This window comes from Haemaphysalis longicornis, unplaced genomic scaffold (genome assembly GCF_048455015.1).
Source record: "Haemaphysalis longicornis isolate Haplotype H1 unplaced genomic scaffold, Haemaphysalis longicornis Haplotype H1 scaffold_13, whole genome shotgun sequence".
NCBI classification, from domain to species: Eukaryota; Metazoa; Arthropoda; class Arachnida; order Ixodida; family Ixodidae; genus Haemaphysalis; species Haemaphysalis longicornis.
In genome coordinates, this window is record NW_027526233.1 from 81,065,771 (window position 1) to 81,209,949 (window position 144,179).

Below are 144,179 nucleotides of genomic sequence, written 5' to 3' on the forward strand. Positions count from 1 at the left end.
GTCTGTAAGCAAACTGCACGTTAGGGCACTTAAAAAAAACAGCTGCGTCTTGGTAGAACGCTCTAACGCCAAGAAGAGCTGCCCGGGGAGGCGGTTCTGCGCGCTTCTTGGCCGCTCTTGCGGGCGTCGGCGACGGCAGCAGCATATCACCGCTGTCACCTTCGAACACGTCAGCACAAGTGAATTCTATTTAATGTCGCCTCGTTTAGACCTGATATTGGCACTGTAAGAGGTTGATTCGTTTTGCAGCGCAGACAACAACTGCGACTTTGCTTCGAATATGTTCGTCGTAGAAAAATATTTTTCGGGGATGTGATAACCCAATAGCTGACAAAAACTTGTGCATTTTATGGCAGTATAAGCCACGCGAAAATGTTAAGTACACTCGAAGGCCGTGCGTTGCCAAATATGTGCCCAATCAAGCTTTATAGCAAGCACCAAGGTATAAGTTAATAAAACCACGGGAAAATGAATGGTCTGCAAGCCAGGAATAAATAGAATAGTCGTACGGGAATGAAAAAAAAAAAAAAACGAGCCTCTGAAATGCTAAAGACGTTTGTTTGAGCAAGGTAGTATTCATCAGACCAACTAGATGCGAAATGCACTATTTCGCTAGACATGGGGGGGGGGGGGGGAGGAGGAGGACGCTCAACTATCGTTGTTTACAAATGCGGAGCGAAATCAACGAATGAACGTTTTAGTAATCACACACACAAGCTGCGTGTTCACTTTTCGTTTGTTTTTCGCCTTCAACGAACGGCTGATCACTCGGCGGACGAATTTTTTGAAGAATACAGGGTAGGCAGTTCACAAGCGATACGAGGTGTCGTTGGAAGACTTGAGTTATTGATTGCAGGGTTTAACGCGCCGACGGAACGGAGGCGATGAGGCACGCCGTAGTGGAGGGCTCCGGATTAATTTTGACCACCTGCAGATACTTAACGTGCGCCGAAATCTCGTACACACGGACTCGTTGGAAGAGTGTCGTATCTGATAAGAGTCTCGGTTTATGCTAGATTCTGCAGTCTCCCTGTGTCATATGACGATGTTTCGAAGAAGAGTTTGGTCACGGACGCGGATTACTCTATAAGCCCATCTTCGCGCTTCTGCGGAGGATAAATGTAACAGATGAATCTTTGCGAGAGCTCACCTCGGGACAAGACGACACAGCATTAAATTTGTCGTCGTGTGCTGACTCAGGAGTGTAATTTTGCATTATCCATTGCACTTCTTTGGTACAATGTTTGTGAAATTTATGCCGCATTGGCTTGTTCATGGTACTTATGAATATCTGATTTGTGATATTGGCAGGCGTAACTTGCTTGCTGTCACGTATGAGTGCTCCGCTGGATTTCCTAAGTGCACAAAGCCGATTTACATCATAGTGTGTATGGCCGCTACATGACCATCGGAGGAAACACTGCTTACGGAGACACTGCCACTAAATTTCAGGGCAGCGGAATTGCAATCAGCTGCATGCAAATGCTGGCTTCGGGACGCCGGCCTGTGACACACGCCCGGCGCTCATATACATCTCACTAAGATCGCGTCATAAACGTTTATACTCCCGTGAACACACCACGCTTGCAAACAGAGTGCCTGCTCCACGTTATTCGGTATTTAGAACGCGGACAAACGGTAAATCGCTGTCTTGAACGAGCCCCAAAAGCAACGGCGACAGGGGGGAGCGGGCCGGGGACTCCCGCGCCTGCTTTCGAAACGGGCCGCTAGGGGGATTTCAGTGGCGCCCCTACAGGCCGCGCTCGAGGCGTATAGACAAGGCAGCATTCTGGAATGCAATGCATGTACGATTATTCAGCAGTAACGTATATAGCGTGGGTTCTGGGAAAGTGGAAAAGCCGGAAGGGCACGGCTCGTGCCTACGAAATATAAGGCGCGCATTCGCGTCTGTCTTAACGCATCGATGCATGCTGTCACAAGCGGCCACCGGACAAAATGTAACTTTTGAAGCCATGAGACCTACTGCGCACGACCGGCGACACAAGGAAGAACTGGCCAATTTTTAAGCAAAAAAATTTTCGCGCCTTCCCGCGAGGGGAACACGAGTAAATGCAGAGCACTGGGGCCTCAGTACTGATTGAAGGGAGTGTTGCTTCCATCGCTTCTTCCGTGATGCTGGAGTAGCAGACACGAGTAAACGTGGGCACGAGCGTCAACCAAGGAAGGAAGGAGCAACGCAGTCACTGAAACACGAGCGACCGCTAGCCGCTATATTTGCAGCGCGCGCAGTAGAGGGAGGGCAGTACGGGGGAAGAGCGCGCATGCGCAAGCAGCGCGCGCCCTTCCACGACCCACCGCGCTGCTATCACGCACCTGTTAGGCCGAGACCGCGACGGAGCGAACGGGCTGACTACGAGGCATGCGCGCGCCAGCTGCTGTTGAGAGAGAGGAGGGAAGGAGAGGCGCACCTGCTGCGGACGCGAAACTGTTGACACCGTCCGACGCAGGAACAGGCGAGGCTAAGAAATGCTCTGCATTTAAAAGTGGAACAATACCTTACGGTGGTGCCGCCGCACAAGCCCTATTCGGATGCTGCTAGAACGGCGGTGCTGCTGACCCTCGCTGGAGAGGAGGCGATCGAAATCAACAACTTCGCATTCCTAGAACGTAAGAACAACCACAACTACGCAACCGTCGTGAAGAAGTTTGACCAAGGCTGGGATGCTTGGAGAAATTAAGTGCACGACAGCTTCATCTTCAGGAAAAGAACACAGTCGGAGGGAAAAAAACATTGGTGCACTTCTTTCGTTACCTGAAGCAGCAAGCGCAGTTCTGCAGCTTTGGGAACTTGATTAATTTTATGAATGTGGGCGTGGGTTCGAATCCCACTTCTGACACCATGTATCGTCTCGCGACGAATGAGTTATAGACAAGGCAGCATTTTGGAATGCAATGCACGCTGGTTTATTCTGCAGTACCTTATATAGCGTGGGCTGGGCGGAAACTGGAAAAGGAGAAAGGGCGCGGCTCGTACCTGGCAAACATAAGGCTCACTTTCGCGTTTATCGTAGTGCACAGAAACATTTAGGACGCCCAACGTGTCCGTTACTTGCATCCAGTTACGTGCTTAGGTACCAGACCCTTACTAACACACGCAACAATTATGCAACACTACTTCACTAGAACAAATCGTTTACCTGAGCAATTCGGAGCTAGGCTGCCTAAGTAGAGTTTATACTTTATTGTTCAACTCACAAAAAGTGGAAGTTTGTGATAAAATGCTCAATATAGACTGTTTCATATTTTTGCAAAATATTACCAACGGTTCACAGCAATACATTAAAGCTTTCTTTGTGCACTTGCCTTTAACTCAAAAGAATACATTATATTTTCTTGAGTTAAAAGAAAACTTTACGCTGCAGCAATATTACACATAAATCAGCGAGGTTTGTATTTGATTGAAGCTGTCAACAACAACAGTTGAGAAAATTTTGTTCAAGGCGAGTGAAACAGAAACTAGCCCGCAACAAATGTCATGGATGGAAAGAAAAAAGTACGCAATGAGGGGGCATATAGTGTTAATATTGTGTTTGTTGAGATAAGTTCCGAGATTATAACGAGGCTGAGGTGCTCTTACAGGGCTAGCCCCGGAACCCTCTCACACGTCAGCTAGACTTTTAAGGCGAATACCTTAATCGCCTAAGTCATCGCGGTCAACATAAGCGTCAACCTGAATAGTACTAAAATCTACCATTCTATCGGAAAAAATAAGTACTACATAAAATACATTTTGGTTCCTCAAAGATATAAATTCAGGACGCCAAAAAATTAAGTACATTAGGAATCGGTGGAACTGCAATATAAGGGGGAGAATGAATTGGCCGCATATCTGCTACTTTCGTCGCAAATAACGACGGAAGACGATGATCGTCTGGCGCCATTGCCAAGCAAAGGCCTCCCAATTCTTCATTGCTCCCCTCTTATGCTGTTAGTCTCCCGTCTCGCTCCTCCCAAAATAAACACGCGTGAGGTTTGCTCAAGTTAATTTAAATTTACGCCATTCCATTGCTCCACCCTGGGTGCCTCAATGCCAGCGCTGCCGCAGGGCGTAGGCGCGCTTCACTTGAGGCAGCCTATTCCCCAACATTTATAGAACACCGTTGCTCTACTCCCCGTGTGTTCCAAGCGGCACCTGGAACATATGTAGTGGAGGCCTTCGTTACAGGTACCGCTTTTTTTTAGGTAAAATGACGGCACGAGCTTTATTTGCGCGGGCAACAGAAGGCGACAGCGGGAATTTTTTTCTGAGGTGGATGTAGTGTTCAATGTTCTATCGCAAAAATCAAGCATCCATGATTTTTTTAAATAAAAGAAAACGGCAAATATCACTTATGTATTGATTTTCTACCCCATATTTGCGTAATATTTTTTTCTGGTTAAACAATCTTTACTAGTACGAACATTGTCATTCCAATTAGACGTCTAAATTTGGCTGTGGGTATATAAGCCTATTGCGCAACTTCTGTTTCAATTTTGCCAGGGGTCAGCCTGGTCTTTCCAAATTAGTAGTTTTTCGAAACACAATTTTTTGTAACAACCTTTTATCAAAATAATTTAAAGCATAGTTTCAAATTCTTCGGTCACCGAAGTAAAATGCACCTTTTTTGTTGCACTCTTAACCTGCGTGCGAGAGAATTCACGCCTGGTTGAAAATAGACATCGTGGATAGACGATGGGGAGGGAATCATTTGCTCACTCGTACATTACAGCAGTGTGCTAATGATAGTACCTTGCAAGTACACGTTGTTAAGACTTAAGAGATCATCATCATCACTGCACTGATGAGATTATCATTATCGGTGCCCGTATAAAGTGGGAGCAGCTCTCGCTCGAGCTGCTTCGTCTTCTTCTCTTTGCCATATTGTAAATAGAACCACCACCGAATCACCCGGGCGTCGCGGCCCTTGGTCTCTCCTCTTATTTCACATTTTGGTGCCGAACCAGGTAAGAAGGCCCTCTAGGATTCCGAGTTATCGGAAATTTTGCCTATTAGAAGGAGGACCCCTCGATGCCAACGACGCACTGTTTGCTGAACCGAACGACAGTGGTGCTACCGAAACCCGACCGAGGTGGCTGGCAGACGAAGCAACGACGAATCCTCACCTCCGACTATTTCCCTCGCTGGGCAGCGATTCCAAAAAAAAAAAAAAAAAACGGTGAGAGGGAGTGCCGCAGCGAATCGCGGAACGAAAGACGTGCTTCTTCTGCAACACGATATGAGTTTCGATATGTCTATGATGCACGTTCAGAAACTGAAGGTAAAAATGGAAACAGAGAGGATATTTGCTCGAGTACTACACAGAGACGCAAAAACAACTTTGGGGTCGACCGTAATGGCAAGGGAGCTATGAGATCTGTTGAAGGAATTTATTCGCCATTTGCGAAGGACAGAATTAATATTCAGATTGATGAATGAAGATATCTAACCGTTTATTGACACAGACTTCTAAATTCGGAATATGCCACCAAAGTAGAATATCAAGTTAAATCACCCATGCTATGATCCGTATCTACTAAGAATTGAAATACAAAAGGTACGACACCACAAAACCGAGCTAGATCGACGAGATAATAAATTCCCCTACAAATTTCAATGAGTTTTATACACTGACAGAAGAATTATATGACCCGCTTCACGTGAAGAATATCCATGAAGCCTCTGCGATAGAAATGTTGCATGCGGCCAAGTTCCTACCGCAAGCAGAGCGTGACAATGCGATAACTTCGGTGGCTGCGCGTGATCTTCAGACAGAAGACGCCTTGATGTTCTGTGCCTTCGAAGAGAGCGCCGACATTACAATGAGCAAGTCAGGCATCTCCTCGACTACCTTGACGTCACCACAAGATGCGGATCGGAAGTGTTCCGAAACTGAGATCACGGATATACCACTTAAAAAGCTCAGAGGGGAAGATGAGGCGCAAGTGTTGTCAACTAAAATACAATCGATAGACGAGGGTGAAGAGCCAAATACTGACCTTTTTGAGACACATCCCAAGAGAATTGACGTCACGCGCATCGTACAACAGCGCCGAAGAGTTTGCGATAAACCCCCTTTTAAGAAACGGAATCAATCTCACAGTGACAGCCCAACTAGGAAAGTGCGAATGTACAGAAAGAAACACGAAGGAGCTAAGAAGCTGTTTTCAGGCCGAGATTTAGATAAAATGGTTGTGTATATATTCGAGTACAGAGGCGTCGAAGACCAACTTCGAATTTTCGCCTGGCTGCGTAGTATGCACCGAAACTATCGGCATGTGGTCAGCAGACGGCCCTTGCTGCAGGTTTCCCTTCGGATTGCCTCAGAGTATCTGACGAGAACTCATTGAAGGCACCTACTGGACGCGGACTGAGCACGGTTTTTTTGTGGGCGAGGATGATGTTAAAACTTTAAAAATCATCATCTTCGCTGCACCGATTAGATAATCATTATCTGTGGCCGTATCATGCGGGAGCAGCTCTCGCTCGAGCTGCTCTGTCTTCCTCTCATCGCCATATTGTAAATAGAACCATCACAAAATCACCCGGACGTCGCGGCCCTTGGTCTCTCCTCTTGTTTTACACACATCATTAGAATAAAAATGAAGACAAATGCACTAATATTATTTATGATTAGCGATGACAGACGAGGTGCGCCTCTCCCCGAATGACTCATTCGACAGGCTTTGAACACCTCCAACCACTTTCTGGTTCTGTGCCATGATTGTGCAATTTTGCCCAAATCAAAGAGCGTCAGAGCCCTTTCTTAGCTTTTACGAAGGGGCTAGAGTTATTGCTGCCCTCCCCCATTGTTCTCCATAAGCCCTGCCTCACTGACATCGGCACCGGAGCTGCACTTATTTTGACACCGAAAACATTACGTTTGTAAATTCATTTTGCTAGTTCTTGTGGTTCTCCTGATAGAACATAAGGCTTTTTCAGACAAAAGGACCAACAAAGTTCGCAACCAACCCTAAAGATTGCTTCTGCCGTGTGTATGGCATGATGAGGTGTATAGTGGCAGTGAAAATCAAATATCTTCAGAAAACAGCGTTTTCGGCTGCAATGGTAGTTATTCATTTCCTTGTTTTTTTTGCTTATTTATTGATTTGTTTATTTATATATTTATATAATATTTTATTTATTTATGTATTTATTTATTTATATATTTATTATTTTTTTATTTATTTATTTATTTATTTATTTATTTATTTATTTATTTATTTATTTATTTATTTATTTATTTATTTATTTACGCAGTTAGCCCAGGGGCCAGCCCAGGGTGGACGTACAACAGAGAACATGGAGGCAGTAACTGCTGCCTCAGAACATGGGAGCAACACAGGATGTGTGCCATACAGTGTGCGGCACAAGTATAGTATACAGCTATATGTGTGCAGGTTCAAAATAGAAAGGTACAAAGTGCAAGTGTACAAAAACAATAAGCAACTCTTGCACAAGCGCAATTCCGCCAAACTGGGTACGACACATAGCTTCCGTATGCGTGCGGACCTCTCTATAGGGCCAAATCATCAAGAAGAGACAGCACTATCGGCTGCTATGAAGTGTAACAAGGATGTTTCATCAAAGTGTGCTAAAGAGTCTGATTTTGGTAATTTCTGCCGGCAAATTGGTCCAGTCCTCAATTGTTTTGGGAAGAAAAGAGTGCTTAAATGTATTTAAACGAGTCATTATAAGCATTAACTGGTTAGGGTGACTACTTCTAACTGTACAAGACCGCCGAGGTTTGAAATATTGTTCTGTGTTAAAGTAGTTACGGTGCATTAGGTAAAGAAACTTTAATCTTGCTACTCGGCACCGCGTTGCACACAGGTGTCATGTTTAGCTTATTTAGCATGACAGTAACCGAATCTGGTGGCCTGTAGTTGGATAGAATAAACCTTTAGCCCCCCACCCCCCCCCCATTGAATTTTTTCAATTTTTTCTCTTTGGTATTTCTTCGAAGGGCCCCACACAATAAAGGGGTATTCTAATACTGGACGGACACTGGTTGTGTAGGCAGTCGATGTGGCTTTTGTAGTATCTAATTTGAGGTTCCTTCTCAGGAACCACAATTTCTGTTCAGCTGCACAATATAATCTATTTCTGTGCGTTTGCATCTTCAGAAATTGTGACCCCCAGGTAGCTGAAGTGTGTTACACGTTTTAAATCCTTTCCAACGAGCTCGTTCCTGAAGGAGAGGATATTTTTAGTTTTGTTTGTTATTCTGGCGAATACTGTTTTGTCATAATTACTTTCATGTCCCATTTCGTGCACCATTCATGGATTGTTTGCAATGGAGAATTCAAAGTTACTTGTTCACTGTGACTGGATATTTTAGAATAAATTAAGCAATCGTCCGCAAACGCCGAACTTTGAGCTTTTTGTCAATACTATATGAGAGATCATTGATATTGCACAAAAATAAAACAGGGCCAAGGACACTCCCCTGTGGTATCCAGGGTTTGACCTCTAAATGTGTTTATTTCACTTCCTTAACCTCGACATATTGCGATGTGTTCGCGAGATATGATTTAATCTAGTTAACGAGTTTCTTATTTACTCCAAAGTGAGTAAGTTGAATTACAAGTTTAGCGGGCGGTACGAGATCAAATGCCTTCGATAAATCCCAACAAACTGTGTCTATTTGACCTGAATCGTTTTATGAGCTAGCGAAGTCATGAATTGTCTGGAATAGCTGCGTTACTGTTGACAGTTTGTGTCTGAAGCCGTGCTGGTTTAGAAAAATTAACTTAGAACTTTCGAGGTAGGTAAAGAGACTTCTGGATAGTATATGTTCTAATATTTTACAACAGGTGCAGGTATTGGAAATAGGTCTGTAGTTTTCAATATCATATTTGCTCCCACTTCTGTATACAAGTGTAAATCTTGCAGTTAGCTAGTCATCATACAGTTGGCTTTGATTTAATTGCGCGCTGAAAATTATCGCTAAGTACTTCGACACCCACTTTGCATACCGCTTCAAAACTTTGTTCGGGATACAGTATAGTCCAGGTGACTTCCTTACATCGACGTCCAATAAAAGCGAAAATATTCCTTGTTCTGATAAGACAATGTTTGGCATGTGAAATAGTTCGTAAGAGCTTGATGTTTGAAAAGCATGTACGGCGGATTTTTCGCCAAGAGTAAACACAGAGTGGAAGTATTCGTTAAATCTGCGAGTTATTTCAGATTCGTCAGTTGTAATATGTCCATCGACTGAAATATATTGCCCTTTACTTTACGACAGAAAAAGGTGACGCCAAAATCACTGTGGGCAGTTATTCATAAACCAAGTCCGAGTCTCGGAGTAATATTTTTCCTTAGCTGCTGACAATGTATGCTTGAGCGTACGCGAAAGATTCCTAAAATCAGATCTATCGCTCGCCTTGTTTTTCCTCTTGCGTTTTATTTTACGTTACATATGAATAATATCTCTATTAACACAGTGATTGTATTTCTTAATCCGTTTTAATAGATCACGAGCAACTGAGGGAATCGACGGTTTAGAACAGTTCAAGTTGGTTCCATAACACATTAACTGCAGACGCTTCTTCAAAGGAGTACAGTAACACATCTAAATAATAAAAAATACTACCATTGTGAGCACTGAAATTTTGTTGCAAGTTATAGTTGGTCTGTTATCAAAATTGGTTAACAAGAAGTTTTTTAGAGAAATCAAAACCACCTTATAAAAAGAAACACTTTCTTCAAATAAGACTTCGTCTTCGGACACCCGACTATCTAAAAATACCCGATCAAGTGTGGATTCTGAAGCAGGCGCTACCATAGTTGAACCTTGAACACACTGCCTAAGGTCATAAATACATGCTATGGCAAACAAAATTTCACTGTTTAAAATGTGCGGAGCTTACTTCAAGTGTATCCATCGTATCCATGGAAGAGTGGAATCAACTACCATAATTAACACAGTTTTATCAGAAGTATTTACGTACAAGAAATCTTAAATAGCTTTTTAAAAGGAAAGAGGAGCCTTCGGAGGACGGTAAACTGCCTGGATAACACAAGACATACCTCTCAGTTCTGTTTTACACCAGGCACTTTCCCATTCAGGACTATTAGGCGTTCGTACAAGCCATAGTTTTTATTTAAAAATGAATGTGATGCCACCGCCCCGTGTATCGCGGTCTTTCTTTATCTTGTTATATGCGGGGGGAACGATTTCGCAGTCTTTAACTTTTACTAGCAACTAGGTTTCCGTTACGATTACTATATCAGGGTTGTATTAAAAAAAAAGGTGCTCTAGATCCACAGTTTTGTTTACTTGGGTGCGCGCAGTGAGGTTCATTAATACCAGGTGCCCTGCTACGTTGTTACATCGTCAATCGGAATCACCTTCTTGCGAACTTTACTTGTCTAACTTTACCCTACAATCCTTTGCGCCATTCCACGCGAATGTTTCTTTTTCATTTGTAATTTTGTCACGCACTAGCTTTACTTTCAGACCCATTGCCCTTTTCTTTTTGCACTTTCCCAAAATTTGCGTTGTTTTTGCAGCGTTGTCTGTGACAGATGGTTCGCGATGGAAATATTACTGCCCTTTAGTACAGTTATTAAAAATCATAACCTTTCCAATATAGGGAAGGAACCTTATAATTATTGATCACGTTTTGCCATTACGTTTTTTCTCTAGCCTGTGTATTCTTTCAATAGTTTCAACTGAGGTACCGAGGTGCTTTTCGAATACACCGGTCAGGACTTTTAAATGCAGAGAATTTGTATAACTGACGATGTCACCCGTGCGCCGGCGTCCGAGGCAGCCAGCCTCCTCCTACACTATAAAAAGAAATAACAGTTACCGGCGCCTGGTTTCGATCCCACGACCCTGCGGGCTGAACGCAAGGTACATGGTGCTCGACCCACTGCGCCACAAAAGCGACACAGAATCAAAGGCTACGAACACGCCTTATATCCTTGACTCATTCAAACTACGTCAAGAAGCTGCTGATACAACGCATTCACTACCTGTGGGCGGAACGCGAGGTACATGGTGCTCTTCCCACTGCGCCACAAAACCGACATAGAATCAAAGGCTACGAACGCGCCTTATATCCTTGACTCATTCAAACTACGTCGTCAGCGGCGTGCGTTGGCGACTCAGCGGCGTGCTAGCGGCGTGATAGCTGCGTGGTGTACACGTGATAGCACCAACCCCCCCCCACACTAAACGTTAACGCAATACACCCACCCCCTATGCGACGCATTTACTCGAGTCCCCCTCGCGGGGAGATGGGCCCGTTGTTTCTTTGAGTTTTCGTTAACTTCGTCCGTGCTCTCCTGAATTCGAAAAAGTAAAAGATTGTTCTGATGGCTCCGGTGTTCAAAATCAACTATCTTGTCCTGCTGACACTCGATAACAGTTCTCATGTTGTCTATGTCTTTTTTGGCTGCCCAATCTTGGCCTCATTTATCTGGACTGTTTTAAGTACAATTTCAATCTCCGAAATTTTGCGGTTACTGGCGCCGAGTTTAGCTGAGAACTCCCCTTGCGTTGTTTTAATTAGTTGTATGTCTCCAGCTATGGTTTTCTGTCCTTTCAAGAGTTCTTCAAGCATCTCATGCACACCATGAGGTCCAGGATTAAGCTCTATATCTTCAGTTAATTGCAACAATATTGAAAGACAATGCGTAGAAATTGCGGCAACCACTTTGGGGCACGGCACAACAATAATAAATCTGTCGTCGCTTCTGTAACATTTCACAAATTTACTGGCCTGGAATAACAGAATAACTGGTTCAGTTGACTTCATCGGGGAAGATTCACCGTGCCCACAGGATTTCTTGCCGATCACTGGTCTGATGTAGTCCAAGCTGCGGGTTGTCCGTGCAGTCAGCGTCCCGTGCGCAAGCGTCAGTCCTTCGTAGGAGGCGGTGTCCCCTGTAGATTCGATCAATGTGGCATCAGGGTAGTATCCGATAACAAGGCCTGTGCTTGAACATTGCACTGCCGTCGGAACAATGCACAGAAAAGCCTGGAAGAACAAAATAACAGGTTCAGATGACTTCATCGGGAAAACGTCGCCGTGCCCACAAGCAACACCAGCAGTGACTGCATAAGTGCATGGCTGTTTCAAAAACGAAGAGAAGCTGGAATGGCCTCCTCGTTCATTTGGGGTTTATTTTAAAGTTGAAAATGCCAGGCAGCAAGTCAACCTTCCAAATTTGGTGCGAGTTGAAATTGCATATTTTTATGTCAAACGAACGTCAGGGCTGGAAGGCTAAGAGCTGTGAAGGTATATATACATATATATATATATATATATATATATATATATATATATATATATATATATATATATATATATATATATATATATGTATATATATATATGTGTGTGTGTGTGTGTGTGTGTGTGTGTGTGTGTGTGTGTGTGTGTGTATACCGTCCCGCAGATGGATGGTACAGGGAAGTTGGCCGGAGGCCGGAATGGGAGATTAGCCACCGAGAGAAGGTGCGGTGCGATAGTGGTGGACGAGGAAGAAGAAGTTGTTAATAAAGGTGTTGCTTCGACGGACGCCATGTCTGCTGCGTTACATATATATATAGAAATACGAGTTGGCTGTCAAGAAAACCTCGGAATGCAAAGGGGAGGATGTGGGATGTGGTAGGTCATTGAAACAGATAAAGAATGAAAAAAAGTAGAGAAAAAATGCCCGCCAGTTGGGATTCGAACCCACGACCTCTAGAATACCGGTCTGCTCTGATACCAGACCGGTATTCTGGAGGTCGTGGGTTCGGATCCCACCTGCGTGGGTTCGGATCCCAGCTGGCGGGCATTTTCTCTCTACTTCCTTTCTTTCTTTCCAAATTCTTTATCCGTTTCAATGACCTACCACATCCTCCCCTTTGCTTTCCGAGGTTTTCTTGACTGCCAACTCTTATTTCTGTGTATTTTCAACGAGCCCCTCATTTCCTAAACTGATTCGCTACATGCATAGTGAGGGCCTCTGTTCTTGTTCTCTTGGTGCCACATGAAGCTTAAGAGGGTTCAACGCTGGTCGACCACTCTCGACATGTCGTAGACGCTCGAGTTATGGCCCGGGGGTTAAAAAGAAGGTCCTCTTCACCCCAAGTAGTCCGAGTGGCGCTGGCTACCACCCTCAAGCAGAGGAAACAAAAATACCTGAACATAAATACCCCAGAAAGTGGAGGGGAAAATCGCCCCGCCGGTAGCGTAGTGGTTATCGGACCAGACTGGTATTCTGGAGGTCGTGGGTTCGGATCCCACCTGACGGAAATTTTTTCTTCCCTTCCTTTCTTTCTTTCTTTCCAAATTCTTTATCTGTTTCAATGACCTACCACATCCTCCCCTTTGCTTTCCGAGGTTTTCTTGACAGCCATATCTTATTTCTGTGTATTTTCAACGAGCCCCTCATTTCCTTATCTAATTCGATATATATATATATATATATATATATATATATATATATATATATATATATATATATATATATATGTATATATATATGTGTAATCAAAAACTTACACAGAGCGCGAAAATATAAGGTTAGTAGAGACAGAGACACACGAGAAGGGCATTAAACATAAAAATAAAAGATTACTGACGTTTCAGGGAGAGGACTCCCTTTCTTCAGATTACAAAGTAAGTTCGTTTCAGAGATATATATACAGAAAATGTAGCAAGGGCGAGGGCAAGGTAAGAGGAGGGAGAGTTTGAACAAATGGATCATGGTTGGTGGGTAGCAAAAGAATGAAGAGAGAGCAGGAAAATAAATTATAAAAAGGATAATAAGAACACACAGTCACGCGGTACGAACATGGGAAAAAAAGAGAGAAGAACCAAATAATTAAAAAATAAAAAATAAATAACGAGGTAATTTTCCTCCCCCGCATATGTAATGCATATTCATTTTACAGCAATCGGAATGGTGGGGTAAACAATTGAAGTCGCGAAAATGCACGTCAACAAAGAAGTACCGATGCACAGTGCTATTGGTACTGGACGGAAAATGCTTCTTTAGCTGCACAGCAGTCTGCCGGTTTGGAGTTGTACACGACACTGGCCGATGGGCGTAAGCGACGTTCTTTTACGTGACCCTGGTTGTCTAGCACTCCTCATGTTTCACGAAACTATTACTTTCTACCGTAAAAACAAGCCCTGTGCAAATACGGTAAAAACGAAGTAACGGCTGACAAGTGTGCGTGACTGACTATGGTAGCGCCATCTGGGAGGACTGATGATAAACAAGGCCTAATGACGTACTAAAAGTTTGCTTGAACACCCGCCCTTTTGACTTCATGGAAGACATCACGAAAACGAAAACTTTGGAAGGAGGATTACAATTTTAATGTAGATTGACTAATTTCTCACTGAATACGCCATCCGTGCAGCCGGACAAGTGCTCGGGGCATTATAAAACACGAAATCTCGGGAATAAAACTTGTATATTTCTGCATGGCCCCTTTTGGTCGACACAGCTAGTTTAAAAACTGAGCCCGTTCATTCACATTCCATTCCGGGCAAAAGCGGCTTAATTTATTCCCATTTCGTTCCTGCAGGCATTGTCGGCCTTCGATTTTATTCCAATCTGGAGTCGCTAAAAATTGTAATTAATCTGAAGTAATTCCAATTCCAGAGCGGTAGCTCCGCAATTGTAATTAATCTGAAGTAATTCCAATTCCAGAGCGGTAGCTCCGCAACACTGACCCACACCACGCACACACAGACACAGACACACACACACACACACACACACACACACACACACACACACACACACACACACACACACACACACACACACACACACACACGCACGCACGCACGCACACACACACACGTACACAAACACACACATACACGCAGAAATACGCACGCACCCACACAGGCATACACACACACAAACACCCACAGAAGCGCACACACATACAAGCATACACACGCACACACACACACATACACACACACGCACGCACACACTAACACACATACACACACACACACGCACGCACACAAACACACACACACATACACGCAGATATACGCACGCACCCACACAGGCATACACACACAAACACCCACAGAAGCGCACACACATACAAGCATACACACGCACGCACACAAACACACACACACACATACACGCAGAAATACGCACGCAACCACACAGGCATACACACACACAAACACCCACAGAAGCGCACACACATACAAGCATACACACGCACACGCGCGCACACACGCGTATTCTTGCTCAACGAGCAAATTTATGTTCTTGCATAGAAAAGAAAATTGCTTGTTCTGGTACTCTGTTCATGTGCTTGTTGCTTTAACGGCGTTTGATCTTTACCCCAGGAAGCAGTGCTAGATGTCAAAAAATTATGATTATGGCATGAACCGTGCCCAAACTGCACAGATTATGAGGCGCGCTGTAGTGGAGGGCCCAAACAAAATTTGGACCGCCTGTTGATCATTAAAGGATTACTTACACGAAATTTTCGTTTTACGCTTTCTCCGCTCATGGTGCTCACGTGCCCACTGATCATAGAATTGCACCTTAGACGGTCGATAGCAGCGTGAATAATCATTTACAGCCTCGTTTATTTGTGTCAGATTCGGTTCGACTAAAGACACAGCGAGGGGCCGCCATGACAGGAGGGCGCTCGTGATGTCACTGTTGTTGCCGCAACACTCCCAGTGTGGACGCGTACAGCCAAACGACGGTGTTCTCCACCACTTCCCCCCGCAGGTAGCAACACGTCAGTCTCAACCGCGAGGTGTAAAAAGAGGGAACAGCGCGCCCCAACCGCAACCACGCCACTGGCCACGTACCAGTAGCCCTCACGTCGGTAGTTTGGGGTCAGGAGCAGTGGATTACATGGCGTCATGGTGATGCCGATGGAGAAACCATATCTGTTCTGAGCTTCTGAGCTTTCTTGTGCGCGATAAGATTGAAATAGATTTAGAATATATTATACTGAATGGTTACTGTTGAAACTTACTGGGAGATGTCTGTATATACAAATGAAGCCTTTTGCATAGATATCCGAGCTTCGAAATTTCCTGTCAGCACTTCGTTAAAGTGTGCCGAAAACTCGAACACACGGACATTGTTTTTTTTTTCGCAAGTCAAAGCTGTCCGCGTCAATGTAAATTTCCACCCGTGACGCGTGGCGAGTGGCGTTTAGAGGTATGTTCTTCTTCTCACTTTGGACGTACTAGCAGGCGGATTAAAAGGAAGCAACGGTTGTAAGGACGCCCTGACCATAGCAAAACACCGCCGCGATAGCAACTCGGTAATGGTTCTTCAGCGAAAGGTGAGAGTGATTGGGTTTAGTAAAGATAGTAGCTTAGTGAGTTCACAAAAGGCCGTAGTGGTCGCCGGTCCTTCAAGGCTGCAAAACGCTAGCACAAATGGGTAGAAGGTATTGAAGAACGCTGCAGGATTTCGTTCGGATGGAAACAGCTGGTCACTGTTCTTTCTTTCCGTTGAGTTGATTTCTTGTCTTGCCTCATATAAATACTGGTTTCGTAACCTTTTCTATGAATAGAAAATGTGCATCAGGCAACTATTTACTAACTTCAGTGCAAGTTGTCAGTGTTCGGCTGGACATATTATTAAAGCGCAATACGTGCATAAAGAAGGACATGTTAGAGCTTTTATGTTCTCATCTGCCGGAACGTTCCGGCTTTTTTCGTGCAATTAAATTTTTTCATTGGCTGAAAAGGAGAGCCCCAAATATTTGCAAATGCCAAGGAATCCCAAACTATCGAGGTTGCTCTGACCGACTCGGTATTTTTCCGTTCGAGTCCCGGAACCTGTTCGGAACGGTTCCGTCGATTTGTTCCGTTCCGGTTCAGTTCCAAAATGGCAGAAAGAAATGGGTTCGGTGCGGTTCTGGTTTCGGACGAAAATTCGGGTTCGGTTGAAGTTTTCCATTCGGTTCCGATTCCGGTTCGACACCCTGCGTCCGTCAGCTCACAAAGTGAATGCAGGTAGTTGTAACACGCGTTTCACTTCTGGCATTCTTGTATGGATTTGTTTATACAGAACCATTTAGGTATAATAAGTGTGATTATGCAGGGTGCGGAACTGGGCAAAAGTTCAGGGTGGTTTGCTAGTGCAATGTTCGGGGTTTCAGTTCTATTACCTGTCGTAGTGACAAAGGGCAGTCTGTGTCTTTTGTATTTTCAGTTTTCCTATTCCTATTCTGACCTCGTGTGTGCCTGTTTACGAGTTTATGGATTAGAAATCACTCCAACACACTTTTATGGCTCACCGCGCATACGATGAACTGTAGCCTTCACCATTCTAAACATTAAGTGAGTATGTGTTGTGGTGTGTATAGGAAAAATACCGCATTCTTTGTTCTGGCCCTTCCGCACCCACCCACAGTCCAAGTTTCACCAAGGCCTTTAGGAGTGCTCGTGGCACCACAGAGTTTGGGGTGAACTTTTCGGTGGTGTCTAAAGTTTGCGTCGTGAGTAGTTGGGCCGCCTACTCGACGTGTAGGTATACCATGGATGCGCAGCCTAGTACATATGTGTTAATGATTGTATTGCCACCCTCCTTAACTTCGTCAAGCATACTGTACCGTGTTATTACATGTTTCTATGAATGTATTCCAGTTTTTCTTAACTGCGTCAAGCTTATGGGAAATTACTTATCTTGCCTTTCATCTATATATGTTAATGTAATCGGGCAGTGTTCAGTAAGATATAGGCTTGTGACCACATCGCAATCTCTAAACGAAAAATTAATTGCACATTAAACGAGTAGCCAAACAAATCTGTGAGTAAGCGTTGTATCCGACATAACGATATGTATGCTGCTTTGGTGGAATAAACGAATAGGCAAATAAACGTGTGAATAGACGTTACATGCTATATAACGGTATGTAAGCTGTTTTTTGTGGAATAACCATGCTTGCGAGCGCGCTAGAAATTTTTATTGAGGCGATCCCGGGAATTCAAAAGGGCAGAGCCCAAGAGTGCAATATATGCGTTAGTGTGGCCTTACAACGTACGGTTCAGGAAGTTGATCAACCAAATACTGAAACTATGATCTTGGGGGTTGGTAATTTAGCGGTACATACAGAGACATTGTTGAAAGCCTATTGAATAATACTGTGCGGATTGCCATAGCTTCGAAAAGGGTATGTATTTACATGCGCTTTCCCTATAGGCTGATGATTTTGGGAAACAATGGCTAAACCCCAGAATGGCTACACAGAAGAAGACGGGTTCATCCACAGCCCTGTTCCTTCTAAGTTTCTTATAAATGTTCAAACAATAGGCATGTTATCTGCTCAAATGTTCCCAGCGGGTGATCCACTCTACCCATGTCCTTACGTGGTTTATTTCGGGTTGCGCTATTCCTTAGTTGTCATAATTTGTTATTGCAGCGTAGAGCTGTACATATCATCAACTCGCTGCTGCTTTCTATACATGGGCTCTAATTGGAAGCATGTATTTAGCTGCGATGAAACGGCCACATGCAACACAATATATGGAATTGCGCAGAAGACCTATTCCTCTGATATTTCTCATTGCAGTTGATGGAGGTGTTGGGCCGCTCACACACCAGTTCCAGTAGAAGATCGTTGCTGGAGCAGCTCAAACAGCCGCGACCCTTTTTGCGGCGCCAATCGCGCCGCATAATTCGTAACACTAAACGTAATTCTTGAAATTTCTATCGATGGGAATTGTGGTCTCAGTAGGTGCATGGAGGAAAGAAAGCTTTTCTGTCCTCCATGCAGTAGGTGTGATCGATAACCAAACTCAAAATTTAAACTAACTACGGGAGGGGCGGTATTTCGGAAAGTGCAAGGAGATGGCACCCGGCTTTCGAGAGCGCGAAAGTTGTGGGGTGCAGGGTCTGGTTTTCGCCACATTTCATGCCCCCGCAAGGAGAATATCAATGTTCTGAGTTTTACAGTGATGCTTAGGAAATGTTCACCATCCCAGGTAGCGCAAATACATTTAAAACGCCGATTTGGGTGACACCTCTATCGAAAGGAAATTTTCACCATGTTAGACGCACTGAAAACGACTGCGGGGCGACTGATTTATATTGTTCTCGCCATTCTTCGTAAAGACGCACTTTTGAATTCCTATTTTATGTGAGCACTAGTATAGTCGTGTTTTAGACGTGTTCTCGACATATGAAACGGTTCAGATTTTTTCTGTCCCCATGATCCGCCGAAAACACCCGTGTCAAGATGGCACGTTATCGCTGCAGAAGGAATCAGGGTCTCGAAGGGCATGTCGTAAGTGAGGGGGTGAGCTACCGCGCATGAGCAGGTCGCTTCGAATGACAAAGGAAAGGCAGTCCAACAACGGACCGCGCATTTGCCCCGAACACTCTGAAAGCGGCTTATCAGGGCGCGGTCCTGTCAAGAGACACCACGCTGGCCTCTACGCTTTTGAAGGTGGCTTAGTGACATTCACTTTGTTCAGGTGGGTACAAAACCACGTGGTGCCTTGTCTTATCGGGTATTAAATAGTTACAGAACTGGTATACAGGGCTGTCGCACCTAAATGAAAGGAACAATTGTGTTTGGTTGAGATATACCGCTGTGCAGCAAGGCAGAGGGCCACGCAGTTTTCGAGAAGGCCGCAAAAATATTCCGTGCTTAAAATTGTTGAGCTTTAAATCGTACTTCCATTCGTGTTTTTGTCTTGGGGATATTTAACACTATAATTTAGTTTTCGTGCAGCAGGTCAGAAATGTAAACGTCACTTCGAACGCAAAAGGGCGGGACAAGTTTAGCCCGTATTCATATCTTCGCAGGAAGCAACATAAAAGCGTTATTTCCTTGCTGTGTGGACGTGCTTGCTTTCTGGCTTTGGGAAGTTAGTTGCGCAACCAATGCTAATCGTGGCACGCAGCGGGGAAGTTCTGTATTGGGACACATTTTTTTTTGTTTTGTGTAGAAGCATCTATCAAGCTCTGTTTTGTGCTACAAAATTTGCTGGCTTTGTGTGGCCCTTCTTGTAAAAACAGTGTCTGGATGACGTCTTGGGTTCAGGCGTTGCGTAAAATTGAATACTACATTTGAAGTCTGTTGGCATTGCCAACCTGGGCATATGTGCGAAGTTGTCGAGACCCGTTTAAATTATGACGGTTAGTTCTTGCGCACCAGTCGCGTCTTAGCATCAATTTTTAGGTGAACGGGCACCTTTTCTGGTAACTTTACTGATCGGAGCCTTGATCAGTCAAAAGTTTTTTGAAGGACTTCACGGTCAGCGTTTCTTCATCAGAACATGTTACAAATACGGCTGCAAAGATGAAGAACGTGCCTGTACGTTTAATAAGGCGCAACGCGTTCCTTTTGTGCGAGCAGCCAAAGCAAGCACTGCACAATTCATGCGCAGCAGGGGCGCATCGCTCATGGATGTCTCGACAAATACCGCCAGGATTGAGCGAGCAGCCGTACATCACAGACGCCGGGGCGCCAGCCATGGAGGAACCCTACGTTAGTACACGGTGACAGTGAATAGGCCTAAATAACCCATAAAAAGTAATATCAAATTGGGCCTAGGCCTCTCAGTGCCACGTGGCGCCGCTGTTTCACAGCACGCTGGCTGTAACCTAACAAATGCCGGCATGAAGCTACAAGAAAAAGACAATATTATGGGTCACGTGCCAGCGTGGAGTCCAGCGGTTCAGGGAAGGGGAACCGCGAGAGAGTGGCGTCAACGGACTTGGGTTTGCGAAGGCTGGCTGAATGACATCATGCGCTCTCCGAACTTCATTTCACCCATGGCAACAAGGAAAACTCATGCATCGCATTCGTGACGGCGGAGCGGGCGGCCCCCGGCGCCGGCTTGTGGAGAATGCTGTGTTCATTAGACTTCGTGGGGCTGTATTGTTCGTTTACACTTAACTGGCATGTCGTAGGCAACGTTTGAAGAATGGATTTGCAGGGATCTTTGTTCTTATGTTGGTTCGATTGCAGTGTGTTTCGGAAGTGATTACAAGTTTCAGTTTTCGTGTACTCGCAACCCAGCGTGCTGATTCTGTATTTTTTACCTTTCCCTTTTCCAAAAGAACGTCCCATGAAATTGTCACCGCTGTCAATCCAGCGACAGACCAATACGAGAAAGGCAGAGAGGGGATTTCCTGAATCAATTTATAATGTCTTCACACTAGTAATTCTTATTCTGAAGCAAACCTTAATCATATGTCCCAGTCCTTGCTAATGTGTTGCACTGAATTCAATATGTCTTTGGAGTGGTTGTATCTCGATTATTCTGAATATTGTTTAACGCACGGATGGAGTGCGATGCGTTGGATTTTGTGGGGCACTAAACTATTTCAGTTAATTTATTCGACAATGGTGTGCAGTGCGAGAACTACAGACACGCGATCGTTGTCTATCAGCCTACCTCTATGCAGCTGTAATTGACCAACAAATAGATATCAGTGGTAGTCCAAAGATCACATATAAGCCGACATTTTGGAGGCGTTTGCAAGAAGTCTTCTAGTCCGACCCAGTAATATACAAAAATCGAATTTTACAGGTCTTTTATAATTCCTATTGTAAGCGAGATTTCTTCGCCGTTTATGAAACCGTTTGTGAAATGGCCGCAGAATATTTGGAAACCTCTGTTCAGGAGGAGACCAGCCGACCTAAGGTCTCAAGTTATACGTCATTCTTTCGGTGAGCTGCGTACAGCCGAACAACGGCACGCGTCCGGGCGCCGAGAGTTCATGCTCAGACGTGTTTGGAGGGAGACCCGCGGGTGTGCGTGGGGTTTTTCCTTTGGTGAGGCAAAATTCGTTATGAACCCGAGCGATGCAGACGCATTTTTCACCTGCTCGGTGTTTATACGCCTTAAATAAATGATCTTCAATTTTCAAACAGTAATGAGTGGTACTAGGTGAACCGGGAAGGTGCAAGTACTCACCGGAAATTACCAGGTAACCTTTTAGGCCATCGGAAGGCCATTTATTGCCACAAGACGACTGTGCCACACCGACGGGTGAGCTAAGCCTCGCCAGTCATAGCAGCTACCAGGCCTCGCCCGCCGTCATCGTCGACTAATCAGCTAGAGGCTAATGGCCCCCTCAAGAAATACAGAGCATTGGGGTCATCGACCCGGCAGAGATGTCAAAATATAACTGGCCTTAAATGGCGTCGAGCCGGCGGCCTCCATGCACGAGCTCAACCAGCGCCATGTCAAGGTCTCCCTACCAAAGAAAGGCAACGGCGCGCAAAAGCGCAACTTTTCGGCTATTCTTCTTACAATTTTACAGCGAAAAACAATGTGGCACTGTTTTGTTGGTGATAAACGTAGAAGACGCTGAGCTCGTGCATTTGTAGGCTCAACTTCGTGCCTTGAACTGTGTTACTTCAACAAATTTTATGTCTGCCTATTTTGAAACAAGGGTTATTTTAAAGTTGCGATAAAAATAGAGCGTTCTAAATTGCGAAAACTGGGTGCTAATTTAGTTGCGGTGTTTGAAGGTGAGCTTAGCTACACTTGAGATATGACTGATATGGTTAAACAGAATCGGCAGCGCCCTAACAAACACGGATTTTGTCAGGGTTTTCTGGCCCACAGCAGCTTGTTGAGGTTATGCACGATTTGGCTTTATAGCAATAGGTAAGCTTAAAGTAGTTGACTGTGTTTTCTTCTACTGCAAAAAAGCATTTCACGGTGTTCCATATCACCTTCTTGTTAGTACCTTGTGGGCTATAAACTGAATGAATTGGTTATTGGATGGATAGCCGAGTATATCTCTCTAAGACAGCAGTCGGTCGCTCTCAATGGTTTCTCGCCCGGATATGTTCTCAGGACATCAGGAATTCCTCAACGCTCAGTAGAGGGCCCTGTTTTGTTTCCTCAAATAAAAATATTGTTACTATTGGCCTCAAATCTTTGTTCAAAATGTTCCCGAATGATTGTGTAGTTTAAACGACTATAGCGAATGAACGTGATTTCGAATACCTGCAGCATGATTCAACTTTTATAACATCCAGGTCAGCTGATTTAGAAAAGTCGTTGAACGTTACAAAGTGTGGTACCGTCCCCTTCACAAGAAAACCCTAATTCCAATTAAATACGTATACCGTAAATTACGCTGCTTTATGAACGCCCGGGGACTATATATAGCATGGAGTCTATTTAACCAGTGGTTAGAGGTTAAATCGGCACGTTCACAACATAAAAGTTGCGGCTGCACGTGTTTTTGGATATCTGAGACAAAAATTTAGCGAACTTCCATGTACCTTAAAAGAACACCCGTATTTCACTCGTGTGCGCTCAACCTTGGGCTACGCATGTGTTTGCTAGGATTCCTACACAAAAGCGCTGGTTGATACGCTCGAAAACATACAGAATAGGGCAGTGCAATTCGCATTAAGTAATTGGCACTCTCAACTTAGCACGAGGGAAAGTAAAAGTAAACTGAAATGGTAAAACTTTCGAGATCACAAACGAAAATTCCGATTGAAATTTTTTCACAATATCTATCATTCGAAAACTGGAATCGATGGGGAAAGTATATCCAAGCGCCATTCTACATATGCCAAAGTGGGACCCCAATCTTAAAGCAAACTATTAACTTTTCTTTAAACGTCACGCCTTGCGCGATTCCTTTTGTCTTTTAGATCAATACAAGGGTGTAATTATCTTTCATGCATGATTGTACCGCTATTTATAATGTCAATTTTCACCGCGCTTTATAGTATTATTTTGTTATTGGGTCTCAAATTTGATGCTTAGTGTTATGCATCTCCGTGCTGTAATGCATGCAAAGTCGAAGCAGGTATCGAATAAATAAATAAATAAATAAATAAATAAATAAATAAATAAATAAATAAATAAATAAGAAATAACCTTTCGCAGCCGCTAGTTCGCCGCCGATGGGTTGAGAGCCTTACGCATTCAAACTCGACCAATGAAATATTTATTGTTTTATTCCTTGCAGTATGGAAGGTTTACTGTATGCATACAACTATTGCTATCTTGTTGGTTTGAAACGAATTATGAAACTCTGGTCTTACGCCCTTCCTTGCGTGAGCACAGAGGGATACAACTGCAGCCACCGGAACCACGGCGTCATTCGCAACGCTTCTAGAATATATTTAACATAGGGCCCTATTTTGGACTGCACAAATTGCCGGCATTTCGCCCATTATTTTTTGCGTAATAACGACGTAAGCAATCAGTGACGTGCTGCACCTATAGCTATGACGACATGCAGTGTAATTTGACGAGCCACTCATAAAGATCGCTACCAAGGTATCAAATATTGTGCAAGAAAGATATAAAAACACTTGGCATGTACTATAAAAAATAAGACGGTAGCTGAGGCAGACAAGAAAAACACATTTCTGGAGGTCAAATTTGGCGCCAACACCACAAGGCGATCGAGTAACGTTGATCCAAAAGCGAGCGATAGGCGGATGTCGAGCTAAAGAACATCACACAATTTTTTACCGTATCTATTTATTTCTTTCAATCGCTTTTATTAACATAGCTGGGCTCTCTGCTTCAATGCAAGCTTTGTTGCGTTATCACCTTCCCTGCCGCCACCGCCGCCACGCCATCGTCTGCTGCTATGTTACAAGTTTATGGCGTGATCACAGAAAAAGGCGGCCGCGACCATCGCTTCTATGACACATAAGAGCAGCGACGCGCTACGCCTGATAACCGCGGAGCGCACCGATGTCGCCGATTCACTCATTCGTCAAGCTCGACTGCAATCAGCGCTGTAATGAACTAAATAGTCACTTTTCATTGTTATTTTTCTCTTGAGTTCGATCATGTGACCCAACAGCTTACTGGGACAAGTATGGACAAACAAATGCCATGCATTGAGTTCTCTTTGTCATGGAGAGGCTTGTACTGCCCTCTTATGTTGCGGTTACGCCAAACAAATAATTTTTATTTCATTGCCAAACATAAAAGCAAAATACTGCATGTTATTTGTATGTTCCATGATCGCTGACTTGGAAGCAGTTGAAACTATAATTTGTGTCGGTAGGAAACATGCTTTAAACAGCGCGCATGCCAAACTGCGCCTGCTGCAAATTGCCGCACATTTCGCGGCGCCGTAAGCCGGGGCAATATTGTGCCCTATTTTTCTTGTATTCTGCGACAAAAACAGCCGCCATTTTCAAGCTGTTACGTAGCATTACGTCACTTTTACGCAGGCTGAAGTTGCCAATGCATGACGTAATCGTTCCCACCAACTGTTTTAATTACGTCACGCCTTCTCAGCCAATCACAGAGGGGTGTGTATTACAAGCAGTATTGTTGTTGAATAGCAAAGACAGGCTTACGTGGTCATGTCCGCTGCATTTTGTCTGGATTTTCATTGCCGGCCAAGAATTATGCGCATTTAGTAACGATAAATAAGGCAAACTTTAGAACTGGTGTCCGTAGACGACATGAAACGTCAAAATAACGACAGCACACACAACCGCTTTGTCAACCGGAAGCACGTGACCAAAATTGAAAGCCAATCAGAAAAGACTTCCGGAAAATTGCCTGAATTGCCGGCAATTTGTGCAGTCGAGAATAGGGCCCGTAGTACGACATAGAGGAAAATTAAGTTCTTTTGGACTATTAGGTGGCCTGCACGTAACACATGAAAACAAGATGAAAAATAAATTGAACATGATAGTACTTGTTCTCTCCTAGCATTAGCCATGTGAAATCTCATCAGAAAAGTTGATCGAGCAGAAAATGTTTTTGCAAGAGAAATGGTCAAAACTGGACATACTTTTTTGTGAAGGAAATTATATTGAGTGCTGTTGAGTGTTTGTGGAGTACCCAAACGCTTCGTAAAGGCATTCGCGCCGGTTTTGTATGCCACTGAACTGGCCAAGCAAATATTCTAAAAATAGTTCATTTAGCCCGAGCATGAACGTGTTCAGGAAGATTGTCCTAGAAGAAATTGGACAAAAGCGGCACTTTCACCTTTGCGAAATTCAACCCACTAAAGTATGCGCCTTCCGCTTCCCCCAATCCCATCCTTCTTTGGTTATTACAGGTAAGCCGCCCTACAGAAGATATCAGGACGTGGACAATACAACTATTCTACAACTGCAAAGAAATGAATATTTTCTGCAACCTACAGTAAAAGAGGCACAGTAATTAAAGGAACGACCATTCGTGAGCCCTGTTTAATTACTGACTTTGCTCTCAACTGACTGTGATAATTAAGCAAGGCTGCGCTGAAGGCAGAAGGGCTAGTGGTGGCGCGTGGACTCACTTCGGTCTAGGTGCAGTGACTCAAAACGGTGGGTTTGTGCTGCTGCACAGCGCGACTGAGTCATATGCTTGCGGCGGAAGCAGCTGTCGTCTACCGGCCTCAGTACAGTTAACGTACTGTGGCAGAACGCCAATACCCGTAGCATGGCCGAACTTCCGGCAGCTTTAGTCCGGCTGGAGTCCGACGACCGCATCTCGGCTGTCCTCCGGTGGCCGTTCTTCGGCCGTACACGGGTGGCTTCAGAATGGCCGGAGCCGTAGTGCTGGAATCTGACCGTGTGAACGTAAGCCGGTCGACTGGGCGTCGGACACTAGCCGTTGGATAGCCATGGGAGTACGGCCCTATACGGCCAAAAGGCCCACATTTGGACACTGGCCGAACACGTACACGGGAGAAAGGCCGGAGAGAAAATCTCTGGCCAAAGTACAACGGCTTGCGTTAGGCCGAACAGGCCTGTGCTACCTGGAATGAAGGCCCACCGGAAACGCAGACCGACTACGACATGGCGCGTTCACTGCTAAAGCGCTGTTCCACTTCTCTCACCACAACTTGTACGTGAGACGGCATGGCCTGTTCCCTTTTCTAAACGCGACTGCGAAAACAGGGGCATAGAGACAGCATTCGAAATACAAAGACTTCCTTAAACTTTCAGTGAAGGATCATGTTAACCCTTGATGAAACCAGTTAAACACACAAGAATCGGAAGTATACTTCCACCTAAAACAGACAAAGTTTCTCCGCATTGTTAGAAAAATATTACACCTTATACCAAATGTGGTATGTGAAATCAAAGTTTCAATTGTGCTTTATTTTTAAATAATGCAGAATTGTTTAGTTGATTTAAACTTTTGGCAAACATAAACAAATAGTGCCCTTCCGCTCTGTGAAGATGCATGACCTGCAAAGGTGGATGGAGTCTACGGAGTGCACGAAACAAAACAGGGTCGTTGTAATTTGCGATGGAATATACTTCCAAGTCAATTTGCTGAATGCACCTCTGAAGGATCCAAGTAAGGTTGCTAGAATGGGGAGGTGCGAGTACCGCGGCGGCTTTCTTCGGCCGGGCGTTTCTCCCTTGCGCAACGATGACACCAGGGAAAATGTGGCGCTGCCCGCCGAGGCGCGGTAGCCGCAGCCGGCCGCGCCATCCTGCCCGGGCTCGCCCTGCCCTTGCCGCGGCCAGCTTCGTCGTGCGTTGTGGACTGTCTCGCGCCGTTCTCCCATTCTTGGCGGGATGCAGTCGACATCAATGAAGACGGAGAAAACGGAGAAAACAAGCTAACTCGCACATTCAGCGTAACACATTTGCATGCTAAAGCGGTGGCAGAAATTCGCTAGTCAACGGGTGATGCGCCGCAGATTTCCTGCCCAGGGCATTCTGCTGCCCTGACGACAACTGTTGTATGGTTTTATTGCGTTACGAGGATACACATTATACTTAAGGTGTGAACCAGCAAGGTAATTAGAAGAAACTGAATGCAATGAAACCTTGCGCGATGTAGGCTGAATTTCAGATTTTTTTTATATTCTGCCCCTAAAAAAATCAGTGAAGCTTGCATTTACTAGCAATACTTGAGTGGCGAAGCTCTTATACGTGGGCATATTGCCGGACCCATAGTTAAGTTTCATTATCATTGTTTATTTGCATAGTTGCGGAGGTAGCTAATCGTCGTCATATGCGTTGAATAGATCTTCGTCTTCTTCGCTGTTAGAGGGTCCGGAGAAAAATAAGAAAACTTCAAATACAACAGAACAGGTACAATAGGTAACGCAATTGAAAACAAGGAAAATTCCCTAGCCAAACACTCTGCAGATGTGTCCAGTTCGGCACACTACAAAAGCACTTTAATGAAGAGGGAGAGAGAGCGAGAAATCTTTATTGCATAACAGACATTAATCCAAGACGTCGGCCACAAGCCCTTGTGCTCTAGCAGCGTCTTTGAGCAGCCTAATGGCCCAGACGTGCTCCCCTGGATCGGAGCTCAGCAATACGGTCTCCCACTTCTCTACACTTACGATGTTCCGAAGTAACGTTGTCTCCTGTGGACAGGCCCACAGCATGTGTGCTAAGTCTGGTCTGGCCTTACACCGGTAACACTTGTAAGAATACTGCCCGGGGTAACACTTACTGTACACAGCAGGGTTGGGATACGAGTTCGTCTGCAGAAGTCGCCAAGCCGCGGATTGCCATTTACTGAGGGTAGGCTGAGCGGGGGGGAAGCGTGTCCTCTCTAGCATGTTGTGGTTAGTGACGTCATTTTAGGGCATGAGGCGATCCCTGCCCGAACAGCGAAGTGAATGGGGGTTGTTGTTACCAGCTCGGTCAGTAAATCCTCGGCCGGCGTCGTGACGCATTCATTCCCAGTCAGGCCTGAGTGTGCAGGTGCCCATATTAGATATATCTTGCCCGAACGCTGAATTTTGTGGAGCCCAGTCCATAGAATTGCAGACCCTTCTGGGGAGATGGTCCCCGTGGGTAATTTATACTACAGTTTTCGAACCGCTCAACACATATTTGATTTTTGCGGGGGCCTTCATTTCCAGGGCAATGGCCGACTCTTGGCCCGCCTCCGCTTCGCTCGTGCGAACCGACCTGAGCTGATGGAATTGCCCTGGTTTATGACTATTGCAAGGGCCAGTGCATCACGACCCGGGTAATCGGCCCCGTTCACGTATACCACGTCCTCCGAATCTCCGAAAACTTTGCGCAGGGTTCTCGCCTTTCGCTGAATGCATTCCAGATTGTGAACCAGGTGCATGCTTTTGTGGACCAGTGGGGTGTGAAGCTGTCCGCACACTCTGGGAGCCAAGGGTACATTGTGGGGGCCGGTTTTCTGGTGGTTGATGCCCAGGGCGCCAAGAGTATGCCTACCCGTCTGGCTGTAGCTAAGCCGTTCCCATTGAGGCAACCGTTTTGCCTCTATTATTTGGCTGAAGGTATTGTGGAACCCCAGGGCGTCAAAACGTTCGATCGGAGAAGTGATCGCGATGCCGAGGCCCTACTTGTAGGCCCGTCTAATGAGGGCGTCAATTGTGAGTTCTTCGACCTTTTGGAGGTGTCGAAAAGGGGTGACGTAGGTTATCCTACTGAGGACGAAAGCTTCAAATAGAACCAGACTTTGCTTTTTCATACCTGGATGCCGGTTAGCGATTCGCGATATCAGTCGAGTAGTCTTATGCACGCATTTTGGAGCGTGTGGACGGTTTCAGAGTTGTGTCCATTGGTCTGTATTCGGAGACCCAGAACCCGTATACTGGACACTGTAGGAATGGGCTGCGTTCCATTCACCAAAATCTTCACAACCGGGGTGTTGTAAAGATGTACAGTTAGAGTATAGTTTGAGCAGCTGTACGCTCCAAGAGAAAGTTACATACGTTGTTGTATACCCGTTTGCAAATGCCGAGTCGGTCGAGGTGGTCAAGAATTGCCGAGTGTTTGCGTTGGCTAACGTCTCGGTTAAATTTAATACCTACATGCCTCTCGTATCTAGAAACAAACAGCTTCCCCGTTGATGACGCCATGTTTTAAACGAAGCATCATACGCACCAGTGAGAGTTCTGGACAGAGCCTGATAATCGAGTGAGGAAAATGTCCATTACCTTCCGTATAGTTGGTGAATCTAATTAAAACAACGGGTTCAAATAGTTTCTCTACGCAGGAAGTGACGGAAATAGGTCTAAGGTTTTCAATCTGGATTTGTTTACCCTATTTAGTTATCATAACGACCTCAGTCGTTTTCCACAGACGTGGTAGCCGTCCGGTCTCCCAGTATACGTTCATGTATCGTGTGAGGACTTATACGGACTCCTTATCTAGGTTTCTGAGCCTTTTACTTGTAATGCCGTCCGGACCAGGAGCATAACAAGCGCGCGATGGCAAGATAGCCCCCCCCCCCAACTTCACGTATTCTGATGGGCAATACAAGAAGCGCATTTTCATTGCCCACGTACGGAAGAAGCCCCTCGCGGGTGCATTCGCCAATGTATCCCTCCTGAATGGCTTTAAGCGATTCCGTCTTTCTTCCCTGAAACTTATGTAGAAGTGTGCTGATGTTGTTTCTTTGAGTAGTTTTACAATTTTCCGGGTCAATTACACAGCGTAGGATGTTCGAGGTTTTGCGAAAGCCTATTTTGTAGTCCATGCGATAGCATGTGCTATGCCTATTTGGCCGAGTGTACGCTGTGTGTACGCGTCTATATCACGGTTGATGCCGCTAGTCGCCGCCGGAGGGTTCGGTCATGTTTTTGCTCCTGGATTAGCGTGTGTAAGCTGTGTTTAGCTTCTCACATATGCAGGAATCTTGCGTCGGCCCGTTGGAGCTCTGCCTCTTACGGTATAAGATGTGCCCATCACTGAATGTCTCTTATGTCGACCTCACAAATACCATCGGTCGCGGCTAGAGGGCCTCGTGCTTCGGCTGTAAGCGCGCGGAACGCATCCCAGCCAATAAGCTGTAGTTTGTTACCTGACTTTCATTTCGCTACCACAGAATTGGCCCCGCACACTCAACTTTCTTACAGCCTTTTTGGCCGAAAAGGCTTTAAGAATCTTGTCCCATAGCGAACAGCTTTAAAAAGTGTTTTGGCAAAAAAGGGGTGTACGGATGAAAAGCGGGTGTTTGTGTGAACACCGTAAAAAGGTTGTAAGGTTACTGAATACCCGAACATGAGGGTGTGGCCAGGGCGGCAGCTACGCGTGGCATTGTGAATGGGCGGAGCGCGCAGCATCCAACACAAACAATCATTATACACAAGTTACACTTGGAACACAAATGAATTCAGCAAGAAAAGCAATGGGATGCGAGGAGTACAGGGAGTGCAGAATTAGTAGTACATGTGGTTTTTTTTTTTGCTTTTATATCAAGCAGAGGAAAGCCCCTCGATCAAGTCGGTGGGCTTGTCACCAAAAGCAGACATTTTAGCGCTAATTTTGGAACTATGGATTTACAATGAGAATGTACAAATCAACAAGCGCATTTGCAAACATTTTTAATCCCTAGGTGTTTTTTTGTGTTCCATAACTTGTAGAATTTTATCAAATACCAAACAACTCTTCGCCGCCACCTCAATACCATTCAAAAAGGGTGTTCATTATTTCAACAGCCTTTTTCCCAGAAGGGTGTAAAGCTACAAATTAGTGTGTTCGAAACTAAGAAAAAGGGCGTGAAGAAAAAGGGTGTAAGAAAAGACCGCCAACTAAGAAAAAAGGTGAAGAGACCTGAACATTTGGAGGCATTTTGTACCATTTACAGGGGCGGACTGAAAATTTTCTACAAGCGGGGGGTGTTTTGTACCGCACGATGTTTAAAGCACAATGCATAGGCATAGTTGTTAGTGAAGCTGTTTAAGCTTAAGTTAGTTTCCGTGGCGTTAGCAGAAAAAATACAAAGAAAAAGAACTGCGACACCTGTAAAGGGTGCACCACCACAGATAGGGTAATATTACAGTGAAGTAGGCTTTCTGGTTTGTTAGAGAGTGAGCACAAGGGGTGTATGCGTATGCGCACCCGTTACTATACCGTTTCAAAGGTACAGGTCTTTTTTTTGGATTCTAAAAGGCAAAAAATTGGCGCAACGTGCAATAGTGGTGCAAGGCTGGCTGGAGAAACAGCATAGCTGTGGGGGTCGACCCAGCTTGTTTACCCCTTGCATCCCTTGTTGGGGAGGGCGCACACAGGAACAGCATTGTAAAGTCCGTTTAAACTTGGTCTCACCCCTGAGCGGTAATCCTAGCTAAGCAATAACATTGCAAAGCTTAGCAAGCATAACAAATCTTAGCAACACCGGAAGAAACTAACTAGACCCCAACTCCGCTGTTCTTTTTATATACCGCAGTGAATCGCTTGTCTGCAACCTTCATTAGCACAGGGAGGCATGATAGAAACGAGAACCAACTATATGAGTATGTTTTTATGTTTGCCCAAAAGACATTGTACTGCAGAAAGCATTGAACGTGTTCTTATGATGAAATGACCTGTGATTTTCTCGCACGTGCCCATTAATATTTAATAATCAAATATCACAGCTCATGATCTCTACTGTTACAAGAATGCGATCACAATACAACTTATGCTCCAAACGAAACGGAGAAAAAAACTCCCACCTCCCCTCGCGGGAACCCCTGTGTAGATGCGACGCATAGGCGGAGCGGCGAAGGGACCGCGTTTTATAGCGCAGAGGACTGCGTAAGCCGGTCCCAGTGGATGACGACGTTGGCGTACTTGTAAAGCTGCGTGGACTCTAGGTGTTTGAGCCAAGCGTGGATGTTGCTTCGACGGAGAACGGCACACCGGTTATATGCGCAGCGCGCCCGAAGGAGAGGAAACCGCGGAAGAGAGAGTACTGCACATGCGCCGGCCCCAGCGCGTCTGCCGCGGCTATGACGCAACACAATCCAACACAATCCACTTTAATCCAATCCAAATCCAATCCAATCCAAGCCAAGCCAAGCCAATCCAATCCAATCCAATCCAATCCAATCCAATCGAATCCAATCCAATGCCCCTCGCGAGAGAGTGTTCGCTATCGGAGAGGAGAGGGGGTGAGCGGCGGAGAGCGCAGCTGGCGCGGCGAGGAGAATGGGGGAGGGGTGGACAACGCCGACGACAACGACAACGACGCCGGAGGGACAAGGCGAGTGAATCAGATGCTCTGCATCTAAAACCTAGAACTGTCTGTATAGAAGGGAAGCTTTAAAACCGTAATGTCTATGGACAACAAATTAAAATTCGTGCTACCATTTAAATTGAATATATAAAGTGGATTAGTCCAATATTAATTTGCAAAAGCGTAGAAAGAATATTCAAGAGAGAAAGTGCAATTTTTTATATTAGACCTGGCGAAACGTTGTTGCAGAGTTTTAAAAAGCTTGTTTTTTTTAAGCAAAACCTGCTTAGCAAAAATGAATAGTAAATTAAAGTTTATTCCAACTGAATCGTTAAAATTTGGAACACACATAACAGACAGGCCAGATGGTCCATAAAATATGGGGCACAAAGTAGGTTTTGGGTTACTAGCTTATGTGATTAGGACTGTGGCCACAGTCATGAAAGGAGCTTTGGGAATATACCCCGAATCAAAACGCCTAGTTTCCAGAATAGCGCTTGTTGGAGCGCATTAGAAAGATATTGCAGAGACGAGGCAGGATCTTTGTTTTAAACAAGTTCCAGTGTTGGTTCATGCCAAGAGATAACCCATGCAACTAGAACTGAGGAACGAATGCATCTAAGTGCATTCGAGAGCGTGGTGTACTTGCCTTTTTCATAAGAGAATACTTTTCGTCCGCGGCTCTGAAGACCGGTCGTACTTGACAGTGCAGGTTACGTTAGCGATAGCAACGTCATGATCGCTAATACCGGAAATTCTTAGCACCGAAGATACAAGGTCAGTGTCATTGCAAAACATTAAATAGAGTGAAGTTACGCTGCTAGCACTGATTTGAGGGGGCGTTTCTACGATTTGGGATAACGAATGCGGATTTATCTTTTCGTGACAGGCTGAGTACAAGAGAGGTGTATTCGGCAGTATCGGCCAGGTGAACTGTTGGTCTACATTGGTCAAATTAAAGGGACACTGAAGTGATATGTAAACATTGCGGGATTACTTGCGCAAATTGTAGTCCGGGGTCCCCAGGCCATGTTACGACCACTCTGGGCGCGTTTACGCGATTTTATTTAGTAGAAAAATTAATTCGAAAATGCTGTCCTCCTCTCTTTACGCTCGCCCATTTTCTGCGGCGTTTTCGTGTGACGTCGCGAGGAGCCGAGCTCGCAATTGGCTGCGCTACTGCACGGCTCCCCGGCTTTCAGACAGAGTCAGTCGGCGCAGCGTTTCGTCTGCCGGCCGCCGACGGGTCGTCGCAATTCGTTCGCGAAGTTGAAACGAAGCCAGGACACGTTTGTGAATGGAAGAATGGGCCTTTCTTTACTTGGTTAGTTTGTACACTGTATCTGGAGCTCCAAGTCAAGGTCGCTTCACACAAGCGCTGCACAAGCGCACATGCGACGCTTCGCTGACTGGTACGCCAGTAGGAAAATATAAGGCCTCTTGAAGGCGGGAGAAGAGTCAGCGAAGTCAATATAGGTACTAAGGAAATAAAATCAACTGATATTTTTACCGTACAGCGTAAAAATAGGGTGCGGGAAGCACTTTATTGCGCTGGGCGAACAAGCACAGCGGTCAGCAGCGCGACTACGCATCTGCGAACGCTTTTCTGTCTACTAAATGCAATTGCTAGACGTGAGCTATTGTGAAAACTCGGGGGACGCTTACTGCACGAGCGCAATACAACAAATAGTCACCTAAGCTGCTTGAAATGCCACAACTAAATAAACGTGTAAATTTCTTGAACAATATATACCTTATATTACCAAGGTCGGCGGAGCCCGCCCCGTGGCCTAATGGTCTGGGGCGCTAGGTATGTTGCCATAAGGGTTTTGCAAGTCACGAGTTCGAGTCCCCGCGGGTACGAGCTTTTTTTTTGTAAGTTAACTTTTTCGTTTTCTCCGGTGTTTTCTACATTCAGTTCACCTTTTTTTGGGCCGCAACGTTCATGGCTCCACGAACAAGTTCACAGAACGCGCGCAGGCTGGCACTGGCGCGCTAGCGACTTCTCGTTGGCGTGCTGTTGCCATAAGCACCGACTGCTTGCGGGCAGTGGGCACAGGCCAGAATGAACAGACCCTTGGACTGGTTTGAACACGCTTTTTACGGCGCAGGCATGAGTGAGGCAAGCTCCAAATATGGGGGAAAAGCGCATGACATTTCGGCGTCTGCGGGTATGCGGAGGGCGTCAATGCACTGCGTAGGCCTCGGCTAGTGAATGCTACGATTCCAAGCCGTCCTGGGAGGCTTATCTTTATGCATTTTTACAGCTGACAACATGGCAGAAGCGCGGTACGATGATTACTGAGTTATTGACAATGCCCATCCAACAACGCCACCAGTTGTGTTTTATAGAACCGAAACCGAAACTTGTTTGGTTGCTTACCTTGGGCATCGTCCAATCACGGTGCCCGCTCCTCCAACGTCACAGCTTTAGTTGGTGCGGCCGCCGCAAACCGCGCATGGTAGTTTTTCTTCTTTCGCGCTTTGTAAAATATTTACCGATTTGTCTACCGGATGAACGATGAAAAGTGTGCTAATTTGAGCCAGTCTACGCAGTGCAAGCAAAAACGGGAGCTTGACAAATTCACTTCAGTGTCCCTTTAAAGTCTCCACACATTATTGTTTACAAACTTAACGTGTTACTCAGATCGAGCAGAGGTTCAGAAGTTCGGAGCCCAGGTTGTCTGTAAAAGGGGCCCACGGGAATAGAGACACCATTTTCAGCAGTATCTTGCGCCAGACAGTTTCGCAAGATTCTTCTTCGATATACACCGGTCCGCTTACTATGCTCATGGCATTCAAGTCCGCATAGACTGGACTCCTGGCCATGATTTGGCGGCACCGGGGAATCAGGCAGCCCACGAAGCTGCGCAGGAGGCGTGCTCTTTCCTATCCTCCGCTGACCTCGCAGTCGCCCAGCCTTCAGACCTTCCTGAATGCTTGGACACGAACGAAAATATCAGCGTACCCCCCGCCATTCGCATACACCGGTACAAACACGAAAAGAAACTCCGACTCAAGCAACTTACACCGAAGGATCACGTTTCCAACAGACCTTCCCTAACAAGAACCCAAGAAATATTTATTAACAAATTCTATACAGATGCATCATTTTCACCGGAAACAATTCGCAGATGGTACTACCCCCACATCAACCCAAAATGTCCATACTGTCAGCAAGCCGTCACAGCTGATTTGCACCACCTGGTCTGGATATGCCCCAAATTCTCTCGATACCGGAATTTCACTTCCCCAAACCCAGATCCCTCAAGCCGTATCGATCCCCTCACATTAGATGAACACACCCTTAACCTTATAATACGGTTCGCCACTAAGAGCGGTCTAGCACGAGTTATATAGCGATGGCCTACACCAGTGAATGGACCATTCAATGCTGAACAATTGTCCTGTGGAAAACTGATGCCGCCTCCCGAAGACCACGAACTCATACGAGCCCCCTTCAACCATAAATCCTCCCCTCCCAACTCCCCCACAGGGCCTCCGGCCTTCCCTTTTTGAATAAAAGATTTAACAACAACAACTATCACGAACGAGGATGAACGCGCTACAACCACGGCAATTGCGAACGCTTCTGTACACAGAGTATATGAAGGGGAGCTTTCCGCCGTCATTTATGGTGCTTTCGGGCCAGGATTCCGTTCCAATACTTTTATGCGACTTTGAAATTTCAACTACTGAGCTGAATTCGGTCGTTTTACTTTTGAGGCTGCGGCACTTAACGACAATACATACAAGGTCATGTTTCTTTCACGACCCACTGCCCGAGGAATGAATTGTCTGTCGTGGCTATGAACTACACGGGGTCACAGCATGGCTTACGCTGTTGCAAACGAAAGTTTCTTTCCAACTCGTCAGTTCATTAAACCGTAGCTTGCAATCCCCTCCCTGTTCTCGAGCAAAGTGAAGCAGCTTCTGCATTTCCGGCCTAACCTTAGCCACAAAGTCCTCGCCTATCGAAAAAGTCGTTCCTTATAGTTTGGCGGCCACTATAAGCCCTATTGTTTGTCTTTGAAAGAGATAAACTTCACAGTTAGGGGCCTTTGTTTTGTTGGGGTGAAACGTCCTAGTCCGTGAGCCCTTTCTATAGCGGCAGAATCATGTGAAAGATCTAGTCGTTCTGAGCAACACACAATATTAGTGGCCTCTGCTTCGGCGTAATTTTCCTTCATGTCAACTTTTGATCATAGAAAATAAGTGATTCCCTCTTAGCCTCTTTTCGTGGTCCTCATTGCAACTGTCAACCCTTGACCACGCCACAGAGATACTACCAGTTTGAGAAACAAGTCGCGCTACGTCACCCTTCGCTGGTAATACTGACGAGGGATCATTTTCAACTGCTTTGACCTTCTCAGCTAGCTCAGATTACTTGTTTTCAAGTACCTGTTGCTCCTTCCGAATGGAACGAATTTGGTAAAGTATTTCGGACTGCTTTAATTGCATTGACGGTATTGTCATGACCACGTTGAACATTTGGCTTAGTTGTTCCTGTGTGAGAGGTCCCAAATTTTCTTTCATGTCATCGGACAGCAGCAATTGTTTTCCTAAATTGTGGGCACAAGATCGACAATTCGCGATGAGTTCAAAGACACTCCGAATGACAGGAATTAGCTGGTAGTTGGGATCTGCACAGACTTCTTGAAAGGCCAGCCGTTTACAGAAAGGTAAGTGTAACAAACCAGAACGAAATGTACCAGAGGAGCCAGCGAGCGCGGCACTGGGTCTACAATAGCATGGACATATTTGGAGACCTCCTTGCTGAACTGTTCCGGGCGGATCTCTAATACATTGGGTCCACCTGAAGAAACCGAAACCCTGGGCTTCTCATTCTAGCCACTAGCACTGTGACTTATCTCAGCCCGCCATATTGCGACATCACGTACTCTCACGTGGTGTTAGACAATTCAAGAGAGCAATTTCGCCTAATAATAAGACAACAAATATTTCTGGTTGCATCCAAGACGGTGAACACGAAGCAATAACTATGCGAATCATCCGGCCCGCCAAACACAGGCCAAAGGCACACAGCAATCACATGGCTCCCATCGCTGCCAGAAAGGGGCATGACACACGCAAGGCGGTTTCCATTAGCGCTTTCGAGCACTCACCACGACCAGACCACTACATGGAGAGAATATCGCCAAGGGTATGGTTGAACCTTTCTGTTAGCCCATCGGGGTGTGGGTGGTACGAAGTCGTAGTTTTGTGCCACCTTCACATTCCTCAAGCAACACCTCTACAACGTGGGAGAGAAACACCCGTCCTGTGTCAATAAGTGGCTCTCTAGACGCATCATGGCGAAAGACGAAATGCCGGGGTATTAGAATGGCTTTCGATGTCGCTGCCCGTTGCGGTGGAGAAGGCGGCTGTTTTGGCGTACCGAGTTAGATGATCAACCCTGACAATGATCCAAAGGTTGCCTGATGGATTACGTCGTACAGGTCCATACAGGCCAAATCCAACCCAATCGAAACACCGTTCCGGGGATGGAAGGAATTCAAGTACCGAGGCAATGTAAGTAAGGGTCCTTCCGCTGCTCGCTTGCCATGTTGTCAATTTGTAGTGATGCCACGTCGCATTTGCAATCAGAGCTGACGTTGTGGCTTCCGCTGGTAATGGCGAACGAGAAAGGGCGTCTGCGTCGGTGTGTTTTTGTCCTGACCGCTAAACAAAACGGTAAACGGAGGCGGAGTGCACAGCGGGCCACACGTCCGGAGGGATATTTCAATGGTACCAACTAGCATAGTGCATAGTGGTGAGTGACTACCTTTAATACTCGGCCATAGAAGTACGGTCGCAATCGGCCAATCGTCCAAACGATTGCAAGGACTTTTTTTCGCTTATGGAGTAGTACTCCGCCTATGTCAGAACGCGATTGTCGCACGCCATGACTTATTCGTCAAATTCACATCAGACTTGAGTTGAGCGAGGACACACCAAGACATGTACGACTGGCGTCCGTGTGAAGTTAAGTGGGCGCGCTAGGGTCACGATGGCGCAATATCGGCGGCTACATCAGAAGCCGTCGTAAGGTCTCGAACGTTCTTTCGGAAGCAGTCCACAAATCTAAATCTTTTTTGCCGAACGTATGAGCAAAGTGCAATAAGCTTCGAAGCTCCTTCATTGTGCTCTGTTAATGGACCTCGCTCAACGCACGTAGCTTGGCTGGGTCTGGTAAAAAGCTGCCTTTACACACGACGTGACATACTATAGTAAGTCGTCGGGTAGCAAAACGGTCCTTCTTTATGTTCATTTGCCGGCCAGATGAAGTAAGGCGCTAGGCTAAAAGATGTGCCAGTCTAGCCCACATAAAATACTGTCCATCACCTGCTCGAATGTCGCTGGCGCGTCACATAGTCAAAACGACACCACGTTAAATTCGTAGAGTCCGTCCGGTGTCACAAACGCTGTTTTCTGTCGGTCAGCCGCAGCCATAGGTATTTGCCAGTAACCGGCCGAGAGCAGGTGTAATCAAGAAATGATTTGGGCACCTTCCAAGCAGTCCAGCTCGTCATCTATTCCAGGTAGCGGATAGACGTCCGTTCGTGTAATCTTGTTTAGGCATCTATAGTCCACGCAAAATATGATAAACCCATCTTTCTTGGTGACGATAATACCTGGAGAAGCCCCGGAACTTGTCGAAGGTCAAATATCGTCTCGGGAGAGCATATACGCTACATGCTACTGTTCAACAATGTGAGGATTGGCTTGAACTGTAAAGCGAGTGGTATGGTCAGTCGTTGAATGGGCTGTGCGTTGGCAGTGGAAACAGTAAATTTCGAAAGCGGCGTCATCACTTTACGAATTTTGCGCAAAAAGTCTCATGAATCACAGATATGGTGGCTCCAGTTTCAATAAGCGCGAGTTCAGGGGCACCATCCACAATAAGATCAATCACTTTAGAGGGCGAAATATGACGACTTAAAACATTCGACGGCGTCGCAGCTCGGGCCTCAGGAACTTCGGTTGCTAGTTCCCCTCGGGTGCAGAGTTCATCACGCGGGGGCACATCGTACAAATGGAACGGTAGCGTTGGGAAGGAAAACAGGGTAGAGTAATGAAAAACTGATTGGGTGAATCCGAATTCGGCGCTGAGCCGGAAGGAACGGAAGCTGAGTGTGGCTGGATTTCAAAGGCGACCAGTCGAGGGAGGTCACTCGTAGGAGGGGGTCGCAGCCGGCAAAAACGTGCGACATGTCCTCTAACGTTACACGCAAAATATATGGGACGATTATTGGGTGTGGGCCATGGGTTTAGGGCTTCAACTTCCGCTCGATGGTATGGCAGCACCCGCTGGCTCGTGGCGTACTGCAATGGCTGAAATGTGGCTGGCGGGGGCTGCGCACAAACCGCCGCATAAGTGTTGGGCGCTGCCACGGGCCTTACCCTTATGTGGCGGTACAATACACTCTTGTACAGGATACAGTTTATTTTGTTGGGTCACAGTTCCTGTAATAAACGTTTTTTAAATGCGGAGCATTTCTTAGGCTCGCGATGTCACTCGTCGATGTTGTCGGCGCCGTCCACACGCTCACTGCGAATGCGCGTCCCGTCGAGGCGCAGGTGGGCGTCTCTCCCCCGTACCCTCCTCGCTCTCAACAACAGGTGCGGCGGTGCGGGAGGAGCGCGTGTACCCCGTGCGCTCCGTCGCTCTCAAGAACAGCTGCGGCGGTGCGGGGGAGCGCGTCTGTGCGCGCATGCGTCGTAGCGACCCGTGCGCTGCGTCGCGCTGAACAGTAATGGCGGCAGGGCGTGTACACGTGATAACGGCGTGCTGGGTGCGTAGAAAGTTCGCGCGCTTCTCTACGGAAGTGTGCGCATGCGCGTCTCTCCCCGTACTCCTCTCCCTCGAACGCGGCCGGGGTGCATATAAGCGGCGGAGCGCGTGTTCGGAATTCAGTCAACGGCGTCTTTGCTTGGCTTTCGCTTGACTTGACGCTTTGCTTGACGGCACCAAGCAATAAAGACAGACTTTAACTTTACACTCCTTGCCTTCGCTTCTCCTTCATTCAATAAATAAGAATAATAAAGACGAAATAACAATTAGGCATTCCCAAACCATACCCAATTACGCAACATTCACGCGATACCCCCACCACTCTTCGATGCATTTACTCGAGTACTCCCCGTGGGAAGATGCGGGCGGGTTTCCTTTTGTTATTTGGATTCACAATTTGTCCGCTTTGGCAAAGCATGAACTGTAGTACACAGGCTTTGTTTACGACTATCGCTTTCACAACGTGGCGTTAGAATGCCGAATCACAAAACTATGTTGCTTTAATATAAACTTATTTCACTTTCATTTCTTTCGGAACCACTTTTTGTCGCGCTGCTGCGGGACGCTGGATTTGGCCGAATAAAACATTTAGGGATTCACACTAAAAGGTACTGAAATGAGGAAAGAGGTTGTAATAATTTAAATTTATGGTGTTGAGTTTGAGCATGCCAGGTTTAGTGATGAAGTCTCGCTGCCCATTTTAAACTAAACGCATCGGGCAAATGCTATGTACGCTTTATTATTATCCCCCGACCACCCATCTTCTTGGCCTTTGGGGGAGCACATCTGGATGTCAGGCCGGTTTGGTGCCCGCGTAGGGCGGGTGCTTGGACGTTGATAACGCCGTTGCACAGGAGACTTCAACCAGCATAGCTGAACAGGTCCGGCCGGTGGTCCTGGACATCCGACTCCATACCCCGCTGAAAAAGTAAGAAAAAGAACCCGCACCAGAAAAGCAACAAGGAAAAAAAAGGAAACAACACGCAAACACTAGATAAGGAAGACACGAAAATAACAAAGCAGCAGGAGCACAAAAAAGGGCCAGGATAGGGCAGCACGCCATTTGCTGCTGCCCCAAAGAAGTCTAAGTTCCGTATGGTTGTCCTGACCCGGAGCACACATGCCCCAAGAAAAAAATAGCCGAGGATCTCGGCACAAGTAGAAAGAGGAAAACAAGAAAGGGAAAAAAAAGACCCCAAACGAAAAATAAACTAAGCGACATGATTGTGAGGCGATGTGGGGGTGATGGTCCAAAGAAAGGGAGAGCTGCCAACTTGTCCCCTTGCTAACTAGCAACAATCTTGGCAAGTCGGTTGAGACAGATAATACTGCCAAACACGGTGCGGGCGGCCAACCAGCCCAATTCCCCCTCAGTTAGTCCAATGACCTTGGCAGCTCTCCTAGTTTTGGGACCGACGAGGCCGCGTGCATCATAGGCCAGGCCAAGAACCTCGACAGGCCTTGGCGAGAAGACGGGCACCAGAGACCGGTACTTCTCTTCCTTGGCGGTGCACGCGCCATCGACAGCAACCGGAGTTGCATCCCAGGTGACCGCAACATCTAGAATGTAGACCTTCTCGGCGCGAGACACGACAATGTCAGGGCGGAAGGCCCTGCCCTCCCCGTCCCTGATGAGGCGTTCCGATGTCACCTGGGCTCCGGGATGGCGTGACTGCAGTTTAGTGATGATCTGGTGTTCGATGAAGTTATGCCTTGAGCAACGAGGCTCGTGTACGGAGACGCACTTCTGGGGGATATGGAAGGAAGTCTCTTCAGCTCCGCCACACCGACGACAGAGGCGAGCCCCCGCATCGGCTGCATGCTTATGCGAGAGTGATCTCATGGGGAACAGGTTTGTGCGCAGCCTGAGTGCTTTGATGCGATCGCCGTCACTCATTAGCCGCGCACGTGGCCGGAGCCACCTGTTCCCCACGGGGTCTCCCTCGAACGAAAAGAGAGACTTGTTAGTGTACCGCTCCTTCCATTTCCTCCAGTGTTGCACCCGGGCAACACCCAGGGCTTTAGTCAGTTCAACCGCATCCGTGATGCCTACTGGGACGCCCAGTTGCTCACCAAGCTCCACCCAGGCATCACGGAGCGTGCCCTCCACCACCTCATCCACGATAGGAGACCCGAGACGCTGGAGTCTAGCGAGAGCTTTGAACTGGCACTCGGCCGCTACTCGCGTCAACACCATTGCCACTAAGCCCCCAGCTCGGTGAGGGAAGTGGACCATGATGTCTGGGAATGAATGTGGCAGATGCAAAGTACGCTTGATGACCTGTCGCATGCGAGTGTCGCATGTGAGTTAAAACGTGGACTTCGCTTCGTTCCTTAAGACTGCTCATTGAGGTACCGTGGAAAGAGGCGCTTACAATGAGGTTAATATCCTGCAGCGGGGAACACCTGTAAGAAGCATTTTAACACACTCTTAAACGCGTACATTGCATTGAGTTTCGGAGATGCGGGCAAAATGTCTGCTCTGGAGCAATGAACCTGAGTTGCCTTGAATATGTACTGGGATTTGTTAGCGGCTGCACCACACCTGATATGCACTGTGTTATAACAATGGGACCTGGAACGTTCACTTGCAGGAGTTACCATGAATGAATGAATGAATTTATTTAGAAGGGAGAGGTCCATAAATTGAGAAAATTCTGGTTTGTTTAACAGGCACTAGAAGGAACGCCCTTTCAAGATAGGCAATCACGTGCCGGAAAACGTTAGTTTCTAGAGTTGCATTGGCTAAGTTATCCGTTTCAGTTGTAATATTTAAAAAAAAAATACGCAAAAGAGCAAGCGGGTGCCTGGATATGCAGATTGCTGCATAAAATACTGAGCAGTAACCCAAGCCTCTCGGCAGCAGTAATGCCAGTTTGATTGCTTGTTTAATGACCATTCATCATTACTGCATTGTGCGTAGAGTAGCAAACCTGCACATCATCATCATCATCATCATCATCATCATCATCATAATCACCAGCCTATCTACGCCCACTGCAGGGCAAAGGCCTCTCCCATTATTCTCCAATTGCCTCGGTCCTGTGCCAACTGTGCCCAATTTATCCCCGCAAACTTCTTTATCTCATCTGCCCATCTAACTTTCTGCCGCCCCCTGCAACGCTTGCCTTCTCTAGGGATCCACTCTGTTACCCTTAATGACCAGCGGTTATCTTGCCTTCGCATTACATGTCCTGCCCACGTCCATTTCTTCTTCTTAATTTCTACTAAGATGTCTTTAACACCAGTTTGCTCCCTGACCCACTCCGCTCTCTTCCTGTCCCTTAATGTTACACCTATAATTTTCCGCTCCATTGCCCGCTGAGTCGTTCTCAACCCTCTTAGTGAGCCTGCAAGTTTCTGCCCCGTAGTTGAGTACCGGTAAGATGCAGCTGTCATACACTTTCTTCTTCAGCGACAATGGTAGGCTGCTATTCATTATCTGAGAATGTCTGCCATATGCACCCCACCCCATTCTGATCCTTCTAATTATCTCTGCCTCATGGTTTGGATCTGGGGTCACAACTTGGCCTAAGTAGATATATTCGCTTACCACTTCCACTGCCTCGCCACCTATGTCAAACCGCTGTGCTGTCCCGAGGTTATTGATCATTACTTTAGTTTTCTGCATATTAATTTTCTGTCCCACGGTTCTACTCTGTTCGCCAAGTGCGGAAAGCATGCTTTGCACATGGAGCACGCGATGGCGTAGAGGTAGAACACCCGTCTCGCGTGCAGAAGGACCGTGGTTCGAATCCCGGTGCCGGACAATTCCCACCGGATAAAAAAAAAAAAAATCCGCGTATTGATGGAATTGCACAAAGGGGCTTGGGGTGCGGCCTGACCCAGGCGACCATTGCCGGTAATGCACTCCCTCACCAGAGCAGGATTGGCCACCCTGGTGTAGTAATGGCCACAACCTCCCATGAATACGCCAACTAACCCTCGGCCCTCAGTCCCCAGCGGCTGCGAAGCAACTGACCACGGCGGCGGTCAGACCTGTGACGCAGCAGAGGGTGCTAAAAAAACCTACACAAGCACAGCTTTATCAAGGAGCAGTATTAGGGGTGCATGTTGGTCCGTGCTTTCTCGTGAAGGTACAAAGCAGAGACGTGGTTCTTATGTTGATGTGCAGCTTTGTGAACAGTAGCATGGTCCCACAGTGAATCCTGAAAACTTCAAAAGTAACACATCAGGTCACTGTCACTTTCGTGCATAATTAGGTCTAAACTATTCGTCACTGACAGCGAAAATTAACAAAAGCGGTGGAATTAAGCAAAATGAATACATAATTATGCGAGAGGTATCTGACAGCCCACTGCGGTGAATATTTTATCCACTGTAACAGTATCAAATGCGTGCGCTCAAGACGTAAGCCAACTGTGAAATCGCAGCGGCAAACTTTCCGAACCGATTGTTTAAGATAATGTCAGTAACGTGGGAAGCGTTTGAACGACGTCATTGCGTTTGACCATCCCACATAGAAAAATCTTGCTCTTATTTTCGTTGGAGTGTGCAAGCAGTTTTAGTTGGAAATACACCTTTAAAATGAAGGCAAAAACAACTCGGTTAGGTTCGGCAACTTTATTGAATGATCTCTACTGACAGCGTCGTGGAGGATGCCCGACCACAAAGTATGCCGCAACATGCGCACTCCTGGCGTTAACGATACCTGGGCCATGTAACGTCCTTTATGTCATTTCATTTATTTCCACCTTAAGGGGCGGAGGGCAAGACATAACGGCGGGGGGGGGGGGGGAGGGAGGCTGTGCGTGCAGAAACGTATGACACAGCGTTATGAAAAAAAACATTTGAAGGCTACAAAGAAGAAAGAAACGAACTAATTACAAAGGTACAGCAATAATAGCATCAAATAAAAAATTACAGCACAAAATTTGCAGTTCAAAAGTTCAATAGGTGCAGCCTTACACAAAAAGACAATACCTGGGGAACATTTGGTACCACTTATTACGGCACCTGGTAGAGCAATTTTTCGCGGAATAATTGGCGGTCTGCGCATGAGGCTATTGTGCCGGGCAAATGGTTCCAGAGGGTTATTGCTTGAGGGAAGAGTGAGTTGAGCATTGATGAAGTACGGCTAGTTAGTCGTGCTATGGCGTTGCTGTACCTGATACGGGACGAGGTTAGGTCTGGCGGTTTTAAGAGAGGGTGTCTGTATTTCGGGTGACAGTAAAAGGCATAAAGAAGGAAGAGGCGTGATATTAACCGGCGTGACTCAAGCTAACGCAGGTTCAAAGATTGCTTTACTGCAGTGACGCTGGTGTTATCTGAGTACTTGGAGCAGATAAATCTGGCGGCACGATTCTGTATTGCTTCCAACTTGTGGGTGAGATATGCCTATGAGGGATGCCAAATTGATTATGCATATTCCAGTTTTGGTCGTACGAACTTTAGGTAGGCTACCTTTTTGATGTCCGGAGATGCATGCTTTAGATTTCAGCGTAGGTAGCCGAGCGGGCGCGCGGCGTCTGAGCAAATGGTTTGTACGTGTAATGTTCATGCTAGAGATGGTGAGAGATGAGCTCCGATGTATTTCTAAGATGCTGCAGCGGCAATCGGGAACGAGTTAATTTCGTAAAAGAACTGTGTTACTCCTTTTTTACGAGTGAATGATACCAGGTTACATTTTGCTCTGTTTAAGGACATTTCACAGATCACACCATGCTGCGCTATGGTAGAGATCATGTTGAACGGCAATGCTGTCTTCAGGGTTGCAGATGGTAGGACAAACAGATTTGTCCTGTCATTCATGTTTATTTAGTAATAAGTGTTCTTCGTGGACGACTCCATCGAGTATGACTGTTGCACGGAATGTTGGCGCGCTGCAAGTATTGTGAATATTATTTGCTAATAGAAAACAACGCAAACGCCGATGAAACTGGCACCACGCTTGGTGTGACCTTGGGAATGTATCTTTTGGTAATTGCGTTTTATTTTGAAGCAATGTTTCATGCGAGCCGACATAAACGTTGACTCATTGTAAGGGCGTCGTTTACGTTATCGGTGCATCTAGAGTAGAATTAAGGACAACAAGAATATCTGGCAGCATAATTCAGGGGACGTGATAGCACGCCCACATTTCTATAATGACGTCGCGGGGACGAAACATTTTTAATGGCGCTAATCCAGTAATTCATTACAGCATTACTCGTGTTAAAGCGCCCAAAACTCAGTTTATGCAGATGGTGTAGGAAAATCGTGGACATTTTAAATAGAACCCATTTCTTCGGCCATGGCAATTTGTACTAATAAAATGTTTGCAAATGCTTCAGTCTTTGTGAAAGAGTTTTTCGGGGAAGGGGTAAAGTGGCGTTATAAGGCTTAAACACTCCAGAACAACGTTTTTACGTGTTAATATATTTTAAAAACAGCTCCCAAAGCAAAGTCAACTTATCACGCCAACGGGTCACCACTATTCGATGCAAAGCACAATGAGACTGTTCGCAAAACGGCAATGCGTCACCCAAGGACGCCGTGGTGCTTCTGTCGGATCAGGGCAGGCGGTGTGACTTCAATATGTCCTTGATGGCTTTAAGACGAGCAAATTTCCCTTCGCCGCAGTAGTCTAGGTAGTCATCCATTTCTACGTTGTATGCTGCCAGCCCAATTTTGTTATGAGGCATATATTTCAATCGATCCTGTGTCTGCACCGGTAAATAAAAGACAATAAACAAGTTTGCTTGAATTAGACAACTGGAATTACAGAAAGGACCGAAAACGCCGGGAGGATTCAATCTCTCACGCGACAATAGGCACAGCTGTAGCTGTAATAGGTTTTTAAGCCACCTCGTACACACAAAGACCAGAAGGTATTGCATCGTAATTATTTATCCTATTCCTCCGGGTGTTAATTATGTGGACATCATTTTTACCGCGGAGGTGTCCCAACTGGCTTTTGTAGTAAAAAGGGCATTCAGTGCAAATGGCCACTTCTTCTAGTCAGAAAGAACTGCCCTTTTGTATATTATTAAGCACCAGTGTAGCCCGAACATATGTTTTTAACTGAAAAATTGCAAAAACACCCAAAACAGCTCACAGTGTGCACTTCAGTGGGGGATTCTGCGCAGATGGGAAGCATGACGCTTCATGGGGCAGCATTAAACACACAGTTATTAGATCGTTAACCCACACGATCACACACAACATACGATGAAATCAACCAAGAGGCCCCTTACAATTGCCCAGTTGTTTCTTAGCGATCATATACGGGCTGTCGGCCGCTAGTTGCACCGACAAGGTTCTTTGAAGTCATGGGGAAATTATCAGAAAGGGGCTTGATAGTCGAAACTTCTTGGTTTGTGTTCGTATTATCTCCATTATAAAATTGAAGCTTCAAATGAGATTGGTGTAATTGTTATCACGACAAGAGTGTCACTCTTATGGGCCAAATGACCAGCTTATGTAGAGCGACCGCAATAACGCACTGCCTTGGTAGACCAAATGATATCCATGACTGCCCATCTCATAAGCCTGTATCATTCTGAAAACTTTTTGCTGCTCTGTAAACATTGGACGCGGAACAGTGTGCTGTGTTTCCCAGACCACCTGGCATGCGCCTTTACAAGATTTCTCGAAAGGGAAAGCAATGCGGCGGATTGATATGTACGACAGTTTTCTTGGACGAAGTAACGACGGCAATAGCTCCAAGTGCTGGTGTTAAACGTAGGTCATTTGGTAATTAACGTTATTGTTTCACAATATTTTTGGGTAATGCAGCTATGTTTATATTTTGGGGTGACCAGCTATGGCATATATTAGAGTCCAGTCATCTTCCCACTAAATTCTTAAGGAAGGAGTAAGCAACACGTACTAGAATAAAAGTAACCTCGAACAAGGCGCACTTCATATTATTGGCTGAATGGACCAGTGTTTTAAAAGCTCCAATTACGCGCCTTTGCTGACCACCATATTGGTCTAAATCAAGGCGCGCCCTGCTGGCGCGTGCATTTGAGCTCACACCTACCTATCACACACATTTAGTGTAGCACTTGCGTTGCTTAAGGACCGTTTTAGAATAAACAGTACTTTACTCCACTTGTGAGTTGGCGCGCGGGCTTCTCTTGATGCCCGAGAAAAGGAAGCAGCCGCGAAGCACATTGTAGCACAAATTTCCCGTGTGCTTTGTAGTTGCAATTACGTTCGACAACTATAGGTACTGTACAGTGCTTTTGAGAGAAATGAAACTCTCGCACGCTGTCTTCAGTTGGCGTCCGGCGTCGACTTTCTGCGTCGGCCTGGAGCCCAGCTGGGCCAGAAACGTAACAACTTGGTGAAAGCGGCCGGATTGCGGACACCGGGAATTCTGCGGCAGCCGTCGGTGAGGTTTTGGCTTTGTACTCTGGTGCGGCGAGTGTTGTGATTTCTTTTCAGAGGCAGGAAATAGGAAAGGCGACTGGAGGGCACTTGCCGCATCACGGTAGCTGGACGAAATGAATCTCAACAGCTTTCTGAAACTTGAGTTGTTAGCCGTAGCAGAAGAGGTCGGTGTGGAGTGCAGCAAAGCTGTTTGGAAACCCGAAATTGTTGGCAACATTGTAGCCTGTGGATCGGCAAATGATAAAATCACTGGAGCAGTGAATGAAGCCAAAAGGAAACGCCAAGATAAAGAAAGACACGAGGAACTGAAGAATTGCCAACTAGAGGAACTAAAGAGGACTCTGGCTTCCGAAGCAGAGCCGAAACCCGTCAACTGATATAAGAGGTTTTCTTCAGCCTTGCGCTATTGGGAGTGAATTAGGGCTGTTTCTGGTAAATTGTGCATGCACTTTAACGAGAATAGGCTTTGAGTGGATGTCCTGGCCCCAAACACTTTTGAGTTTGTTGCTGGCGGAGGCTGTCATTGTGTTGGCCAGGCTAGGCCGCGAGGAAGCGGAGTGTTATGCAGATGTAAAATTGCCTTGCTAGCGGAGTACAGGTTGTCTCCGAAAGCTTTCCGCTTAAAGTTTCGAGAAGCAGTGAAGCATCCAGGAGAAAGTTACTCAGAGTTCGCGTACAAGCTGACATGTTTTCTGGAAAACTGGATGAAAGGAGCTGGAGCGTTTGATGCCAAGACAAAAATGTTCGAGGAAATTTGCCAAGAACCGTTTTGTAATACGCTGCCAAATAAGGTGAAACAATGGTTTCTAGATAGGCCAGACGTGCAACAGTACGAAAAGCAGCGGAGTTTGCAGACAAGTATTGTGTGAAACACCGTTCCACTAACACAGAAAAAAAACACACATGTGCCAGGGATCCCTTCCATGAAGCCGAAATTCCTTCGCAAGTCACATACCCAGCTTTCTCGCTCAAAATTACAACCTCTCGGGAACCTAGAAAAACCACTTTAGGAAAATGACATTTGGCATAAAGCTAGAAGTCAACGTGAAGATAAACGCTGAAAGAACATTTCAGGTTTCTGAATATTTTTTTGTGTAATTCACTGTCAAATGTAACTCCCCATGCATTTATATGGGATAGTTCCCATGGCTCAGGAACCCAGTCGCGCAACGTGCGCGACTTGAAACTGTGCTCAAAGCAAGTATTCACCCCAAATATTGGTCGTGCAAAAGAAGTTTTTATTTCGCTAAAAAATTGCAGAGTAATCACTGTTCCAAGGACTGCCATGAGCGGGAAAGCTGCACATGAGAAAAGAAAGACGACGGCGAAGTAAAGAAGGAATCGTCGTAGTTGGGAAAGACTAAGTCGTTTGAGCATCGCAAGCAAAGTGTGTGTTATAATTGTCAGCAGCCAGGACACGTAGCCGCTGGGTGCCGGGTTCCAAAGGTGTCCCCGGTTCATTTCGTCGGGGAGCATGACGAAGACCTCCTTAGCCCGTACCTTCATGATATGGAAGTTAACGAAAAAAAAGCGAAGTCTTGCATGACACGGGTGCGACGTATGACGTAGTGCATTCGTCCCTAGTTCTGGATACACATTTCACACGGTATTTTGTGTGCCTACGGCAGGCCTTGGAAAAAGCTACGCTGAGCTTGCCAGTAGCATAAAGGCTTCCTTTGGAGAAATCAAAACCGAGACAGCCGTCTGAGACATCGTATTGCTCATGTGTCTGTATCTGTTATCGAACAGAACAGCAAAGCAACTGCTCAAGTAGGCAATTACACTCGACATAAACCCTGTAATGATTGTCACCAGGTCGATGGCGAAAGAAGCCTCTAACGCACGCACGGACCCTTCCGCGCGTTATCACTAGTGACGCTACGGAGGAACAGCGCAGTGTACTAGGTAACAGTGAGACCTTAAGTTCAGGCCTACCAGATTGTGTTGAAGAACAGGCCGAACTCGAAGCAAGTTACAGTCTCCCCACTAGCCGCGATTTTCATGAGCTCTCTGCTGTACATAGGGAATCGTCTATAGAAGAACAGAAAAACGATACCAGTTTGGCAAAATGCCGTGAAAGCGTTGGCGAACAAGGAACAAGCAACGGTTCGTTTTTTGGAAGAACTGGTATTTTTTACCGTACCTTCCATGAAAAGAAAGGAATAAACGTTGACCAGATCGCGGTACCCCTAAAATATGGCGAGAACATTTTGGAGCTTTCCCATCGGGCAGGTTGGTTGTGTCATCCCGCGACTAACAAGACAAAAGCTAGGTTGCTAAGCGAGTATTACCGACCCGGCTGCTTTAAAGATGCTGAGCAAATTGTTCGTAGCTGTGACGTTTGTCAGTGTACAGGTCGACCGAAGGAGAAACGGAAGGAACCAATGGCAACAGTGCTCATTATTACTGAGCCGTTTCACAAAGTCGCAGTCGACGTCGTTGGATCTTTACCTGTGACGAAGTCAGGGTATAATTATGATTTGACCATGGTCTGCCCGGCGACCAAGTTTCCAGCGGCCGTGTCACCACTGCACTATAAAACGTTGACCAGAGAAAAAAAAGCTTGACCAGAGCTCCGACGGCCACCGTTCACGGCTGCTAACCCTTCACCTTTCACCTTTTCGCCACGGTAGGTGGAACAGCTTAAGTATGGGGGGTGCGGGGTACGCTTTGTCGCCACTCACCATCACCAAGATTACTCAAGGTGCCCAGTGTGGGGCACGTGAGTCTGCCTCGGGCGACCACCTGTTGTCCCCGTCACGGGGCACGCTCTCACGTGTGCTCAGAGGCCGCGCATTACCTTCGCGCCATTTCTTAAACAAAAACAAAAACCGCGCGTATGTGAGCGTGTCACTCGTAGCAACCGCCTGGCGTCGTCCAGGCACCCACGTCGGCCCGCGCAGCTTGGAGTGCCCGCTTTCGTCGTCGTCGTGCAGCGACCAGCCCACGATGGGTTCGCCGCTCCGAAGGGCATGACGACCAACGTGTCAAGCCATCCTTTCCCAACCCACCTGTGGAGACCGCAATCGGACCAGTTGACGAAGAAGTGGAGGTATACGGAGACCAGGAGGACGTGCTACAAGAGGATTTGTCCTGTACGACTTTGCTGTGGGAACACGACGACAAAAGGGATCACGACGATTGTTACTGAATAAAAGACCGTAAGTTCTGTAGTGGTCTCAGAAGTCTGGTGTGCAAATACGAAAACATGATGAGAATGCTGAGTCGACACATTATTTCAAATGACGCATCATCCATCAATAAGGATAACTTCCGTGGGGGGAATAACCCCAGCGTCCAAATCAACTGGCCCAGTTTCCTTTTCTTCGCGCACTGTGTTCCAAGCTTGTACAAGATCAGATAATGACGGGAGATTTTCCCCCTTTTTCTGGAGCCTGAAGAAGTATAAAGATCGACCAACTACACAAAGAATGAACTTCGATGTGCACTTCAGCTTTTACTCCCTAGGAAAGTAGGGAATGAGCACACACGCAGCAGTCACACTTAAAACCGCTCGTAGTAGACACATAGAGGGCTTCAAAAGGGATTACGTAGTTTTGTCCTGAATTTCCTCTGGAGCAGACCTGCTGTGACATTTGTTTCAATATCAAAGGTAGGTAGCGTGCTTTATTTTAAGATGTATATGCGCTTCAAAAGTTTCCTGGGAAGGGGCAGAAAGCTTATTCTTATATGGCTAAACTAGGATGACCGAATTGGATCAGAATATGCAGAAAAACATATTTAACGTCCAATATTTTGCAAAAAAAAAATCGCACACTTCAGGCAACCCAAGAGAACAGGAGCACCCATCAACGATTTCGCTTCTTTATATGCATGCCATTTGAAATTTCTTCGTCTGCACAGTAATTTTATGCTTCAATGTAAGTAATCATGTTTAATGTATTATAGGATAGGGTACATTTCTGATTGCGTACGTACCTTCTTTTTCAGTGTTTCGATGGTGTCAAACAAGGCAAGGAATCTGGCCTTGTCGTCGGCAATATACTTAGTATACGGATCAAATCCGTCGTTTCCGGTCGGTAGTCCGCAGACCTTTGAGAACAGACAAACAAACGAATATAATGGCATTTCAATTAGGGTACAAAATTCAACAGATTCAGAAACCGTGGCAATCACGGACGTTTTGGATGCGCACACTCTAGGAAAACTTCCTAACCCAAGATTAATAAGCTCTAGTAAAATAGTATCCGGCAACTGGGAGCGAAATAGTTCGAAGTTTCGGAATCAACAGATTTAAGACCAGTCTCAGGTTCATGGAGCTTCCAAAAACAACGCTAATTTCCCTTAGTAATGTAGTCTCTATGCTGACTAAGAAGCCAATACGTTATGCAGGTTTTAATTTGACAGATTCGTTGGCGCCATTGTGTCTATACTACTACTATCTTGAATAACAAACTTCATTAAGACAAACAGCAGGAAGGAAATATCGAAGGAAGGTAGCTAGCATTGCGAAAAAACTGCAAAAATGTGGCGTATCTGTTCAACGAAAACGCTGTCTTGAAGAAATCAGAAGCGTAAGACAGAAACAATAAGGTCAGCACGAAGGAAAATTGTGCCCTTTTATTACCAAGAACTGCGCTCGCACATATTTGTTGTCGCCCTGTTAATTGAGTAAGACATTCCTAAAAGGGTGTACTTAAATTGGGATCCATGCAATGTCCTTTCATTACCGCTTATTATTATGACGAATTACGCGCGATCGTTGACCGCAAGTTACACTGTACACTATACTACACCCAGCTACCACGGTTATACTCAGTCTACTTTCTCTGAATGGGGGGGCCTAAATGGTTTCCGTAGAGTGTTCTGCAATACCAAAACAATCCGTCTAGTTCGGGCAGAAGACGAATGAACACCTATGTGTAGTACATTGCTTGCCATTTGTAAAGGGGCACTGAGCTGGGAGACTAATTTTGGTGCGATGTTCGAGACTTTTTAAGAAAACCCTGGAAATAAGATGCTGCACAACTTTGGTTCTACAAGCAATTATTATTCACACTGACTTGAATGAAAGGCTTGCCAAAATTATTGTATCGCATTCTAAATCAAAATTTTCACCTACAGTATTTTAACAGGTTTTCACTATTGCGAAGATTGTACTTGGCTGCCGTACTCGGAGAGAGAGCCTCTGGCACCGCTGCTGCGCAAATGTCCCACACCTATTTGTGAAAGTTGCATATACATAGCCCGTATTCATCACAGAGTGGAGAATATGTCACATGAACACTTGTAAACCTAGTTACCACGTCCTAAATACTTGTATAGATTGCTTCTGCAAAGACTATGTACATACATTTTAGGAAAGTCTGCTTTGTTGCTGATCTGTTGGTGTAGGTCTGTGTTTTTTGAATGCTGACTAAGATGGTGTTATGGGGCGTGAAGTAGTTGGTGGTGGTTACCACTTCCCCTACTCTCATTGAGGAGTCACGTCGTAAGCCACGCGCAGATCATTCAGCCAGCCCGCCGTCTATGGCTACACGGAGCGGCCAACTCTGCCGCAGCAGCACACAAACCCTCGCCCGGGCACGTGGAACGATACCTCCGAGGCTGTACGATACCTCCGACGTATCGCAGCTCCGAAGCGCAGCTGCGATACGTCGCTGTGGAATTTATGGACTGGCATCCCACCTGTCACACTTGCGGCGTGGATGTTGAAGGTCATTGCGCAGCGGTGAATCACCTTGAGAAACATGGAGTAGTAAAACTGTACAATGGTTCATGGAATGGAGTGCATGCTACCGCAGCCTGTTCCCAGGTGTTCATCCAGCCTTAAACGGAAACTGATTCTTGTGTTTAACGCGCTGAAGCTACGCCGAGGCCACGAGGTGCGGAATGGTGAAGGTCTCCAGATAAAGTTCGCCCCCTGGGGATTCGAAAAATTGCGCCAGACTCTCATATTATGAGACCTTTCAAATTGGCGATCCATTGAAAAGCAGCCACCGCAGCCGCGTTGCAAACCGCGTCTTTGGGGTCGACAGCACATCGCCGTAGCCAGTTAACCACGATGGCTGGTTGAATGGAAACTTTAAGAGGTTGAAACACTTAACGGTGGTCGGCGGGTAAATATTGTGAAATTACTGATTGGCCGGCGCACCAACCTATCACAGAAGCACACACATTACTTTAAATGAACAGAACCGAAACGACACGCACACACATGAAGAACTGTCATTCATAAATGAGGAGGAACAGACACGAACACGAAGCGCACGAAAGAATCACACATACGTTGTGGCACCGTACTGGAACGCTCAGCGTTGTACGGCAACGAACACAGCCTAGCATATTGTGGCGGCACGGCCAACCACTGGACGGTTTTGTTCGGGGAGTACTGTTCTGGTGAGAGGTTGCGTCGACGTAGAGCCGGCATCCGTGGGGCGCTGCTTGTTGAATACGTGTCGCCCCGGCGCTAAATGGGGAATGTCATTCAATTTTTTCCTCTAGTGGGATGAAATTTTCTGCCAACAGCCTAAGTACAAATAAAAAGTTTTAAAATTCTGTATTGTTGTGGGCGTATTCACAACCCTTTACAAATATTGCAATATGCTGACGCTGGACACGCATCAATGTTTAACAAAAAACTTATCTCGCTATTCCGTTTTTATCATTCACAAGATAAACAATAAAAATCGACTGCTTGTGTTTCATCTTGTGAATGACAAAACATTAAATTTTAGTGAAGCTAGTTATTGATGGTGATTTGTGAATTCATATCGGCGGAATAGAAATGAACATTATTGTGGCCCATGCTAAACGTTTTCTTGTCCGCGTTGCTTCGCATAAAGGCGCGCTTCAAGCGGGCATAACCGGGTAGCAAGCGCATGCATACTTTATCATACCCACCGCGTTATAAATATAAAAATGGAGCGCCCTTAAACTCTGTGATAAAGGACGACCTGCAAAGCAGCACGGCGTCCACGGAGTGCATGAAACTAAACATGTCTGTTTGTAATTTATGACGGAGCATATTCCCTAGTCAATTACCAGAATAAAATTTTGAACAGACCCGCGCTCTACCATAGCGTACAAACGTAAAGGTGTCGCTTTCCCTCCAGCTTCGTAGGCTTGTTACCGTTTGTGTAACATGCCAATCCCGTCCACTCTACTACAGATGACACGAGATAGGTAGCATTGGGTTGTTTGACGGCCGCGTTGAACCTCACGCCAGCACAATGGACATGTCATCAGTAAGGGTATGACTCTCATCTCTGCGCGTGCTCCCCCTCTCCTCCACCACCATTTTCGACCAACCCGCGCACACATAATCCGGCAACCGGTCATAAGCGTGTGCTTAGAAGTGAAAGATACTGTCGAACATGGCGCTCTGAAAGCCCTTTAAGCGGAACGAGTGATATTGGCCCACGTCGGCATTCCAAGCGGACCAGTTGGATTTCATCTGGGAGGGATTCAGAGCTACACGACCGGCTGGAACTTTAGGCGGACAGGGGCGGTGGCAGCGACATTCCGGGGTTTTCGCGCTTATTCACGCTTCTCTTCGGGCTCACGCTTCGCAAGATTTCACTTTTATTCCTACAAGGAAGCGCCACGCGTCCGTTCCATACCGTGCTAACACATCGAAGGTTTTGATCTCTATGCAATTGGACACATAAGCGAAAGTCCCTTTCGCTGCCCAGTCATAGGCATCTCATTGTCTCTGCAGCACACCAACCCAGACCCAAACCGCTCGATTGCCGGGTACAGCTGAATGGGCGCATTGAGCCATGACACTGTGACATTTAAATCTCCCACCACCCAAACGGTTATGTCATCGGTCGCGGTATTAAGCTCTGCTGTGCGTGCATGCCCTCCCTTCACCCCCAACAGATGCACTCCAAACTGGCCACGGCGGATAGGGCCCTAATTAGGCGTGAAAAACACTGGCGAATGGAGAGAGAAAGACTTTATATGCGACCCGACCGATATCTATTATTATTCTTCCGCCAGAAGAACTCTGACCAGCTGGTCAACGAACGCCGCCGACGTGACAATGGTGCTCGGAATATCGTTCAAGGTAAAAAAGAATAATGTGATGCAGCCGGCGTTTTAACGGAGCAAGTTGCTTTCAACCGGAAGGGATGCGCAACTAGCAGCAGAGGTGGGATTTGAAGCGGCAACGGCCGCGGCTACATTCTCGGCGGCGGCGGTGGCGGCGACTTTCCGGCCCCTTTACGCCTATACCCGCTGGTGTTGATTCTCCCCAATCATACGATAACGGCGCTACGACCACTGTCAGCTCAGTGCTGAACTTGTGAAAGAGGCATCAGTGGTGACGAGGGGAATATCAATTGCGATAACCGTCCTCAAACAGGCGTCGGCGGTGGCGAGGAGGAGCCCCGGAGCATCGCAAAGTAAATCTACTTCACAGGAATGAAAACTGGGGATGGCGGGGTGAGAGATATTTGCTTTGCAGTAAAACCACCTTGGCCTCCTTCTTCCAATTTTGCTAGTAAAATTTATCGGAAGAGCATAGGCGGCCACAATTTTTTAGTTTTACCATCGCGATGTGCCTGCGGCCCCGTCTTTCACTGTCTTCGAGCAAAGTGAATGCCAATCAGGAGCGGTTTTTTGATGCCAGTTTATATAGCGTAGTTCAAGCAAAGTCGTTCATATCTCCCCATAAAGATGTCTTTTGAGGATAAACTCTGAATTGATTCACAGCCGCCTGAAAGCAGATTAAGAAAAATCCCATGATAAAGTGTCATCAACTAATTTGAGGCCATCTTGAACCATGCCAATTACTCTTATGCCCTTTTAAAGGCAACGCGCTCTTCAACATGGGTGTACTACGGACTCTCTAGTTTAAACACATGTACGTTCCAGTGCGCGTGGATGCAATGCGAAAGATTTTGGATAAATGAGGGCTAAGGCAACAGCTGCCGCCTGAATGCACAAGGATCCCTTTAGTTATTAGCGCTAAGTTAGGTTTGATGTCTCTCAAAAAGCACATGATCAGGAGAGGTTCCCGCGTAGACATTTAATTAAAGAACAACGGTTCTTCACTCAGTGTTTTAGCAACCTGACTCAGTATTTCAAAGCCCGACAATCCCGGCTCCGCCCTCAAACTCCCTGATGTCACAAATTTCTACCAAGGAATGCAAAACGGAGAGCTGTGTCTCTTTCAAGAAATTTCACATTTTGCACGTTACAAAAAAGTACTGGTGCTGTCAGGGTTATACTTGTTTTGAGGACACTCCAACCAGGCTCTTCAGAACAACTGTCCTTGAAGGATTCGTTGCGTTATCAGAGCAATCGGGAATATAATGGCACTAAGCAATGCTTCTGCCCGACCGCTATAATGACAGCGTATAAGCAAGCACGCAATCCTCAATATTGCTGAGATAAGTGCAAGCGGGGAGCCTTGGAGCAACTAAGACGAGGACAAGGGCAGATAAAACAAGTGTTACTAAAATGGAGATTATGTTCAATATTTTACCCAGAGCGGCATACAGACTGATACACGTCCGTTTTCTTTTATGTAAGACCGACCTATACATGCTTGCCTTCTCCGAAAGAAACTCAGTTGAGACTAACACCTGTTTCATCTGTTATAGTCATTGTCTCTTTTCAACTAAGCCTTTCATGCAGTATGACCCAAAGCACTCGACATCAAGATTTAGAGTACGGGACAGAGACATCCCATTCTGTGAAATCTGCACAGCCAAATGATAGTTGTCAACGTTTAAAACAAATCAAGTATGGTTATAAGGAACACTTCTGATCATGCACATCTGTGGGAAAGATGAGAATGAATGGTCACCCGAAGCGCTCACCGAAATGTAGTCCATTGTGACCGTTCCTTCCGCACTTTTCTGCTGTTTTTCTTTCCAGCCGTCCGGCATTCGGTACGCTCTTACGAACATACCGAAAGAGACCATAACGTGCTGTGTAGTATGCTTACTTCTGGTTTGAAGGCGTTTCTTTAAATTATCTTTAATCATTTCCTGAAAAGATGTTCCCCAAATGGGGAGAAAGGGTTAGGCTGAAGTTCACGTTTCCGTTATATACATTAACCGTCATTTCAGAGTGACAGCGCTAATGGAGCCGTCTATCCGAGATGCCTAGTTGAATTCCAAGCACGGATTTCTTGACCCCCCATCGCCTTTATGCACAGCAAGAAACCGCCACTTCCAAGCTCACTATTGGAAACAACTATTCGGCTGCCAATCACTGTCGGGCGGCACAATTTGTGCACAAACACGCAAAAGGCACGTGATTGCCCCAGTTGTAGCGCTGTCGGTATTGTATTAAAACAGGCGTGAAGTCGTTGAGTAAAAGTGATTCCAGATGCCACGCGTGAAAAAGGTTTTTCGGGGAATATTTTAAAGGCACCATGCAGACAAAATACAAGTTTGTTTTATTCAAAATATTTAGTGTTTTATAATGCCCCCACCCATCGTCTGCAAGGAAACGATGCTTTATTTACTGCAAAATTAGTCAATGTAAGTAAACAATTTGATACTTCCGCCAAATCGTGTATTTTAACGACGTCTGCAATGACATCATAAGAATAGGTCTTCAAGCAAAACTTGGTGTGAAGTGGAGACTTCTTTACCGTAAATCAACCTAGATGGCGCCACCATACCAAACGGCACCACTTTTTTCTGCCTTTGTTTTGTTTTTGATCATATTTGTACCTGGATTCTTTTTGTACAGGAAAAAAATATTCCGTTCCTGAAACATCGTGATCGCTCGAGAAATATGGTCCCGTAAGACGCCGTCGCTCACGACAAACGGGCAGTGCCGTCTGAGACAACTCCAAAGGGTCGGAGTGCTGTACAGCTAAAACAAGCATGGTGCGTGCAGTGTCCAGTATCAACTGCAGTAGGCATCGGTTCTTCTAGGTTTACCGGTACTTTCGTAACTTGCACTCTCTGTATATCATAAATCCTAATTATATAGGTTATTTATAAAGATTATTTGAGTGAATTAGATATTCCTGAATATATAGCTTATTTGAGTGAAGTTTATGCTAAGAATGGTGTCAGTGGGATTTTAACAAGGCAATTTTTCGAATAAAATAAAGTTGTGCTTTGTCTGCATGACCCCTCTAAGTGAAAGCGTATTCTGGGCAGGTGACCCAGCTACCACTATTTGTCAAAAGCAACCATCATGAGTTTTCGCGCACTCGTTAAGTGGCTCCATTAACAGCTTCCAGAACGTGAGTGGTGTTAGTACCGTGCTCCTTTATTTACAGCGCCACGGAGGAAAGAGGCCGAGACATTCGCAGTGTACACCTTATTGATGCCCAGAGTGTCCGTACAATACCATTCGTAATAATTATGGCAAAATGAACGAGTGAGCTACGGCTTTACCACAAATAATTTCACAAAACAAAGAGTGTGTAGCCAGTCCTCCCCATTTTTGTCATTTGTCCATGCTTCGTCTCCTTTTGTAACAGTTTAAAGTAGAACAGGATATCGTTTAATGCGCCGCCGAGTTGGGAGTACGCCACGGTGCCAATAAGACTCATAAGCACACTTCATCGTAACACCATTGTAAGTCTCATTCACGGCAGACCAAAAGCAATTTTCGTTCGCTTCCAACTCCTACCATTCGGCCTAGTCTAAATTTATTCTTTGCTAACGAATTTTTCTCTCATCACTTCACAGGGGTATTTATTTATTTATTTATTTATTTATTTATTTAGGTATCCTCATACCCCAAAGGGCCTTCGAGAGGGAAGTGGTACAGCGCACATTATTTGCAGGCAACAGTGTTTCAGACGTTTCTTCACAGACAGGAATTAAACGCAAAAAAATACCATACAAAGAGAAGAGAAAAAGGAATAATTTTTGATTACAAGCAATGCAACGCTAAGGCACTTCAACCGTACAAACAACTAAAAAGATCTATTCAATAACAACAGTGCAAAGCAGGCAACTAATCAGCAGCCTTCACTCCAAAGTGCCCGCGCATCCCCTTTTTGAACAATTCTAAATTGTTACTATCAATGACTGTTCAGTTTTATTTAAAGTAATAAATAAAGTATGATAATTTTTATATATTATATTTATGACTAATTATTTAATTACTTGATTCAAGTCAAACGCAATCTTCGTGCATCAAACTCACCACGCCGTATTTCTTGTTCATTTCGGTTGTCCGCTCTCGATAACAACTGTCCAGACCAACTGAATTGCTAGTTAGATCTGGATTGTCATACAGGTGAACCCTTTCCATATTTTACACCACTCGATTCTTTGTGCCAATCAAATTTCTCTATAAATTTCTGAGTAGACATCCACATTTTTTCCCCGCAATTCACCCCGGGAGTGTGTAATGGTTAAAATATGTTTTGAGCGACCGAGGTTGCCTATTGTCGTTTTTTTTCCAAAATTATCCCCAGGCTGTAATATTTGTGCGCCCAGTTATTAATCGTGTGTTATGAATGGGTTTTACAAAGCGGTAAACATATTCGTATTCCTTATATTTTTTTAACAAATTTATTGGCAGTGGGTGAAGGGCATGCTTTAATCACGCACGTCAAGGAACGCTTCAGAAACACGCCCGAATATGGTAGAATAATTCCAATGCTATTTGGGCTAACAGAAGTGGACTCAAGGGAAAGCGACTGATTTCCTTAAACAGAAAAGGTGTCAATAAAGCCGATTCCGGGTGTGCGGTGTATATTTGTCGCGTTGCCCAATGTCAGCAGTGCAGTGAAATGTTCGATGGGCTGTTCAGGTAACATGTTTTTCCCCAGATAATAACGAAAATGCATGCAAATCCACCCTGTGAAGGTGGTTGCCAAGCGAAGCTGCAAACGACAAATGACTCTCACAACGATTACAGGTGCGACGTAACTTGAATTCACACACGTGACTCTACAAATACTGAAACCAGAGACAAGTGAAAGGCACTATGCCACACTCTTTACTACTTCAATGAGATACTGTTTGCTAAGGTTAAATCAATGAATGATCCATGTGTGGTGGTTGGTTGAGCTGTATTTAAGAAGCACCTGGGTTAAAACTCTTACTTAATAAATAAAAGTAACCTCAAACCTGGTGTTAGACGATCTCACTTGTCCTCCGTCTCCGCCGCCGCCGACGGAGGCATCGAGATCGGCGGTACAGACGGAGAAGTGAGACGCCATGCATTAGTGTGAGCTTCCTTTAATTTTTACGAACTCCTAGCGCATGCGCAAGGCGCTCACACGGCCGCCACACGCACCATGGACGGAGCACAAAGCGGCGCGAGAGGTCACGTGGCGCCATCGCGTGGCTTTCCCAGAAAATTCATGGGGCCAAACCCGCAGATGAGCTCTGTGAGTGCAACGTCTGCCTGTCCAGTCCCCGTGTGGGCTCTCGTTTAGTGTCTCCATTCGTTCCAAGTTCTATTCCTGGCGGTACCAGTAACTTCTTCTATTTCTTGGCTGGAGTTTTCTCTTGACACCGACGGTCGAAAAGAATCCTTGGAGGGTCGAGGTAGAAAACTTCGCTATAAAAAGTATGGCTCTTTTAGTGGGGTTTCTTGTCACCTTCTCGGGTAAACAGTAAAGCTTTCTGAATATTCAGAACGCTTGACTGGGAAAACACATGATTAAGAATAAACAAAGAATACTGGAGTCTTTTGAAGATTGCAGACGGCATAGTATTGCTGATAGATACTGCCGAATACCTGCAAAAATCTTTAAGGAGCAAACAAAAAAAACATGGTGGTGGTTCTAAGAATAAATATTCATATCACAAAACTAATGAGGAATAACAATGCCCAAAGCGTGCTCTTCAACGAGTATATCTACCTCTGTCAGATGGTCAGTGCTTACCCCAACCGCGACAATGAAATCCGGTGAACAATAGGTATTGGCAGGGAAGCACTCTGCAAGCACACCCAAATAATGATAAGTAGACAACCTCTCACTCAAGAGCAAAATTTGCAAAGTGTGCATACTGCCGGTTACGACATACGGAACTGAATCTTGGCGCCTTAGAAAACAGCAGTAAAGCGAACTTGGATGGGCTCAACGGGCCATTGAACGAATAATGGAAGCAGCAACACTTAGGGGCCGGAAACGAGCTTCGTGGATCAGAGAATCATTTCGAGCATATGATATCATAGCTCAAGGAAAGATTGGCTACGAAGAGGTGGGTCTACAAGAAGGTTAAGGCCAATAACACGGTGGAGGGATAAATTGCGGAAAATCGGTGGCCAACACTAAACTAGAGCGGCGAAGAGTGGAGCTCTTTGGAAGGCGGTGGGAGATACCTTCGCCATGCAGTGGGCTTCAGTAGGCTGTTGATGGTGATGATGAGCTGCCTAGTAGCTACCTGGCTGCTAGACCGGTGTCTATAGACATTGCCACTGCAGCACAGCTTATTTACGCAATGTTGCAACGTTTTCTAGGGGCAACAGCAAGGGTGTTTGCGTCGCGCATTCTCCAACCGCTTCGTCCTCTCGTTGTTTGGAACAATTCCATCCGCGATCAGCTTCCAGATGTGGCCTTCAAAAAATTTTAACCGCCTGCTACAGCATTGCGCCTGTTCTTTCAACCCTGTCTCAGAGAATTTATTAAGATTGCAAATTTCCCTGATTGTCTTTTACCCTAATTGCCCACGTTCTTCTGGAGCTGACCCTGTTCAGCGGTGCGCGGATGTGACGGCCATGATTTGGAAATACCGAGTTCGAGCTCGCGCTTAGAAGCGTGTGAGAAACAAAATGTCCAAGAACCGTGTCGCTACTTTCGACGCCGATGCCGATATTGTTCGCTCAGCGCTCATTATGAATTTCAATAAAATAACGGGACACAATAACTAACCACTACAATGACAAAACACCAATACAAACTTGGGGCAATGCGGCATCACTTGTCAATTTAACATCACGCAGTTTCGGAACTTTGCTTATTGTAGCAAGTACCACCGTTCATTCCACCGCGTTATTTCAGCCTCAGTCTCAGTTTCAACTTATTGTCGCTAATAAAATGTTACCGAGCATACATACCTCTAGCAGGTCTCATAGTCATATACAGAGGAGGTACCTCTTGCCAATAAAAAAAAACAAAAAGTACCCTCGACGCTGTTAGGAGCAGTAGCAGTAAAAAAATACAGAGGAAGAAAACGTGCGAACAAAACAAGTCAAACATTGTTAATAATAAACCATAAAATATACATCCACATACCCATATATAAAAGACGTACGTTGTATTGGCCACATCATGTCGGAACCACCTTTTAGGATAACACCTCACAAAGCGACATTCACTTAACATCAAATTTTGTTCTGCGCCTCGTGAGAAAAAGAACCTCTTTAATTTTACGGATTTTCGCAAACCGTTCTTCGAGGTGCGTATGGCTGATGTTTTCCACTTGTGTTTGAAGCTATAACGACGGAAATAGCTAGGACCACGTATCAGAAGCAAGACAACTTTTAGTTGAATATAGAAACGAGTGAACTCACAAAAGATAGCAAATTCTCAGTGGCAAGATTCTTGTTGTCAGGGTTAGGTCCTAGGGTAATTAGTTTTGTGGCATGGTCGAAGCGGTCAATGTGAACTTTAATAATCACCATTGTGAGCTGTGGGAATTCCCTGCAACAAAAGAGAATATGCGCTGTTAGACGGCACACGTTATTCGCAATACGCATCAGTCTGCACAAGAGAGTAAGGCCGGTTAATTCTAAGAGCGAATGGCCGACGATTTGGACTTGAAAACGGGAAGTAGAAGAGGCGTCACTGCGCGTATCATGCACGGGAACGCTTTCCACAGCTGAAAGCCCCTTCTGGGGTGCTGGGTGAATGTCAGAATACGCAAGAGATTTAGAACCGGATTTGAGCCTACTCAATGCGCGCACTGCCATTTTTTAACACGCGACAAAAAACGACATTTTGCCGCCGCATCCAGGCCGTCCTGCATTCTGTAGAGCTTCGCAAGGGACGGCAGCAAATGTAACAAGGGTACAGTTGAAACTTTGAACAGCAATGAGTATTTCCTGCCACGTGCAGAGTATTAAACCATGATTTTTAGACAGTGCTGTCTCTGCAGAAATCCACATTTTAAGGTAGCAGGTAAATGCAACACATGCTGTACCCAAGGCTTCAGCCACTACGATATTTGAGCACGGGACATGATACAGAGTGACGGAATCAGGACTCTTGCGTCGCGAGGTCGTTGTTTGCCTGCCTGGACATTTAGCTTTTACAATTCGCTGTAGCGTTTGATTATACCAATTTGGTTGGTACAAACTCCATTTTAGCAATAAAATGTCCTTACGTAAAAAACTGCTGCTCTTCTCAATGAGCCACGTAGGAAAATAGGAGGAAGTTGTGAAGGTCCTTACACAAATTGGTTGAAAAAGCAATATATTGGCGTTGTGCGAAGAGTGCGAAGTAATTTTAAAATTCTAATAACAGTTTCAACGCCACGACAGTTGGCCTAATGTAAAACTAGATGAAAAAATTCCTACTCGCAAGTTTTCTTGAATGCGGAGAATATGCTTTGCGGTTTCCGTTTCATTCCGCGAAACAGCAGCTAAATCTCCCCATAAGATTGGGGCGCTGAGCCGCAGTGTAGCACAGTTGCCGCGCACGCAAGACTAGTCGAGGTGGTGGTGACTACCAAGATTGCGCACTGCCGCACCCGGCTTTTCGCTCTTGTTGGCGAGAAAACGCATTTGGTTTGTAAGCCACACGCTGCCGTTCTTCCGTCCAATTGTGTGTGAGGAGAAGGGGGCAAAAAATGGGAGACAATTGAAGAGTGTCGTGCGGAATCGGTCGGGGCTAGAGGAGCCTGTCGCGTTTGGTGGCAATTTCAAGTGGTAAACACAACTTCCTGGGAGCTGGCGTACCAGGACAGTAAAACGCACGGAAACAATGCGGAAACAGCACACCCACTATCGCGCGGCTCTTCGCCTGGAGCTCAGAGTGTGTTCCCTCAAGGTCATACCTTACAAGAGCTACACGCAGTTGGACACGGTGAACGCTAGGAAAGTGCCGAAATTAGTGCGTATAAGCTTTCTTGCAGAAGGGCAGGGGAGCATTTTACCAGGCACGCTGGATTGCTGTTCACCACAGTATTCCGCGTTGCCTGAAGTGACCACCCAACTCACGTTTTTCTGCTGTAAATTTTTTTTCGGAGGAGTCCTACCACAAAACGTTAAACCTTCTTGCACAGTCAACAAAAAAACAGAACACAAAAAACTGTGACCAGACGAGCCTGTAACGTCGGAGGGGTGCCGCCAGTCCGAAGTTGTACGTCCCGATTGCGGGAAGGCAAGTTCAATAAGGTTTAGTGTGTGTGCCAACGGGAGCTGTGGAGGTATCATGTATGCGACACCGTAGAAAATACCGAGTTGTTGTGGAAGAGGAGGGGCGCCTGCAGTCATTGGAAACCTCACTGAGAAGGCCGGGCATCCTGGCATGCTAAGGAGAGGCCACAAGAGTGACGGGCAAAAGGCTTCGTTTGGCCATAGGTGCAGGGAAAGGTGCATTGATATAGACCATCCGATGGGCCTACCCCGTATTGTACGGTTGCTCAAAAACAGCGGGTGACGTGGAGTACGGGATCGAAATGCCGGGACTACGAGCATTGACCATCTGCTCCGGGGGGAGTAGTAGGAGTTAGCCTACACTCCCCCCTGCCCGCACCCGCCTCCATGTCGTGTCCCACGGGCAACGTGGGCACTCACGAGTCCGACGGCTAAAGGGGTGCGTGGAAACTGGCCTAAGAGGCCGTGTGGTGGAAACAAGGGTTCCAATGTGTCAGGAGCGCCGGGCCAACTCAGCCCGGCGTCCAACCACCACACACCCGGGGAGCGGGTAATCCCGGACTTGACAACCACTTCGGCCTAGCCGGGGTGGCCACGGGCTCGACCTACCCACCTAGCGGTTCATGCGCAAACTGCGTCACGGTGTACCTGTACCCCATCCGGGACCCCGGTGAGCAATCGGCCGGAGGTCTCCGTTCGGGGGAATGTCCCCCTGGACCAGTTGTCCGTCTATATGACAGAGTTCGCGAGTGGTTTTACTCGGCCCTGAACATTACGGCATGGGTCCCCGTGGAAGGCGTCAGGCTTCCGGGTACTACTGAGCGCGCACTGGGAACTCCGCTGGAGGCTAGTCCTCAACTGCAGGTCACCCTTTGCGCAGCCGTACAGGGACCGCGTTCCATCTTGCGTGTCCCGAGTAGGAGACGATCGGTTCGCCCTGTCCCTGCCATTCGGCAGGGGAGACTCCGATGGGCAGTGCTGGCGCTTCGGGCAGCCCCCACCTCTACGATTTTGACCCCCGCACCCCAAGCAGTTTTGTAGACCTGGTCGTGGCCCAGACAGCAAAAGATGATGGCAGAGAGGTGGCCTGCCATTTCCACTCAGGTGAGCGTATTTCTTTTTTTGAGAGCCTTGTGCTCCCGCCTTACCCATGCCAGATGACCGGTGCATGGCATCTGGCTGGGCAGACCGGTCTCGAGGGTTTTCCTCAGGCCGGAAGTTTCCTCACTGCGGGTGGTCTCCGCAGTACAGCCCGTGGCTGCAAAGCGGCGGGTGAATCAAGGTAGCTGTTCTCCTTTTGTTCTCCCTCTACTACTACCGTTGAATTCGGGATGGGTGAGGGAGATAGGCAGTGCCTTGAACTCAGGTCTGGCCTTTCTTCAGAAAGTGATAGCGCGAAACGTCGGCGGTAAAGAAACAGGACCACTGCTTGCATCACATGGCAAGGTTGCTTACGTAAGTGCGAGCAAATTGACAAGGGAGAATAACAAGCCCGCAAATCACCGAGTATGTAGTTATGTATGAACAGCCGCTGCATGCGCACAGCAAATGGCGGTGAAGACGTCACTTGCAAAGGAAGTAGGGGACCAGCGAAGGGTGCCGGCAGAGCCCATAAGGGATCTACCCACGAGAAACTTGAAACTGGAGCGCCTGCCCCCGAGCGAAAAGATGGGAAAATGAGAAGGCTGTGACTACAGAAAAGCAAGTCCGCAAGTCGAGTGCATGCCAGGCATGCGCACCGCAGCAGTAGCCGCGGAGTTTGCCTGCCAACAAAGACCCACTTACAAGGTGAACCGAAGGCTGATATCGCGCAAATTTTACTAGTTTTAGCCGGAGAGACCACATAATATCTCTTGAGAGCAAATGCCGAGACAGAAGTGGCTGTACACAAGACAACGCGGAATCAATGGCGCTGTGTAACCTAATGGTGGCGGCACCTGAAGCCGACATCGAAAGACCATATCCTGCCCTTAACCGCAAGCAAGGATAGCCTTAACCGCCAGCACGTGAAGTTGTTAAAAATGACGATGAAGTTAGCGCTTGCGGTGTCGGGAAGGAAAGCTGTGTGAAGTATACCTCAAGGCAGCATACCTGGCGAGAAGGCACTCCAACAAGCCTGCAAGAGTTCCTCTCGCTCCCAGCTGGGCTAGCCCGCAGGTTTTGCGTGCACATCCCACCACGCATTCTGCGGATTTCAGATTTCACGGTTGTCGCTATCTTGAGGTAGCTGAGGTCCTAGCTGTGATTCTTTGGCTGTAAGACGAAATAGCTACCCAAATGCAGGCCAGATTTCTATTTCTCCATTGTAGAGGCCATTCTTGCATAAATAAAGGGGCTTCGCCTATAGAAGCGCGTAAGACTTTTACAAAATTCCCTTTGCGTGTTTTAGGACAAAAGGTAGTGCTTCAGCACGGGTTGGTGGACGGAAGCATCTTCCAAATTATGTATGACTATACCAGGCATCTTAAGAAAAGGCGTGATTTAGGGAATTGTGGATGTAGTCGTCAAATCTGCGCGAGCGTTTATTTGCGGGGTTTACCTGTTGTCAAGCCTTACTGCAAGGTCGCAATGTTCCTGAACGCGCAGCTGGACCAGCTGGCGAAGTCCAGAGCGCTGTAAGCCGCCATCACTTGTATTTTTGTCATCTAGTTTAGTTTAGTGCCGATTATCGCTCCTACTATGCTTGTGTGGCTATGCTAGTAAGGGGCCACAAGACGACTAGGTTTATCTTAGGAAAGGCTTGGAAAGATTCACCGCTGTATCCGGGCAGAGCATTATTGCACCACAGAAGGACGCAGGCACTTGACAAGCTACTTCGTCTTTTGCACTTTTCCTCGCATAGTGTGCAAGCATGCAGAAGAACATGGGTATCACAGTAACAGAAACAAAAACGGACTCCCCGGCTGCAACTGAACGTTACATTCCGGGTATCTCCTCTGCCATTTCAGTATAACGGGTTTTCAGCTCTGATTCTGCAGCATGAAACAAGCCCTGCTCAGCCTCACTTTTCAAAACGTTGAACAGACAGTAATACTTCGGCTTCGGAAAATGCACATTTACGTGAAAGGTGTCCTCTGGCCCTTGAATACATTCCTCGGATGATTTCTTTAATGGGATATCCGACGCAAAAAATATCCACGAATAGATATTCGGTAGGGAGAGCGCACAGGGTGGTGGCGCCGCCGAGCGTGAGTTAGTATGACGGGAGTGTGCGTGGGTGCTCAGCGAAGCATTAGGTACGCGGAGAGATGGGAGGGACAGAGAGCAGCAGGTAAAACGGAGTAAAAATGGCGCCAAAGAGTACACACTCAGTAACGCCCCCAATAGTTCTGACGTCGCTAGCCTGCTTGGCACAGCAAGCTTTCGCACTCTTTGGAACTGGGCTACGGTCGACAGTTATGTCGCGTTTATTGGTGCAACCCAAAGAAACAAAACAGCTACTCGGGGAACTGGTCACTGTGTGCATAAAAAGGCCCCGTTATTTACTTGTGCCAAGCTATTTTGGTTACGTGCGATGCTCACAATAAGTAAACTGTGTTTATGTCCATATTCGAGAGGAAGCGTCCGAGAAAAAGAAATCAATGGGTATGGTGAGGTCCACACAAGCCAGCATTTTTAGTGTATACGCCCTGCCCCTGCCATCGGGTCAGGTGCTCGTCTGGCTGAAGTTATTCTAACAGCAAAGACTGTACGGCTGCAACCACATTTGAAGTATGCAGCACGCTGCAGCGGTTTACTGCCGAAGAAGTTAAACTATGCGAGCAGTTACCGGGCAATAATATAGAGTTTAAGAAGTCCTGAGCGTTCTAGAAGGCCCAATTGAGGTGACCAAGCGTGTGGATTCCCCAATGACAAAGCCCAACATACAGGCTGAATAAAATACGTGCATTTGTGCGGGCACAACACGCAAGAAGCGAATTGCGCTTTGTATTCTGCAATGTCGCTGCGGAGATGCCATCTAAATTGAATGCTCAGCCACGGTAATCGTCTACTATGCATGGTACGCTACTTGTTTCCTCATTCGGGAACATTGTGGTGAAGACGCGCTTGTGGAAAACTTATTAAGTAAGCACACGGGTGTGTCATAGTTGGCCTTGACACGAAAAACGTCAGCCCCGGCACCCTAGAATCTGCCTTCACAAGCTCAGCTGATGTCCTTGGAATTTTACGAATATCCGCGGCAAGCTGTCCCTGCTCTGCGCAAATGCGCGAATAAAAAATGGCGCTCATTTACGTGCTGACGTAGAATTTTTGCGATCCGCATATCTTCCCTAATGCGGACGAAAATAAAAAGCAACCTAGTAACGCGGCCTTCTTACGTGGACGACACTGCAGAATGTCCGTTTGCGCCTGCCAGAAGCGCCTGTTTCATTTGGTCAGCTGCTAAACGCCCAACAGCCTCGTGGTTGCAATACAGCCGCTCCAGTGAGCTTACTCGACTTGAAATGCCCCTGAACAAAAACCCTCCCGTGCAAAGATATGCTACACCTTCAAAGGTAAATGGCTCACTTGAAACGCTAAACCCATGACACTTAAAATGAACGGATGTGGTAGCAGATTTAAGGGCAGTTTACACACTTTTGTAATGAGAACGCAGGATGCCTCTAATACGTTTCCCTAGAGAGAAAGAATTTCGGACGAAGAAAGGAACTGGAAGGACGGGCCCTGGCAGTGTGTCGCTTATAGGTGTCGAGTAATCTGTATGAATCTTCTTATTCTTTCAAGGCAGGAATAGCCGTGGGAAAGACGTCCCAGAAAGTAAGCTCATAATGAGTCAATCATAATACCGTATCACGAGAAGAAAAGCATGGGCAGATAGTTGCAAAACTCGTACACCGCGCAAGGAATCCTCTGAATAGGACATGCTGTTGGAAGCGCTCGCCTAAGGATCGTTGACATCACCATGAATGCGCAACGTTTCAGCTTAAGCTACGACATTCGGTGCTAATACGTAGTGTTCAGTATCACCAGCCAGAATTAACCTTACTACATTCCAACACTGAACCTGTCAATGTTTTTTTAAATGGTAGTTGTATCTAACCAGGAGAGGGATTCGGCCTGCGTTTCTCCCCACCATTCCGTAGCTCACCAGACATGTACATGATTTCCTTTCGATTGAAGCGACAACGTAGCACGTGCTGCACACGAATACAAATGATGAATGCATTACCAAAAAGAGAAGATCGCAATACATTAACAGCGGTGCTATTCCAAACGTTGCTTATTCACTCTCCAAGTAGTGGTCGCCAAGCTACCGAGCATTGCCAAGAGCTTCTCAAGACAGGTACACGAGTGCGTACAGTTGTGCTGCCGCAATTCCTCGAGACAAATGCTGACCGATGTTCCGCCCCTTAGCGCTATTCCGCTGGAAAAAGTTATTTCGAATTTAAGCTGAACTTGCAGTGCCAAAAGCGTCAAAATAGTGGAAGATAGCCTTATAACGCTTACGCGCATTGGCTAAGCATACACTACGACGAAGGTATTACTTCATTTTGAGAGTACCGGAGAGAGCTATTTTTCAGCCGAATCCCAACTTACGTCAAAGCGTCTTGGGCGTTGTGGAGGATGCTGCTACTGGCCGCACCATTACGGAGCGACATGCCGAGCGCGCAGTGTCCTTTTGGAGTTTGCCGCCCCGCTTGTGCACATGCCTCCTGCGCACAGATTGAAATTATTGTTGCAGGCGGCTGAAATTAGGCAATCCTGAATGTTTCCGTTTTGCTGAACAGTTGTCACCTACAAGGCTATTTCTGCCAATCTAGTTTTGTCTTATAAGAACTAGCAAGCTTCCATAAAAGTGTAGGCTAGCATACAAGAACATATCGTTGCAACGCACACCAGTTAACAAAAAAGATGGTAGTTTTCACCAGTCCTCATGTGGACCGTAAGTAAAAGCAATGAAGATGACGGTGATGATGATCGTAATGGTGATGATAGAAAGCGTGGTTTCAGGACGCGGCGCTACGAGCTATGTCCACTTGGCTGGATAACGCAGCAACGCTGCATTCACGAGAGACGGGTGCACTGGGGCAGCGCCCGCGATACCTATACATGCGTTCAGAATATCAACCCTAATCGTTCTGCATTGCCTGTCCGAGAATTGCATAGAAGTATTCGTACCATTAGTCGAGTAAAGCATACATATGATTTTGCTAAAGAAAGTCTACCAGCTAGGCATTCGAGACGAATGTGAAGAAGCCGAGCCGAAGAGTCCGAAGAGGCCGGATTTGGCCGACCCGCAGATCCGCAAAAGGAGAGGCGGCTCTGCAGCGGTGCGTGTTTCAGCAAGCCCACCGCGGGCGGTTTGGTTCGGTTTGGACGAGGCGTGAATCGGCCCCGCTGTCAGCGCATTGCCCCGTGCAACGCATTTGGGCCGGCCGCTCTGGCACAACACGGGCCACTCGCAGAGCAAGAAAACTAGCCTGCGTCAGTCTTCAGTACATCGGCGTATCCTTTTAAATGCAGAGCATTTCTTTAACTCACGATGTCACCCGGCGTTGTCGGCGTCCGCAACAGCCGTTCCAGGTGCGCCCTCTTCCCAACTCCTCCTCTCCGGCATCACGCTAACCTCCTCGCTCTCAACAACAGGTTCGCACCCCTCCCCCTACACTATATAAAAAAATAATACTTACCGCGGCCTGGTTTCGATCCCACGACCGTGCGGGCGGAACGCAAGGTACATGGTGCTCTACGCACTGCGCCACAAAGCCGACACAGAATGGAGGGCTACGAACGCGCCTTATATCCTTGACTCATTCAAACTACGTCAAGAAGCTGCTGATACAACGAATTCACTACCTGTGGGTGGAACGCGAGGTACATGGTGCTCTTCCCACTGCGCCACAAAACCGACACAGAATGAAAGGCTACGAACGCGCCTTATATCCTTGACTTATTCAAACTAGGTCAAGAAGCTGGTGATACAACGCATTCACTACCACCAACTCCCCAAACACTAAACGTTAACGCAATAGACCAACCCCCTATGCGACGCATTTACTCGAGTCCCCCTCGCGGGGAGATGGGCCCTTTTTACTGCAGTGCACCAGGCAATCTTTTAACAGATAGGCTGGTATTCTGATGTTACCCCAGTAGTGTACGCACGGTCTGTTCGCCGACAGAACTGGCAACACCGATCGACCAGAAAACATGCACCGCTCACATCACAAGGCGGCCGAAGAGAAAGGTAGCTGTACAACCTTTGTAACTACAATCGGCAGCAGTGCGGTTGCGTGGGACGCACGCTTGATTCAAGATAAGTTCAAACGGCTGCGGGAGGGATAGACATTGTCTTTGAGGCCATACAAGCAAGCGTACCGAATGGCGCCAGGAATTCAAGGGAGACGTATCGTTGCTCGACGTCAGTGTCCTCAGGATGTCCTTGTCCATTGCGCCTTTATTCACCTTGTGAGGACATACCGGGGTAGCCGATCGAGGGGGGGAGGGCGCGTCTCCAGCTGCTCTGCGTGTTTTGCACAACTACTGCTACACCTGTTTAAACCATCTTATGTGTACGTCAACTGACGCTTCCGTGGGGACTAACAAACAAGCCGTCTATCAAATAAGACAGGTTGAAAGTCGTAGTGGTTGTCACCTATTAAGAAGTAACTCAAAGTTACCGCTTTTAAAAGCAGGCCTCGCCACCCCGTCACCAAGACTGCACAAAAGAACAAGCCTACGCCAAGGCTTGTTTAGCCTGGCTTCTTCGTACGCCCAAAATCTCTTCACTTACTCCACCCCAGTCACTACGTTTGAGGTAAGTTTTCCTCAGACATAGTTACACTCCACCACATAATCTCACCAGGCTATGGCAGGTTTCACCAGGCTTCCCTAAACAATAACGGCCAAGCTCAACCTTACCTTCTTTGGTGCGTGCCACCGCGCGTCTGGTGCTGAGCAAATGAGCATTTCGAAGTAGAGACAGGCCTAGTCGCGGTGAGTTTGTATCGTCGAGGCTTATACCATCAGGGGTCACGTGCTATGCAATTTCTGACACATCCTTCGATAGCCCGATCACCATCTTGCAGATAACAATACGTCATGTTATTACGGTGCTCAACAGCAGAGCTGTTTAGGCCGATACAAGTCCTTCACGTGCAGACTGAAAACGCCAGCGCACGTAAGCGAGTGCCTCGCGCCGATCTCCCGGCGTCGGCGGATCGAGGCGCCGGGCGCGATCTTCGCTTAGTGGCATGAGACACCGGGTTGTCGGCGGGGAAATGAAGAGAGAACAGGATGGCGTAAGAGCTGTCAGCACAGACGCCGGGAGGTCGCCTCGTGGCCGCCGCCCGGCGTCTTACAGCCTTGCGCGTGGGCTTACGCCTCAAGAGCTGCTCCCGAATTCATTGTCATCGTAGTGCAGCGATTGGTGCACCACGGTCCGCCGCACCGAAAATTATGACGACGAATTTGTGAAGCAATCCGTCCACAGTCTACCCATGGAGACGGCTACTGTACCGGCTGACGAAGAAGTGGAGGTTTAGCATGGCCGGGTCTCGCTACAAAGGGACTGGCCCTACGCGGCTGTGTCGTCGGACGACGTCGACGCAAGTATGACGATGATTGCTGCTCAATAAAACACTGTGCATCATATAATCGCCTTTGCTTTACAGTTCCGTCCAAAACAGCATTGCACTGCTGAGGCCCGGCTTCCCCTCTCTCATGGCATCCGCTATCAGTGTGGGGGGAAGATAGGGCGTCCCCCATTTTCGCTGCTTCGCCAATCTTTCACCACTAGCCGTGCACGCTGAGCCAATTTGTTCGTAATAGTTACTACAAAACTATTGGATGGGAATGGAAAATAATCGCTTTGAACAAGCAGTAAACCTGTTTGTTGATATGCGCCCGACAGTTTGTGGCCGAGGCCTTGCCTTAAGAATTAGGCAGTCGGGAAGGAATTGTCAAACCCTGCTATCTTTCGTTGGCCTCTTTAGGAGATTATGGGCTGCTTTTATGCACGCACCGTTTGTGCGTGCTATTATGCACGCACATTTTAAAGGTCTTTTGACTAAAACTTGTTTAAGGATGAGAAAAATTTGTTGGTTAACGCTGTAAAATGAGGGTTTGAAGCTTTTTAACACTCTGGTGGTAAAAGCAGTGCAGCAATGCGTGGCAATGTTGCGCATTCACCGGACGTTTTGCATTCATCACAAATGAATTGAGCAGGACCACTAACAGCATGCAGGGGTGCTCGGGTAGGGCAAGCATAAACCTGCTTTACGTTTACGGATGCTTTTGTAGCCGACAGTGTAAAGTAATTTGCTGCAGTCGTAAGGCTTATCGAAAGTATAAAATATTTTAGCGCGAATGTTCGACGTATGGATTTTAATTTGTACCCATCAAGTCAAAGGGCGAATTTGCTCAAGAAATTTTATCATGGGATGCAGTGAGAAAAGTGCTGTAGGTGATAATATCAACGCGTTACAAGAGTTTACTTACTACCAAGCAGCGGTTCCAATCCCATTCAACACCCTTGAATAAGTGAGTTAATTCTTATACTACCCCTTTTAGGGGCAAAGCATCTCTTGCTCGGGCCCTGTCCCGGCCGTACACGGCAGAATGATGATGATGTTGGCAAGATCCCCCTAGGGATTGGCCAACCAAAGGTTGGCCGAAGAGGTCCAAACATTCAACGCGTTCGTTGCTTCACAACAAGGAGGAGAGGGAGAAGAAGAAGTTGTTGTTCGTCGCCTACGAGCTCAACACTCTTGCTCGGGCCCTGTCCCCTCCCTCATTGCTGCCATACACGGCGGAATAATGATGATTGTGGAAGGAACCCCCTGGAGATTGGCCAACCAAAGATTGGCCGACGATGTCAAAACGTTCAACGCGTTCGTTGCTACCCAACAAGGAGGAAAGGAAGAAGAAGAGGTTGTCGTTCGTCGTCTGCCAGCTCAAGACACGTACCAGGGGTACGCGACACAAGACGCTCTGCAGAAGGCGAAGGCCAAGGTGGCTAAAATCTCACACACCGAATTCGCCAAATTACCCACGGAGATTCTCATCGTCCCAAAGAAGCCCTACATAATCACCACAAACATCGAAGGCGCCGACTGGCTTGTCAACAGAGCGGTGGAAAGCTTGACGTGCCGAGTCGTTATATGATGTGTGGGCGAATGTTTCACGGTTTTACCGATAAGCATTTTAGTTTCGCCCCTCTCATCGTCGTTCACTTCGTGGAGATGGCGGGATTTTTTTTTTAGAAAAACGGCGCTTTTAAAACAAAAAGCTGGTGTCACCACCTTGCCATAAATTTCATAGCTTTTAAAGAGGGCTACATTAAAACGTTTTTTTCGTGCATTCAAGGTGGCCTTTTTAAGTACGTTTCCAAAAAAGTCTGGTGTATTGATACGGGGGAACCGTTATAGACTTTGCAATTACCGTCTTATTATACTTGAGTAACAAACATTTTTGGTCTCGTCAGTACTGACAACAAATGACTGCTGAGGCGACAAACTCTGGTAGGTTCATTGCACAATTAGCGTGTAACAACTGTCGATATATGTCTATCTATCGATATATGTGGAGCAAGACTATTTTTTGAATGAGGTGCTACGGGGTTGTACTTGAATATTTTCTCTTGTGGGGGATGTTTTGCACCTTCCGGTGTTTAGAACAATACGAATGGGCATAATTCATATACAACTCAACACGCTTGCAGCAGCCAACATGAAATGACGATGTTGAGTCGTCAAATTAAACCTAAAACAAATAAAAGTGTGTTAGAAGACAAGAAAAAGGTATAACCACATCCTACCTCCGTAATAACATAAATACAACACCTTTTCAGAGAATTAGCGTGTACGCAGAGAATCCGCAAAAGGGTGTCGCAACCACCACTATAAAAAAAGCGTAATCAGTTCGCAACGCTTTTCCCGCCTTTTAGAGAGGAGTACAAGATGCAAAACGTTTAGTGTGCGCATCAAGGCCATTGTATTCAATCATTCAAACGAAACACATACGTTTTGACACGAGCAAACACAAAAACAACCTTGAAAAATTCTGTTAAAAGTTTGCTTGAATCACGACACAATTTTGACTTCAGACAGTACTAACAAGAATTGAATTTTCTCTAACTGCCACTGGGTGGTGTACTGCATAATAAATGCGTGACAACTCTAATGCAATAACAGCAATTTTATCCTAATATAGGGGGGCTGCTACTGTTCCGGAATAAGCAGCTACGGCGGTGGTCTGAAACACCGCCCACAACTTGTGAGGTAAAAGTGTTTAAAACTAGGGGCGGTGTAATCACCGCTGTAATCAAATAACCAACACCAATTTAACACCACTCTAACACCGAAAAAAATACGACGGTGTTCGAGACAGTCAACACCCTTTTTCCCCCAAAAAACGGTGTGAAGTTAGAGATTATGGTGTTGGAACATCTAAAAAATGCCTCGTGTAATGACCTCAACCCACAGTTATTACACCTATACTTGCAAACTTCTTGGAATATGGAGCACGGTTGTAATCGTTGCCATTTCAACTGCCAAGACAACTTTAACTGGCTAACTGAGCTAGTATACACGCCACCAAGCAATAATTTATAATACAAAGTGTGCTAAAAGCGATTGCCGCAGCGTGCGGCTTGTTGATAATTATCAGATATAGAAAGAACGGTTCTTTGGTGACTTGCCTGAAGGTACCGTAGGTCACCATTCGTGTCGGCGAATTCTATTTCCCCGAAGTTCAGCATACCGTAGTGCTTGAATCCGGCGCGGTTGGACTCCAGGATGGCAGCTCTTACGCCATTAAGGTCCTTTTTCAGCTGTTCGCCGATCAACCTGGGAAGTAAGGTACCTATTAAAAACTAAACATTTGAGGGTTGCGCAAGGATGTGCGCTGTGCTTTGAATAATGAGGATTAAAATTTTTCATACGACCTGGATGCCTTCAATACGTTTCACATACCGACAAGCGGGAATATTTATATGAATCTCCATCTAACAAAACAGCAAGCAAATGCCGAATCTAACCTGCGGTTTGGGCATTCAGCCACACTGCCGGGGGCAAGTTGGAATTTAGTGTTTTGAATGTAATCCATTGGCCTCATAGAAGCTGTGATACTCGAAGACTTTTTCATCACATACTTTTAGCAGTCGTCCGTTGACGCGGCCGCTAATATCTTAGCTTCGAGGTAAGCCATCTTGTTGGCCGAATACTTCACAATGTGTGTCACCTGTGATTTAGTTTCGAGCTGTACATTGCTACGTCTCCTACCTTCTTTTGTAAACGCACAAATATGTTTTGCACTTCAAGCATGGCGTCAGCGGTGCATGAAACGCCTGTACAGACGTGCCCAGCGAGGACAGATAACGCACTTCTTTTGGTAGTGGGTTTTGCCGCCTACTAGTATTTAGGCGCATGCTGAAGCGATTCGCCTCTTCGGATATACTACACAACAATGCACACATAAGCGTCACTGCTTCAAGCCATGCTTCAGATATATGACACAACAATGCGAATATCTGTGTCACTGCTTCAAGCTATTTGGTTGCTCTGCACGCAGTGAAATTTTCTCCTGCTAGACCGCGCAGAAGCAGAAGGTGAGCACTTTAAGTGAACATTTGCAGTAGCCAATTATAAACTCCAGCAAATTGTTTACTAATTTTGTACGCAGACTCGTGTTTTAAACGACGAACGCAGACAGATGCGAGTTAGAACCCTAGGGAAAGAACTTACGGCTCCTACGGTAAGGTGTATTGTAAAGTGAGACTAGCAAGGCGCAGCGGCTTGGTGGCGACTGTCACGAAGATAGACAGACACTTGAAGAGCATCCGTTCAACTGATGTCATGTCTCTAGAGGCCGAAGAAAGAGCTATCGCGCTGGAAATAACGCAGACACCTGTTTAAGCAATAATCCCGGATTCGCAGCCAGCGTATAGGAGCTACCTTAAATGCCGGATCTCATACTCCGCCACGAAGATTTTGAGCACGGTCCGTCCTAAGCTAAAGTTATCAATTGTCTGAACCCTGAAGCGCGCTTCCGTCTGTGGTTATGTGTTTGCTTACGAGACTGCTCCAGGTCCAGCTAGCCGAGCACGGGAGAAAGCTGAGTAGAGACAATGATCCACTTAACTTAGCACCGGGACTTTACTGAATATATAGTGAAGGGTAGCCCCACTTAAGCTCCCCCCAGCCGCCCCCCCTCCTCATCTCAGCGAGAAAGACGAGCACGACAGGGCGCTGCAAAAAGTGGCAGAAAGGTACAAATATCCGGCGGTGCTTTCTGCCCCACAAAAAGTTTGCTGCCTGTGTGCTGAAATTTCTGGCACGCCCAAACTAAAACTGCGAAAAGATGCATGCCAAGCGCTTTGTGCCCTGTGACGTCGACGACGTATATGACATACCGCTTTCGCGAGGGGGGGGGGGTCATATATATCGGCCAGACAGGCAGTTGTGTAAGTAACCGGGCACACGAGCACAATTCTTCACTTAATAATAATCCGTCACTGCGTTTACCTACGCATTGCGATAATTGCTGGCCTCTCAGTTCTTTGGGAAAATGCAGGCCTTTCTTTGAGCAGATTTGAATTCTCGACAGGAGTGATAGTACAGCAGCGAGACAGCTCTTGAAGCGTTTTATACAGGGTGCTGCGACGATAACTGGAACACCTTAAAAATTTTTCCTGAGCGAACCACCCCTCTGTTCACGCTCAAGCTTCACACGAAGGTCGTATTTTGTGGTCTATTTTGCTTGACACCGGGAACAACAATGGTGTTATCCGTTTATTCTGAAATAAATAACGATTTCTGCCTACGGGAAAACGGCGGTTGATTTGGACTTGTAAGCCAGCGCAAGTTGATGTTAGAACGACGGCGCCACCTAGGCTACGCAGAGCGAAACGCACTTTTGGGATTCACGGTAGGAAGGAGCGTAGCAGACGATCAGAAAATGTGAAAGTTTGTTCTCTGATCGTCTGCAAACTCATTTGGCTCCTTCTTATGTGCATTTTCTGATCGCCTGCTGCACCATTTGGCTCCTTGCTACCGTGTATGCTAAACATGCGTTTCGCTCTGCATGCCCTAGGTGGCGGCGTCGTACCAAGATCAACTTGCGCTGGCTCGCATGGTCAAATCATCCGCCATTTTCCCGAAGGCGAAAATCGTTTTTATTTTATATACAGAATAAACGGGCAAGTACCATCGTTGTTCCACGTGTCAAACAAAATATACCCCAAACTGCGACCTTCGTGTGACGTTTGAGAGCGAATAGAGCGGCACTTCGCTAAGGGAAAATTCTTAATCGCCGCACCATCCTGTATTAAGAAAAAAGGTAGCAAGCGTGTCAGCCATGCATGTGTGCTGTTTCGGGCCATCGAGTTTTAATTTTCAGAAACGTCACGTTGATTCCGTCCATCATGTCTTCAATGCATTCTACATAGTGTATTCCAGTGCGCATGCTCCTAGTGAAAACTGTGTAAATACGAGACGATGTTTCAAATAAACGTTAGTTGCAAGTGAGCGCTTGCCCCGTCCTTCTTTGTGTCGTTGTCGTAGTCGCGCTATTTTTTTTTCAACCACTATCGCACCTCTTCTTTCTGTTCACCAGCCGCAACCGCTCGGTCTTCGGGGCTTGTCTTCTTAGTAGCATGGGATGCACGGCTATTCCTTCCAGGAGCACTTTCTCACAGTCTGTTTCTGCTTCAGAAGTTGTCATTTTTTTTCAGATGTCATATTTTTGGAGGGAACACGCCATCTTCAACTTCCCTTTCATCTACCCTGTGTTCCACACCATTTTAAAGTACCTTGTTTACTGTAAGATAACCGCAAGCTTCTTTTTTTAGTGAACGCTGGTTTTCTTAGTTGTTTTGTGTTTTTAATTTATTTCAGCTGTTTTATGGCACCATGTTCTTATATAGGCTACCTACCACCATTTTCAGAAAGTGGAATGGTCTTATCTTTATATCCGCCGTTCATAAGCACTCTTCAACATGTTGGGAGGATGGTAGTCTTGCTTTGGCTACTCAAAACCAATACATTTTGTCTCTGGATACGTGCCCTTTCACATAGCTTCATGCTAAACAGTTTAAAGCATTTTTTCAGTGGCACATTTGTATATTTGTATAGGAAAACATTATCGATCGAATAAATATATAAACACGCTTTATATTGGCAAGCAAGGTGAGCAAAAAGTATTTGGTTGATTTCATAAGAAACTTCAATACAAAACGCATGTTACAAGTTTTCTATCAAATAAAAGCAGATGTCTGCTGTAATTTTTAAAGCAATTTTATAAACCTTTTGAAAGCTGTCATGTAGTAAGGAGGTGGGGCTGAAAAAATGAAGACGAGCCCACACCCGAAAGGAGATTTGCCCGAGCAGAAGATGATTGAAGAAAGGACAAAGACGAATACGGATCAGCTTGCGCGATGGCTAGAAGTATTTGGAAGGGACCAATAAAGAAGATACACAGGGTGATCGAAGAGGAGGAGGAGGTTGTCTGGACCAACAAATGGAAGCGTCACACGGTACAATGCAAGCTGAAGATGAGGACGACGAGGTTGGAGTAGGGAGAGTGGAAAGAGGTCTTGGGAGGAATGGTGGCAAGTCCGGGTCGGGCATCGGCACTTCCAGGTGGTTGTGCCACAACCGTGACGAGAGCTGGCGGACCGGTATTATGCCTAAAAGGGAGGGCGCACCGCCGGCGACCTGCTGGGCCGTCCCATGCAACGTAGTAGCGGCCTCGCACAGTTGGCAGCGGGTAGCTCGGGACCAGCGGAACCAGCGGTAGCTCGGACCAGCGGCTTTGCACTGTTGTCCTCCTGCTGAGCCAGGCTCCTCAAGGAACCAGTGGCATCGCGCGACTGTCACCCAGAACACTCACGTTCGCGACATGCTGCTACGTTCGTCAACGCGTAAGCCAATGACCCACTGGTCCACGTCAGCGGCATCGCAACGTGTTCGTCGTGCCCCAGCCGGTAGGACCTGTTTGACTTTAGCATAGGCAGTTAATTTATTATATCGACTTTTCGAGTAGATTTTTGATGGTGGGAGGTTGTGCTTCTTTTTTTTTTGTTTGTTAAGTTGATATGCGTGTTCATTTGCTATGACCCCGGTTGTTTGAGGCTTTGTTTTGTAAATATATTGTGTGGGCATCGAATGCGAATGCCTCAACCCGAGCCTCATTTCTTTGCTGCGTGAGATGCCTGACAAAAGAAATGATTTAAAAACAAAACATAGGGCATGCTGGTGCCTCAGTCTCACGTTCGCGGCAGGAGCTCTAAGTCACAATAGTGCCAATAGATGGTGCAGCAGCGCGAATGTGGAAGAAGTCAACTCCGCAAACCTGCAGTGGGTTGAATAAAACCGGAAATAGAGACCGGGAGAGGTTTTCGGATAAGAAAGCAGAAGCAGTTTCCTGGTGGTTGCAGGAGAATGCTATTGTCTTTCGACGACAATTGCAGCGACGCCAGCAGAAGCAAGGCCGTTTTTTATTGTGTTTCCTACCCAGCTGTCTTGCTCAAAATTCCGACCTCTCAGAAATCGAGCAATACCACTTCGCGAAACTGATATTTGGCATTAAGCAAGAATCCAACATGCAGATGAAAACACTAAAATAATATCCCAAGTTTCTCAATATTTTCCCAGTAATTTGCTGCCAAATCTTACTCCCTACGCATCTCTATGCGATAGTTTCCATGGCTCAGGAGCTTAGTCGCGCAACGTGCAAGACTATGAAGCGGAGCACAAAGCAAGTTTTCTCCCCGAATATTATCTGCGCAAGAAAAGTTTACATTTTGCTGAAAAACAACGGAGTAATCGCAGTTGAAAGGCTGCCGTGAGCGTGAAAGCTGCACATGGGCAGAAAACCTATTTGATAAGAATTGGGTTAGAACAAACTTTACGCGCTTACATACCCAAAGAAAACCCCTTGGCCCCACACTGTGCTCATAGGGCGGCGGCCACCAAAGTTCTGCAACAGGATGAGTTCGATTGTCTATACCGTGTTTGTGTTTTGAGACAACGTTTGCGTGACGCCGTCCCAATTATTCCTCCTAAATCCGTACCGTCATCGTAACCCCTGCGCACGTTTTTGATGCTTGCCGGTGTTACAATGTCTGCTGCGTTATTCATTTGAATTGCTCACGATGAACCCATACAGGGCGAACTGAGTAAATGAATAGAATAAAAACCTTAACTTTCTCGTTTACACGCGCCGTTGTTCTGTTAAAGGCGCGTGTAAAAAATTCCCGCATCTTGCCCGAGTGTTGCAAGGCTGCAGAAACAGCAGAGAGGCTGCTCCTCTCTTTTCGTTAGAGACCGGCTGCTGCCCTGGACATTAATTTCGGTACTTCCCCATGAAAGCTCCCTATTACTGCCACGCCCGAATAGTTCTTCCAAAAGTCTTTCATATCTCTCCCACTGTGGACTGCGATAGCAAGCTCTAGAACCCGTGGTACCGACTACGCGAACAATGCGCTTGTGGCGCGAATTAGGCGTCCATGCTGCCCACTTAAGGCGACAAGACACGTTAACTGTCGCACACAACAGGGGCAGCACCGGAGAAATGCCGCCATCAAGGCTGGGGAGAGCATTCTATATCGCCCAGCTGGCCGTCTCCGGGCGCTTTTCACAAGGTCCACGTTCGCACAAGGCCAGGTATATTTTCTTTGTATTTTTTCAGCTTTTCACGTGGTGCACCCACACAAAGGCTGGATATCACCGGGCGGTCCTGGCAAGGCGAACTCTCACGCGCGCTTTGCTGAGTTAAGTTTTCTGGTAAACCTCCACGGTAAAACTAATGCCTAAACAGCCCTGCTATTAAAAAGTTTAACAGAACTTGGGCGCATATTCCCCAGTTCCATTTGTTTTCATACGATAACGGTCGATCTCTAGATTAAAAGAAGTCTTCAGATGCGGGAGGAAATGCAGGCGCGTGGTTCAAAAGTGCGAACTGTGTAAGCTTTTCCCAAGATAAAATAAGCAGCAAGACGTAGATGTATCTGTGTGCTAAGCCTTAACTTGATTATTTTTTTTTTCATAGACTTTGTGAACACTGACTAAGCTTCTACAATGACAGCATTTTATTTTAGATGTGAACAGAACATGGTTTTTAACAAACAAACCGTGATTATACTGACTACTCTGCGAGAATTTCAATTCAATTCAATTTATTCAGCATTCTCAACAGAGAACAACAAGAATGCTAGGGCAAGAACAAAAAGCCGCCATACAGCAGCTTGACAAAGGTCCTTGCCCCTGAGTGTTCTTGTCTTGTTTTAGCTCAAGTGCTTGCAAAGGAAGCACTAAGCGAGATGGGCATATCAGCACCCAGAATACCATATTTACGTCAACCCCTCCACAAATACCTACAAGAAGTAGCAGACAAAGGCTTCCAATATCACCTTTAACAAACCGTACTTCACGAGTATCAAGAACAAAAATTCTCAAACATATTCTATTGATTTAAAAAAGCGGTAGTTACCGGCGTCCGTTCGCGTTGAGGCTGCTACTTGTGGTTACTCAATGTCAAGATGAATTCTCACCGATGAAAAGGAAATGACTTGTGCGAAGCGTATTGCCGCCAAAAAAAAGAAGAGAAGCTTAAACGGCGCCAAAAAAGGACTGTCACGTGGATGCAGCATACTTCCGTGCCTTATAGCACTATGCCCAGTAGATCTATCCACTGGATTAATTGGACGAGCACGCACAAAAGTCGCAGCTACGGCTAATTTTGTGGTGAGGTGAGCAGCCAGGCGCCGGCAAACCAGCCATTATTTACTCGGCTGGTCCCGTCATACCCAGCTGAGGTGTTGACAGCGAGTACAGCTGCGACGCCTATATGAGCAAATCACACGCCATGATATCACACCTCGGACACTTCCTCCTGTTCGGCTCTACTCATTGCGACGCGACGAATTACCTTGTAATTCTAGCTTAGAATAGTTTTTCTGTATTAATGTTATTTGGCCAAGCAAAATGAACACGTGAAAAAGAATGCTGGCTGGTTTTACGTTTTTTGTGGCGCTTTAAACGGCATTCATGAAGAGGTTTTAGACCGTACGCTACTATCTTAGCCTTAGGTTTCTTTAAATATAGGTTCACAGCTTCCGGACAGACGTCCAATCGGCGGCTTACCCGGTGGCCATGGATGTGCCGAAGGAGGTCTTGGTGTACTTTTTCGCGTGCGAGGAAATGACGCTGAACGCAAGGGAGCTGTACATCGCGCGTAGCTTCTTTTGCGTCTTGTCGTAGTATACGTCCGTGTAGAAGATGATGTCGCAGGTGCCATCGGCGGGAACTGCGTCGTCAAGCACGCCGGTCCTCCCGAAGGTACACACCAGTTTAACTGCACACGCATGCCCAGATACCCATGTTGCACAGATAGCTTTCCCACAGGAAAAGGGGGATAAACAAATCCTCAGCGCATTTCTGTAACGAATAGCGGATAGTTATGAAGTCTTGCCAAATTCAGACGCATTGTATAACATCTTACTGATAGGGAAGAAGAATGCAGAGTAGCGGAAGAATGCGAAGAAGCTAAGCAGTGAACACTTATTCTACGATTGCCGCCACTGACCAGAATGCGCAGTTGAAAGCGAGAATAAAGCAAAACGTTGCAGCGATTTAACTAAAAGGGCTCCTGCCAGTGGCAATCGTGGGAGTAACGCTCTAAATACCTGCAATAGGTTGTCCACCTCACATGAAAGTGCAAACAAGAGTGTAGTTTCCTTTGGTCTCACAAACTTCGGTCACTTGATAACGGAAAAAAAGCAATAGACGACTCTGTATTGCAGGCAGCTCTGCAGCAAATTTGAGTTTGCACTTTCATTATCTATCATGTGCACCTTGGAAACTTCTTAGTAACAAAACTCGATCTTCCAAGGGATGAATTTCCGTCAATTTTTTGGCAAGAACTTGGGGCTAGTTCGCTGGGGCTAGTTCGCTGTCTTCGTAACCAACTCGAGTGACTACCCCTCTTTGGCTATGCTCCAAGAGCTCCAAAAAAGCTCCAATATGGAAATCTGGCGTGCTCTCCGTACTGTAATAATTGTCGCAAATGCAATGCCTTAACCATGACGGGGACATAATTACCTCGTTAAAGCGCATATAAGGTAAGAACGTGTTGCAATAAACGTGTTTAGTTGGCAGACAGTGTGGTGTACATATTCGGGTAATTTGCGCATAGCTGTACGCGCAGAAGTGTGGTGGAAGCCAGACCACTCAGAACAATAGTCTTTTACTCTGAATAACGTCTTCTGGCAGCCAGTCTAAAACGTCCATTGGCTATTTGACAATTTCCTGTGTTAGGTCCCTCACAGCTTCGCTTTTTGCGTCGTTCGGACCATGATGCTCCTCCATACGAGCAATGCATGATGCTTGTTCCTTCGCGTTTTTTTTGTTACTTCCAACTATTCAAACTTACAAGCGAAACTTTTTTAGGTTGTGTGGTTGACCAGATAAAGCACTTTGCACGCACCAATCAAGCACCCGCGACCACCCCGATTGTTATCGTAGCTAGTTCATTTAATTTGTCGCATATGTTCAAACGGTATCCCGGAGCACTGTCATTCAGGACCCCGCGCTCGTGCATACGGCACTACAGCCTTTAGTTCAGAATCTTAAGAATAACTAAGCTTGTTTAGTTTTCAATATAAACAAAGCAATACAGCCCACAAAGCAACATATTCCCAAAAACCATTCCCGCCTCATTTCTCCTAATGTTAAGAAGTTGTAGGCAAAAGCCAACGTTCTCATTCCGAAACATACGTGAAAAGATTATGGGCAGAAATTTCCTTAGAACAGAATATTTACGATACATAAGGCGCACAGTCGTATGGAGCTGCAGATTATTTAATAGAATTCTGATAAGGTACTCCATATAGATTGAATTCATGACAGAAAATTTAAAATAACTCCCCGTGTCTGGCGCAGCTTCACGCACAATCCGGAATGTATCAGCGGACTGAGAAAATTGAATTCAAAACGAGCGGGAATAGAACTGTGGAATTTATGTATGGATTGCGCAGTTTTCTCCTGGTAGCACGGTGAAACAAGGATTGTGCGTGTTTGAGACTGAATGTAACCGTTGTCTATTCTCTACGCAGTAGTTTCTGATTAGCAGAGAGACAATTGCAGTGTCCCAAAAACAGCCGATAAAGAGCTGCAGCAGCTTGTCGTTTGTTTCGTCATTTATGTAAGTATTTATAGCTTCATTTGCTCGCTGTTTTTTTACTTAACTCGATTTGCAGCGCTTTTCTTTCCGCAGGCCTATTTTTGCGCCCTGGTGTGCTGTCGCTATTAATTATTTAGTTCTCGTATGTCGTTTCTAGTTGTTTAACATTGCTCTGTATTACTTTTAATCATTGATCATCGAGCCGCAGTTACTGCTAACGAGATAACAACCCATTCCTGTTTCTCAACAGGTAAGGCCGTGATTCATACCCAATCAGACACTCATTTTCGGCACGTAATTATAAAGGAAGAGAAGCTCGTGCTTTGAAAACACCCCGCGGCAGCCTGACACTTTGATACATCCTTGAAACTAAGTACCAGCCCTGAACAGTGCATCTGCGCTGTGATAAATATTTCCGTAAATCTAGGAATATGAGAGTAGGTACCCAAATATCAGTATTTTTCATTTTTGACGCTACCCTCGCGTTAATCAATAATCGGCTTGACTCGAACGACATGATATTTCTAGTTACTGTCGAACACGATTTACATGTCATACGGACTATATGCGTAACCGTTTTATTTATCTATTATGTTCACTTCCGAGGCCATTGTTGTTTTCGCTATGACTGAGTACTTACAATCTGGAGGTGGGGTCGTCGTAGTTGTGGTCGTAGTTGTCGTTGTAGTTGTGGTCGTCGTTGTGGTTGTAGTGGTAGTCGTAGTGGTCGTCGTAGTGGTCGTCGTAGTGGTGGTCTTAGGTTCGGTCGTGGTTGTGGTCATGGTTGTGGTCCTGGTTGTGGTCCTAGTTGTGGTCCTAGTTGTGGTCCTGGTTGTAGTCCTGGTTGTGGTCCTGGTTGTGGTCATATTGGGGATCTTAGTTGGGATCGTAGTTGAGATCACGGTTCGGATCGGAGTTGGTGTCGTAGTTGTGGTCGTGGTAGTGGCACTACTTTTGGTCGTAGTTGTCGGGGATGAAGGTTGGCTTGTCGTGGCTGCGCTGTCAGGGGCGGTAAAATGGGGCTCAGGCCGGGGGGTGGGCCTCAGTACGGGCGTCGGGCTAGTAGGGCGGGTGGTACTGGAAGTGCTTGACTCCCCCGGAGCTGGTTCCGGTGCTGGTATCGAAGAAGGTGGTTGTGGAGGACAATACAGAAATATTAACACATCAATACGAACAATTCCGGTTATATGCGCAACATGCATTGCAATGACTACTCTGTAATGCTTGCTCAAAAATTCGTGCACCTGCATGAAAGGCTGAAGATGTAGACGTACAGTGGTAAAAACTGTAACAAACTACAAAGAACAATGTTAATGATATACGCAGAGCGCGGCTTACGACACTGCGCAGGATATCAAGCAACACCGTGTGCATGCTCATGCTCTGAGGTTCCTGGTAATGCGTGTGTTTTTGTGTGTATGTGTGTGTGTGTGTCTGTCTGTCTATCCCTCTGTGGGTGTGTGTGTGTCTCTGCGTGCGCGCGTGCATGCGTCCGTGTGTGCGAGTGCATGTGCGTGTGTGTGTGTGTGTGCGTGTGCGTGTGCGTGTGCGCGTGTTCGTGTGCGCGTGCGCGTGTGCGTGTGCGTGTGTGTGTGTGTGTGTGTGTGTGTGTGTGTGTGTGTGTGTGTGTGTGTGTGTGTGTGTGTGTGTGTGTGTGTGTGTGTGTGTGTGTGTGTGTGTGTGACGGACCCTATCGCTGTGGGTATGGTATGGGTTGTGTGTGGCTGCGCGATTATAAAAAAAAACCGATTTTCGCATACGGAGGTACAAGAACTGTTTTCATGGGAACATCGTTTAATTTTTTCAGTGCGAGTCAAGAACGTTTTACCTGTTTTTATGCCTTCTCAAATTACTCGCCAGAAAATTCACCACAAGAATTCCCTGGACTTACCATGCTGAAACTTTTAATGAGATTAATCCACAAGAACTCATGGCTTTTTAATATTTTGTAAGCGTATATTGCAGCCTACACTCCAGCAAAACCTGCTTTTAGAAGCATTGCCGATATATTAGAGACATTGACCTCCAAATGCTAAATTAACCTCAGCCCAATGATGTTGAAATACAGATTACATGCATGTTGGGCTCAGTGATGAGCACTTGAAACAAGCCTACGTTATACTGAATACATCGCTGACGTAATAACAGCAGTAGCAAATAATCTGCAGCACCACATCATAAAGCTTTGTTATTATAGTGGTATTAATTAGACACTAAACAATTCGATTTTGATTCAAGTCTTGAAAAGAGAATTTTATGAAACAACATCAGCCCTATATGTACCGGCCTCTGGGAATATTTTAAGAGTAACTGGAAGGGAATCTTGTAAACAATTGTCGTACTCAAAACGCGCTTACATTCGGTACAAGAAATTGATCAATTGATTGACTGATGGACTGATTGATTGATTGATTGATGGATTGAATAATTAATTTATTGATTGATTGATTGCTTGATTGCTTGATTGATTGATTGATTGATTGATTGATTGATTGATTGATTGATTGATTGATTGATTGATTGATTGATTGATTGATTGATTGATTGATTGATTGATTGATTGATTGATTGATTGATTGATTGTAGGGCTTAACGCGCCGACGCAACGCAGGCGATGAGGCGCGCCGAATTGGAGGGCTCCGGGTTAATTTTACAGCCTGGGCATCTTTAACGTGCACTGTTAGGTACAAGAACGCTGTTTCTATCATTTGGAAACATGTGTTGAAGCATTTGCGTCGGAGCTTATTCCTATGCTTTAGAGTGAAGCAAATTGTGCAATCCCCACAAAACTAACGTTATGCATGCAGTTTTCTTTTAAAAATGGTAGGAATAAAATCGCACAATATCATAGGCATGCGGAGAGGCACCATATATTTGTAACTGTCTGTCTGTCTGTCTGTCTGTCTGTCTGTCTGTCTGTCTGTCTGTCTGTCTGTCTGTCTGTCTGTCTGTCTGTCTGTCTGTCTGTCTGTCTGTCTGTCTGCAGGTTTTTCCTCTTGCTAAAGAGCTCCAACGATCACACAGTGACTATCCTTCCCGCTGTGTCAGTATTACGCCAGGCCAGTGATTTCAGTAAATTTCTTCATGCGGGCTGTGTATCAAGAGCCTAATGAACGAAGATTGGTAGAAAAGTTGCTCCAACTCACAAACAGAAGTAGGACCACCACCAGTTGAACTTGGTATACTGATGCTGCCGCCGTCATCCGGTCCGAACTCGTTATCGTCTGAAAGCAGAAAAATGTACAAATAAACACGAAAACAAGATGAAAAATAAAGAAGATAGACACCGTGTTCATCGACATTTCTTGTCGATTTTCTTTGAGTAACGTGCCTTTGCAAGAGTGGAGGGGTAAGAGAGGGTGCAGGAGCGAAATTTATACAGAAGAAAAACTATTACCTGTTATTAGAGATTATCGTCCCTTTGGGCTACTCCATTTTCTTTTCAGCTCTAAGTGGTCTTTGTAAACAAATTGCCCAAAAACGTTTGTCCACGTCAACATCCTCGCGGAAACCGCTGAATGCTGTCGTCTTGCTGCACTGCAGAACGTGCCTGTGCATATAATTTTATTGGCTCTGTCAATGGACAGATGTACACGCCACAAATATCATGACCAATTGCGTAGACATGGATGCGGATTTAGATTATGCGTATTTCACATGCACAACCTTCTTTCTAAAAAAATTGTTATATCTCTTGCAAGCACTGAAACGCCATTCACAGAGGATGTGCTTGTTGATATCCTCCCTCTCAACCAGCCAAACTCTAATAGCCATTCCAATGGACGCAAGTTGCCTGACACCAACGACTACGCAAGTACTCTTCATCCTGACATCGTATACAATTTGAAACGTTTGTCCATTCTGCAGTTCATCCATTTGTACGAATATATATATCCACACGATAGTCATCCTTTTTATCAGATTTAATATCACTTAGAAAAAAAGTTTCTCTTTCATGAAAGGGCAAGCATTATCATTAAAGATGACACCGCATCGCAAAATTTCTCTTGATTCATTTCTGTTTAATTAGTACCGCGAGTCGGATTGGCGCTGTATTGGCCGCAGAGTCTTAAAATTTAAAGTGGGACGCTTTTTTTGCTCATGGCAGGGCGGGAAGTGCGCCAGTGTAGGCGTTGTAATTTTATCTCACGAAACCTATGAGGCACCATCAAAACATGTACAGGGAAGCCGAATCCCTTAAAGGCAACCACACTCAGAAAAGAGTATGCAGCTGCTAGTTTGTTGCAGTAGAAGGAAAACAGAGCTATCCTGTGTAATTATCACTTCAAAGTACGACAAGAGAAGGCTACTACCATCCCTCAAAGCTAAAGGGCAAGAATCTTATGGGTATAAGTAGTTTTCAGAGAGCACAACTCGTGGTGAAACCGCTACTCCGTATTGGTTGCTTCAAAGATTACGCGTTCCCCTTTACGAAACAAGGACATCAGAAAAAAATATGCAAGTCTGGTGAAGGGGGAGTATGCCACAATCGTACACCGCGTGCATACGGCGTGAGCAAGTTTACCGACAAATATTTGGTGACACGGACATGACGCTCACTTGGAGGCTAAACGCCTATTTGGCTCCAGAGCATTAAAAAGACGTATTCCCACTCTCTCGAAAAGCTTTAGCACTGCCCGCCTCGTCAGTTTCAGTACAGCAAAAATTGACAAAATATTAAGATGTGCCTTCCCATAATTGCGATTGTGGTTGTGCTTTAGGAGCATGCGTAGTGAGCACTGCAATCAGTTGTAACCTAATAATTATACTTATGTCATTACTATTTTTTATAACTCATTTACAAGCTTACGGAACCAGTGGTCTGTGATGAGGATTCAATAACATTTTACTGTTACATTGGTGTAGCCCGTTAAGGCAATAAAGAGGGAATATTTCACCAACGCTGGCGTATCCAGCTCTAATCCCCGAATCATACTTGTGTATGGTAAAAGCACGAATGTGTAAGTACCAAGATACTCCGCGACCACACTCAGAAGAGTGGTGGCCAACGCTTTCCAGGGATTTATGAAACACCCAGAGGCACGGCACCAGTGGTCTGTGATGAGGACCCAATACTATTTTACCGCTACATTGGTGTCGCCCGTTAAGACAAGAGGGAATATTTCACCAACGCTGGGGTATCCAGCGTGCCGCACTTGTACAAATGGCGAGTGCATTGGCTGTCCACAGAGCAAAGCATTCGTGCAAGTAAGCCGTTGCAGTCAGTCAGTCAGTTATTTAGTTAGTTAGTTAACAACTCCGCAAGAAATTGCGTTTCTTGCTTTGTAAATAAAGTTTGGCCTTCCTTTGTCCACCCTCGCACCTGTCTCTCCCGTCCTGGCTAAGGTGGTCTAGACGGTGTAGAGCGACGCGCCGGACGTCCCATTTTTATTTAATACTAAAGTCGAGCTGATTAGTTGGCCGGGTCCTCACTCCAGGACAGGAGAGTAAGAGTAATTTATTTTTCAATTCATAAAACGCCATCCCGGGAAGAATAGAATTTATTCTTTACGCTTGGAAGGTATGGAAAACAATGAAGACCTGCTTGGAACTAATCGGTTTCGATGCTTGTAAAATATGCTCGTATCCTATTTATCACGTTTGTTGGCTAGTGTATAAAGACTTTAGCACCTTAATTATGTCATAATTCTCGGGGTTGAGACTCAGTTCATTATGATAACGATTGTTACAATAGAAATTCGACGCACAAAAGCCGCCTTCGAATACTCTGGGCAACGCTGTCTGGGGCGCCATCGCGGTGGCGTAGCACAAACCTTCTCCTTACATTTGCATGTGAATAAACAACTCACGCTGCGGATATGCATCCTCTTGCACGCAGCCATTACGAAAGACAATTTATGAAGACGCGAACGTATGCCATACAACCTGAAGAAAATATCGACACTATTTTTGTGAGCCTCCCAATTATCCCCAAACCTAATGATCTGTGACAGTGGAGAAAAATAATGCGTTGGGCACAGAAAAATAAATTCATTCGATACACGTCGATAACAATGAAAGAAATAGAAGACAGCAGCTTTATTTCCTGCTGTGCGATGCGCGTGTATAGGCCCGATGCTTGTTACGTAGCATTGGACTCCTGAGTCTTCATAAAAGCATATCAGAAATACTGTAGGGAAGCCTACGCACTTTGAATACTTATTGAGAAGCTCTGAGCGATGACGCTCGCGAATGAGCTAGAAAGGACGAATTACACACGATCTTCGGACCAATGCTCTTTGTTCTCTCTCTCCTCGTGTGTTGCAAACTTGGGGGGATACAGCTTGAAATTACTCAGATGTGTCAGAAGCTGGCAAATATAACTGCATTACTCGAAATACGTTATTTACAGCGCAAAAGCATCAAAGGGGGCAATTTTTAGCGCAGGCACTGCTGCCCCTCACACGCAGAGCGTTGCAGACGACAGCGGCGCGAGTCCCTACGCTGACGTCAGAGCCAGAGGGCGCCACTAAAACATCTCACCGCCATTTGAACACACGTAAAGCTTGTAATATCTGAGTTGAATAATCGTTTTCTAAACAACATATAGGTTTCGTTCTCAAATGCAGCTGCATTACTGTAGAAATGTACATTGCCTTCTTTGATATGCAAGGCATGCGGTACTTGATTCGGGCTTGATTGTTTGCCGTAATTAGTCACCATTTAAGGTGTACGTCTCATTTATTGCCGTAAACAGTAGAGCCGGGTTTCTGCGTTGCCATCTGCACACCTTTCGTTTTGTGTACATCGGGAAAAGTGTAAAATACCACATGTGCTCAGATCTATGTATTAAGTATGTTGAAAACAATGCTGTAGTTGGCAGGACTTTAAATTGCCGTTAAGAATGTTTTAACGAGCTTAATATATTTTTAAGGAAAAACTAAATGTAATACTTTTGTGGGGTTGCTTCCCCACCAGGAATAAGTAGGTTAATTTTGAATAGAATGGAGACTAACACGTTTCTTCCTACTTATAACAGAACTAAGTTAGATATTTGTATCGGCTTCCCACTGTTCATGCCAGAGCCTTAACAAAATGATTTGCGTGTACAGACCAGTTTAACTCGTCCTGGAATCAAGTACCACGAAACGTTCTTGCCTTCGCACCTGCAATAACATGACCTTCGTATTTGATAATTACAGCATACTTTCAGGGTTTATTAATGGGGCGAAATTTTATGTGCGTTCTCTTTGTGGGATTTACTCGCGGTTTGTTTTGTTTTAACCATTCTGTAAGGTCCCCCAGAAAAAATTTACTCAGTTTGCAGAAGTGTTGAACTTTTTTATAAGAAAAAAATATTTGTGTCATATGCATGCATATTAAAACTGGAGGAACGTCGTATATTAGCAATATCACTTATTCGCATAAAATATAATCACAAAAAAGAAGGAATCGTTCTGCGAGACCATCTTTTAATTACGTTTCGGCCGATGTTGCGTGACTGATGCCAACAATTCGATACCATCATGGAAGTAGCTTTCCAATATTTAATGCAATTGCATGAATACAGCAGCTACAGAATTTTTTAACAGAAAGTGAATATCTATTGAATCAAATGGCTTTTTAGTTTGTAAGGAAGGACCAGGTGTGTGTTTTCTATTTTCTCATATTTAGGAACATCTTTTCCTTAATATATGCCAGAGCTTGCTCAATGGAAATATGCTTTTGCAAGCCGTATTGGTTCAAGGCTATTATCTCAATCTTTTCAAAAAGAAGTCCGTCGCTCGTGGATTATGGCTTCAAATATTCTAGCTAGATCTGGAAGCACCGAAAAAGGGTGATAGTTCGGAAGATTACGAATCTCACCACCTTTGAATATCGCAGTGACTATGGCAAGTTTTAACTGTTTATAAAAATTCCTGTGGTCAAGGTGTGGTTACTCATGATCATCCACAGCAGCAGCAGCAGCCTATTGATGCCCACGACAGGGCAAAGGTCTCTCCCATAGAAATCCATAGAAACTCCATAGAACTGTGCTAACTGTCCCTCTGAATTTCTGCCGCTACCTGCCACGCTTCCCTTATCTAGAGATTCGCTCTGTTACCCTTAATGACCAACGGTTATCTTGCCCTCACTTTTCACTCCCTGCCCAGACCTATTTCTTCTTCTTAATGTGTTCTAATATGTTCTTAACACCCGTTGTTCCCCGATCCACTCCACTCGCTTCTCCCGCAAATTTACAGCTATCATAATCCGTTTCAGTGATCACTGAGTCGTCCTCAATTTAAGTTGAACCTTTTTAGTGAGACTAAAAGTTTGTGCTCCCCATGTGAGGACCGGGAAGATGCAGCTGTCATACACTTTATTGTTCAGGGACAATGGTAGGTTGCCATTCTCTAACTGAGAATGCCTGCCGAATGAACTCCACACTGTCTTCCCCTTCCTACTTATGTCTGCCTCATGATTGGGATCCAGGATCAAAACTTGGTCTAAGTAGGCATAGTTGCTTACCAATTCCACTGCTTCGCACCTCTGTCAAACCGCTGTGCAATCCCGAGGTTATTCATCTTTACTGTAGTTTTCTCGGTATTAATTTTAAGACCCACGACCATACACTGCTTGTCCAGAGCGGCAATATTGATTAGCATATTTCATTTGAGTTACCTTGCTATGCAACGCAAACAGCAAATCTGAGGTTACTGAGGTATTTTATATTAACCCTTATACACGCCTGTTCCCAATCCAACGTTCGGAAATCATCTTCTCAAAATGCCGTGAATAAGATTGAAAGACATTGTGCCTCCTTCTCTGCCGCCTTTATGGGTATTTTACTGCTCGCCTTATGAAGGACGATGGTAGCTCTGGACCCATTGTAGATATCCTCTAGTATTCGTCCATTATGATCATCTAAACCCTTATTCCGCAATGCCTAAATGACTGCTGCGGTTTTGACTGACTCAAATGCTGTCTGATTATCTATAAAGGATCTATATAGGAGTTCAGTGTACCCCCCGCATTTCTCGATCACCTTATTGATCGTGTGCATATGAACCATTCTTAAATAACCTGTTGAAACCCTGCTTGTGTTTAAATTGAATAAAATCAATGGTGGCACAATTTTTTTTGCTATTACTTTGCAGCTACCTTGTAGACGACTGACAGTAACCTGATCGGCCAGTAATTTTTCAACTTCTTTAAGTCACCTTTCTTTTGGATTAAGATGATGTTCGCGTTCTTCCAAGATTCCTGTACACTCGCCGTCATTAGGCATTGCGTATACACGTTTACCAGTTTTTCTTCCCGCCATCCTTGAAGCGTTCTTCTGTTATCTGACCCTCACAAGTTGCTTTGAGCCCTTGTATTTCTGTCAAAGCTTTCGTTACTTCCTCTGCGGTTTTTATGGGGGATGTCTATCTCCCATTAACTACTTCCTCGTTCGGTATTATCCTGGATGCCGCAGCTAGTGTACGGATCTCTATAGACATCCTCGGCCACTGTGAGTATTTTACCCCCATTCGGGATGACATTGCGTTGTTTGCGCTTAAGGGCAAATATCCAATTTTTCATCATACCTAGAGGCCTCTTCACTGCTTTCAGGCTGCCTCTGTTCTTTACAGCACGCTCAATCATCTCAATGTTAAACTTTCGTATGTCAGCTATCTTACGTTTATTGATTAACTTCAAAGGCTCCAGTAGTTCTATTCTCTCAGCAGGTCTGGAGGTTTTCATGCTTTGCCGTTTCCTATATAAATATTGAGTTACCTTGGAAAGTTTGCATGTATCCTTTCTAGCGATCGTTCCTCCGACTTTTACTACACACTCCGTGATAATGCTTTCAAGATTGTCGCTGGCTTCTTGTGTCGTAAAGTCTGCTTCCTCTGTTAGAGCTAAGGCATCTGCTTCTGCAACGCGATCGTGAATTCTTCAACTTTCCCCCCTACTGTTAGCTCATTGATCGACTTCTTTCGTACTAGCTAGTTACGGTACCTCCTGAAATCTAGCCCAACCATAGATCTCACCATTCGGTGGTCAATCCACCTTACCCACCTGAGCTCTTCCACATCCTTCACGACGCCTGCGTTACCACACAGTACGAAGTCTATTTCATTTTAATGCTCCCCATTCAGGTTCCTCTACCTCCACTCCCGGCTGTCCCGTTTGCAGGAGGAATTCATGATGCGTAAATTATTCCATTCTGCAAACTCTGGCAACAACTGCCCTTTGTAATTCCTACGACCAAGATGATAGTTTCTAACTGCCTTGTCCCCAGCCTTTTTCTCACCTACAACCGCATCAAAATCTCCCATAACAACGGTATACTGTGTTTTTACTATAGCCATGGCCGATTCGACATCTTCATAGAAGCGTTCAACTAGCTTGTCGTAGTGGCTGGATTCACGGCGTGGTCGTCGCGCGTCGGTGGTTCACTGCTGAGGTTAATCATTTAGGATAAAACTTCGCATATTGGTGATGATATGAGTATCAAACTCTACTGCCCCTATTTTATCTATCCCAGATGCAACATTGTTTTAAGGCTGCAGTTTAAGTTTAGAATCTTAATTGCTTCTGTTGGTTGCATAACGATGGATGGAGGAACACCGGGACAATCTGTTAACATTGTCTTCGGTAACGCTATGTCTTTTGTAAAAGCCCGCCTATATATTGGGTGCGCTGAAATTTTCCGCTAATCCTTTCCCTATAAGTGCTTCACATTTTAATGTTAGGCGTTCGAAATATCGACTACTTATATTTTCCCGAGTAAGCACGCTTACTGCCTCACACATTTTACGTTGGTTATAGCAGATTCTTGCAAAGGTGCTTGGTAATAATCTTTCTTATCCGTTTGTGGGGTGTAACAACAGCGTGTTTCCGTATTTTAAATACTAAAGGTGAATTTTAAAACCATTATGCCCACTTCTTCTCCAGGTAAATAATAATGACATATAACCATGGCACTGCAGACGTTTGATACAGCATCAGGGCTTGGGTGTACATCTATTTACAATTTCATTGCGCCTTCGTAAGGAGTGCCACAGTATACTCACCGGGTGACACGTCCCAGAACACCAGAAAGAAGACGAATACACCGACAATGAAGATAAGTAGAAGGGCGCAAAGTGTGAGTACCGCAGTCGAGCTGCCTTGGTTGTCTTCTCTGCGAGTTGGAGAACATGTTAAGAAACAAGAGCAAAATATTCAACCCAGTCATGCAGCAGCAGAAAAAAATATTTGCGACAAAGGGGAAAGCCCCCAAACCATTATTTCTGCGGTGACTCTGCGCCTTTTTGTGACCAGGATCCGCGAATAGTTTGTGAACCCGTCCGCTAATAATATGAGCGGCTGCAGCAAGTTTAACCCTTTCCGAACTCTTCTCTCATGAAGACGTCATAAATATTAAACAAACGCGTCTTCGCAGGGAACATTTGTAAGAACTTGGCTTTTTTAGATAACAGATTACCCTCTATAGGTTCACTAACAGACGCTATTTTGAGGGTATCCTCATGGAATACCTAGAAACGAAGACAACAAAACGTAGCCACTTGCTGACGGGAATGAAGGGAACTTCGTCCGTAATTCCACTGTTGCTGGATAGTACATCAATCCGCTAAATTGATATTTGGAATGTACGCCTAAGCAATTTCGACCGAACTAGTAAGGACGAGGAGGAAAATAAAAATTGGGTAAGCGCTGGGACGTAGTTGCTGCTACCACTGGATGAGTTCACCTTGCTGCAACCGTGCTACCAAGGCAGGTTAAGTTTGAATCGGCGTCCCACTCAGTCTTGGTCACATTTCTATTACAGTAAACAGGTCATTCCAACCCAAACCACCAGAATATACCAATTATCGCCACTACTGCGAAGTGCGCGGCTGATATTTTTCTTCGTCTAGCTTAAAGCCCGGATTCGCTCTCGGCCTTCGTGGCTGATTGATTTGATTGATTGATTGATTGTGGGGTTTAACGCGCCGACGCAACGCAGGCGATGAGGCGCGCCGTAGTGGAGGGCTCCGTATTAATTTTGACCACCTGGGGATCTTTATCGTGCACCGAAATCTCGTACACACGGGTGTTTTTGCTTTTCGCCTCCATCATAAAAGCGGCCGCCGCGGCCGGGAATCGAAACCGCGACCTCGTGCTCAGCAGCGCAACGCCTTAGCCACTGAGCCACCGCGGCGGGTCCTTTCCTGATGGAGGCGAAAAGCAATAACATATGTGTGTTCGTGCTTTCGCGCACATTATTGATTCCCAGGTGGTCAAAACTAACCTCCAGCCCCGCACTGCGGCGCAGCTTACAGCCAAGCTGTAACTTCACCGCGTTAAGCCCCAAAATCAATCAGTTGTTCTCTGTAGAGTTTTCCGAAATTACTAAAAAAAATTTTAATTCAAGCCAAAGCATATATTTATCGTTTTCAAAAGGGAGCTACATCATTAAAAACTGTTGTTTCCGAAACGCGTTCGAGATTTGAGAAGGGTTCTATAGGGACTACATATACAACCTGTATATACAGGGTGTCCCAGGTATCATGCACCAAGATATAGAAAAAGAGCGATGGTGTTACTCGAAGAAAACCTAGTGCATGATGTTTGCAGTACTGAGGAGAAGCGGACTGTAATTTCTTCGTTCATGAGGGTTAACAAATATTTGTAATTTGTTATCTAACTCGAGAATTGCTGTCCTAATCAATGAAGTGTCAACGAGGCACTTGTAGGTACCCACGAGGGGCATCTAACTGTGGTATTTTCAGCGACAAAATAATTGCGTACTTACTGATAAAGAAAACCCGCGAAATATGAAAAATACCACGTGACGGCGCTTCTGCTCGCATTGTAAAGCAGCGTCCCCAAATCAGCTCATTGAACGCAACTGCTTCGCCTGTCACCCGCCTGAATACACAGCGCATCACCTTGATAATGGCATGAATGGAAGGAGCAGCAACAGCAAGATTCGCGGGGAGCGTGTGCATATAAGGCACAAACTCGGCAGCGATTTCTTCTTTCTTTCTTTTGTTTATTTCATTGTGGCTAACTCAGAGGCAGCCTGTTTGAGGGCATTGCTTTACGATGCGCGCTAATGCGCGCGAAGGCACTGTCACGTGGTATTTTTTATATTTCGTGGTTTTTTTTTATCAGTCAGAATAAATGTGTACGCAATTAGTTCGTCGCTTAAAATACCGCGGTTAGATGCTCCTCGTGGGTACCTGTAAGGGCCTCACTCACACTTCTGTGATTAGGACCGTACTTCTCGAGTTAGATAATTAATTACAATTAATTAGTTAAGCACCATTAACGAAAAGAATACTCTTCGCGTCTCCAAAGTACTGCAAACATTACGCACTAGGATTTCTTTGAGTAATGCCATTGCTGTTTTTTTTTAATCTTGGTGCATGGTAGCCGGGACACCCTGTATACCCCTTATAGAACCCTTCTCAAATCTCAATGTCCTGACATTGTAAAACGTGCGTCGGCCTACTTGCTTTGCCGCCGCTCGCCGCCTGTAGCTTTCATTAACGGCTCCACACAGATGCGATAATCCAGATTTTGTTTTCGAACTTGGGCAGTCTTTGCGCTTGCGTTGCAGCATCCAACGCCTTTCCCGCCGTGTACCCGCTCCGCCTCCTTTGCAACTACAATGCCTTGGTATGCCTGCCCCGCGTTTCACCTCTTCGCCTTTCGTTTGCTAAGTAGACGTGTTCGAGCACCACGAATGGGAGCAGATGGAAACCTCTCGAAACATCTTTATCCGAAACATCTTTTTGTTAGGCGCGTCTCCAGAGCTCAGTTAGGTATCCCGCCCCATAGAGCCGTGCTTCACGGCAAGGAGAGGGAAGTATGCATATAGTTGTAACTTAGTGATAACAACTAGAGCGTAGATAAGATTCGTTAGCGCACCTTAGCCGGAAAGTCAGAACCAACATGCGTGCTATGCTCGCGGTTATCGCCGCCGCAGAGCCGAGAGGACCGCACCGCATTTAGAAACGATAGGGTGAGAACAATCGCAATTTTTCGTACGTGAACGGAAATATTTATCCTACTACGAGAAGCACAAACCACCGTCTAAGGTACAAACGGTCCGAATATGAGCAGAGTTGTTATTACAACAATCGCGGTCAGAATTTTTCTTTCTTTTTCTCCTTTTATTCTTTTTTGTTGCTGTAGAACCATCCCTGGTACGCAATGCGGCCTGAACCGTAATTAAACACCATCCCAGATAATTGAGAGGGTGAGTACATACGTGCGACAAACAGCGCTAAGAAGGCTCTTGGGGACACAAAAAGCGCTATCTCACCAGAGGAGGATCCATTCAACCTTGTGTAGTAACTGGCTTAAGCTTCCATGATTGACCAACGCTACGCGCGGCCCTTAGTCCGCAGCAGCTATTGAGCACCTGGCCACGGCGGCGTCAGATCAGCGATACAGCAAAGGTGGCTGAGAATCTCGATGTGCGCACAGGCCGACTCCGGAAAATAAACACAGTACGTTCAACTCACGGACTCTAAGCTGCGAGGGAAGCTTAGCCGAAATAATGGAGGCCCTCTAAGGCATTCAATGCTATATTATTGGGCTAAGAACCGGAGAATGTGTCATAGAACTGAGTAGCGGACATATTCTGCGCTATAGGGGACCTCATGAGAAAAAAAACGAGCACGGGGTGGGATTTTCGATAGACAGGGAGATAGCAAGGAACGTGGGAGTATTCTGCACTGTTAACTAGAGTGGTTGTGATTAACCTAAACGAGCGTACATGTTAAATATAGTACAAGCCTAAGCAGAAACCGCTGCCCACGAGGATGCCGAGTGAGCACCAAATAAAGGAACACGACAGTTCGCCATCTTAATTGAAGACTAACTCAAAATAACACACAAACTGAGTTCGAGAAAAATAAGTGGGAATTTTTGAATAGGCATCCGTGAGAGTAGAGGTGTCAGACTGGTTGGATTTGCGGAAAGAAATAACGTGCGGCTAATAAACGGTTTCTTCTGCAAATTAGAGTTAGAAATCACATGGAAGGCTCCCTGCGGGGTGACAAAAAATTCAGTGCTTTTTATGTGACAGCCACGGTGTTGTGCATGTGCAGGCCGTGGAGGTTCTAGGCAAGATTTGGTGCAGTCATCGTCTGATAATTAGGGCCAAATTCGAGTTAAATCTCAAAAGGAAAAGGAGAACACGTAAAAATAATAAGTCCAGCACCGAGGCAGTCAGAGACTGGACGCAGAAGTTTGAATAACCCTTCCGAAAAAATTTCTGCTTTTAGGCGGTGGAAACAAGGAGTATGTTGACGCGTTAAATAACAAGCTAACAACACCTCTTCAGTATTCATTAAAGTTTTCTCTCTCTCTCTCTAACAACAGCCATCGCAAAGTAAGCATCCTCTTTTGGAGAAGAAGCATGTAGCAAACGAACTGTAAAACTAACTCAACAAACGAACGAACATATTTGGAAGTGTAAAAACACGAAATTGTCCAATGCGGTCAATCAAACTCAATTAGTGGAGATGTCAGAATTGACTAACATCCGATAAACAAATGCTTTCGTGCCTCCAACACGGCAGTCATAAAAGAACCATTGCAAGTAGGAGGAAGCTTGAAGGCTACAAAGAAGAAACTGGCTATTGTAACAGGCAGAATGTACTCACTTAGAGATGAAGACGGTTACATTACGCACAATGGGGACGAGATAATACAAATAGTGGAAAGATTGTACACCTGGCTATACACCAGCAACATTGTGCCAGAGGAGACTACTGAGCCAACATGCTTAGCTTGCGATGTTCAGCGAGTACATAAAAAGGAATTATAAAAGGCGCTTAAGGGCATTAAATGAGGGCCAGCTGGAGGCGAGTAGGAGCAAAACCATAGACCTTCAAAAAGAAGGTGGAGATACATTATCAGTAAATCTTGATGGATTATTCGCAGAATGGTTAAAGATTTTAAAGATACCCAAATCCAGAAAAAAGGCTAACGTAGTTTTAAGTGACAACAAAATGAATAAAGAGTTCTTAAAAGAACAACAGACCCAAAATCCTTCTGTCGGTTTTATACAAACTGTTTACCAACGTAACCGTTACCAGTCAAAGCAGAAGGCCAGACTACCAAGAACGCAAAGAACAGGCTCGGATTACAAGCGAATAATCAATTGATCACATCCAGATCACTAAGGAAGTAATAGAAAAATGCGCAGATTTTAATAGGTCGCTTTATATGATATTCATACGCTGTAAAAAGCTTTTGATTCACTAAGCACAGCCGCCGTCATAGTCGCCCTAAAAAACAAGGAATAGAGGAGGCCTACGTACGACTTCAAACTGACATATATGAGGAATGCACGGGCAGACCAATATTACACAAGCAAGCCGAAAAATTCCCGATCCGAAAGGGGGTGCGCCAGGGAGATAAAGTCTCACCAAAATTGTTCACAGCATGTCTGGAGAGTGTATTCAGAAATTTTCACTAGGAAAACTTAGCTGGACGGATAAACTGGAGTACTTCAGCAATTTGAGGTTTCCAGAAGACAAAGTCTCGCTCAGTGAATCTGCTCAACAATTCCGAAAATTTCCGCCGCATGCGGCTAAACATAAATGTGAAAATATCTATGTTATTGAAAGATAAACATGCATAATGCTGCCTTTTCAACATAGGTAACGAAACACTGCAACAGGTAACAGGTTTAACTACATCGGCCAGGCGGTCAGTGGTAACCCCTAGCACGAAGAAAAAATCCAGGGTAGATTGGGAATGGGCTGGAGTGCCCTGGGCAAGCAATGTCCACCCATTTTAAGTAAGCTGACTTTGTCTATGCAGTTTGCCGATGTTTATATACGGCAAAAAACTTGCCGCCTTACTAAACAACTAGAAAACAAACTTGGACACACCCAGCATGCCATGGAGTGAATAATGACAGAAATGACCGTAACGGAGCAGTGAAACTAAATTTCAAACTTTCATAACTACGTAAAATGCTTCCTTTTTATCAGGAGATATCTCCAGCAAGTTTCAACAGTAACCGTACAGTATAACATAATTTAAACCCATTTTAATCTTGGGCCGCACGAGAAAGCCTAGAGCAGTGCAAACTTGTCCTCCACTGACCCTTGCAGCCAACTGCAGGCGCCGAGGCACCCGGCACATAGCCAACGCGCGGGATGCGGTTTTTGCGCGCTGCGACGCCGTGTGTATCACGTCATGGTTTTCGGACTGACGTCATGCAGCCCCGCCGTGTGTGGATCGTTAAAACTTCGGCCCGTATGGGAGCGCGTGTACGCTCGCTCGCGTTGTCGGACCGTCAGCGGTGCGACAAGAATGGTGACGTCACATGATACCTCCTTCTATGGCGGCCGCCCGGCGTTCGTTTTGTCGAAACTGAAACGGACATGGAGAAATTAATCCTTACACTGTGACCGACCGTATAATGAGCATTTTATGATTAGTGGGCTAACAGGCACGCATAGCAGCAAATAAAGATAACACGAAAATTTCGTGTCAGTACTCCTTCAAGTCAGGAAAAAACATACCTGGATTACGAAGCAAACTCGGGTAGAAGACATCATAGTTGAAATAAGAAAAAGAAATGAGCTTAAGCTGGCCATTTTTTTTACGGTGAACTTGCAAAAGGTGGACCACGAGGGCTGCAGAATCGACCCAGAGTGCTGGAACTTGAAAAAGAGGGAGGCAATTTCCCCGATGAAGAGACGAACAAAGAGTATTCTGAGTCAAAGAATGCCCTCTATCAGTGCAGTGCAGAAGCGGGTGGCGATCAATAAGGGAGGTCTTCGTCCATTAGTGTACCTAAAGGGCTGTTGGTGATGTTGACGTAATAAGGTAACAACTATATGGTCTTTATACACTTGGTTAGGGCTGCCATTTTCTGATAATATGGTTGTTGCCCCTTTCTATAGGCTTCGAAAACGTGCCACCAAAAATTTTTCCTTCGTATCATCTTGATTTGCTTCGGGTGCATCGACAGGCAATTTAGAGAGAGCGAAAGAAAGCTCCTTATTAGAACAGAGCAGAGAGGTCTGCTGGCATGTATTCGCCTGCATGCTACTCTGCCGGGATGGGGCGAACGGAATGAAAGCCATAAACGAAGCAGGGCGAAAGTGAGGAGGAAGAGAAGGAAGAGATAAAAAAATAAGATAACATGGAGTCCGCCGTGGGCAACGTAAAAGTCCACGTGGTCTCACAGGATGAGGATATATAGTTCTACGTTGTCTCTGCGCCGCCGATGACGCGTAAATAAGCAAACACTGCATCTAATACTTTTCGCTGGGCCATAATCCAAGAAGAGATTGCAATAATATAAGCCCGTTGTTGAGGCACTCGATCTTGTTGGCAAGGTGGTTCCTTTCGTGGCTGTATGCAGGACCCTCTAATGAAATGTATTTAACAGTTATGGCAAACCACAGTTATCACAATAGGATTTTAGTATCTACCACTCCTGCCACCGAACGCCCTTGTCTGTATGCTACCCTTCTTTCTCTTGCAATATTTTTCCTCACAATAAATAAGCCCTGGTCATCATCTCATTTTCCCACCACTCGTAATGAATGGTACCTTTCGCTTTTTATTCCCTCTGATCATCCTTATTCTTATTTACATACTTCCCCAGTCTCCCAAATTACCTCTCGTTCCTACTATGATTCTTACCCCCATCTTATTTGTCGTTATCCATAAACACTGTACCCCCCATTTTCTCATGGCCAATCCTGTAGAAATTCTACCTTCCTGTTTTCTTTATTTCTTTTCCTCTTGTCCCTATTATCCTCATATGCCTCTTGTGCCGTCCTTCCTTGTCTCAAGTAAAACCAGCCCTCTTCCTAAAGGGCTCTTCTTCTTTTTAGTCAATATTTCTACCTAACACCCTGTGACTCATCATTCACATCTTCTCTTTTCCTCAAGATTCCGTATTTAGTGCGTGGCTTCGATTCCTAGCCACTGCTTACACGTTTATGACGGAGGCGAAAAGCAAAAATGCCCGTGTGTACGAGATTTTGGCGCATATTAAAGACACCCAGGTGGTCCAAATTAATCCTGAGGCGTCCACTACGGCGTCTCATCGCCTCCGATGCGTCGGCGCGTTAAACCCTACAATAATTCAACGATTTCCAGTTCGCCTACCAAGCGACTGTTCTTTCCCTTTTCATCATATATTTCGAGCTAGCATCCTCGGAATCATCATTCACATCTCATCTTCCTCACGCTTTCATAATTTCCTTCTCATAATTCTCTAGAGTTATCCATTCCTATTCTTGTATCCACCCCCCGCAGCCCTTGCTTTTCACTCGCTACACGGAAGATTCTTACAGTTAACTTTTAACGCTAATGTATCACTCATCTGCCTAAATACCTCCAAATTACCGTCGCTGTTTTCCAACCTTCTTCTCCTGGCTGTTTACACCCTGTTTAAACTTCTGCGCAATCGCCAAGTGGCTCGCGCCAATGCCCGCAAAGAATTTGTCACGCAGCTACACCCACAGAAGTGGCACCATAGAATACCGGTTAGATCGACGGGGTTACTTTGGAAAGTACAAAAAATGCCGTAATTCTGCTCTGGTAATTCACGGAAAGCATCGGCCGTACTTTCTCTCGGGGCCATTTTTGTATAGAAAGAGTATGGGAGAATATTTTGACTGCAGGTTAAGTTGGCGAATTGTGCACGTTTTTCTACACGTTGAGCACAATTACTTGACCTGTATTTTTACTTATATGCTAAACTGCTCGGTGATAATTTGTGGTTATTTAATCGCCATGGTATTATTGCTGAGCAGACAGTGCGGTGTTTGCGACCAATTCACCTGATTAGGTTTCGAGGAGTGTCAAGCAACACCTCTAATTTTATGAAATAGGCAAATTGGAATAAAATGCTTACTCATGCGCCCCTCCTCCCGCCAAGTATTGCCTGTTGAAGAACGACAAGCAGGGGAAATGGAGTTAAAGATTTATTCTCACATTGAAGCAACAAAATCAATTGTTACGTCATACGTCGCGTGATTTAAGTGCAATCACTATAAACAGTAGCGTAGAGTACCGCAAATCAAATATGTGGGTCCAATGCTGACTCAATAATTTTAGCACTACTACAGCCGAAAAAGTTGGGCTTAGTAGCAATGTCAGCGGCTCATCAATATTCCCACCCGAATGAGGCATGATAGAAATGAAGGCCTCTACAATTACTGAAAATCATTTACTTGTATTATAATGTAACGTTTGGTTGTTTTTCTTGTTCCTTTTTTAATAAACGGGAAATGTTATGCCGGAAGTGTCTTATGGATGTGACACTGCTTTAGCTGCATTTGACAGAAAGTGCAATTGTTTAAAATATGTTGCACGGGGTTCTCAATTCGACTTTAAAGACACTCCTCAGTACACGTACTTTCGTGAAAAAAAAGTACGCGTAATGAGGAGTCTCTCGCCACCTTTGTCACGAGAGGCATGAATACGTTGTTGACGTCGCAATTTAGTGTAATTGGACTGGTTCAGGTATCCAGCCGAGCCTTTATGTCTATTTGGCGATGTGTATTTTTACAGGAAGCTGAAAAAGGACACTGGCACATAGCTCCAGGCGATGAACTTCGACGACGATGAAGCAGTGTTTGGCATGGGCTCAGCTCGATCTGTCATGGCCGCTTTTTCATAGTTCATCCATGTAAATACATCGCTGCTCCATCGCCGAATATTCGTCTAATCTTTTCCTTCCCGCCACGTAACAGTATTTTGCCATTGTCTGACTAGCGCAGTGTTCTACTCCAAGAAACCTGATTTTCACGACGGTGTTCCAGCCACCTGCTTGTATTCGCTGGCTTGTTACGTCTTCCGAGTTTGCATGTGGCCTCGCTGCCCGGCTGAATTAAAACGTCGGCGTTTCTGTTTTTTTGTTCCGTTGTTCTGTGTTGAAGCCGCTACGCTTTTTGGCTCAGGTAGTGTGAGCGCGAGCGTGTAGGCGCTTAGGCTTTACGTAGTCAAGGTGTATTAATTCATCATATGAAGTCCAAAATTATCCCGAACACCCTCAAGCTCGGCCTGTTTAGCCCTATCTATGCATTATCTTTATGACAACGACAATTTTACAACAAAGTGTTTCGCGTCCTTAGAGATGGCGGCTCAGTTAACCAGAGCTTTCGTTGAGCCGTCGTTTAAAACCCTACATTATATTGAGCTTCCCGTTTAAAGGAACACCAAATAATCAAATATCTATTTGCGCTCACCTAACGCAATGACTAGTTGTAGATCTAGATGTTGTGTATCTGCTAAAACGCTCACCTTTTCGACGGCCGGGCTAGCCGCATTCGTTTGGCAGTGTTATTGCCTCCTGACACTGAAGATGGCTCGGTACGCCCGTTTACGCGGATACGTTTGCTGGTATTCCCGTTTCACTTCTGCGTGTGCATCATGCTGCATTGTTAATTCGAAATATTTTTCTCGAGATAAAATACGTAGAAACATGTGAGCAGGAGTTGCAATACAACAGGCAAACTATCTTCAGAGGTTCATCTGAGTAGATATCAGCTACGTTCATTCGGGGGCGAAATGTTCATTCGGGGCTGCTGTACCCAGGGTTTAAGGCCTTTTTTTGAGGGACCTATTTTAAAAAGTCTAAAAGGATATTAACGGGCTATTGTGTTTCAATGCATACCATGTAATGATGACGCGTAATTATGATTCGCTTGCTTAGTTAAACGAATCAGGATCAGTCATGCAAACGGACCGCCGGTTCGGGGGGTAGGGGGACTGTGTCGCCATGATTTATAACTAAATGACTTAACAATTTCAGCAGCAAAAGTATAGATGACACTGCAGGTATTCTTTATCTAATTTTTCCGATGCAGTATAATCTGAAGGCACCATGTTCTCTTGCATTTTCCCGGCAGCCGTTTCACTTGCTCTCAAGGCAATAAATTTGGATTAATTACATCAAAATGCAATTGCTTCATGATTCTAGCTCTCCGTTTTCTCACTGGAAGAAATAAATGTCAGGCAATTAGCATTGTTACTTGGGTTAAAAAACTACGGAGTGATTGACATGCTTAGGCAACCAGGTTGTGTCAATTCAGAAAGCGAATTGCTTAAAGGAGCCATGAGAACAAAACAAAAGTTCGGTTCATTCGAAAGATTGCCTCGATAGATTCATTCTGCCACCACTGTTAATGCACACTTCGGTCAAATGAGCTACGTAATTAGGAAAAAACGGAATGGCCATGCGACCCACTAGCTCATTTCCCGCAACAGAAGCTATGATGTCATCTGAGCCCAGCTGTGCTATTTGCTGAGGACGGAAACAGCAAACGCAAATTAGGCACGGCCTATAGAATTACCGAACGAACTATTTCCGCTTAGGTGTTGCATTTTCATTTTACAGCAGTAAGAATGGTGCGGTAACCAATGAAAGTTACGAAACGTCACGTAAGCATAGAAGCACCGTTGCCCAGTGCTGTTTGTACTGGGCGCACTATGCCTGTTTTAGGTGCACAGCACATCACCGCTTTGAAGTTGTTTTACAGGACACTGGCCGATTTGCGTAACGGCGTTGTTTTACGTGACCCTGTTTGTCGAGGATATCCCTGGTTTCACGAGAAGATCAGTTTTTTTTTTAAAACCCGCCGCGGTGGCTCAGGGGTTAAGGCGTTGCGCTGCTGAGCACGAGGTCGCGGGTTCGATTCCCGGCCGCGGCGGCCGCTTTTCTGATGGAGGCGAAAAGCAAAAAACGCCCGTGTGTACGAGATTTCGGCGCACGTTAAAGATCCCCAGGTGGTCAAAATTAATCCGGAGCCCTCCACTACGGCGCGCCTCATCGCCTGCGTTGCGTAGGCGCGTTAAACCCCACAATCAATCAATCAATCAATCAATCAGTTTTTACAGTAACAAAAACAAGCCAGGTGCAAATACGCTCAAAACAAATCAACGGCGGACAGCTGTTCGTGATGATGATGCTTAGTGGCTTACCCTTTGTAACGGGGTGGCGTTGCACAGCGGCCTTAGTCGCAACGCCGCTTCACAATCACTTCGCCAAAAATTACAAACAAAATTAGTAAAAAACAATATCACAATAAAAAGAAAATACTTTTACGAAATATTTGTGCTAGACTGGCTTCTTTGTTCACATGTCTTCCCGGATTGTTCTCTGCTCTTTTTCCACCAACACTCTGACCTTCTTTTACTAACCTCTAGTGCTGTCCAATGCGCTTTTCGGCTAACCTTAAAGCACAGGGCTTCCGGAAGCTGGATGGCTCCGGAAGCTGGATGGACGGAAGCTGCTGGATGACTATAGCAGCGCCATTTGGGAGGGCTTACGGACAGCAAGGCCGCAAACCTGAATGACGCAGTGGAAGTTCGCTTGAATATACGCGCTCATGACGTCATTGCTGACATAACGAAAACCCACGACTTGGCGAGAGAATCAAACTTTTAACCTAAATTGACCAATTTCTCAGTGAATACGGCACCATTTTCTGCCGGGCAAGCGCTGAGGGCACTATAAAACGCGAAATCTTTCGAATAAAACAAACTTGCATTCTGTCTTCATGGCTCCTTTAGGGATGTGTCAATTATAGGTCTTAAAACAGCGAACAAAGAAAAAGAAACAGCGCAGGCCGATGAAGTGTTTTGAAGTGTAATTTCCACCCGCCCGAGTTTGTCAGTGCCAACATAAGTTGAAGAACTCACTGGCTCTGGTCTCCGTATACACTGAAACACAAACGGGAAATAAAAATAAACGTTGAAGCATCATTGCATTCGGGGAAAGAACATCGGCGTCTCGGGGATTTTCAGGTTACACACAACAACCAAAATGCAAATGAACAGATTACGTGCGATTACTTTCACCTCCCTAAAAAATGAAGGAAGCTCACACTGACGCCTAAGACGTGGAGGTAGCGAAGCTGTGCGCACCCTTCATGACGATCAGGGCGGTTAAAGGGACACTGCAGTGAATTTGTCAAGCGCCCCGTTTTGCTTGCACTGCGTAGACAGGCTGAAAGTACCACACTTTTCATCGTTTATCCGGTTGATAAGTCGGTAATTGATTTATAAAGCGGAAAAGAAGAAAAAAATTCCCCCGCATTTCCCCGAGGGGGAGAATGTGAAAGTGCGAATACACGGTTGTCGGCCCGCTTGCGGCGCTTGCGCTCGGCCCCCGCAGCCCACCGCCTCGCCGCCTTCTCTTCCATCTCTTCCATCGGGTTTGTAGTATCACGTGTACACCACGCAGTTATCAAGCCGCTATAACGCCGCTGAGTCGCCAACGCACGCCGCTGACGACGTAGTTTGAATGCGTTAAAGATATAAGGCGCGTCAACACTGATATCACCGTCGCGTCCGTGGCTTGATCGGTAGAGCGTCGCGCTGCGGCCGCAAAGTCCGCGGATCGAAACCTGGCGCCGGATGCTGTTTTTCTTTATAGAGGAGCACTGCGGACGCCGCCGACGCCGCCGACGCCGGCGGTGGATGGTTTGGGGTCGCTTATAAAGTGTATTCACACTTAAAACTACCGTGCGCGGTCTGTGGCGGCCGCACCAACTAAAGGCTGCGATGACGGGAGGAGACGCACCGTGATTGAACGATGTCCAGGATTAGCATTCAAACAAGTTTCGGTTTCGGTTCTGTAAAACAACATGCTTGGCATCCGACGGCATTATTGGTTGGGCATTCTCGATGTCTCAGTAATCGTCGTACCGCGCTTCTGCCAAATTCTCAGCTGTAAAATGCGTAAGATAAGCCACCCAGGACGGCTTGGAATCGTGAAAATCACTAGCCGAGGCCTACGCAGTAGATGAACGCCCCACGCGTCCCCGCAAACGCTCAAATGCAATGCGCTTTTCCCGCATATTGGGAGCTTGCCTCACTTAAGCCTTTATCCTAAAAAGCGTGTTCGCGCACCAGGCCAAGGGTCTGCTGATTCTGGCCTGTACCCACTGCCCGCAAGTAGAAGGTGCTTGTGGCAACAGCACGACAACAAGAACTCGCTAACGCGTCAGTGTCAGTCTGCGCGCGTTCTCCGAACTCGCTCGTGTAGCAGTGAACGTTACGGCTCAAAAATGGTGAACTCAGTTTAGGAAACACTGGCCGCAAACAAAAAAAGCAACCTACAAAAAAGCATGTACCCTCGGGGTTTCGAACTTGCGACTTGCAAAACAATATTCCTAGTGCTCCAGACCACTCGGCCGCGGGCGAACGATACGGATGTTTGAAATATAAGGTATTACGGTATAACCACCATACACTTTTATTTATTTTTAGCGTTTAATGCAGTTTAAATGACTATTTGTTGTATAGCGCTCGTGCAGTAAGCTTCCCCGAAAGTTCCGCAATATCTCAGGGCTAGCAATTGAATTTTTTAGAGGGAAAAGCGTTCGCAGATGTGTCATCGTGCTGCGGACCACTGTGCTTGTTCACCCAGCGCAAAAAAGTGCTCCCTGCTTCCTAGTTTTGCGCTGTACGGTAAAAGTATCATTTGATTTTATTTTCTTAGTACCTATATTGACTTCTGTGACTCTTCTCCACCTTCAAGTGGCCTTAGGTTTTCCTACTAGCGTGCCAGTCAGCGAGCGTCGCATGTACACTTGTGCAGCGCTTGTGTGGAGCGACCCGGACTCAGAGCTTGATACGGTGTACTAACTGCCAAAAAAAAAAAAGACACATTGTTCCATTCACTAACGTGTTGTGGCTTAGTTTCAACTGAGCGAACGAATTGCGAGTACCTGTCGCCGGCCGGCGGGCAAAACGCTGGACCGACTGACTATGTCGGAAGGTCGGCGAGCCGTGCAGTAGCGCAGCCCATTGCCAGCTCATCTCCTCCTGACTTCACACGAAAACGCCGCAAAAAATGGGCGAGGGTGCAGAGCGGAGGACAGCATTTTCGAATTGATTTTTCTACTAAATAAATTCGCGTAAACACGCTCAGAGTGGTCGAAACAGGGCCCATGGACTCCGGACTACAATTTGCGCTAGTTATCCCGCAATGTTTACAAATCACTTAGTGTCCCTTTAAAGGAGCCATGAAGAGAAAATACAACTTCGTTTAATTTGAAAGAACGAGGATTCAGTATCTCACTCAGCTCCATTAGAGCCACAAAAGATGTTTTTTTAATGAAAAAAAGCAAGAAGTATTTAAAACTTTCAAATTTTGCGCCACAGTGACGTGTTATGAGCAAGAATGACGTCATACGGGCCAACAATAAAACATAATTTTCAGTGCGTTAACTGCACGTTAGCATTCAAGTGACGCGGTAAAATGAAACTAGAGGACCCATTACAGACGTCCAGTCATGTGTCGTCGCGACAGGTCTCTTAGGCGGCCGCCAATCGCACAAACAAGGTTCCGTGACGTCATAGAAAAGTTGCGGGAAATTGGCTAGGGCGTCGCGACTGCTTCAAACGTTTTCTTTAATATCTCCGTTATTTGTTCGAATATCGCGATGATATTGGTACCATTGTTATCGGGACTATGAAGTCTTTCTAATAAACCCAACTTGTATTTTGTCTTCATGGCTCCTTTAAGATCCGCAATTGCGGCACATTTGCCGCTTCGTGGCCGCAACGACCTTTACGCTATCATTATTGCTATAAGTGTGAGCTTCCTTCAGTTTTTTTTTTTAAGATAATCACTGAGCATTCCTTCGTGGGTCGTACGCTATAACGTGTCTTTCTCGTTCCGAGCAAGTGTTGCCACGATTGCGGCGAACGCTCGAGTGTTTTTTTTTTAATCTTGGCGTATTCCTTTAGGTTGGTATGCTAGGCTTGACAAACGTGCGCTTTGGAAGCTGCGTGGTACCCACGAGGCACGCACACAGGAGCTCTCGGCCTACTCGGCTATTTTCTATTCACATCTTCGCCGTAGCATCTGGTGATTGATGTGTCTGTGAATGTTAGGTTTGCCTGTAACCAAATGATTATTTTGGCGCTATTCACACTTCTTACTGCAAATGTATGAAATGATTCGGCCATACTTTTTAGCAATGGTTGTGTGGAATGCAAATGTCGGAAGAGTTTAATTACAGGCTATGTTGGCGAAGTACGCAAGGTTTTCTGCACGTTGAGTACAAATATTTTAATTGCATCTTACTCTTGTACACTCAAGTGCTGGAGTTAGAGTGGGTTTGCCGTTGCAATCGCTCTGCCTTTATTGTAGGAAAGATAAAATAAGACCTGCCATGTTCACGAATAACACAGGTGCTTAGTTTTCAAGGACTTTCAATAACATCGCTGGCATGAACCACGCAATGTTGGATGAAATTCTTACTCATGAGGCCCTCCTCCCGTCACGTATCGCCTGGTGGAGAAAGACAAGCACGAAACCGCTGTTAAGCGTTGATCTCTCATCAGAACTACCCAGCAGATTCATTGGAGGTTATCTGGTTCATGTGGCGTCTTTGCACCAATCGCCTAGTATCCGACATCATATCCTGCGAGGCTCACTGCAGTCACCAGAGGCAGCACCGACAAGAGTCGCGCACATAAAAAAAAAAGTAGTGACAACACCGAGGACGTGTACAGTTTGGGCAAAGGTCTAATTAGTGTTGCATCGAGGCCGCCATGGGAGCAGATATAGTTGATTTCACCCAACCAGCCCAACCGCTGCTTCTCATTGACCAGCCACCGTCACTGTTGACTAACAGTGACTGGCAGCAGCTGGGCCACCTTCCGCGGTTGCTCAGTAGCTAAGGCGTCGCGCTGCTGAGTCCGAGGTCACGGGTTCGATTGCCGACCCCGGCGGCAGCTTTCCTGATGGTGGCGAACAGCAAAAACACCCGTGTGTACGAGATTTAGGGGCATGGTGAAGATCCCCAGATGGTCAACATTAATCCGGAGCCCTCGACAACGGCGGGTCTCATCGTCAGCGTTGCGTCGGCGCGTTAAACCCTACATCGTGGTTGATTTGGGGCAAAGAGAAACGCCAGAACAAAGCACAACGTGTTCGCGCGTTCATGTTCCACGATACGAACACTGCCTCTCGCGTTTCACCAGCTGAGCTCGTCAGATCGACTTTGTCTACCGTACACGCCACAAAGTAGGACCGAAGCGGTCGCACCTTTGCCAAAATGACCGGCCAGCAGAACTTCGCTCGCAAAGTACATCCACAAGACCCCTGCCCACTGCCCGCAAACCATGCTCCTTTCGCTGCAGATTTCGCTGAATATTGCACTTTCGTGATTTTCCGATTCCTATGATAGAGCAATCAACGCGTCTTTTTCTTATTTTGCCGGGCTTCTTTATTTGTCAGAATAAGTAAGAACGCAATTAGTTCATCGCAGAAAATACCGCAGGTATATGCCTGTCGTGGGTAACTACAAGCGCCTTATTGACACTTTATTGAGAAGAGAACTTCTCGAATTAGGTAATTATTTGTAGTTATTAAATTAAGTTTCACTAACGAAAAAATACACTTCTCTACTGTACTGGAATAGTATGCACTCGGTTTTCCTCGAGTAATGTCATTGCTTCTTTTTAGAATGTGGGTGCATGATAGCTGGGACACCTGCATATATTAACACAAGATGAGGAATAAGTTGTGATTGGGAGTAAGGCTGAAGCTTTATGAAAACCATTAGTAAAAGGGGACGTCATTGAAACGAAAGATGTGTATTAAACTTCATTATTATTACCAGCAAAGTTGGGCAAATGCAAGATTAATTCATAATACATCCTATTCTTTTGTCCGTGGCTGTCATATTTCGTTTACATCTCAAGTTTATTTATTTATTTATTTATTTATTTATTTATTTATTTATTTATTTATTTATTTATTTGTTTGTTTATTTATTTACTTATTTATTTATTTATTTAGTTCAGATACCCTCATGACCCGTTGGGCATTATTGAAGGGATTGGTACAAGCCGACTACATCAATAAAATACAAAAATACAAAAACCACGGAAACATTCGCAATGAATGGCAAAAGTACGTTCGCACAAATATACAACCCTGTTGTGTAGCAAGAGTAAAAAAACGTTAGAGTAAAAAGTATTTAGAAAAAGTTTATGCAGCGAGTGCAAAAAATATGACTGCATTCTTGTAACGTCGCACCGAAAAACGGATCTCCGTAGATTTAGACGACGTTCCTAATTCGCCTGCAAAAAACGTTTCTTGCAGGTAGGTGTCGGGAAGCGTACCTGGCTACCGTTTGTTAAGACTGGAATGGTTTCGATGTTGGGGTTTCCTTTGTGATGTGACCATGAAATTGGTCACATCACAACAAAGCTTTTTGTTCACTTAGCTTTTTCAACGTGCTTCTTCATTATCCCAGTGAGCAATTCGGTCACTATGGTGTTGCATAGGATGTGCTTGTATTTGCCGGGCTTGTTTCGCATTGCGGATTTCCTTGTACCATCTCTGACTGTCTGGTGTAGAACGGCGGCCTTTTCAGGATATGGACAACATAAATAAGAGAATAAAAATTTCTTCACGAGTCTAAGCGCTATTGGCCAAACCCACAAAAGCTACACACAACACACAATGATTCACCGATGAAAAGCTAACTACCTGTAAGTGTGGATAATCCTCGAGGATAATGGCAGAGACAAAATTAAAGAAGAAAAAATTATAGCAGCTTGCACTCACGCGCAAGGCTTGAATGGCGAAGCTGTTTTAGGTGATCATTGACGGAAACACAGTTGGGTTTTTGTACCTTTTTTTTTGTGTCTTAATGAACGTTAGCGGCGGGAAATTCCAATGACATCATGTTGAGCAAGGCCACAGTCGCCGTTTTCGTACACCACTCTCCAACCGCGACTTATCGCTTGGAGAGTGTCGCTAGGATACTCTGATCTGAGAACACCGCACCGGCCATGTTAAGGCACGCTTATTCTCCGACTCTTCGGCGGACCGGCGCGCGTGCGCCAGGTCTCGAGATGACACGTCAACTAGCCCGCCCAAGCGGGAATATGTACCCCTGGGCACACCAACATGACTGGCTCAACATACCCATGCGTAGCCAGATGGCCGCCAGCACCCTCTCCGGCTGGCGCATGCGCAGAAGGGTTTGCGCACAGTTCGCTGACTTCCGTAAAATTCATGAAACAGTCGAGCCTCCGCTCAATAAGCTCGTTTTTTTTGGTCTGGGGAGCTGCATTCAGAGATACGGTGTTGACATTGGCCGACGTGTCCGACGCGCTCCGCGCGGAATAGAGACACGCCCTATCTCAACTACCCGTGCCGCCGAAGCGCGCCAAGCTCCGCCGGACGTGCCGTTGGTTATACGACGTTGTGGGTGTGCATTCGCCGACGTAGCGTAACCGATTCGGGCGGCCGCGCGCACCTACGCTATGTGGGTGTATGAACGCGCCTGTAATAGCCAGGCGCGCACAGGGAGGCGTGAGGAGCGCAGGTCCCCTACAAGCGGGAGGAGCGTGGGTCACCGAGATTCCTGATTTGCAAGGGTATTCCTCCTTTCCGACTTCCGATGGAAAATGGGGTGTACAGTAAGAAACTCTGTGGCGCGCATACGCTCGCTCGCATAAGGCGGAGTAGAACGGAGGATCCACCGCTCCGTGAATTTCACGACAGTGAGCGCAATAATCGCAAAACCATCTGCGCATGCGGCAGTCGTGGGACCCGCTCACTATTCACGGCTACGCTGCGCCGGCCAAAGTGCATTGCACAGGGGTTTAAATTTTTACTGGCGCAGTCTTGCCGACGCGGCATCGGTGACCGTGCGGTCACGCACAAGCCCGCCTGAAGCGTCGGAATATAAACTCGCCTTTTTAAATGCAGAGCATTTCTTAGCCTCGCCTCTTCCTGCGTCGGACGGTGTCAACAGCTCGGCGTCCGCAGCAGGTGCGCCTCTCCTTCCCTCCTCTCTCTCAACAGCAGCTGGCGCGCGCATGCGTCGTAGTCAGCCCGTTCGCTCCGTCGCGGTCTCGGCCTAACAGGTGCGTGATAGCAGCGCGGTGGGTCGTGGAAGGGCGCGCGCTGCTTGCGCATGCGCGCTCTCCCCCCCGTACTGCTCTCCCTCTACTGCGCGCGCTGCAAATATAGCGGCTAGCGGTCGCTCGTGTTTCAGTCACTGCGTTGCTCCTTGCTTCCTCGGTTGACGCTCGTGACCACGTTTACTCGTGTCTGCTACTCTAGCATCACGGAAGAAGCGATGGAAGCAACACTGCCTTCAATCAGTACTGAGGCCCCAATGCTCTGAATTTACTCGTGTTCCCCTCGCGGGAAGGCGCGGGAATTTTTCATGCATACGCTCAATTTCACCCGATACCCGGCGGCTGGGTAGACGCTGATAGTTGTTTGCCCAGGTGCTCTGTGTCATGATCAGTGTTGTTTTTATGTACTGGCTGTGCGCGTAAAGAAGTATTGTACTATGAATATTATTGCTTGCCTTAGGAAAGCCTTCCCTGCCCGGTGCACTTCCACGATTGATTTTCTGGAAGGCAGCCTCTCGGTATTCGGGGAGTAGCGGGAGTAATGAGTAAATACAGATTCTTCTAGTCCAGCGCTACTACCCTAAACGTAGTGAGACGAATAGACAACCGGTGGTCAATTTGGATGAAAGAGGGGATACCAAGACATGGTTCTAGAAGAAGGGGAAGACCAAAAAATGAATGGAGGAATGAAATACAAAAATTCCCTGGTGAACACCGGACTAGAGAAGAGCAGGACATTAGCTGTTGGAAGTCAATGTAGGAGTCCTTCGACCTGCAGTGGGCCTGAGTAGACCGTTGTTCTCGATGATTATGATGATGATGATTATGATGATGATCGTGATTATGATGTAACAGATGTCCAAAAAGAAAAAAAAATATTTCTATTCCTGCCTGTCGGGGCAGTGCAAAACGTTTCGTGGGAGATAGAAGGCATGCTAGCGAAAATACCGTACTTACTCGGTATGACCTGGAACAGAAAAGAACCGACTTGTTCACCAAGCCTTGTTTATGAGACTTATCGCGAAGACTATGTCATTCCTTTCGAACAATGCTACTTTAAGAGGACAAATATATATGAAATATAATTATGCTCCAACCAATACACAGACAAAACCCGACGCTTCGAAGCCGGCTCGGCTTCTTCTTGAGGGGTGACTGGGGCGACGCTGCAGCTGCGTCTTATAGCCTTTTACTGTTGCTGCCCTCGCACAAAGCCCTTCGGTGCCATCTTCCCCTCGCTTTCTACCCATTCCGCGGGACCCTCGGCTCCCTAGGCCTCGCCGAGGTTTGCAGGCCGCCATTCAGCCATACGTCGCTCGGACCGAAATGGCGGCAGCCGAAATCGCAGTTCAAAATTTTATTCCTGATACGAAAATACGAGCGTGCGCGAAGATGAGGGGTGGCGAGAAACACTTGTGTTCTATATGGCCTAGCAAAACGTTATATCAAACACAGAACGCGCAGTTGTACAGCTCTTCGCACGACCCCACCCCTCTCATTCGGCCTGAACTCCCGGTATACGAACGAGTGCCTCACCTTTTGCTAAGACGGAACGAAAAATACGTCTTGCTGCGATTCGTCCTGTGGATTGGGCATCCTCTTTTTTGTGGCCCTCAAAAAACTGACAGGACATGTCTGCTACTATGCTACGACGATGCTCGCGCGAGCCTCGACGCATTGACCAGCCTTCCGTTGTTGCTGCGGCGGCAGCGGAGAGAGTTGTTGCGCATGCGCTTGTCTAGTCGCCCCGAGGCTATGACGATAGACACAAAGGCGAAATAAGGAGATTCGTTTTACCTGCCTAGCCCCACAGCGACTAGGAGCGGGAAAATTCAATCGAAGTTTGGAAGAATTAACGTTGAACTGTTAACAGCTTCATAGTTTTCGTATTGTCGCACTCAGCGCTTCGGTTGCGCTCAGTACTGCAGTTTTCGATTTTTTCAATCAAAATGCATCCCGCTAAACTAAAACTTTTACCTCTCCGTTTCCCGACACTTCGACATACTTGTCAGCCACTTACACTGTTATTGGCGTTAAGAAACTACGGAGTTATTTACGTTCTTTGGGAAAATATCTACATCAGTTCACAAAGGAACTTGTCGAGGAACGTTCTCACCATTCCTATGAAACAGCGTGCGCACTAGCAAGGGTAGTCAATGTTGGTAAATCAAAATGAATTCCGCTTGAGTGTAGTTTAATCAGTAACAAAGTTAGTTGGGTTACTCACCGGTACGAGTAGTGTACACTGAAATACGGAGAGACAGAGAAATAAGACATATAAGTCACAATATTTTCGGTTCTTGGGCTTCCTGGGCCTTTACAAGTTAGTTACGATAACCGAAATCCGATGCGATGAAGTTTTGTTATTTTTAACCTCCACAAAAAATGTTCCGCCTTTGTTTAACTTTTCGTATCTTCGCTTGAAACGTTTAAAAGCCTCATTTCCAATTTTGGCACCAGCTTTTATTTCGGCCAGCGGGGCTAGTTCTTTTATTGAATGAGTGTATGCTACGGATGCCGCATTAAAACAGTACAATTTATGCCATGCGTACACCGAGACTGTCTAAGTGCGATTTGTTGAAGAAAAATATCTTAAGATACCAAGAAAATGTAGTTCAAACAGTCCCAAACCTTTCCAGAAAAAACGTGGCCGCGTATCTGCTCCTTTCGTTGCAAATGCCGTCAAAAGACGATAGTCTTTATCGGCTTTTGCGAAGTAAATGCCTCCCTTCGCTTTCCTGCTCACCTCTCATGTTGTTCCTCTTGCGTCGCGCTCCTCCCAAGGTAAAGACGCCAAATGTTTGCTTAAATCACTTTAAATTTCCCGCGTTCCACTGCTCCAAACCGGGTGTCTCGATGCGAACGCTGCCGTACGGCGAAGACGCGCTTTAGTCGAGGCGCCCTACTTCAACGTTTATAGAACCGCGTTTTCATACTCCACGTGCGTTGCAAGCAGAACGTGGAACCTATCTAGTGGAACCTTTCGTAACTCTTGCCACTTGATTTCTTCAAATGCCGCCAGAGGCTATATGGCGCAGGCGACAGCAGGCGATGGCGGAGTGATATTTTTTTCTTCAGTTGATGAAGTATTTAATCTCGCCAAAATCAAACATGTACGATTTTTCATAAAGGAAGGCTGCAAATATAACTTCTGTATTAATGTGTTGTCTTATATATGCGTAATGTCTTGTTGTTCTTCACCAATATTGACAAGTATGAACATTACACCGGACTTAGACGGGCACATTTAGCTGTGACTATATAGACTATTGCGCAGGCATTGTTTTACTTTGGCCGGGTGGCTTAATCGAGTCGAAGACAGACAGACAGACGGACAGACAGACAGACATACAGACAGACCAAAATTTCTGGGTTTAAGTAGCCTAAGAAAGACTACCGTCTTTAATGAACCTGATAACACTAAATGGTACTAGTGATGCCACAAAAATTCAATTTATTCGTGACGTGAACACAAGATATTTTCTCTGTTTTTTTTACACCTGCATCAGCATCAGATTGTGTCCGTCGGATTGATGTTAATCGAAGTCCCATACCTGAATGTCAATAATAGGCTGACTCGTTTGCGTTTACGGGTGTGAAATGTAAGCAAAACAGAGTTATTTAAGAAGTTACCTCGCCCAATGAATGTATTAGGATGAATGGTGGAACGCGGAGAGATACGGAAATTACTGACGGAATTTTTTTAAGGAACACCTTATAATATTTGTGGTCAACACAGAAGAAACGACGCAAAGAACAGAGTGCAAGAAAATCAAACAGCCTGCTACTTCAACACGTGAGGTGCCATCAACATATATGTTCTAGGTTACGATTGCTAAGATTTGTTTCGCCTAAGCCGCATGCGAAATGTGCCGGGAAGTGCTTGTTTATTGAACAAGAAACGTTTCTTCAGCACATAACTTTACATCCTCGCAAGAGCACCTCAGGAGCCACAAAAGGCGGCCGAGAGGGAGATGTGGTACGGACAGCCATAGAAGGCGTTGTCAGAAAGCATCTCAGTGATAGAAGAATGTGCACTTTCTAGTGGAGCGCTAGAGTACGTAAAATCAAAGAAGTGCAACAATTTAGCTAACCCGTAGTAGTTAACTGGTATGAGCGTGCACACGCCGGCTGGTGGAGCTGATAAAGATAACAAGCACTGCTGCATTCCCAGCCCTAATTGGGACATCGGGCTGTATATTTAGAATAATATACATCAATAGTTACCAGAAGTAAATGTAAAAAAATGCAATTGCTTATTGTAGGTTATTTGTTTACATATACTACAAACCCATAAGGTGAAGTTACCGCAAAACTGCAGGAAACATTGTTGTACTCATGACTTAGGCTTAATATAAATATAGTTTGTATCTCCAGAGGCGTTTGTTTTAGAATCATAGGCCTCTTTTCCAGAAATAAATAGCTAAGGCGATCATGCGCATTGTCGTTGTTCAGCTGATCTTTAATATACACGAAGAAAACATGAATGTAGAATTTTCCGACCGTGGTGCACCAAAAAAAAAAAAAAAAGGTGAGAAGGCGCAGGAAGGCACCTGGTAACGCATTGAGCAGGTGTGGTTCAGCGGTCAACAAGGTGGAGAAATGTGCCTTCACGTGATCATTTCAATATTTATTGTGCATCGATGTGAACTTGCACGTCGCTATTTATATTTCGTCGTTATAGCACTGTTAGACGCCCCACCAATAAACACTGGATTACAGGCGCGGGAGCATTGCGGAAATCCGATTGAAACCCCAGGCGCTCGCAAACTGCGCGAACGAAACCGAACGGGTTGTCAGCGAATTGTTTGCTGAAGTGAGTACGCTACAGCGAAACGAGCATGATTCGCGGGTCGGAAGGAGCCTTGTGGGTGTGCTTGGCCCGCGACGTCCTGCTTGCCGGTCGCTTAATCACAGATGTGACCACATTGGTCCAGCTCCGTGGCGTGTACGTCAGACGCTTGAGTTGCGACGAGCTCGGCTTGTGGAACGCGGCGGCGGCGTTCCACAGGCTGATCGGCCTTCCACACAGGCGGCGGACTGGTAAACGCAGCAGCTTCCGTTGCTACACGCTGCCGTATCGCGGCGCCAACTATAGGCGCTCATTAGCGTCATGACGCACTACTTCGCTTCACCTCTCTTGGAAGGCAGCCACATCTCAATGGGCAACTCAGCTGGAAGGACATAAGGCGCGTTCGTACATCCGCCGGAGAATGACTTATGGTTCACTCGGTAGAGCGTTTCACACCTCCGGTTGCGGCCAGAGTGATCGTGGGCTCGAAACCCAGCGCCGCCGCACCAATGAAACTTTCTTTCGGTGATGTCACTTCCGTGACAGTTATGACGTCGGTGAGGTTTGTGTACCCCGCCATAAAACACCTTCTTGTTAAAACATGAGCAGAGAGGACGATGCCAGATCTTGCCGATTTGTACAATCGGTTACAATTGACTATTTTACCACTGGCTGTTGTAAAATAGTAAACCAATTAAAAATAATAGCTAAATTTCAATAATATCAACGCATCCCCTTTGTCCATTTGTGAAATCTACCTTTGAGGGTCTGAACCGCGAGGCAGTTATTGGTCGAGGCTTTCATGAAACGAACGATGACGCAGCGATGTGCTAAGGCATTCCCTAAGGAGGGTTAGGCCAAGCCCCATACGCACGTACAGCGTAGCGGAGAAGGGAGAGCAAGCGCCAAACACAGCGGCAGAGTAGGGAGGAGAGGTACATTGTGCATGCGCAGTTTGGAGGACCCAATGCGCGAATGAGAACACGCACACAGCGCAGGTGGCCGCAGTTTAGAATTGGAGGGCGAGAGCCGCCCCATTTGGTAGCGCGCGGCCACGAGGTGGTTTCAGGAGTGCATACATATACACCAGTTTCCCCTGTAGAGGTGGGCGTCGCCATTTGCTTTTTAGATGCAGAGCATCTTATAGCGGCGGCCTGTCACTCGTCGTCGGTGCGCGCCGTCCGTCCGCACCCGCCCGCTGTGCGATAACGCGCGCTCGTACCCTCCTCTCCCCTCCTCCTCTCCACGCCGTCTGTGCGCTGTCGCGCTCCTCCCTCCGCGGCTCCACCCCACCAGCTGTGATAAGCGCGCATGCGCGCTCTCTCTCATCCTCCTCTCCACGTCAGCTGCTACCGTGCGCTCGTACCCTCCTCTCTCGTGCTCCTCTCCACGCCGTCTGCGCGCTGGCGCGCTTTCCCTCCGTGTCTCATTCGGCAGCTGTACGATAAAGCGGGCATGCGCGCCTCTCTCGCATTCTCCTCTCCACGGCAGTTGCTTTATATACCCGTGCATGCGCGCGCCGGATCAGTTGCTTCTTCGGTTGATTTGCGCAGCGCCGTCTCGATGTGCTGAATGGACGCCAACGAATCTGCCAACGAACTATCTGGCGCACCTTCAAACACCCAAACACCGTTAAACACCGAATAACAACGAATTAACGCCGTTATAACAACAAAGATGCTCTGCATCCTCACAATCCCCCTCGGGGAGGTTCGGGTAATTTTTTTCTAACCAGACGCTAGCGCCCTCTATGAAGCGAACGCCGAAACCGCCGCGCTGGGCTGTTACAGGAGCCGTGCAGCTATTACCATCGACTACTAGAAATGTATTTTTTGGTAAAGTTTATTGTCCCAGCAATGTCCTCCCGCAGGAATTATGAAAATCCATTGACTATCACCGAAAGTACGCGCGATCAGAAATCGCGCATAATCGTTTCCTCTCAAGTCAACCGCGGACAACGCGACGAAAGCTGCGTGCTCTCTCCTGGTGAGGGGGCGGCCCGCAGCGTTTTGTATGTTTGTTGTTTGTTGTTTTTTGTCGAGTGGTCTGCTTGTTGTCGAGTGGTCTGGTTGAAAGGGAAGTAGTGAGTTCATCACTCGAACTCCGCGCGCACACAAAACACAAAATAAACGGCAGAACTGTACGTACAGGTTGAGTCATAGAAGAGGTTCGTATGCAGCGCCGACGACGGCGGATCGTCAGAGGAAACGCGAGAAATGACCCGCGAAGTTCACCAGTACAAGCCAATGGACAGCCCTGGCCTCAATGACGTCGTTTAGGCCATGTCAGCGGCGCATAATGAGGAGAACTGAAGAGATCGTGGTTGGTTTTTCCGCGTCTTTCAAAGCCATTTGCACACTCACCGCTTCACGTGCACGTGTAATATTTTTCTCAGGTATTCTTGGCAGTGCAAGCTAAACGTCGCACAGGTTCACTTACACTGCTCAAAGAGTGAAGCAGGGTCCCTTCAGTTTTCCGTCCTTTCCGTGCGTCTGTTCGGTGCCCTTGCATTACCGAGTGCGACGTAATGGTTTGGTGTTAGGCTCGCGCTTGCAGTGCTTATGAGTCTGTATTCTGTTTTGTTTTCACCACCTGCGGATGGATTTTATGTCCTAATTCGCTGCCAGAGCGGAAGATGCCCACCCCGGCTGTTGTGAGCAGCAGCGCAGCAGTAGCACTGCTTGTGGTGGCGCCGGTGGTGCTCCGCAGGTCTGCGATGCAATAGCAACGGTATGGCACGGACTTACATATCAATTGATATCTGGGAGTAAATACGTATTTTCAACGCCACCATGCTTGTTATGTTCACTGATTAGTGATGTCTAAGTAAGCGCGGACGTCGAATGCGGAGTGCGCACAGCATGTGGGTCACGCTGACCAGCCCTCCGGATGGACTGTCGACGAGGCCGTTGCTACGCTGTAGACTTAATTGCAATACATTCAAATCTCTCTGAACTATACTTTTGACAGTAAGTGACGAAACGAAATTACCTACCTGTGTGGAAAAACAACATGGCGGCACAACCAGTCAAATTTCTATTTGAAAATTGTGAAATAGATTGGTGTAAATCTGCGTAGCGCATGTGCACTGTCAATCGGGGCCCATCTTTGTTGACCCTCTCCTTGCACCACGAATGCTTTACGCGACGAGCAGTAACGGTTTTGTAATTTTAGTACTTCTGGTTCCGTGATGACGCAAAAGGAGGAGAAAGTTTTCTTTTGACCACGTTGTGAACAGGTACAGCTATTTTACAAATTAAGCGTTCACGTATCTCGAGCTGCGTTCACGCCTTGTGCTGCCTGCTTTTCATGTTATCGACCAGCAGTATACGAGAGAAATTTATCCTTTGATATCGTTTGGCAGTGTAATGCGCTCGCCTGAAAAAGTAAACAAAACACAGTGATTTTAAAGGTTTTATTAGATGAAAAGTGAATTGTTTAATCCCAATCGGATATAAGGACCAAACAATACCTGTTATTTTAAATTGAATGCAAGGAAACAGAATTTATTGTAATGTGTTTTATCGGCGCACGTGAAAGAACCCCAGGTGGTCAAAATTAATCCGGAGCCGTCTACTACGGCGTGCCTCATCGACTGTGAAGTGCCGGCGAGTTAAACACCATAATCAAACAATCAATCAAGTAGTCATTGTTGTATTTTAAAGGATAAAGTTACTTCTAATTGTGAAATAACGTCCAGGGAGGCAAGGGAGGAGGTCGTCGTCGGTAGAAAGCAGATATATTTACACTATGTACAGAGAACCGGGTGCTAAGCAGCCATCTTAATGCCTCGCCTGGTCGTCGTCTTCTTCTCCCGGGTACGTTCCGTTGAGCCCAGTAGCAGCCTCATCCTCATCTTCCTCAAAAGTTCCAACATTCTCCCGCCCGAGAAGTGTGCTCATACAAGGATAAAACGATTTGATGAAGGCACTGCCCGCGTCCTTGCGAATGTTGTTGGTCCCTTCATGTTCTGCCGGTGACTTGGTTTCTTTTTTTCTGATCTTCGGCCCTCTCTTTCTTCTGAACTTCAATTTTCTTTTTACTTTCGGTCTATGTTTCTTCACGATAACTACGTCAGGTGATGAGTCAAAAGCATAACATTTCTTGTAGTTCAGAGTGCGCACTGTCTTCAGGTGTAGTTTCATTGACGTCTTGTCTTTGTACCCGATGCACCAGTCGAAACCGTGAAAGTTTACATCTTTTCCAGTGTGAACCTCCGCAGTACCACATTCTCCTGGCTTCTTCGATTTGCGAACACATCTAGTAGCCTTCTTAATCATAGTTGTCATTATCCCGGCGGCAGTATTTTTATATGGGCTCTTCCCCGGAGAAGCGGATGTGCGGCCTTTCGCGGCGTCTCTCGAGCCGAAGTGAACGTTACCGGTCGTCCAATGGTCCGCGATTTCATGAAGACCGCGTTTACTCCTGTCGCCGCCACAACTCTCCGAAACACGGGAAAGCTTGTCTCGTAATGAGCAATCGTAATTGTCCGATGAATGTTTCCTTACTTTACCGTGGTGTTCAACGTTTTGTCTCTTGTAAAAGCCTTTCTGCATACCGTCTGCAGATATCGCCGCCACATACCTACATGCAGAAGAGGTTTCAAGCGCTTCAGTCGTGGGTAGTTCGGCAGTGACACCTTCTGAAGCGCGCTCCTCGTCCAGGGTGCTTTCTTCTGATGGGGTGGAGCCAACATACATTGCGGTGATTCTTGCTGGGTTTCAATGAGCTGCTGGTGTGGTGTTCCCAGCAATACGGCGTCTTTCGTACCGATCAAGGGAGGCACATTCGCCTGGCGTATCCCAAGCGTCGTCTTAGCCGAATGGTTTTTCATAGAGGCGTATGGTGTCGTTTGGGCTGGCGATGGAGGCATGCTTGGACCTTCCTGAAGTCGATGACCTATTACTGGAATGCACATCGATGTCATTGTAGTAGTTTGTTGGTGAAGTCTTATTTCCAGTAAGGGGATTATCCTGTGAGCTTCTCCCACCGACCGTAGAGCGTCGTCGTGTTGGCCATCGATTCTGGTTCCCCATGCCAGGGCATCCAGCTTCTCGCTGATTGCAGCAAGTCGGTCGGCGCTGTGCTGGAGCCTGGCGGACGAAACAGGGACCTCGACGTCCTTGGTTTGCTCGAGAGTTCCCGTTATTTCGGAGATGAGCTTCCGGTTGAAGTCGAGAAGGCTTCTCTGAGCAATTTGCAGCCGGTTCATCTGTCTCGACACCTCCTCCTCGCTTCGGGGTGAGCAATGCGGTCGAAGAGTAGATTTGCGCTCCATGACTCACCTCGTCGTGTCGCTTGACGTCCCGGGTTTCGGCACCATGTGAAATAACGTCCAGGGAGGCAAGGGAGGAGGTCGTCGTCGATAGAAAGCAGATATAGTTACACTATGTACAGAGAACCGGGTGCTAAGCAGCCATCTTGACGCCTCGCCTGGTCGTCGTCTTCTCCTCCCGGGTACGTTCCGTTGAGCCCGGTAGCAGCCTCATCCTCGTCTTCCTCAAAAGTTCCAACACTAATATTCTGGGGGGTTCCGTTTTGTCGCCCCTTGTCGCAGCTTTGCTTGCGATGAATGCATTTTGCTCCGCCTGGGCACCGAACAAACCCTAAAGTTGGTCGTTTTTACAAAGCCGTCGCGTTGTATTAACGGCGTCGGCCGACATCTAAATTGGGTGTCCGTTGGGAAGCGATGCAGCAAACAAACGCCGCAACCACACTGCGTTTTAACCAGGGAGTGTAGTGCAGATGTGTGCTGTCGGCGACTGGTTATTCCCTAACATACCACTGCAGAGTGCTGACTAAGCGACGTTTTGGCCTCGAACAACATGGTAGCATGCGCTAAAACAGTTTAAAATTCCGCAAAAACTAAGCACACTGCGCTAAACCGAAAGCGGAATTTGCGCGGGCCGCCGTGATAACTGTTTGCGAATATTTTTCTCCTTTCACGGCTGCTTATGGAAAATATTGTATAGATGAGTGTGATTGGTGGACGTTTTTAATGTTCGGGCAAACGAAAAAGCGCATTATAAGCGAGAAGAAGCCTCCCATCGAGTGCGCTAGCGAAAGTTGGCGGAGTAAAGTTGAAGTCTGGGAAAAACGCCGTGAAAACACACTACACCAGAGGAGAGGCAAGACAAGGACAGTCTCTGTCACAGTCACAGGACAGTCACAGGACAGTCACAGTCACCGCGAAAGGGCAAAAATGGGAATAGGTCAACTGGATTTTAGAAGTTCTTGGAATCTTAGCATTGCGGTTATGAATCGCCCGGCAACATCGCAGTTAACATCAGCGTTCGCGGTGTTAAGTCAGTCAAGCTGCGCAATATTTCACACATATGTGCTGGAATAAATGGATACCTTATATAGGTATGCTGCTTCTATATTTGAAATTTCGGTTGATTTTTATAACAACCTCTAAAAATAAAATCTTGTAGTGCCACGCAGCTGCAGAGCCAAAAATTATGTGAGGGATCTTGGGGTAACGACATTTATTAATGCTTGTAAAGCGCTTTTCATACGTTATGGCACATATGCGCCGGCATTCCGGGGTTCCCTTGAAATTTTAACTGGACTTCTTTCTGTGCCCAGTACAGAAAGAAGTCCAATAAGAAGTCCAGTACAGTACAATAATTGCGCAGAAGTTTCTGCGAATGTTAAGGCAACTGATTCGTATGCCACATCTGATGTGGATGCCGTTGAACTTTTATAACTATTTTGCAGTTCTCGGCCCCTATCGCAGCTTGATTTGAAGCAGCTACCAGATAGGCCTCCTGCGCTGGAGTTTTGGCGACATGCAGCGCCCCTAGCGGCCGACGCCTCTGGGTAGTACAAAAGCAGACGACTCCATGTGTTTTCAATTACAAGCCAAAGTGAAAGTTGGTTGTGGCGCTTTGTGGCGTGTTTAAATCACTGCATACTGTATGAAATAGCCCCTAAAGTAGCTGCAGAGGCTAAACAAAATAATAGCCGCAAAAAGAAGCCGATTTGTCGGCTTTCTTTTGAGCGAGCTGTCGCGGAGGTCGGGTGGTTTAACTGTTTGACGACAGTTACAGTTTTTTCTTCTTGCGTGCGGTCGACAAAGGAAAGTTCACGAGTAGCATAAACACGGAACGCTGCTCATCTTACATCCTGAGGTAACTGCAAATGTTGCTTCATCGGGAGCATGCAAGCGAACGCAAGAATTGCGCAGCCAACTCAGCTGACACTGCTGGCCTGGCACCGCCTTTGAAACGAGTGGAAATTTTGTTTCGTATTTTCGCAAACTAAATGATTCTTGCGTAACGTTTTACGCCGCACGATTTACGAACGGCAGGGTACATAGCGAGTAGGTGGGGCAATAGCGCCAATTAAATAAACAAATTAAGCGCTATCAAAGGACGCAAAACACGCACCAAATCACACGCCCTGCAGAGATGTGTACTTCTATAACATCACATAACACAGCCGCATACACGGCGCGGGGCCCCGAATATTTCTATACGATCATCACTGACTGTGTTGGTTTTCTAGTGCAGGGGTCGTAAGCCGACACGCCAGTTATGACTTCAAATGGAGTTAGACAGCGAGACAAGAACAGAGAAGTGGCGTCCTCCAGTTGAATTGCCCCCCCCCCCCCCCATCTTCACACTTCGCCAGATTATTGTCAAATATTATTAGAAATTCGCTGAATTTTTTCTCTTTGCATTCAAAGCCCCCCTCCTCCTCCTCCTCCCCCCCCCCCGCCCCCCCTAGTTGCCGTCCAGCCCTCGGCTGTGTAGGCTGCATGGAACTCAGCCGTTGCTGACCCTGATTCTAGGCTATTAGGTGCGAACTGGGACTGGGAATGTATGCTGCAAGAGCGTAATTAAGTAAAGTGAGAGCAAACAAGGAAAGCGAGCGGCCTCTTAGTTCGCCCGACCACTTTGTTTTACGGCCACTAATTTCGGAATCGCAAACAGATTTCACGCTTCTGACGGTCGCGGCATTTTGCCACTGAGACGCGCAACAAAACGGCAAGCTAACACTGCACCATGTATTCGTAACGGCGACGCAAACGAGCACTGTTTAATGAAAGCGCACGCATAGTGTGCAGGTACGCAAAAGAGCGGCGCACCGCAGCAGGCGAGCCTGCGGTCCGTCGGACTCGCTGGCTTTTTAAAGCGCGATCATCGTCGATTGCGTCACTCTTCTTTTTTGATCGGCTGTTTTTGAGAAGTCTTTGTCACCTAGAGTAGTAGTTTAAACTATTAATTTTACTTAAAATTTCACTTCGTACGACCATCGATCGGTGAACCTGCGAGTAGCAGACGCCGTCACGGTCCCGGCACTTTCGTCGGCGCTGTAAACGTGTTTAGCGCTGCAAAGCTTTTTCCCATAATGCCAAGTTGATCGCTGAAATAGATCTGACGCGTCGGGGATGAGCTGGTGACCACGCCACAAAATAATCGGGAGCGTCGAGCTCATTTTGCTTCTGTCAACACGGGATCCTATGGGACCCGCGCAGCTTTGTACTACCCGGAAGTACTGCCCGGAAGCCGCTTGCGCAGCGCCCCCTGGGCAGCGCAGGAGGCCTATGGCGTTACAATGGCCATTAATTCGGGCTGCCTTGACTTTTTACACCGCGACGTACTTTCACGTCCTTCCACGCACTCGAGACGGTTGTTATGAATGGGCCAAGGACCACGCAGGCAGGCAGTAGACGAACACTGTTTAACACGTCGAAGACTATATTTAAGAGGACGGAGGACAAGCACAGGACGTGAGCATAGTAGAGGTCGGGACGTAACAGAGGATGGGTTTCGGTCACACGTACACACAGTGTACAGTTCAAAGATACACAAAGTAACCTCGGAGTTCACAAGGTCCGAGAGCAATGCCTAATAGGCCAGTCTGCCCACTCTCAGTCGATCACGCCGCGTTTCTAGCCGCTGCAACACCAGGAACGGCAGCGCCCAACAGCCGGAATGGCGCGTCAGCAGTCGGCGCACCAGCACCTCAATGACGGCGCCCAGACGAGCTCTCGAGCCTTGGCGGAGGGTAGCGCGGTCCCGTCCCGGGTGGCCCAGGCGTCTCACGGGGTAGTTCCTACGGACCGCGCCCTATTCCGCCGCTTCGCTTCCAGCCGTTGCCGCGATCACTTACGCGCGGCCCCTCTTCTTTGTCATCGTCGTTGTCTTTCTGCTGGCTCACTTTCGCGGCCAATCGCTCACGCTGCCATTCATCACATCACCCCCACCTTAAGAAAGTTGTTAGGGGAGCAAACAACTATTCTACTAGTCCCGGCCCCGGGTCACGGTCACAGCGCACTCACGCACAGCATGCAGTCAGAAATAGTCAGTTGCCCGATGGCATGTCGCTGCCGGTTCATACGCATGGAGTAAGGAAGCGGACGAAAGGTTTGTTCTCAAACTATCGGTGAGTAGCTTCCCTTAAACCGTGTCGTTTAGCATGTATGCAGCGGTAACTTGTCCGTCGTTCTCTGGCTGCAGATGTGGCATGAGCGCACAAACCGCTTAACATCATTTTGCAGATCCGGCCAGTAGAAGTTGTCTAAAATTCGCTGACCAGTCTTGCGAATGCCCGCATGTCGAGGGGTGATGTTCTCATGTGCCGCCCGGATGATGAACTCCCGGAAGATTTTCGGCACTACCATCTGCTTCACCGCCTTTCCAACTGCAAATTGGCACTCTCGATATAAGAGGCCTTCGCTTTCGAGGAAAGTGTAGCGGTGACCTCTTCCGGACCGAGACTCTCTTCCAACTTTTCGGTAACATGACCTCAAAGTGTAGTCGTTGCGCTGCTCTTGGGGTAGTCGATCTCTGTTGTAAGGAGTGCACGAAGGCGGTGGCACGTTGGACCGTGTGGTCTGCGGTCGTTCAGTCCTTGCAACAGCGGAAATCAGATAGCAAGGCTCCGAACGTAGTGTTCGTCCCAGGCTGCTCTTCGGTGTTTCCCTGTCGCCAGCCACTTCATACTCCCAGTCACGATCTGGGTGGTGAGGCTCCCTGACGCCTGGAATATTTCCGAGAATCAGGTCGTATATGGGACGACTCATGCAGGCTGCGGTGATCTCTCCCACCAAATAGGGCGTGTGGACCTGGATCTTTGCTTCTGGGACTTCCTGGACGGAGCCGTCAAGAAGAACAACTCGGCGTGTCACCCCAGTCAAGCAGTTTTCGTCGACCATATCTCGGCGGTCGATGGCTGTGTCACTTCCAGTGTCTCGAAGCACGCTGGCGAATTTTCCTAGCACTCGTCCAGGAACAACTGGCATTCCCTTGACGAGAAACGGTGAATTTCTAGCGCTGGTGTTAATATAGTTGGAACCACGTCCAGTTGAGCGCGACATCTGGTCCTTGTGGAACTTGGTTTTTGAGACTCTCTTTGGAGGCTCGTAAATGGCACATGCGATAACTTTATCTTGGTCTCCCGACCCGCTTCGACAATTGTCGGAACTGCCACCTGGGCGGCCATGCTTGCAGCAGTTTTCATGTTCTTTGGTCACAGTGCGACGGACTTGCGCGCGTTGTTCAGGATGATCGCCTAAGAACACTTCTGTGTTGCCCTTCCCCGCTGTGTTCGCTGCACCCCTCATAATGTCCGGCGCGTCAGTTGGAGCGCTCCCTAAGTTCGCAAGGCTTTGCGCCTCCAGAAAACGGTCTGTGACGTCGGCCAGGACACCCAGGTTGGCACACTCGCGTTCCTTTAGGAAGACCATGAGCTTCGGGTGGCAGCAACCGTAGAACTGCTCCGAAATCACCAAATCGCGGAGTCCTTCATACGTTTTGGCAATGTTGGCCATTTCCACCCAGTGGTCAAAGTAGCTGGACAGCCTCGCCGCAAACTGCCTTCCCGTCTCGCCGTCTTCGGCCCGAGCTTTCCGGAACTTCTCCTGGTACCCCTGTGCCGTGAATCTGAACCGCTGGAGTAACACTTTCTTGAGCTTGGTGTAGTCAAGCGACTCCTCTGCAGTCATGCGGCCAATCACGGTCAGGGCTTCCCCGGACAAGCACATACTCAGCCCGACAGCCCATTTGTCCTGCGGCCACCCTTGCCCAGTCGCCACGCGCTCGAACCGCTGCAAGTACGCGTGTAAGTCATCGCGCCTCTCATCAAACAGGGGCAGGAGCTTCTGTTGATTCCTGAAGGGCACATTTGGGTTGGTTTCGGTCCCGGCAGTAACGACGTTGGTGCTTTGCGACCCTTCCTGAAGACGAATCTTCAACTCCAGGATTCGCATTTCTCTCTCGGCAGCTTCCTTGGCCATCTGGGCAGCTTCCTTTGCTATCTCGGCAGCTTCTCGCCGTCCCTCTCTTTCTCGTTCAGCAGCTTCACGGAGTGCCTCTCTTTCAGCTGCCCTCTCTGCACGCTGCTCCGCCCGCTGGGCGTCGATCCACTGGCGAAGTTCCAGTGCTGAGAGACCCAGCTGCGTCCCGATCGCCACTAGCTTCTCGACATCCATGCTTGTCTTCAGTGACGTGTTCTCACAGCACTCAACTTTCTGCAGATGTTATGGGCGGGATCCTGGCAGGCTCGCCACTTTTGTTATGAATGGGCCAAGGACCACGCAGGCAGGCAGTAGACGAACACTGTTTAACACGTCGAAGACTATATTTAAGAGGACGGAGGACAAGCACAGGACGTGAGCATAGTAGAGGTCGGGACGTAACAGAGGATGGGTTTCGGTCACACGTACACACATGCTACAGTTCAAAGATACACAAAGTAACCTCGGAGTTCACAAGGTCCGAGAGCAATGCCTAATAGGCCAGTCTGCCCACTCTCAGTCGATCACGCCGCGTTTCTAGGCGCTGCAACACCAGGAACGGCAGCGCCCAACAGCCGGAATGGCGCGTCAGCAGTCGGCGCACCAGCACCTCAATGACGGCGCCCAGACGAGCTCTCGAGCCTTGGCGGAGGGTAGCGCGGTCCCGTCCCGTGTGGCCCAGGCGTCTCACGGGGTAGTTCCCACGGACCGCGCCCTATTCCGCCGCTTCGCTTCCAGCCGTTGCCGCGATCACTTACGCGCGGCCCCTCTTCTTTGTCATCGTCGTTGTCTTTCTGCTGGCTCACTTTCGCGGCCAATCGCTCACGCTGCCATTCATCACAACGGTGTTGCGACCGGGCGGGGGCACCCAATCCGATGTCCGTGGCCTCCGACATACGAGTGGTAGCGTGTATGGTGCGAGCGGCCAGCCGCTGTTGCAGCCGTGAAGAAGTCCAGAAGCCGCAGGCTAACGTAACTGTTTACTTCATAGCGAAAGGTGAGCCGAAGCCAAAGAACAATGCCCCGACGGGCGAGGTTACAATACAGGACTCGAGCAGAGCGACAACATCGATTCGCTGCTCTAACAGGAATGGTTTACAACGTTTGCGGGGGTCTATATATACCCAAAAGCGGTAACGGTCAAAACACAACAAGCTGCAACACGCCACGAACGTCACACACACACAACGCTCTTTCCAGAGTTCGTAAGCCGTTCATAGCCTCGGCGCACGTTGAGTCCGGGACAGGGGAGAGAGGAGGACTCCGCTGAGTTCGTGGGGCCCCTGTGTCCTTGAAGAGCGTTGAGACGAGCCTCGCCGGCAGCCGCCGAAGTTTTGAAATGCGCCGAAAGCAAAGCGTCTGAGCCGGGCTTGTCGAAACTTGTCACCGACATGGTGGCGCCTGTTTTCAAAGGCGCACGCAGTGGCTTCGCCGCACAGCCGAGGAGTGATGCGGGAAAGTACGGCGGCGCTGGCCGATTCCTAACAACGGGCCTGCTGTACCTCCGTTTACCGCCATCTGGACAGAAGTCCAGAGCCCACGCAGGGGTTCATGTTTGTACCCTCCGTAACGTTTTACAGTCCGTTTAACCACCCTTAGAACCATCCGTGGTTGGAGTGCTCTCCCTCTTACAATAGGCTCCCCGACTTTCTGTGTGATTTTGTGTGCCATAAAAGTTTTCGCAGGATTTCGGCATCTCACAATGCGAACACAGCGATCTAGCTTGTCCCCAAAAGCTTTGTCAGTTTACAGGTCCGGTCAAAAGCGTCGTACACGTGAATGAAAAAGTGAGGACCCATTCTTAAACAGTTCTTTACATATTCACGACAAACATCAAAACCAAAAAAAAAAACAAACTGGCGCACATTCCACTACTGCTAAAGGGCTGGAGAAACCGCAGAGCTGGCGCCCTCACTTTCTGAGTAAAAAAAAAACGCCAGTTGCATCATCATCATCACCAGCACCCTAGTAAGTCTACTGCCGGGTGAAGGCATCTCCTATCGACCTCAAACTGCTCTTGCCCCGAATCGCTCGAATACGTTCTTTGCCTTGGAGTTTGTTTCGTCCCTCTATCGAGTAATTGGCCTTCCTATTGTTCTATGCACGGTGTCCACTCAATCACCTTGCTAGACTACCGACTATCATTTCACCTAATTACGTGGCCAGCCTAAGTCCATTTCTTCTCCTTTACTTCAACATTGATATCGGCTACTCCAGTTTGTTCTTTGGTAAAGAAAGCTTGTTTTATGTCTGTAAGAGTTACTTCGATTATACTTCGTTCCTTTGCCCGTTCAGCCGACCTAAGTTTACTTTCAAGTCCTTTACTAAGGCGCCAAGTTTTCGATCTGTATTTCATCACCGCATTATTAATTCTGAACTTGCTGCTGAATATTCGTTATGACTGGTAGACCCGAATAGTTTTGTCCGCAGGCTTGCACATATCTGCCATTGTTGACCACGTTAATACGTGCCAGAACCCACGGCCAAGTCCAAAGTGAATTCGCGCGCTTACGAACCGAATGGAATTGCTGTGCGCCCGCAATGCGATTACAGCTCAATCGGAACAATAGACAAAAGAAGAATATTGCTCAATCGGATACACGCCGTTTTATAACTAAAGAGACAAACGTTCCACTCCGACCATTACAAGGGTTTTTTTTTTCCAACTGTATGTTCATGTTATGAACGCACACCACAACTAACCGGTATGCCGCAGGTTCGCACAGGAAGCCATTTTGGTGCCGGTCGACAGGGTGGCCAGCTTTATGCGCTCTATTTCTGCCGACCTTGACGGGCGGAATTGTTCCGGGTGCCGTTTGGTAACCATGACAGCTGTGTTTACATTTTGAGGATTCCGAGACAGCGCGCTGGTGCAACAGTGTCAGGCTCGTTTCGCACCTTATATAGTGGATCTAGGCTGCGCTAGAACCATTAAAAAGGCTACGCTTTTCTAGTTGCTAGTGGTTACGCTAGACGGGCACCAGCGTTATTTCTCCGCGGGAAGCGAAGCAGGCGCTTTGCACCTTCCGGCCGCTTGAAGCAGCCGCGTAAAGGCACATTCCCACTGGCGATGCGCCTCGTCGCGCGACGAAAAGCGACGTCGCAAAGCGACGAGCCGGCCGTCGCTTTTCGGAGTTTTGCGACGGCGGAGCAGATCGCTCTAGGTCCGAATTCCCTCGTCGCGCGACGGCCCCGCAAAACCGGTAAGCCAATCATGGCCGCGGAGTAGGCTGACGTAGCCGGAAACGAAACGTTTCTTTACATCCGGTATGCAAACGCTGCGGGCGGGCGGGCGAGCGCCGCAATCGCCGCTGGCTCGCTCGGCCAGGCGCTTGGCCCGCTATCGCTGTACCCGCCCGGGTCGGGCCGGCAAGCAACTTCCCGTGTGCATCGGTTCTTTGGTCAGTGGCTTCAACGTACGCGTGCACTAATCAACGAATAGCGTGGAACTCATCAGTGTGGAGAAGCGTGTATGGATTGTAAATATAGCTAGGTGGACAGCGAGACGGTAGGTTGACTTGCAGTGCTTGCAGCCTCTTCGTCTATCGGCGACTGGTAAACACGCGTAGAGTTCGGAGGCGTCAGAACGTTGCGCCTGTGAAAAGAAGCGACATTTGTGGGCCGTGATGCGGGTGTTGTGGCGTGAAAGCAAGCGTGTGCATTTCTTCGTGCAATAATATGTTGAAAAGAGCCTTCGTGAGTTTGTTATTTTCTGCTCCTCCCGCAACCCGCAAATGCTTTCGGCATTGCTCCAGGTTAGTAGCATGTGTTTTAGTTTGATTTCTACCTGCTTTTGTCGCGTATTCTTTGACTTCGAATGGTTGACGCACCAACGAGGTCGTATGTGCAAGTCGGGAAGCAGCTGCGCTGAACGCAGTCGCATCATCGCTCATCGCAAGTGCGAACACCACCTCAAGGCCTCATCGCGCGACTCGCGCCGTCGCGCGACGAGACAAATCGCCAGTGGGAATGTGCCTTAAAGAGTACCACGGCACGGCTACTCTGTCTGGGGCTTGAAAACTCTGTCTTAACGCTCCATATAGCCTCACTGCGCTTCGAAAATTACGATTTATGGAAGAACGCGCACACGCGGCAATAACGGACCACCACAATGTCGGCGCCCATGGGTCCTGCGAGAACGCGCGCACGCGGCAACAAAGGGCCACCAAATGTCATTCAAACAGGCCACCCCGACGTAGCAGTACGGTGTGCTGTCACTGGTCACGTGCTGAGCAATTTCGTCTGCAAAATGCTGCAGCCGATATTTCAGACACCTGCCACACTCAACGGTTCCCACGCTTGAAGACTATGAGACTCCATCGCAGAGGCGACAGCATACGCATTAGAAGCGCAATGCAGCGCATGGATTCTCGTGAAGAGGAACCCACTGCTTTTAAGATTTTTGGACACGAACAAAAGTACCGCGCGTTGCTTTAGCATTTCAGAGTTGCGTCTTTAAGTTGTAGGGGACATATTTTAGTTTGAAATCAGCTGTACTTTGAAAAAAAAAACAAGGCAGCATATCCACTCCGTGGATGATGGCGAGGGTGCACAGTACGGGGCCTCGAAATGACATCCAAGTTGCGCCCGGAGTGACATCCGATTTGCGCCCCGGGCTTCATTCGATTTCAGCCGTGAGTTGCACCTTGATTATTCCCTAATGAAACTGCAACTCGCGGCTGAAATAAAATGTCGCTTGACTTTCGTTTGACGGTGATGTGCGCCCGGATGGACGCGGACGGACATTGGGAGGTCCTAACGTTCTCCGCACCGTTACAGGCGAGCGAGTAAGCCGTTTGACACTCTGGTACTAACTCACGGTCGTAGCCTATGGGTAAGACGACTGACATTTACTCTGTCGGGTCTACCAGACGCAGGCTCGAGTCGTACCGGTGCCTGTGTGATTTTTTGCGATTGGAAATGTTATGCGCATGGACACGGATGGACATTGTGTGGTACTAAGGTACTCTGCACCTAATACTTTTTTACAGCAAAGCTGCCGTTCTAGCCGTTACCATTGGTGTCTGTTACCGTCATAGAGTTTCGTACTAATACTAGAGGGAAATCTGTCGCTGCTGTCGCCAGCCGCCGTGGGCAGTTCCATTGCCGCTAGCGACGTTCGTCGCCTGGCTTAGCTAGTCATATGGTTTCTTTTTTGTCTCGATGCCAAATAAACAAAAAACGGTAATATTTTTTGTTGTTCATATCGTGCACGACGCTTCTCCATAATCACTGACAAATTAGTCTTTTTGGGGGTTCGATTTTATAAACACAAAATGAAACTGACGAACCTTTTACCTTAATAGTGCTTCTTTTTTGCAGCCAGAGCCAACTTTTCAGTCTGTTCATGAGGCATGCCAAGGACAAGTGCAACGTGCCTCCCCGTTACATGAGGGAAACCTCGTCAAAGCACGGCTCCCTTAGACATTGGTGCAAGATTTACCTCTAGTAAATATTAGCATGAAACTCTATGGTTACCGCCCCGTTGATTCCGATCCCTCTTTAGTTGACGATCTTCATTATTCTCTACAACTATTATTTCAGCCTCGGATGACACCCCTCTCTCCCTTCATGGTGATTTTAACTTTCCCGATTGAATTATTGTAGGGTTTAACGCGCCGACGCAACGCAGTAGATGAGACAGGCCGCAGTGGAGGGCTCCGGATTAATTTTGCCCTCCTGGGGATCTTTAACGTGCGCGAAATCTGGAACAGACGGGCGTTTTTGCTTTTCGCCTCCATCAGAAAACCGGCCGCCGCTGCCGGGAATCGAACCAGCGAGCTCGTGTTCAGCAGCACAAAGCCTTAGCCACTGAACCGCCGCGGCGGGTTTAACTTTACCGACATAACTTTGTCGGACCTAGCGTTAACGATGTCGAACAGAACATTGAAAGTGACTTTATTATACTTTTTCCTTAGTTTCAACTTTCTCAAGCTTCATAGATTTATTTCTAACGTCCCAACAAGATAACGTTTCGTCTGTTCCTAGTCCGAGGAGCCTGAGTAATCATACCGTCATTCACGCCGCTTCCCCATGCACTTGCCCAACTCCCAAAAAGTAAAAAAAAAAGAAAACGATAGCCCTATACGACAAAGCAGATTATCAAGGTATGGACGACAAACTAGCTTCTTTCTACAATTGTTTCCTCCTGGACTTTTCCAAACGTACTGTTTATGAAAACTGAGAGCTCTTTAAAAACAAAATGCAACAATTAGTCAACTTGTACATTCCCATAATTACCATTAAAGAACGCTCTACTTCGCCTTGGTACAATAATACTTTAGAGCGACTTAGCAACAAAAAGAAAAGACTATTCCGGTCAGCCAAAAAAACAAAGTCTAACCACGCACGGGAAAAATATCGACAGAGTGAAAAACTTTGCGCGCCCATGATGCCGCACGCTAAGCAGTCGTTCTTTTGTTCCACCCTTCCAAACACGCTACGCACGAATCCCAAAACCCTTTGGGACACAATAAACCAAACCCATGCTGAACATATTTCGTTATTAGATCAAGAAAACATTACAATGCAGGACTTCAAGGTTGCTGTAACACTAAACTCAACATTTTGCTCAGTGTTTACCGATGAAATTTACTACGGATCTCCAAGCATGCCCGATGTATTTCCAAGTGTTCTGCCCCATGATTACTCCGCTATGCCCAACGTGATTTTCAAAACAAATGGTATCATCCAAGTCATTTATTCTTTGAAAGTGTCGTCATCGGCTGCTATCGACTGTATAAATTATAATGTTCAAAATACACCAAACATCTCTCTGCTGTCATATTGTCGCACATCTTACAGCAATCGCCGTCACCGTAACTACACCACAGGATTGGAAGGTTATCAAGGTCATTACAATACCCAAGAAAGGTCCTTCATGCTCACCTCAAACTACCGCCCAATATCACTAACATGCGTGTGCTGTAAAGTAAAGAAACAAATAATTTATTCTCGAACCGTCAAATCCCTTATCTTTGAAAGTTTTTTCCATCACTGTAAGCACGAATTTCAGAAAAACGCCTCTCCTGTGGCACACAAATAGCGCTCTTTATTAACGACATCAGCTCAAGTATCGATCACAATATTCCTGCACATTCCCACTTCCTAGATTTTGCAAAAGCTTTCGATGAAGTACCCAAAAAACGCATTTCTTTGAAACTTTCGCGCGTAAGTATTTACTCTGCAGTTCTATAATTGATGAAAAATTTTCAGTGAAGTTGGGAATCGTTCGTTTCCTCCAATCAGATGTCATCTACCCGGTGTCCCGTCCTTTCAGGTGTACCTCAGGGTACGGTGGTAAGTCCCCTACTATTTTAAAATGATGTTCACGCCCTACCTACCACTATATCTCCCGAAATCCGTTTATTCGCTGACGACTGCGTGATTTATCGTTCTATTACCTGCACTAATGACTCCCAGATCCTTCAAAATGACCTGATTACTATTGAAACCTGGTTCCAAAATTACCTCATATCTGTGAACATTAGCAAAACATCCGTAGTTTCTTTCCATTGAAGGAAATCCCATCTAGCCCTTTCTGACTTTTTGTCTGGCTCCAACATATGCCCCCTCATTTCCTAGAAATACGTAGGTCTAAACATAACGTCCCATCCTACTTGGTCGCCGCACATAACAAACATTATAACGAAGCAAAGTTCTTGGATACCTCAGATTAAATGTACAGTCATAGACAATTCAAATACGAACCGTGGAGCTCATGGCCGAAAATACCGGTGCCGTCATCTGGCAGCGGTCATGGAATACGCATGGACATGCACAGTTGAGATAAAGGGAGCGAGGCTGCGTGTCCAACTGCGATATGTCGACCTCTCCTGGCACGCATGCTTGCCTTATCGCCATGCCGCAAGAGCACAGAAAACAACTGTTAGCGATGCGGCGCGAGGTAGTATTTGGGGCCACTATGTGCTCGGCCATAACCTCCTGTATAACCGACTGTGCCCGCTCTATCACCCCCAAACCCATTGGAGCAGCCCATTCACTGTGGGAGCGCCAAGTTCCCAGGTTTTGTGATGGCCATACCGATGTGAATTGCTCTTTCAAGCGTGGGTCAACTGAAACGCATCTCGGCGTCGTCTGCTACCTGTAGGCGTCTGTCAGCTACAAAAGTCCGCCAAACGGCGAGCTTGGAATTCATGAGCCAATATTAAAGACCGAAGCGTCATGCGTGGCGTCGCAGAACTACTAGACAGCCTTCCGTGTACTGTTCCCGACGGCAAGCTCGCCCTTTTGAGTTCACTGCGCGAGTTTCACAACAAAATGTAGACATGCCCTCACGGCTGTCACTGCGAAATGAGCCAGTTAAATTTTCTCCTGCTGAATGGGAGTTGATAAGCGAAAAATAATGATGATTGATTCGATGGTTAGTGATCATACTAATCAAATTTTGCTGAAAGGCGTCCAAACAGTTGATGATGATGATGATGATAGTTGGGTTTTATTGGCGCAAGGCCGACTATGGGCAAAGAGCGCCAAAGAAGAAGTTACTGAATTATGATGAGACCGTACATACTAAAACATGTGACTAAAAGTAAAGGTGATGCAAAACAAAAGACAATGGAGATGTGTGGTGTATAGGGCCAGGGTGATTACACATGATATTGCAAGAGCTGCAGAAAGTTTACCTCAGCTAAAAACTTAAAAACACGTTGACTCGAAAACATTGGTTCGTCGGCTAAAAAGTATGATGGGTGCAAAGGAATGTGTTGTCTGTATAATTCAGGGAAATGTTTGTGTCGTGTTGTGTCAAGTGCCTTGCATGTGATTAGTATGTGGACTACGGATACGCCCTTTCCACACCTGCTACACATGGGCCCCGAAGTTCCAGTGAGCAGGTGGGAGTGCGTCGCATGTGTGTGGCCTATCCGCAGCCTAGCCAGGGCGACTTCAGTGTATCTGTTGTGTGAGTCAGTTATGTAGCGTCCCAGTTGTGGTTTTATTATGTGTAGTTTGTTGTCTGTTTGTTGACTCCAGTGTAATTGCCATGTATTACGAAGCTGTCGTCTGATGTGTGTCTTTAGGTCGGTGTAAGGTACTGTTGTAACGTCAACTGTAGTCATGAGAGCAGCATCACCAGCCATTTGGTCGGCGGCCTCATTGCCAGGGATTCCACAATGCCCTGGTACCCAGCATATAGTTATTTCAAGATTTGAGGCATAAGCAGACATTAGTACCTTGAAGAGAGCATTTATGACAGTTTTTAGATGACCTTCCTAATGACAGTGCCTGTACAACGCTTTGAGAGTCTGTGTACACAATGGACTTGGGAATTTTATGTTTGATGATGTGGTTTGAAACGAGTAAAATGCCATATGCTTCTGCCGGGTAAATACTGTTATGAAAATTCATTGTTTTGCTTACTCTAAAATTTGGTCCGTGCGCTGCACAAGATACCGTAGAACCAGTTTTCGACGCGTCACTATAGAATTCTGCGCACCTGTACTTGTCCTGCAGGAACAGGAAGTGCTGCAGAATTGCACTTCTGGGTACCCTATTTTTTTCTACTAATGTAAATGATAGGTCGCATGATACAGGATGTAGATGCCATGGTGGAATTAAATTATGGATGGGTGTCTTGTGCGTGTCTGAAAGAGGGACCGTGAGTGCACAAGCCTCCTCCCTAACCCTGAGAGAGAAAGGTAAGGAAACGGATGGCCTGTTTAAAAAGAGTTGCAAGTTTGATGTATTGTTCATGATGGGATTAAAAGGATGGTTGGTAAGGGATACAATCTTAGATGCATATAGCAGGTCAACATACTCCCGCTGATGCCCTAGACACCACTTGTCGCACTCGACATAAAAACTTTCCACAGGGCTAGTGCGGAAAGCGCCGCATGAGAGGCGAAGGCCAAGATGCAGCACTGGGTCGAGCATTCTCAGTGCGGTCTTTGTCGCCGACCCATACACGACACTGCCGTAGTCGAGCCGAGACCCCACCAACGCTGTGTACAGGCGCAGCAGGAGTTTTTTGTCGGCCCCATAAGATTGATGTGAGAGAACCTTAAGAATATTCATTGTTTTTAGGCATTTAC

At 46.5% G+C, this 144,179-nt stretch overlaps 2 protein-coding genes and 1 long non-coding RNA gene across 3 annotated transcripts; all 3 read right to left on the reverse strand.

Annotated features, from left to right (window-relative positions):
* Window positions 1-46,654: 46,654 nt before the first annotated feature.
* Window positions 46,655-58,905, reverse strand: LOC144164114 (uncharacterized). The gene is made up of 3 exons (XR_013321060.1): window positions 58,741-58,905; window positions 52,889-53,002; window positions 46,655-47,277 (listed from the first exon to the last, which is right to left on the reverse strand). It is a non-coding gene; the product is annotated as an uncharacterized LOC144164114 (long non-coding RNA).
* An 18,833-nt stretch (window positions 58,906-77,738) lies between these two features.
* LOC144163912 (uncharacterized) lies at window positions 77,739-98,386 on the reverse strand. The gene is made up of 5 exons (XM_077694575.1): window positions 98,281-98,386; window positions 90,442-90,519; window positions 87,936-88,409; window positions 85,258-85,468; window positions 77,739-77,961 (listed from the first exon to the last, which is right to left on the reverse strand). Exons 3-5 carry the CDS (start codon window positions 88,159-88,161, stop codon window positions 77,739-77,741), a joined length of 660 nt encoding a protein of 219 aa, XP_077550701.1. The 5' UTR covers window positions 88,162-88,409; window positions 90,442-90,519; window positions 98,281-98,386.
* A 33,917-nt stretch (window positions 98,387-132,303) lies between these two features.
* Window positions 132,304-134,127, reverse strand: LOC144163914 (uncharacterized). The gene has a single exon (XM_077694576.1). It carries the CDS (start codon window positions 134,125-134,127, stop codon window positions 132,304-132,306), a length of 1,824 nt encoding a protein of 607 aa, XP_077550702.1.
* Between the last annotated feature and the right edge of the window lie 10,052 nt (window positions 134,128-144,179).

Bases quoted from the DNA above. Each gene is read 5' to 3' on its own strand.
- LOC144163914 (XM_077694576.1), bottom strand. From the start codon at position 134,127: ATGGCCAAGGAAGCTGCCGAGAGAGAAATGCGAATCCTGGAGTTGAAG.
- LOC144163912 (XM_077694575.1), bottom strand. From the start codon at position 88,161: ATGACCACAACCAGGACCACAACCAGGACTACAACCAGGACCACAACT. The intron at 85,469-87,935 runs GTAAGTACTCAG...ATGCGTGTGCAG, and splicing joins GACGACCCCACCTCCAGATT to TTAAACTGGTGTGTACCTTC. The intron at 77,962-85,257 runs GTAAGCCGCCGA...CTTACTTCCCAG, and splicing joins GGCACATCCATGGCCACCGG to GTTGATCGGCGAACAGCTGA.